Source organism: Ceratotherium simum, chromosome 16, assembly GCF_057802395.1.
Source record: "Ceratotherium simum simum isolate JZ-2026a chromosome 16, ASM5780239v1, whole genome shotgun sequence".
NCBI lineage: Eukaryota > Metazoa > Chordata > Mammalia > Perissodactyla > Rhinocerotidae > Ceratotherium > Ceratotherium simum.
The window spans coordinates 45,425,268-45,569,446 of NC_141915.1; the positions used below are offsets into that span (position 1 = coordinate 45,425,268).

The 144,179-nt window shown below is 35.7% G+C and overlaps 2 protein-coding genes, 1 non-coding gene and 2 pseudogenes across 3 annotated transcripts in view; 4 read left to right on the forward strand and 1 right to left on the reverse strand.

Moving 5' to 3' along the window:
• The first annotated feature begins 3,492 nt into the window (after positions 1-3,492).
• LOC147915048 (uncharacterized) lies at positions 3,493-82,947 on the forward strand. Its single transcript, XM_087441350.1, has 34 exons — positions 3,493-3,612; positions 7,465-7,569; positions 8,503-8,556; positions 9,160-9,264; positions 9,811-9,864; positions 11,087-11,191; positions 11,812-11,865; positions 12,493-12,597; positions 15,167-15,220; positions 15,877-15,981; positions 17,953-18,006; positions 22,183-22,284; positions 22,800-22,853; positions 23,784-23,888; positions 24,445-24,498; positions 26,894-26,992; positions 28,457-28,510; positions 29,055-29,160; positions 29,677-29,727; positions 35,310-35,414; positions 40,238-40,291; positions 41,141-41,245; positions 42,364-42,417; positions 43,027-43,131; positions 47,768-47,821; positions 59,724-59,828; positions 61,091-61,144; positions 61,524-61,628; positions 73,292-73,345; positions 74,047-74,151; positions 76,117-76,170; positions 78,258-78,362; positions 79,198-79,255; positions 79,777-82,947. The coding sequence occupies exons 18-34, from the start codon at positions 29,067-29,069 to the stop codon at positions 79,787-79,789; spliced, it is 1,275 nt and encodes a 424-aa protein (XP_087297476.1). The 5' UTR covers positions 3,493-3,612; positions 7,465-7,569; positions 8,503-8,556; positions 9,160-9,264; positions 9,811-9,864; positions 11,087-11,191; positions 11,812-11,865; positions 12,493-12,597; positions 15,167-15,220; positions 15,877-15,981; positions 17,953-18,006; positions 22,183-22,284; positions 22,800-22,853; positions 23,784-23,888; positions 24,445-24,498; positions 26,894-26,992; positions 28,457-28,510; positions 29,055-29,066; the 3' UTR covers positions 79,790-82,947.
• LOC147915049 (iron-sulfur cluster assembly 1 homolog, mitochondrial pseudogene) lies at positions 66,941-67,318 on the reverse strand (annotated as a pseudogene).
• Positions 74,279-75,448, forward strand: LOC147915050 (NEDD4 family-interacting protein 1 pseudogene; annotated as a pseudogene).
• An 18,033-nt stretch (positions 82,948-100,980) lies between the features above and the next one.
• The window catches only part of EFCAB3 (EF-hand calcium binding domain 3), a 152,599-nt gene continuing 109,400 nt past the window's right edge, over positions 100,981-144,179 (forward strand). Inside the window, exons 1-12 of the mRNA XM_087441349.1 lie at positions 100,981-101,034; positions 101,654-101,758; positions 109,193-109,243; positions 109,903-110,007; positions 110,532-110,585; positions 111,344-111,448; positions 112,380-112,433; positions 112,894-112,998; positions 122,072-122,125; positions 122,635-122,739; positions 124,687-124,740; positions 125,444-125,548. Of these exons, the coding sequence (XP_087297475.1) occupies positions 101,677-101,758; positions 109,193-109,243; positions 109,903-110,007; positions 110,532-110,585; positions 111,344-111,448; positions 112,380-112,433; positions 112,894-112,998; positions 122,072-122,125; positions 122,635-122,739; positions 124,687-124,740; positions 125,444-125,548 (874 nt within the window). The 5' untranslated portion in view covers positions 100,981-101,034; positions 101,654-101,676. The remainder of the gene's footprint in view (positions 101,035-101,653; positions 101,759-109,192; positions 109,244-109,902; positions 110,008-110,531; positions 110,586-111,343; positions 111,449-112,379; positions 112,434-112,893; positions 112,999-122,071; positions 122,126-122,634; positions 122,740-124,686; positions 124,741-125,443; positions 125,549-144,179) is intronic.
• Positions 123,008-123,112, forward strand: LOC147915051 (U6 spliceosomal RNA). Its single transcript, XR_015554831.1, has one exon. It is a non-coding gene; the product is annotated as a U6 spliceosomal RNA (small nuclear RNA).

A 144,179-nucleotide genomic window follows, 5' to 3' on the forward strand; every position in this document is an offset into this window, starting at 1 on the left:
AATTCTGCATCTGGAGTTGGGGAAATAACCACAGGGTTGACTCAATGATCCTGCAGACCCATTGTGTGATGGAACCAAGCCAAAACTCTATGATAATGATCACTTTACTCCCATAAGCCCCTACTCTGATGGTGGACCACAGTCACATTTTGGGTCTCCAGAAATTAGTATCAGTTCAAAGCTAGTGTATGGTACGTCCCAAAAAGTCTGCTTATATCCCCTTCTCCAATGCACAATTATGCTGATATAAGGCTACAGATGCCATCTTGAGGGAGATCTGTTCTCCTCTTCAATCAAGGAGCTCTAACCCTTGTTAATTGGTTCAAGGTCTGGGAATTGATTGAGGGGCTATGACTCTATTTTGTTGTTATTCAAGGTAGACTTTTGTTCACCAGATCTAGAACTTTTTTGCTTATTCAGACTAAGCAATTCCTTAGTAGGCTATCCATCTGTTTCAGCTCTGGAGATACCACAATCGTTTATTTAATGCCAAATATCTATGAGTTAAACCATTCTGATTGCTGCTTTGACACTACCACCTTTTATAGTAACCATGTCCATCTTGTCTCTGGCAATTTAGTGCCACAACTTGGCCCCTGCCACCCCAGGATTCCATTATCAACACTGAATTCAGAGAACTCAGTTCAATGGCAGCATTTCCACCATCATTTCTGGCCTACAGAGAATAGCCACCACAGAACTTGTCAAGGATGCTGGGATCTCCTAATGAATGTATTTCTCACAGCTTTGATAAGAGTATCCTCTAGATCAGGGATCAGAAAACTACAGACTATGGGCCAACTCCAGCCTTCCACCTGTTTTATAAATAAAGATAAAGCTGTGTTGGAACACAGATACTCTTGTTTATGTACTGTCTGTGGCTGCTCTTGCACTGCCATGGCAGAGTTGAATAGTGACTTCAGACTGTGTGATCTCCAAAGCCACATCTACAGCCTTGCTCTAAACCTTCCCAGGGAACACAGTTAGAGGGTGAGTGAGTAGGTCTTACATGATAAATCCACTCCATCATTTCTGTTACTGTCTATTTCTGTTTTTATGTCTGTTAATAATTGCTTTATATATTTAGGTGCACCTACATTGGGTGCGTAGATATTTACAAGTGTTATATCCTCTTGTTGGATTGTTCCCTTGATCATTATGTAATGCCCTTCTTTGTCTCGTTTTACAGTTTTTGTTTTAAAGTCTATTTTGTCTGACATGAGTACTGCTACCCCAGCTTTCTTTTCATTGCCATTTGCGTGGAGTATCTTTTTCCATCCCTTCACTTTCAGTTTGTGAGTGTCTTTAGGTCTGAAGTGTGTCTCTTGTATGCAGCATATATATGGGTCTTGTTTTTTTATCCAGTCAGCCACCCTATGCCTTTTAATTGGAGCATTTAGTCCATTGACGTTTAAAGTAGCTATTGATAAGTATGTACTTACTGCCATTTTTAACTTTTTTTTTTTTTTCTCAGTGTTTTAGTAGTCCTTCTCTGTTCCTTACTTCTTCTATACAGAATTGATGGTCACTTTAGTTTGACCTCTGTCTGAAAGCTGTACTCTTTAACTACCCTCCTCCCTCCTTTTATGTTTTTGATATCATATCCAACCTCTTTTTGTGCATTTGTATCCATTACGTTCTAATCGTGGAAATAGATAATTTTTCCTATTTGTGGTCTTCTCTTTTCCCCTTAAATCAGTCCCTTTAACATTTCTTGTAACACTGGTTTCTTGGTGACAAACTCCTTTAATTTTTGCTTATCTGGGAAAATTTTGATCTCTCCTTCCATTTTGAACGATAACCTTGCTGGGTAGAGTATTCTTGGCTGTAAGTTTTTTCCTTTTAGCACTTTAAATATATCATGCCATTCTCTTCTAGCCTGTAAGGTTTCTGCTGAGAAGTCAGCTGATAGCCTTATGGGGTTTCCTTTGTATGTAACTTGACATTCTCTTGCGGCTTTTAGGATTCTCTCTTTATCTTTAATTCTGGACATTTTGATTATGATGTGTCTTGGTGTGGGCCTCTTTGGGTTTATCTTGTTTGGGGCTCTCTGTGCCTCCTGTACCTGGATGTCTGTTTCCTTCCTTAGGTTAGGGAAGTTTTCATCTATTATTTCTTGAAATAGATTCTCTGTCCCCTTGTCTCGCTCTTCTCCTTCCGGGACACCTATAACACAGATGTTAGTGCACTTGATGTTGTCCCAGAGGTCCCTTAGACTGTCCTCACTCTTTTTAATTCTTTTCTCTTTTACCTGTTCACCTTGGGTAATTTCTTCTAGTCTTTCTTCCAGCTCACAGATCCGTTCTTCTGTATCCTCTACTCTGCTTTTGAGTCCCTCTAATGAGTTTTTCATTTCCAGTATTGTATTCTTCATTTCTGATTGGTTCTTTTTTATATCTTCCATTTCTTTGTTGACATTCTCACTGAGTCCATCTATTCTTCTCCCCAGATCAGTGAGCATCCTTAACACTCTTAGTTTGAACTCTCTGTCAGGTAGGTTGCTCATTTCTGTTTCACTAAGTTCCTTTTCTGGGGTTTTGTCCTGTTCCCTTACTTGGAATGTATTCTTTTGCCTCTTCATTTTGCCTCTTTCCCTGTGCTTGTGTCTACGTATTAGGTAGGTCAGCTACGTCTCCTGCTCTTGGATAGGTGACCTTATGTAAGTGATGGCTTAGGAGGCTTCCAGTGTGCTTCCCTCAGTTCTCAATGTTCCAGGGGTGACCCCTATGTGGGCTACGTGTATCCTTCTGCTGTGGCCTGTTTGCTCTCCCTATAGGCGCCCAGGGAGGCTGAGTTATGCTCCTGGCCAGCTGTTGTAATGCTCAGCTGCTTGTAGTTGTTGTGGGCCCTTCAGTCTCTTTATCAGCTGTGGGGAGCCCCAGCACAGTTGACTGCAAGTTCTAATACCACATTTGTGTTGCAGTATTTCTTTTAAGTGAGCAGGCCCCCAGCGTGGCAGGTTGTTAGGCTCAGGGCCTTACAATTGCTGTAAGCCTCTAGCCTATTAGGTCTCTTGTCAGCTCTCTGAGGATTGCAGCTGGGTGGGGCTGCCCTCAGGCACAGGAGCACCCAATTGTTTCAGGTTTTGGAAGGTGGAGCAAACCTCCTATGTGGGTCTTTGAGAAGTACAAGTCTTCTGTGGCTGAGAAGCCCTGCCGCCCACAGGTCCACACACACAGTCAACACAGTCCTGCCCCGTGTGAGCGCCCCGACCTCCCCAAGTGGACCCAGTCTCTCCACGGCGGGAGCCCCACACACTCTGCCACCGCCCCACACTCTCCACCCGCTCCTTGTGCACACCCTGCCCCGCTCAAGTCAGCTCAGTTGCCAGGCTGCAGAGAATCCAGTCACCAATCTATGCAGGCCCACACGTTGCCTGAGGGCTTGTTGTTGGGTGGGGCTAGTCTCTAGGGTGGGCTGCCTACCCTGGCTGAGCTGGATTAAATCGGTGCTCTAGCGGGTGGAGCAGACCCTGGGCTAGCAGGCCTCAGGGAGAACTCCAATGGCGTCTGTGTCAGCACGCTCACACCAGGCCACAACAATGGCCGCCGCCAATGTCCCAGTCCCTGGAGAGGTCTCACCCCTCACCGAGATGCACTCAGGGCCTATTAGGTGAGTCTCTTGTCACCGAAGCACTGTGCACCTTTCTTTCTGGTGATTTTAGGATGCTTTCTGGAACGGGTGAGTTTGTGCGCGGGCCCTTTAAGAGCCAGTTTTAGTTTCTTTGTGAACCGGGTTTTCTGGGGGTGCTACCCAATGCTTTAGTAGCAGGCAAAGTCAGATATTATGCTGCTGGTCTCAATTGTGCTGGGTCCACAAAATGCCCACAGCGGGGGCGCTCCCCGGCTCAGGGCCCCGCGCCTCCAGGGAGGCTGCGTACCTGTGAGCTGCTCCAGGCGGCCGTGAAGCTGGCGGCTTGTGAAGGTGGCGTTTTTCCTCTCCAGAAGGGAGTCTCTGCCTCTTCTACCCCAGTTAGGACTGTCCGTTGTTGCAGGAGTTCCTCTTATCCAGTTTTCAGTACTGTCTCAGGGGTAATTTTTCCACGAGTAGTTGTAAATTGGCTGTGTCCACGGGAGGAGGTGAGTTCAGAGTCTGCCTACGCCGCCATCTTCCAGACAATCCACTCCATCATTTCTGATCTCCCTATTCTTTTAGATACTTTCCTCTATGGCTGTGCCAACCAATACACTAGCCACTAGCCACATGTAGTTCTTAAACACTTGAATTGTGACTAGTCCAAATTGAGATGTGCTGTAAGTGTAAAATACACACTGTATTTCAAAGACTTAGCACAAAAAAATGTAAAATAGCTAATTAATAATTTTTATGTTGGTTGCATGTTGAAATGATAATTTTTTAGAAATATTGGATTAAATAAAATATATTATTAACATTTATTTTGCCTATCTTTTGTGGAGAAAAGGGAACCCTCATAAACTGCTGGTGGAAATGCAAACTGGTGCAGCCACTATGGAAAATAGTATGGAGGTTTCTTAAAAAATTAAAAATAGAAATACCATACCATCCAGCTGTCCCACTGCTGGGTATTTATCCAAAGAACTTGAAATCAACAATCCAAAGAGATTTATGCACCCCTATGTTCATTGCAGCCTTACTCACAATAGCCAAGATGTGGAAGCAACCCAAGTGCCCATCAACTGATGAATGGATAAAGAAGATGTGGTATATATATACAATGGAATACTACTCAGCCACAAAAAAAGACAAAATCATCCCATTTGCAACAACATGGATGGACTTTGAGGCTATTATGTTAAGCGAAATAAGCCAGACAGAGAAAGACAAACACCATATGATTTCACTCGTATGTGAAAGATGAACAAACACATGGACAAAGAGTACAGATTAGTGGTTACCAGAGGGATAGGGGGTTGGGGGTTGGGCAAAAGGGGTAAAGGGGCACATATATATATGGTGATGGATAAAAATTAGACTATTAGCAGTAAGCACAATGCAGTCTATACAGAAACTGATAAATAATAATGTACACTTGAAATTTCACAATGTTATAAACCACTATGACATCAATAAAATAATTTTAAAAATTTATTCCACCTATCTTTTTATTTTTTTAATGTGACTATTAGAAAATTTAAGACTACATATGTGGGTCGTATTTGTGGATTACATCATGTTTCTTTGGACAGTGTTGCTCTATGGTATACCAAGGAAGTTTGGACATTTCAACTTCATTTAACATAGGCCCTCTTTGGGCCCCGGTTTCATTCAAATAACTGGGCATTCTGTTAGAGCCATTCCTAGCCACTTGAGCTAACACAATGAATTCAGACTCTGCTTATAGTACACCCATATCATCAAATTCAGCTCAGTCCAATGTTATCTTTTTTCCACCCGTGTCCAACACTCTTGGGATCGATTCTGACTATATAAGTTGGTAAAAATCATACAATTCTTTTGGAGTGTATTGCAATTCCTTACAAGTCAGACTTGGTTTCTTATTACCAGAGGCCTGCTGGACCTTGAGACTGATTATGGGTCTAGAAGCAATGAGAGATTATGAGGATAGATCCTAAAGAAGATCAGCAGTCCCCTGCAAGGCCCCCCTCAGGAGAGACCATTATATGTTCTTTAGGCAAGAGGAAACCAACCTCTTTAGACGGGGGAAGAAGGGCTACTTCTACTCATACAGGAAGCTTGGCAAGATTTAGAGGTCCAATGTCCCCAGCTTCAGAATCTGCCCATATTTCGGCATCCCCAGTTTCAGGGTTCCAGAGACCCTTCAAGCTTGGAAATTCTACTTGAATTGTAATTCAAGATTAAACTTTGGGTTTGGTTTTTAAAAGTTTCATTCTTATGCCTTCAGGAAATAAAGGTGTGTTATAGGCCAATCATACATAATTTCTGGTCCCTTACCCAGACTTTGGCCAGAGAATTGTGAGAGCTGGTGAAGAAGTCTGTAAAGGTTGTTGCCTCTGTGTATGGTGGCAGGCCTAAAGTTGCTGGAGATCAGCAGCGCCAGAAGTTGGGAGGAAAAACTGGACATGAAGTAGACAAGAGTGAGGACAAACTGGAATCCACAAAGACAAACTGGGATCCCATCTTTCCCCAGTTCCAACTCCAACGACAGGGATGAACTGCAGAAGAAACTGACACCCTATGCCATGGAACTGCACACATGGCTGACCCAGGACTCAGAGAAGCCAAAGGAGGAGATCTGGCAGGAGTTGGAGGAGCTGCAGGCCTAGCTGCCTCAGGCCAACAAAGGAGAACCAGTAGTTAGACAATGACAACACGAGCAAGCTGTGACGGCACCTCGCATTCTGCACCACCTTTCAGAGTGTAATGGCTGCTGCTTAACTCCTGCTTTCCAAATAATATGCAAGTTTTTCTGTGGCTAACTCTACCTCAAAACCGTACAGGACTAGCAACGACAAATTCTGGCAAGGATGTGGAGCAACGGGAACTCGCATACATGACCAGTGGGAATGCAAAATGGTACAGCCACTTTGGAAGACAGTTTCGTGGTTTTTTACAAAACTAAACATACTCTTAACGTATGATCCAGCAACCGTGCTCCTTGGTATTTATCCAAAGGAGATGAACACTTAGGTCCACGTAAAAACCTGCACATAGATGTTTATGTCAGCTGTATTCATAATGCCAAAACTTGGAAGCAACCAAAATGTCCTTCAGTGGGTGAATGGATAAATAAACTGTGGTAATCCAGATAATGGAATATTATTCAGCACTAAAAAGAAAGGAGTTATCAAGCCATGAAAGGACATGGAGAAACCTTAAATGCATATTACTAAGCAAAAGAAGTCAATCTGAAAAGGCTACGTACTGTATGATTCCAATTATATGACATTCTGGAAAAAGCAAAACTATGGAAATAATAAAAAGATCAATAGTTGCCAGGGGAGGGAGAGAGATGAATAGGCAGTGCACAGAGGATTTTTAGGTTTTTATAGAGTATAGAGATATAGAGTATTATACTATAATACTCTATATAATGATGGATATAATATGTCATTATACTTTTGTCCAAACCCATAGAATGTACAATATCAAGAGTGAACTCTAAGGTAAACTATGGACTTTAGGACCTAATGATGTGTCAGTATAGGTTCATCCTTGGTAAAAAATGTACCATTCTGGTGAATGATGTTGATAATGGAGGAAGCTATGCACGTATGGGGGTGGGGGATATATAGGAAATCTCTGTACATTCTGCTCAGTTGTGTTGTAAACCTAAAACCACTCTAAAAAAATAAAGTCTTTGAAAATAAAAAGATGATAAATTATAAATAAATAAATAAAGCCATACAAGAAAGGAAATTCTTAGAGATATAGTTTCAACTTAGCTAAGTTGATGCAGTACAAAACCACCACAGCCATTAAAGATACTACTAATAATATTACTCATGCAAAATTTTGGCATAATACAGTTTTTTCATGTTCCTACACTGTCTCTTTCCTAAGGGGGGAAGATTCATGTAAATAACCTGGACAGCACTCTGGAAAGATTGGGAATTGAGCTCACAGAAGAGGAACTTGCACATCTGTCAGAAAACCTACAAGTTGATGGTGAGCGCTAAAGATATCTTCAGGGCATTTTTCTATCTTTGCTTTATATCTGATACGTTTAAAAAATAGATTTAATTGACAGATACATGTTAGAAAGATTGGAGGAGAGCCCAATATTAAAGTCAGAATAAATCTTGGATCTTCACTACAGTTATCTAAAATCAGCATTATCTTTCCCTATGTGTACCAACAATTGCAGAGGGTGCTGTCAAGACTCTAATAGATCTAGATTAATAATAAAGCAAAATAATAGGGATATGAAAATCTATAAATGAAGTCAACTGGCCCATTCTTCTGTCTGTCCCTTTGTCTGCTGAAATATTCATTCTAAAATGAATTCAAAGATTCTTATCATAGTGCACAAGACCTGCAACCTCCATCTGCCTTCTGATATCATATCTTCTCTCATTTTTTCCTCTTCAAGCCATGTTGAACTACTTGTTTCACATAAATAGCATGATGTCCCTAGCCTTTTGTTTTTTCTCAACCTCTACTCCATGTGAAGTCTCTTCCATCCCTCTGTATTTCTGATCAGTCTCTACTAATACATTAATATAGTTCATGCATTACCTCCCACAGGAATCACTCTTAGAACATACCAGGTTAGGTTAGTGGTCCCTTCCTCAGCTGTTTGTTGTTGGTACATGAAGTAAAGTTACCAGATAACCTGACAAACTCCAATAGTATCTTCAACTATGGCTTATAATGGCTTCCAAAACACTAGGAAAAGTACACTTTTCCTGACCCAGATTCTAAAATATAAGAAAACTTTGGATTAGTGTAGATCACCTTACTTCCCTTAGATCCAGGCATTTAATAAGTGGTCTCAGGTAAAATTAAGATGTAGGAAATTTTTAATGGAATTGTTTCCACAAAATATATGTCTTGTTTTCTGAGCTTGTGACATTATCTTCATTGAGCCTTTTCTTGTAGCTAATGGGAAGGTTGGTCTGAAACAGGTGATGGATGGAGTAAAAGCTACTACAGGTAAGTGAGAATTTATAAATCTAAGATGTTTGGTATTTACAGTAATTATATTTTATCATTATCCCTTAATTACCATGTTAGTTATGGCACTATGGCACTTATCTCCTTATTTATTAAATGTTTAAAACAATTACTAGCAATTCACTTATTTTCTGGTATATTTTTTCATTTATATATTTTGCTCTTTTCTTTTTTAGTACAGCCAAACTCTATATTAGTAAAATAATAGGTAAAGTAAAACTTTGGTAAAGACTCCTTATAACTTATAAAGATGAGACTGACAGGTCTTATCTTAGTTGATACAATTACTTGAATAAGTCATTACAATATTCTAATTGAATAAAGAGATATATAATGTAGATTTCACTGGGTTCAGAGTTGCCATGCCATTGTCGTTATGATTGTACCATCTTTTATTAGCATTTAAAGATCAAATTATTTTTCAGTGAATGTCATAGTCAGTGTACTTGGAGTGGTCTCATTGGCCTTTGCTCTTCATCCTGTACCTGCTTGTGCTACATAGCCATAGATTAATTTTCCCTGTTTGGAATCATTAAGTGAACCTTTAAATTCGTATGTGTAATGATGTATGTCTTTTTTAAGGAGGGGAGGTTGATGTCAGAGATGTGAAAACTATTCTGAAAAACATGGGAATAGAGCTCACAGATAAGGAATGCTTGAAACTAGTGAAAAATCTACCTTTAAATGGTAAGCATTTCAAATACTGATGTGACCTTAAAGGATTCTTTTAAGCTTTTTTTGAAAACTCAAACTATACCCATTTGCTAAGATGCAAAAAATTAAAAACCCATCTCAAAATAATTTAAATGTTCATTTATTCCTGAAGGAAATTCCCATCTTTGCAGTTTAACTTTTAGTTTTGGCATAAATATCCCCATCATATTGAATCATGCCATCAAGGGGAAGAAATTTTTAAGGTTACCCTTACCTTTTAGATACCTGTAGGTGAATGTGGGAAATAAAAAAGGAAAAGAGGGGGTATTAAACTATAAGGGGATAAAAGGTGAGAAGTGGAATCACAAACACAAAAAAGAGTTGTGCATATTGTAGAGTGCCTTGTGTGCTAAATTTTTGATAGATTCACCATATTATAAACTTTCACTAATTTTCTCAAATTTTATTTTAATGTGGGAAATTTCTATGGCAAATTTTGAAAATCTCAGCTTTACTGAAATAATTTTAGTGAATAGCCACATCATTTCTCTGTGACCTGAATTGTGCCCCTTTTTATAGATGACAACAGGATCTTTAAGAACAGGTTGCTAGATGGTGTGAAGTCTCTTAAAGGTGAGTGATAAACATAATGAGAGTGCAAATGAATAGGCGATCCTCATATTATACTGTTTCCAAGATGTTGAATTTGTGAATGCTGCCTTCTGTCATATATACTGATTGCAAATTGATACGTTTTTAGAGCTCAATGTTTACTTTAGCAGATGAATCTCATGTTCTATTTTGAAATTAAAGTCCCACACACTCTTGTGGTTTCTCCAAACTTTTCAGGAAAAGAAAGATCAAATTTCAAGTTTGCATAGCAAAAAAAATACAAAAATGATTAGCAGTGAATCAGGTAATTTAGTGAGTAGCAGAAAAAAACTAAACTGGGAGTTCATTCATCAAAAGTCAGCCCACATATCATTTAGAAGTAAAGAATGTTTACCTCCAAATCCAGAATTCCCTGAGCATTTATGGAATGCCATTTAAAATTTTGTGTTCTGTAGGCTGGTCCCCAAGACAAGTCTCAAAGGAAGTAGCCTTAATTCTAACTTCATAGTTGACTTTTTTTTGTGTGTGTGTGTGTGTGAGGAAGATCAGCCCTGAGCTAACATCCATCCCCAATCCTCCTCTTTTTTTGCTGAGGAAGATTGGCCGTGGGCTGACATCCATGCCCATCTTCCTCTACTTTATGTGGGAGGCTGCCACAGCATGGCTTGACAAGCGGTGCATCGGTACGCACCCAGGATCCGAACCTGTGAACCCCGGGCCGCCGCAGCAGAGCGCACGTACTTAACCGCTACACCACCGGGCCGGCCCCGTAGTTGACTTGGGTGTAGTTGACTTTGTAGGCTTAAAATATTTGGTCTCTGTGCTAAAATTGTTGAACATTAATTAATTAATTTTTTCACTTTAGAGCAAATATTCTTAACCTTAGGTTAGTAGACTTTGAGGGAATCTTTTAATAGACTTTAGTGAGTACATAATCTGCCTGAAATAGTGTGCAAATTTTGTGAGTAATTATATACTGCTCAAGAAATTCACAATGGGGTATGTGTATCAAAAAAAGTTTAAGAACTTCTCTTTTGGAGTCGTTTAATATTCTTTTTTTTTATTGCGGTAACATTGCTTTATAACATTGTATAAATTTCAGGTATACATCATTATACTTCTATTTCTGCATAGATTACATCAGGTTCACCGCCCAAATACTAATTACAATCCATCACCACACGCATGTGCCTAATTATCCCTTTCACCATTTAATATTCTTTGTGAACTGTTACTTTACTAGGTGGAAAGGTCGATATCAACAACCTGGACACCATTCTGAACAACCTGGGAATCAAACTTGCAGATACAGAACTTAAAGACTTGATTCAAAATATACATGTGGGTGGTAAGTATGTTATCAGATACAATAGTTATCCTAGAGAGAGTTTAGTTAAAAGAACCTTCGAGTATATGTAAGGGAAGAAATGCCCTTTTCCATAAGGAGAAGGGGAGAACAGCAGTGTGGTGATACACCATGTCAATGAGCAAAACATAAAGAATGTCATTTGAGTTTATGAGCATCCAGTTAACAAAATGGAAATTAAAACATTGGTCTTTGATATGTGTGATGTATGTGACTTTCATGCTCTCTACAAGTATCATGGGTAGTAGTAGAGTCTTTCAAATTTTGAATACCAGAATGCTTGAGATGTACCCACTTCTGAATCAGTTCCCTTTACTAACACAAATAAGTTTGAGACATTATAGGCCAGAAGGTGCATCAGTGCAATTGCATGGTTTTTCATAGTTAGAATTTTCTTCTTTTTCATACTTGTTAAAAGCATAAAAATTGGGTAAGCTGATAATCTAGAAAGTGTGTTCAATAAATATTTGTTAAATAAGTATAAAAAGCAATTAGGATGGTGCCTGACACGTAGTAAGTGCAACTATTATAATTATTCCTATGTTTTTCCACAAACTTTTGTGAGTATTATATCTCAATGTGATTTTGATCTTCTCCTATAGTTGATAAGAAAATTCCTCTAGAATCACTGATGGAAAAAGTCATAGATTTTACAGGTGAGTGAAAAGTTACTGTAAAATTAGGATTACAATTATCTACATTAAATTTTTTTCCAAGATATTTCCCACTATTCTATCATTGACTTGTACATTCTGGTATTTCGCTATACTTATTACTGAAATATTTGCCTTTAATGCTCTGTATATTGATATAAAATTATCTAGGTTTTTAGAATGAGTTTACCGTACTATTTCTTGCTTTCAAATCTCTGTTGTTTATGCCAATAATGTAATTCACTTCACCAGTGTTTAATAACCATTGATCAAGATGATCAAGATAATGTCTTCATTGTATTCATCATATAATTCTTATTTTTAAAAGTAAATACTTTTTGAAGAAAAATTCATATAAGCATCTGTTTTTTTTTTAATTAACCGATTATGTTTTATTCTGGAAGTAGTCTTTCCCTGATTTTAGGAGAAACTCTCTTGTTTGTATTAAGGAAATAAATTTGACTTAACATATATATTGATTCTATAGTTGAAATGTTTTATCTTTACTTTAGTCTTCAACCTGAAAATTAGGATGGTGTTAATCATCATAGAGTAACTTTTACTTAGAAATAATTACTGCTGTCTGAAATGATGATATATACATATATACCCAATCTCCTATTTTCAAAGGTGAGAAGATTGAGTCTAGTGATCTAAAAAATGTTCTGAAGAATCTTGGAATTGAGCTCATGGATAAGGAATTAGAGAAGCTGCTGAAAGTACTGCCAACTGATGGTGAGCCATACAAGTGTCTATGGGAGCTTCCAGGGAGCTTGGGTTTTTGTTGATCTGTATGAAAATTTTAATTTCTTCTAAAACATGATAGAGGAACATTTTTAAAAAGCTAAAATTTAAGTTATGTATAAAAACTATGTGTCATTTATTTTAGAAGCCAAGGAACTCTTCAGGTGTAAGTTGCCATCAAGGCTAACAAATGTCTGCTGTTACCCATCAGGCCACTAATGCGCTCATAACATAGAAGGAAAAAAGAGAGACAAGAGAGCAATGGAATAAATTAAAGTTAATAGAATTAAAAAGAAAGGAAAGATACATTTATGTTTTGGTATACTAGGCCCACTGAGGGGACAAGTTTATCATATTGAGAAAGTCTTTCTTCCTTAATTTCATTGTTATATAAAGCTAAAAATTTGGGTAAAACATTTTTTAACAACATTACTGAGACACAATTCACGATTAGCCTAATAAAGTGTACAATTCAGTGGATTCTAATATATTCACAAAGTTGTGCATCCATCACCACAATCATTTTTAGAACATTTTTATTATCTCAAAAAGATACCCTGCATCCATTAGCAGTCACCCCACAGTTTCTTCATCCCCCTCAGCCCTGAGAAACTGCTAATCCATTTTCTGTCTCCATTGATTTGCCTCTTCTGAACATTTAATATAAATGGAATCATATAATGTGTGGTCCTTTGTGACTAGTTTCACTTAGCACAATGTTTTCAAGGTGCATCCCTGTTGTATTATGTATTAGTATTTTGTTTCTTTTTAATACTGAATAATTTCTATTGTATGGATATACCACATTTTATTTATCCATTCCTTGGTTGATGGACATTTGGGTTGTTTCCACATTTTAGCTATTATGAATAATGCTCCTATGAACATTCATGTACAAGTTTTTATGTGGATGTATGTTTTCATTTGTCTTAGGTATATACCTAGGAGTAGAATTGATGGGTCATATGATAACTCTGTTTAAGCTTTTGAGGAAGTTAGGCTGTTTTCCAAAGTGGCTGCACTGTACAACAGTTCCAATTTCTCCACATCCTTGTCAACACTTATTATCTGTCCTTTGATTATATGGTAGTGGGTTGAAGTGGTGTCTTATTCTGGTTTTGATTTGCATTTCCCTGGTGACTAATGATGTTGAGCATCTTTTCATGTGCATATTGGCTATTTGTATATCTCCTTTGGGGAAAAGTCTATTCATATCCTTTGTCCATTTTTAAATTGTGTTGTCTTTTTATTATTGAGTTGTAGGAGTTCTTTATATATTATAGATACAAGTTCCTTATCAAATATATGATTTGCAAAAGTTTTCTCCCATTCTGTGGATTGTCTTTTCACTTTCTTGATGATGTCTTTTGATGCACAAAAGTTTTTAATTTTGGTGATGTCCAGTTTATCTATTTTTTTCTTTTGTTGCTTGTGTTTTGAGTGTCATATCTAAAAAACCATTGTCTAATCTAAGGTCAAGAAAATTTATACCTATAATTTCTTCTAAAAGTTTTATAGTTTTAGTTCTTATATTTAGATCTTTGATCCATTTTGAGTTAATTTTTGTATATGGTGTGAGGTAGGGATCCAAAAGAATATTCTTTTGCATATGGATATCTGGTTGTCCCAGCACTATTTGTTGAAAAGATTATATTTTTTCCCTCATTGAATGGTGTTGGCACCCTTGTCAAAAATCAATTGGCCAGGGCCGGCTCCGTGGCTTAGCGGTTAAGTGCGTGCGCTCTGATGCTGGCGGCCCGGGTTCGGATCCCGGGCACGCCCCAAGGCACCACTTCTCCGTCCAACGTGAGGCCGAGACCCACGTACAGCAACTAGAAGGATGTGAACCTATGACATACAACTATCTACTGGGGCTTTGGGGGGAAAAAAAAAAATGAATAAATGAATAAATAAAATCTTTAAAAAAAAAAAAAAAAAATCAATTGGCCATAAATCAGAAGGTTTATTTTTGGACTCTCAATTCTATTCCATTGATTTATATATCTAGTCTTATGCCAGGACCTTCCTGTCTCAATTACTGTAACTTTGTAGTTTTTAAATTAAAATGTGTGGGTCCCCCAACTTTTGGCTTTTGGGGGTCCCTGCTTTACCATATGAATTTTAGGATCAGCTTATCTTTCTGCAAACAAACCAGCTGGAATTTTGATAAGATTGCATTGAATCTCTAGATCAATTTGGAGAACATTGCCATCTTCACAATATTAAGTCTTCCAATCCATGAACATGGAATGTCTTTTCATTTATTTAGGTCTTCTTTAATTTCTTTCTACAGTGTTTTATAGTTTTCAGAGTATAATTTTTGCACCTCTTTTGTTAAATTTCTTCTTAACCATTTTATTCTTTTTGATGCTCTTGTAAATGGAATTGCTTTCTTAGTTTCATTTTTGGTTTGCTCATTGCTACTGTATAAAAATGCAATTGATTTTTGTATATGGATAAAAGATTTTAAATTTTCTGTTTTTGAAAGTATTTAATTCATGCTATTTTTGTGAATTTCATATAAATTTTACCATTACATAAATTATGACTTTTCTTACAGCTGATGGAAAGTTATGTCATAATAGATTACTGAAGAGTATGAAGTCTCTCAAAGGTAAGTAAGAAACAAAATTATAAGGCATATTATCTAGATATTATCTAAGTTGTCCAGACATATCACTCAAGTATGAATCTTGGCCCTATATAATTTGTCATTTATGATTCTTTCAGCATAACTACATTTTATCTGCTATTAACATATACTTTCTCTTGGAAACAAGTCCAATATATTCTTAGATTTTTTTCAACTTTTTCTCAAAAGGAAAAATCAACCCTAACAACAACGAAAAAAGATCTGGCCATTATTAAAGAGCAATGCTCAGCTGCAGTGATAACTAATATGTCAAGTCAATAAACAAAAATAACCCTATTTTTGTGCAAAGGAATTAAGCTGGTGCTCTGCTGTTCTAGTTGTTCAAGACCCTTAACACAGTTTTATTATGTAGGCATGTCAACAGGAATAGATTAAAGGAAATACAATTCTAATTCTGACTCTTCTATTGACGTTCTATTTGGATCTTCAAGTGGACAAATCTATTTGGAGTTTCAGCATTGTTGATATGTAATGATAACAGAGGCATGGAATATATTTTATCTTTTGTCTCTTATTTTGTTTTAATAATAGGTGGTCATTAATATTAATAAAGTTGTTTTACTTATTTACTATTATATGACTTTTTTAATATTTTGCTTTACTATCTCTCCTCTAAGAGGGGAAGATTAAAAAGAATAACCTCCATACTAGTTTGGAAAATATGGGAATCAAGCTCACAGGAGAGGAACTTGCTGAACTGGCAGAAAAACTCCAAGTTGATGGTGAGCACTAGAGATATCCTTAGGACATCTTTTTATCTTTATCTTCTATGTGATAGTCTTAAAAAATAGTCATAATTGGTGCCAAATAAATATTTAAAAGCTTAGAGGAGAACCCAATATTAAGGTAAGAGTAATTAATCTAAAATAAACATCATCTTCCCTATGGATACCAGGAATTTCAGGGGGCCAGCAGGATCATTAGTAGATCTAGATTAGCAAGAAAGCAAATTAGGAGAAAGCATAGAGAAGTCAACAGAATCCATGTGTTTACCTGCCATTTGTTCCTCTGTTCATTGCAATCTGCTCTCTGGCCCTGTGCCTCTTGGTAAACCCACTTTCACCAAGTTAGTTAAACAGTGATCTAATTGTAAAATCCTATGGGCGTGATTTAGGTATTATCTTCTTTAATATCTGTGGCACCTTCCTTCTTTGGTGGGTTCGTTCTTCTCAAAGCCATCGCCTCTTCTCTCTCACTTCTATATGGTCCATTCTCCTGATTTTCCTCATTCCTATTTGACTCTCCCTACTCTGTTTGCTTCAACAGCTTCTGTTCTTTCAACAGCCTCTTAAGAACTTGGATTCTCAAGATTCCTTCATCAGCTCAATATTCATTACACTTTTATACATTCTGTGAAAGATTTCATCCGCTTTCCTGATATCAGCACAGAAAAAAATTTTTATTACACCTATGTAATGAATGCTTCCAAATCTTTATTTTTAGGCCCAGCCTCTCACATTAGACATCTGTATTTAGACTTTCCCTTGGAAATTTTTTTAATTTTAATATCCCAAAGCAAATTTTCTTTCTCAATAAATTAACTTCTACTTATGCATTCCTTATTACAGTATCATAACTCAGTCATCTATCGTTATAACCTGGCTTGTACTTCTCCTTAAGTCTTATTTGGAATACCCTATTATAAGATCTGGTAATTTTTTAATCCTAAGGATTTCTCAGATTCATCCCTGACCCTCAACATGTGATTTTACTGCCCAAGTTCAGACTCTTTTCATCTCTAGTTTGGAGATTACAACAGCATCCTAATTAATCTCTCAAGCTGCATTCTTATCTCCTTCAAATTTGTTCTTCATTTAGCTGGTAAAATGGTCCATCAAACCAAATTCTGACCATATTACTCACCTCTTAGAACTCTTTATTTCTTCAACCCAAAAGATGAATACTAATATCCTTATTACAGTTTATAAGACTCTTGACCTCAAACTACCTCTCTGGCCTGATCTGTCTTCTCCTCACCTTGCATTTTATCTTCCATCCATGTTAAATTGGTCATACATAGCATGCTGTCCTAGACTTTCATTTTTCTTAACTAGTAGTTCTCAAACTTGAGTGTGCATCAGAATCACCCAGAGGCCTTGTTAAACCACAAATTCCTAGGCCATATCCCCAGAGTTTCTAATTCAGAAGGTCTAAGATGGGGGCCTAGAATTTGCATTTCTAACAAGTTCCCAGGTGATGCTGATGCAGCTGGCCCAGGAGCCATACTTTGAGAATCACTGTCTTAATGCATCTCCTTCTTGTTAAAAACTCTTTCTCCTCCTTTTTCTTCTGATTAGCTCCTAATTCTTTTACTTATCTTAGATATTAACCCCTACCTGATGCCTTCATTGAATGCTCCAGGCTAGATTAGGGCCTCAGTCTGAGCTCTTTGGCAGTACCAGAATATCTGACCAACATCTAACCAAGGGAATCTTCAACTATAGTTATAAGACAGAAAGGCTTCCAAAAGCCTGGGTTGAGTACATTTTCTTTGGCCCAGAGTCTATGGTCTCCAACAGACCTTCTTATTGCCATGGTATAAATCCTTGAAATCCAAAAATTTAAAGGAATGTCAATTAAAATTATGATATGAGTCAAAGTTAGCTGGACTTTATTATACTACATGAGTAGTTTATATTTTTTTCTGAGCTCATATCATTGATTATGTGTCTCTTTTGGACTTTTCCTTGTAGCAAATGGGAATGTTGATCTGCATAAGGTGATGGAAGGAGTGAAAGCTGTTACAGGTGAATACAAAGCCATTATAAACCTAAGATTCCTATTGACACAGTAATTATATTTTACATTAACCCTAATTGCCATGTTGATTCTGTTACTGTACTCCTTATTATAAATATTTATCTAGAGTTGGATTTTGTGGTACCCATGTTTTGGTAATAAAATTTTAGTGTTATGTCTTGGTAGAAAGACCCTTATTCTCTAGAGTAGTTCTCATAAATGTTTTCTCTTGGTTAGTACAATAAAGAGAAAATTAAGCTTTGTTAAAAATTCACACAATTGGTCCCCCAATTCTCCTCAACTTCTGATCTCATGAAAGTGGGCTACTTCTACTTCCTAAAGGATAAGAGCTTTGTTCCTTTCCCAAAAACTATGCAGAAGCTTCAGTTGAGGCAAATGCCTTGAAAGAGTACTTTCTTTCCTCCATTTCCCTTCCTGCCTACTAGACCTATAACAAATTCAAGTCTCAGCATGATCCAACTGAGGAAGTGCTGGCCCTGCTAAGAGAAGAAAAAGATAATTCGTGGGAGGAACAATACCTGCTAATATGTTCTGGCAAGAACTAGGAGAGCATGTCTGGGAAAAGATCTTCAGGGTGGTAAACAAGAGTAGAGTGAGAAAAATAAGGCTGGATAGGAAGAGTTTGTTGATATGGGTGCATACTCCTGTAACTCTGGTTTTTATTGCCGTGCCAAAAATGGACAATATACTGCTGGGATGGCTCCTAGGAGCTTGGAAAACAATGTGGACATGCCAAAACTGCCTTGGCAGTATGCTGAGGAGAGACCAAAAAATTCAGAGAAGTTGGGTGAGCTGGAATGGATCTATTATGTAAGACCTGAAGACCCAGCAGATAACTATCTTCCTCAAAACAATCCGTGGAAAACTATCTTTACTAAGGCAACAAGTGCATCCAACCAAATGTTCCCACCTCAAGTCTCAGTGGCCCATGACTGTCATGTAGAAGACTTGCCAAGACTGCAAATTCAGCTTTCTCTGAAGTTCTACTGGTCTTACAATCAGGTCCTGATCCTGGTCTTCAGCATTGTCTCCACAGCATATAGGATATGAGGGCCTCTTTAATTGCTGCCATGGAAGCCTTCTGACCTTACTCCATGCCTCAAGTTGCTAAGCAACAACCATTCAATTCCACAGTCATAATTAAGATTTCCTCATATCTCTCAAACTTCAGAGAATATCACCTGAGCCAGTGCATCCCCTTCCACTTTTTATCCCTTTCCAATTAATTCACCACAGGTGAATACCTCAGTTTTAATAATACAGTGTGTCAAGGGTTATCACCACTCCACTTACCATCAATGGAATCTTTGTTGCTATCTGTCCAGCAAGGCATACACCACGTTACAATCTACTTCCTACGACCACTTCTAATGCCAATAATCCTAGATCTGGTTTTCAGAAGCAGACCCCGAGACTAGGATTCATGTGCAAGTGAATTATTACAGAAGTGTTACCAAAGGAAACTTGTAACAGGGTGGGAGAAGCATAACAGAAAGAGGAAGAAGCCAAGTAAAAACCCAATCTCAAAGTCCTGATATCTTCAGACTAATCCCACTGAAGATCTCTAAATTATACCTCAGAGTTATCCCAACCCAAAGCAAGGGCTTTCATACTTTCCTGCCTTCAGTCATTGACTGACCCAGTCATGCTTTCTTTGCTTTCTGTACATGAGGGCAAAGCAGTCTTCAGTAGCATGAGGGCATCTTCCAAATAAAAGCTACAGGTGCTAGCTGTTGGGAGCAAAACCACACCGTGGCTGGGGATGCTCAAAAATGGTAAATAAGGATCCTAAGGGATCTACACAGAGCACAGGGACTTCAAAGATTAAGAAATATCTAAGTTTTCCCTTGATTCAAGTGAGAAAACTGTGGGTTAGGTTAGTAGATACGAGACCCCCCCCAAAAAAAAAAATGCAGTGGTTATATACTAGACGAAGGAAGAAAGGAGAAATCAGGGAGAAGAAAGGGAAAAGAATGAGATGAGTATGTTTCATATTGATAAAGTTCCAGCTTGTGCATAGATTTGCTATAACTTTTCCAATTTTAACTAAAAATTTTTTTCTAACTTTAGAGTAAATTGGGCAAATTTTTAGGGCAAATCATTAAAAGTTTAAAAGTTTTCCCCTTTCCGCTATCATAGTGGATTATCACATCATTTTATCTGTAACCTGCATTGAGACATTTAAAGCTGCCAGAAGGTTCAATCAAAAGTTTGGTGTGTTGTTGGTTATTTATATTGGCATGCATGATCTCCAGGATATATTGTTAAGTGACAAAAGCAAGATGTAGAATCATCAGTATAGAATGCTACATTTTATGTAAAGAAGAGGAACTAAGAGTCTACATATGTATGTATGAGATAGGCAGACATTTGCTTATTTTTGCAAAATCAACCTGAAGGCTACATTGAAAACTAATTTTTTTTTAGTTTACTTTTAGAAGGACTCAGGTAATAGAGTGAAGATGATAGAAGCAAAACTTCTCTGAGTATACTTCTTTAGACTTAATTTTTGAACCATGAAAATGTTTAAATATTTTTAAAAATTAAATATATAAGAAAAATAAACTCTAAAATTGAAAATAAACTGAAATGAATCTAATTGTATATCAAATTGGTAATAGAGCCATATAGAGAAAATAATTATTTCAAGTGACTTTTGAAATGCAGTACTATGATTAAACAAACTCAGTGAGATATATACTAACTACAAAAAGAACTTCAAAAGAATCTTAAACTTCATTCAATAGTTTTATCATTAGTAATAATATGGGAATTTAATATTGTGACTATTACAGATGATAGAAGAATAAAACAAATAAATATGTTAATATTGTTAGGAACTAGTTACAGTATTTCAGTTTCAAAGAAAAGAGATGCAAATATAAAATCAAAGTTAGGGAAAATCCTATAATTGTGAATTTGGATTGAAACTATCACTCACTCACACTTGTTTGTTTGTAGTTTGCCTGTTTGTTTTAAATATGATTTTCCTGTACTTTCCTAGAAAGGGTTTGAAAGGGCCCAGAAACAATGACATCTTAGTTTCAATGAGCACAACTAGTCCTCAGATTGCGGTTTCTAAATAACTTTCCAACTAAAAGGATCCCCAAAGCTCGTTGGGAAAAGGCTGCTTCCAGGTCTGAGATAGCGAAAGTACAAAGTGAGCCTGGGCTGTCTTGTTTCAGAAAGCAAGGTAGCATTTAAAGATTAAAGTGTGCACGTCAAAAGGAAACAGGAGTCGGCTTGAATAGACTCCCACTGGTCACATTTGAGACAATTTGAGCATCAAAAAGAAGAAAAGAGGGAAGAACGTAGTGGTGAGTAGTGTCAAGTATCTCAATGTGAGTGAAAAGTAATAAGGCAGTTGAATATGAGGTCCTCATTTAGCTTCTACACCATTGTCTGATTATTTCATTATGAATTCTGCCACCTTTCATATATATAGATTCCATGTGATGGTTTTAAACAGATTCATCATTATTTAACAATTTAATTGACCATGTTGTTGTTTAGAAATGTGTCCCACACTCTCCTAAGAGAGTTTATAAACTTAGAAAAGAGGAAATAATTACATGCAAAAAAGGAAAAGATGAGCTATTTATATATGGAATTTAGTTAACTGTTATATGATAACTCTCTGAGATTAAATGACAAAAAATTAAAAATATGGTACCCAGTACAAAAAAATTCTCAATAAATATTAGCTGTCATCTTGTAGTGAGAGCTTTTTTTTAATCCTGTGTACTGTTCAAAAATACTTTGTTTATTGTTTCCAGTCTTGCATTCAGATTAGTTACTCTGATCTTCACCCCTAAATTAGGCTAAAGAAAACGGTCCTAATTTTAATTTCATTATCAATTTCCTTTATATATTTGATTCAATGTCTTTGCTCTTGGTGTTGAAAAGTATAACCATGACTCATAGGAATTAATTGTTTTCAGTGTGGAGCAGATATTTTAAGGCTAGGTTTCATGAACCTTAAGAGATCCATGGTTGGGCTTCAGCACATCCTCTAAATCTTAATGCATAGTTTATAAATATGTGTGGTGCACTTTGTGAGAGTGTAAGATGCATAGATTTTCTCAGACTCTCAAAGGGTAAAATAAAATAACTTTTTTGGAGTCACTAAATTTTCCTGACAGGCCTGTCTCTTTCTGATTAAGGGAAGATTGACATCAGAAACCTGGAAACTGTTCTAGGCAACATGGGAATTAAGCTCACTGACAAGGAACTTGAAGATCTGACACAAAACCTGCCAGTGAGTGGTAAGCATATTAGATATCATTGGCTTTTGAGCTTTGAAATTTATGTATCTTTAGCAGTAGAAGGGAAGGAATAAGGGAACTTTTTATGGGGAAGATGGCAAGGTTGGAGATGAGACAGTAACAGTAAAAAGAAGCTCGGAATGTAGTCTGCTGGGCACTGGTGGCATGTCAGTAGAACAGTCCTCCAAATTCTGAGAATAAGAAATCTGGTCCCTACAAAATAGTCACTTTTGAATCCTGTCCTTTCATTATCAAATATAAGATTTGATATTTATGGGGTAAAAGTAAGATCTACATTTTGAAATAAGTATATTTTTAATATTTATAATTTTCTTCTACTCCACGCTCTTAACATATTCTGAGTAAATATTTATTGAATGACTAAAGTGCTTAACAAAATGTCCAGTACGCTTAATAAGTGCTGTTGCTAGATGTTATTATCAGAAGGGGAGGAGAGTGTTCTTATACTATTTTATATGATTTTATGAGCTTCAAGTTATGTTTTTGTGTTACAGTTGATAATAAAGTGGCTCTGAAAACTTTGATGGATGAAGTGAAAGCTTTTACAGGTAAGACTTTGTTATAAATGATTAAATTTTTAATAATATTTTTACCATATTCTATCAGTGGCTTAAAAATTCACATATTTTCAATATTTGTTTTGATAAAATATTTGCATCTACTGACCAACAGATTAATCTAACATTATCTGGGTTTTATAAGTAAAACAGAATGACTTTTTCTTGATAATAAGTCTTATATTCTTTAAGACTTTTTTTCAGTAAAAGTATTTCACCAGTATGTAAAGACCCAAAAACTAGATGGACACGGTAAAAACAGGGTGAAGCATTAAAAATAGTAAGTCCATTGCAAACAGCTAATCACAGTTTTAACAAAATACAGTAAAATATGTCATACTTTGTTAATTGTATATTTTATTATACTAACCATCTCTTGTCCTAATCTCTGGATAATTATATGACCAGATTTGCTTCTGTACTGTGTGGTGTGATTCCCACTACTAGGAATACATCTTATTTACTAATATTAAGGACCAAATTCTATTTCTTTTTTTTTTTTGGTGAGGAAGATCAGCCCTGAGCTAACATCCATCCCCAATCCTCCTCTTTTTTTTTACTGAGGAAGATTGGCCCTGGGCTAACATCCGTGCCCATCTTCCTCTACTTTATATGGGACGCCGCCATAGCATGGCTTGACAAGCATTGCATTTGTCCGCGCCCGGGATCCGACCCTGTGAACCCCGGGCTGCCGAAGCAGAATGCACACACATAAACTACTATGCCACCGGGCCAGCCCCAACAAATTCTACTTTTTATTTACCATTTGATTCTTTTTATTAGGAAATATTTCATTCTGTCTTTCCTTTTCTTTCTGGTATTAGAGAATAGACTAGAGCAGCACAAGTATATTTTTGGGTAATTGGAAATAATTAGATTATCCCTTAATATTTTACCTATGAATATTCTATCTTTTCAAAGGAGAAAAGATTGATTCCGGTGACCTACAAAATATTCTTAAAGACATGGGGATTGAGCTTACAGATATGGAGCATAAGCAACTGCTAAAAACGTTGCCCATTGATGGTAAGCCATATAAATGCCACCCTGCCTTCCAGGGAACTTGATTTTACAGCTCAGTGTAAGCAGTTCTGAATCTTTTTATAGTACAGTTTTGTCTAAAAAATGGCACAAATTAATAGAAAGGCACTTCTGACTTGAAAATAAATTCTGTCATTACCTCTTCTAACACAGTTTGAGAGTCATCACTACATTGCAATATAGTGGTCCAAGTGACTAATACTACTCTCTCACATTGGTATTAGGGTTTACAATATGAATAATGAAAAAGAGAGGAATAGGGCATCAGTATAATAAAAAGAAAGAAGTATTTTTGTGTATTCTTTAGAGTTGCACCATGGGAGAGTTAAACTAATAAACGTCTCTAATACCAAAGAAAGGATAAGTTTGTCACTGTGGAAAATATTTATATTCTTAAATGTCAATATTGTGTGACTATAAAATAGATTAATTTTTAAAGTAAATCATTAAAATGTATCTTTTTGCAGTCATATGATTGGTAATGTTTTGGTGAATCTTCATATCAATTTTCTAGAGATGTGAATTGTACCTTTTCTTACAGCTCATGGAAAGGTGTTTCAAAACCGGTTGCTGAAGGATATGAGGTGTAATAAAAGTGAGTAAGAAGCACAGTGAGAGGGCACATGAAATATGCTCAAGCATTAGATTTATATCAATAGAATATAATACCTTATTTTGCTTCTTTTATCACATGTGTTTTTCCTGGTAATAACCTTTAATTATCTTAGAAGGAAGTTCTCTACTGGATTGCATTTTTCAAACTTTCTCTGAAAAAACATTTATATGAACAGAAAAAAAAGAAAGATTGAAGGAAGGAAGGAAAGAGAGAGGAGGAGTGGGGAGAAAGGTAGGAGGGAGAGAGAGAAAGAGTTTGGCATTTATTCCAAAATGTGACCAGGAGAAGAGAAAGCAATCTAAGAATAAGAGTTTAGGAAACAAATTCTACAGTCTCTAGTTCTTTGTAGAGATTACTGATTAGTGCTCTCCACTTACAGTTGCTTAGCCCTTGTCCTACCTAACATTTTCCTCGGCAGGTATGTTTAAGGTTTCAGGAAACAAGTTCTTTTTTTTTTTTTTTTTTTTTTTTTTTTATTGCAGTAACATTGGTTTATAACATTGCAAAAATTTCAGGTGTACATCATTGTACTTCTATTTCTGCATGGCCTACATCATGTTCACCACCAAAATACTAATTACAACCCATCACCACACACATGTACCGAATTATCCCTTTCACCCTCCTCCCTCCCCCCTTCCCCTCTGGTAACCACCAATCCAATCTCTGTCCCTATGTGTTTGTTTATTGTTGTTATTATTTACTACTTAATGAAGGAAATCATACGGTATTTGGCCTTCTCCCTCTTATTTCACTTTGCATTATACACTCAATGTCCATCCATGTTGTCACAAATGGCTGGATTTCGTCGTTTCTTATGGCTGAGTAGTATTCCATTGTGTATATATACCACAGCTTCTTTATCCATTCGTCCCTTGATGGGCACTTAGGTTGCTTCCAAGTCTTGGCTATCGTGAATAAGGCTGCAATGAACACAGGGGTGCATGTACCTTTGCAAATTGGTGTTTTCAAGTTCTTTGGATAAATACCCAACAGTGGAATAGCTGGATCATATGGTAGTTCTATCCTTGATTTTTTGAGGAATCTCCATACTGTTTTCCATAGTGGCTGCACCAGTTTGCACTCCCACCAGCAGTGTATGAGAGTTCCCTTCTCTCCACATTCAGGAAACAAGTTCTAATTCTAACTCTGCTTTAATCTCTTTAAATTTTAACTCTGCTTGTAAAGAGTTAGACAAATCTTTTGTAGTTTTGTTCTTTGCTTGAAAATATTAGCAATTATACTGTGTTATGAAGTCATTCTCTTTTATCAGTGTATATTCACTGTAACTGTGATATCACATTGCTGGGATGCTGAAAGCTATGCCACCGTTATTTCAAATACCAGCAGGGTCATCCATGGTGGACAGGTTTCAACAGAGCTTCCAGGCTAAGAAAGACTAGGAAGAACGACCTAGCCACCTACTTCCAAAAAAATTGGCCATGAAAACCCTATGAATAGCAGCAGAGCATTGTCTGATATAGTGCCGGAAGATGAGAGGTTGGCACAAAAGACCAGGCAGGGTTCTTCTCTGCTATACACAGGGTCGCTAGGAGTCAGAATTGACTCAACAGCACTAACGACAAAATTCATGTAACAGTAACATCTGTTACTATCTTGAAGAGATACCTGCACCCTCATGTTCATTGCAGCATTATTTACAACAGCCAAGACATGGAAAACAACCTAAGTGTCTGTCAACGAATGAATGGATAAAGAAAATGTGGTGTGTATATATACATATATACACACAGTGGAATATTATTCAACCATAAAAAGAAGGAAGTCCTGCCATTTCCAACAACATGGATGAACCTTGAGGGCATTATGCTAAATGAAATAAGTCAGATAGAAAAAGACAAATACTCTATGGTCTCACTTGTATGTGGAATCTGAAAAAACCAAGTTTATGGAAACAGAGAGCTGATTGGTAGTTGCCAGGAGTGGGGGTGAGGGGGGAATGGGTGAAGCTGGTCAAAGGATACAAACTTCCAGTTGTAAGATGCATAAGTTCTGGCAATGTAATGTACAGCATGGTGACAATAGTTAACAATACTATGTTGTATATTTGAAAGTTGCTAAAAGAGTAAATCTTAAAAGTTCTCACGACAAAAAAAAATTATAACTATGTGAGATGCTGGATGTGTTAACTAACTTTATTGTGGTAATCATTTCACAGTATATTTGTATATCAAATCATTACATTGTACATGTTAAACTTACACACTATTATGTCAATTATATCTCAATAAAGCTGGGAAAAAAAGAACAAGAATAGTAACACCTGTTAGTTAAAGATAATAATATATATTTATGAACTTTTTAATATTTTAGGATCATTTCATTTTTCTCCCTTTCCTTTCATGTTTTCAAGGAGGGAAGGTTAATGTAAATAACCTGGATACTGTTTTAGAAGCTATAGAGGTCAAGCTTACAGAAAAGGAACTTGATCTGATAAAGGATCTTCTAAGTGGTGAGTATTATGGAAAACACTGTGATTTTAAACAGAAGTTGAGCTTGCAGGATTAATTATGACTGTTTCAAAGGTTTAAATCATTTGTTGCCCAAAGGCCATTTGATAGCTCTCAGAAACAACAAAAAATGGCTCTTCGTTTTTGTTCCTTTAAAAACTATGATCCATTTCTTTATACATCTTGGGGTGGAGATGGGTGCTAGTGAGAAGGGGAGGGATTATTGTTGTCTGGTTTAACAAAAACAGGATCTGCAATGTGTTTTTTCTCACTGATCTGTGTATCACTGATGGCAGTTTAGGGCATAACCCAATCCATTCAGCCATTCCTCATTTCCTCTATTAATGGGTATTGAGATGCTTTCTTTTTTGGTAGTTGTAACAAAAGAGTTCAAGAATAATATGTACAGTATTATTTTTAAAAAAAAAAATATACATAGTATACTTTTATAAACAATAAGAAAAGCCTGGAAGGGTATACAGAAAACCGTTAGTAATGGTGAGGTACGATAATGGTAGTGAGGAGAAGTAAAAGGAGGGACCGTTTACTTTTTCTTTATATGCTTGTGTATTTTTTAAATTTGTTATACAAACTATGTTTTAAATTCTAATTTTTTAAACCAGATTTATTTTGTTTTTAATTTAAGATGGATACAAATGATGTGGTAAAATGATAGGACTTTGAGTTCCTATCCACCATTTAGGTTCAGGGGATCGCTAAACTGACTCCTTATGTAATTAGTCCCTATCAGATGTTCCTTACTGCTTAACACTAGTCTCTGTCTGCCCATTGCATCAACACATGGCAACACAAGATTACAGTCCTTACAAATATTGAGAAAGGTGCATAATTTCAAGAAATAAATGAAAGTAAAATTGAAGGACTGCTCAAATCACACAAAGTCACTAACAAATGTGGATCTGACACAGTTAGACCATTTAATAATTGAAGAAGAAAAATTCTACAGGAATAGTAACATGATAGACCATTCAAAATAGAATGATTTGGATTTCAAAGGAATTAAAGAAACCCTTGGATAAACAGTGAATAATTTTTGCAAAAGTTATTTTTTATATATCTTGTTTCAAAGTTCACAAGGATGCTGTTGTCTACAATAATCTGATTTTCTCAGAAAATCACCTCCCAACACACTTTTAAAAGTCAGCATTGATTCATTGCTTGTTCGAAGAATTATGAAATAGTTATAATTATAGCCTGGATTTTCTTAAATATTAAATAAAATAAACTTGTTTTCATAATTTGCATTTTTATTCTTCAACAAAACCTTTTTAGATAGTTTTTATTCATTATTTACTATTAAATCTTGGTCATCATTTTAAGTGGATTTATTTTCCTTAGTCATCTTCTAGTAACAATAAATCTTAAATAAAAAGGACCTCCTGTCCTATGTATCTTTTTTCTGATTCCATGTTATTGTTTCCCTCTGATTAAACTTGGTCTTACAGCCTATGAGAAAGTTGATCTGAAAAAACTGATGGATAAAGTAGAAGCTGTTACAGGTGAGGAAGAAGTTGCCAAAAACATATGATTCTGATTTTTTGCACATATTTTATATTTTTTTCCTGTTACTTTTTATTCCTTTTTAAATTATGCTATTTTTTAATAAAATGGATGTGGTTTAATTTCCTAGACTTTGACTTTGGTTTTGATTTATCAATGTTTTAACACCAAAACATAGTGCCACATTTTGTTAACAAGCTCTATAATCTCATTTTTTCCAGATTAATCAAGGATATTTACTAAAAATGTATGTTAGTGCAGAAAAAGAGACTAAAGTTTTATTAACTGCTGGTAATCTCCCACAATAAAAAATTATGAAAATCCATTACCATATACTGTGTTATTTGGCCTCTATTATTACTAAAGTTAAAGAAATAAACACTTTAATTTTCTGCCATAACTATAGTCAAACAAGACTCATTTGACTTTATTATGCATTAAGTAGTTGGGGCTAATAATTAAACAGTAATAGAAAATTTCATTATTTAGAATAATTAGATAGTTCTTTAAAAATCTCACATTACCATTTGTATTTTTTTGAAGGAGAGGAAGTTGATGTTGATGACATTGGAAATGGTTCTAGGAGACATGGGGATAGAACTCACAGATAAAGAACTCTCAGAACTACTGAATAATCTGCCAGTTGATAGTGAGTATGTCAAATAAAAATATAGTCATCCAGGGAAGCTTATTATTAAATTGTGAAAACTTCTAAAATTATTTCTATCTTATTGCTTGTCAAAAATAATCTCATGATTCATGTTACATAATCATAATCAATCTTGTTATATCTTAAAAGAATATCTATGCCATTTAATTTTTAGAGAATCAACAGTTGTGTCATCATGACTCCTATCATCAGCATTTCAATTATATCTTTTATTACTTTTGATTCTACTGAGAGATCTAAAATTTAAGCCAGAATAAATGATAAAAAGAAAGAGAAGGGAATGATCTAAAAGAGGAAAATGAAAATATCACAAAAGAAAAGATATGTTTTCAGCATAGTAGAGTGCCAATATCCCCACTCTACATAATTTTATTATTTGTCAGCAAATCAGAAAATTTCTAAGGCAATTCGCAAAGTATGACTTATTGAAATTACCAGTTTCATACAAAATTCCGCATTGCTTTTCTGTGATCTGAACTGTGCTTTTTCTTACAGATGGAAAGGTCTATCAAAAAAGGCTGCTGGATGGCATAAAGTTTCTTAAAGGTGAATGAGAAACTTAATAAAATGCAAATCAACCTGAGATCATCATGTTTGGCATTTATACTATTTCCTTGTGATTAAATTGTAAACCCTGCCATCTGACACATATTATTACATACTTTTGTTTCTTTCATAAATCAACCTGTTCTTTTTTTATAACATTGTATAAATTTCAGGTGTACATCATTATACTTCTATTTCTGCATAGATTACATCATGTTCACCACCCAAATACTAATTACAACCCATCACCAAACACATGTGCCTAATTATCCCTTTCACCCTCCTCCCTCCCCCATTCCCCTCTGGTAAGCACCAATCCAATCTCTGTCTCTGTGTGTTTGTTTGTTGTTATTATCTACTACTTAATGAATGAGACCATACGGTATTTGACCTTCTCCCTCTGACTTATTTCACTTTGCATAATACCCTCAATGTCCATCCATGTTGTCACAAATGGCTGGATTTCATCGTTTCTTATGGCTGAGTAGAATTCCATTCTGTATATATACCACATCTTCTTTATCCATTCATCTCTTGATGGGCACTTAGGTTGCTTCCAAGTCTTGGCTATTGTGAATAACGCTGCAATGAACACAGGGGTGCATGTATCTTTACGCCTTGGTGTTTTCAAGTTCTTTGGATAAATACCCAGCAGTGGAATACCTGGATCATATGGTAGTTCTAGCCTAAATTTTTTGAGGAATGTCCATACTGTTTTCCATAGTGGCTGCACCAGTTTGCACTCCCACCAGCAGGGTATGAGAGTTCCCTTCTCTCCACATCCTCTCCAACACATGTTGTTTCCTGTCTTGTTAATTATAGCCATTCTGACAGGTGTGAGGTGATATCTCATTGTAATTTTGATTTGCATTTCCCTGATAGTTAATGATGGTGAACATCTTCTCATGTGCCTGTTGGCCATCTGTATATGTTCTTTGGAGAAATGTCTGTTCAGGTCTTTTGCCCATTTTTTAATTGGGTTGTTAGTTTTTTGTTGTTGAGATGCATCAGTTCTTTATATATTTTGGAGATTAACCCCTTATCAGATGTATGGTTTGCAAATATCCTCTCCCAATTGTTACGTTGTCTTTTCGTTTTGTTGATAGTTTCCTTTGTTGTGCAGAAGCTTTTTAGTTTGATGTAGTCCCATTTGTTTATTTTTTCTATTGTTTCTCTTGCCCAGTCAGACATGGTGCTTGAAAATAAGTTATTAAGACTGATGTCAAAGAGCATACTGCCTATGTTTTCTTCTAGAAGTTTCACAGTTTCAGGTCTTACATTCAAGTCTTTAATCCATTTTGAGTTAATTTTTGTGTATGGTGTAAGGTAAGAGTCTACTTTCATTTTTTTGCATGTGGCTGTCCAGTTTTCCCAACACCGTTTGTTGAAGAGACTTTCTTTTCTCCATTGTATGTTCTTGACACCTTTGTCGAAGATTAGCTGTCCACAGATGTGTAGGTTTATTTCTGGGCTTTCGATTCTATTCCATTGATCTGTGTGTCTGTTCTTGTGCCAGTACCATGCTGTTTTGGTTACTATAGCTTTGTAGTATATTTTGAAATCGGGGAGTGTGATACCTCCAGCTTTGTTCTTTTTTCTCAGGATTACTTTAGCTATTCGGGGTCTTTTGCTGTTCCATATAAATTTTAGGATTCTTTGTTCTATTTCCATGAAAAATGTTGTTGGAACTTTAATAGGGATTGCAGTGAATCTATAGATTGCTTTAGGAAGTATGGACATCTTAACTATGTTAATTCTTCCAATTTAAGAGCATGGAATATCTTTGCATTTCTTTGTGTCTTCTTCAATTTCTTTCAGCAATATTTTATAGTTTTCAGTGTACAGATTTTCCCCCTCTTTGGTTAAGTTTATTCCTAGGTATTTTATTCTTTTTGTTGCAATTGTAAATGGGATGGTATTCTTAATTTGTCTTTCTGCGACTTCGTTGTTAGTGTATAGAAATGCAACTGATTTTTGTATGTTGATTTTGTATCCTGCAACTTTACCGTATTCGTTTATTACTTCTAAAAGTTTTTTGGTGGATTCTTTAGGGTTTTCTATATATAAATCACGTCATCTGCAAATAGTGACAGTTTCACTTCTTCCTTTCCAATTTGGATGCCTTTTATTTCTTTCTCTTGCCTGATTGCTCTGGCTAGGACTTCAGTACTATGTTAAATAGGAGTGGTGGCAGTGGGCATCCTTGTCTGGTTCCTGTTCTTAGAGGGATAGCTTTCAGTTTTTCACCATTGAGGACGATATTTGCTGTGGGTTTGTCATATATGGCCTTTATTATGTTGAGATACTTTCCTTCTATACCCATTTTATTCAGAGTTTTTATCATAAATGGATGCTGTGTCTTGTCAGATGCTTTCTGTGCATCTATTGAGATGATCATGTGATTTTTATTCTTCATTTTATTAATGTGGTGTATTATGTTGATTGATTTGCGAATGTTGAACCATCCCTGCATACCTGGAATAATCCCACTTAATCATGGTGTATAATCTTTTTAATGTATTGTTGTATGCGATTTGTGAGGATTTTTGCATCGATGTTCATCAGTGATATTGGCCTGTAATTTTCTTTTTTTGTGTTGTCCTTGTCTGGTTTTGGTATCAGGGTAATGTTGGCTTCGTAGAATGAGTTAGGGAGCTTCCCCCCCTCTCAATTTTTTGGAAGAGTTTGAGAAGGATGGGTATTAAGTCTTTGAATGTTTGGTAGAATTCACCAGGGAAGCTATCTGGTCCTGGACTTTTATTTTGGGGGGAGGTTTTTGATTACTATTCGATCTCCTTACTGGTGATTTGTCTATTCAAATTCTCTATTTCTTCTTGATCCAGTTTTGGAAGGTGGTATGATTCTAAGAATTTATCCATTTCTTCCAGTTTGTTGAATTTGTTGGCCTATAGCTTTTCATAGTATTCTCTTATAATCTTTTGTATTTCTGAGGTATCTGTTGTAATTTCTCCTCTTTCATTTCTGATTTTACTTATTTGAGCCTTCTCTCTTTTTTTCTTGGTGAGTCTAGCTAAAGGTTTGTCAATTTTGTTGATCTTTTCAAAGAACCACCTCTTGGTTTTTTTAATTTTTTCTATTGTGTTTTTTTAGTCTCTATTTCATTTATTTCTGCTCTGATTTTTATTATTTCCCTTCTTCTACTGATTTTGCACTTTGTTTGTTCTTCTTTTTCCAGTTCCATTGTTAGATTGTTTATTTGAGATTTTTCTTGTTTGTTGAGATAGGCCTGTATTGCTATAAACTTCCCTCTTAGAACTGCTTTTGCATGCCATAAATTCTGGCATGTCGTATTTTCATTTTCATTTGTCCTCAGGTATTTTTTGATTTCTTCTTTGATTTCTTCGTTGACCCAGTCGTTGTTCAGTAGCATTTTGTTTAATCTCCACGTATTTGTGGCTTTTCTGATTTTCTTCCTATAGTTGATTTCCAGTTTCATACCGTTGTGGTCAGAAAAGATGCTTGGTATTATTTCAATCTTCTTAAATTTATAGAGACTTGTCTTGTGGCCTAATGTGTGATCAATCCTGGAGAATGTTCCATGTGCATTTGAAAAGAACATGTATTCTTCAGTTTTTGGATGGAATACTCTGTATATATGTACTAGGTCCATCTGTTCTAGTGTGTCATTTAAGGCCAATGTTTCCTTATTGATCTTCTGTTTGGATGATCTATCCGTTGGTGTAAGTGGAGTGTTAAAGTCCCCTACTATTATTGTGTTACTGTCTATTTCTGTTTTTATGTCTGTTAATAATTGCTTTATATATTTAGGTGCCCCTACATTGGGTGCGTAGATATTGACAAGTGTTATATCCTCTTGTTGGATTGGCCCCTTGATCATTATGTAATGCCCTTCTTTGTCTCTTTTTACAGTTTTTGTTTTAACGTCTATTTTGTCTGATATGAGTACTGCTACCCCAGCTTTCTTTTCATTGCCATTTGCATGGAGTATCTTTTTCCATCCTTTCACTTTCAGTTTGTGAGTGTCTTTAGATCTGAAGTGTGTCTCTTGTATGCAGCATATATATGGGTCTTCTTTTTTTATCCAATCAGCCACCTTATGCCTTTTAATTGGAGCATTTAGTCCATTGAAGTTTAAAGTAGCTATTGATAAGTATGTACTTACTGCCATTTTTTACCTTTTTTTTCCTCAATCTTTTAGTAGTTCTTCTCTGTTCCTTTCTTCTTCTTTTGTTCTCTTCCCTTGTGGTTTGATGGCTTTCTTTAGTATTATCTTTGGGTTCCTTTGTCTTAGTTTTTTGTGTATTTCTTATAGGTTTCTGGTTTGTGATTACTATGGGGTTCATACACAGTAACCTACGTATATAGCAATCTAAATTAAATTGATAGTCTCTTTAGTTTGACCTCTATCTGATAGCTCTACTCTTTAACTCCCCTCCTCCCACATTTTATGTTTTTGATACCATATCTAACCTCTTTTTTGTGCATTTGTATCCATTACCCTCTTATCATGGAAATAGATAATTTTTCCTATTTGTGGTCTTCTCTTTTCCCCTTAAACCAGTCCCTTTATCATTTCTTGTAGTATTGGTTTCCTGGTGACAAACCCCTTTAATTTTTGCTTGTCTGGGAAGCTTTTTATCTCTCCTTCCATTTTGAATGATAACCTTGCCAGGAAGAGTATTCTTGGCTGTAAGTTTTTCCCTTTTAGCACTTTAAATATATGGTGCCACTCTCTTCTAGCCTGTAAGGTTTCTGCTGAGAAGTCAGCTGATAGCCTTATGGGGTATCCTTTGTATGTAACTTGTCTTTCTCTTGCGGCTTTTAGGATTCTCTCAACCTGTTCTTTAGGAGATCATTTCTTATGGTGTAACTTGGAAAGAATTCCCATTCTCTCTTGGAATTTTCCAAAATTTGACAGAGGAAGAACTTATCAGAGCCCAGGTTGCATAGCTAAAGTAAATGGAAAATTAGCACATCTTCAGTTAATGTATTCAGCAGCAAAGACTACTAATCTGACATTCAGACAAAAACAAATTGCTAAAAAGGCTCCAAGGAAGTGAGAGGACATAAGACTGAAGAAATGGATGGGAAGCAGGCCAGGAGAGGGGTCATGTCTAAGCAAGGTTCCCACTCTTCCATCATTGCATATCACCTTGATGATATCTGCCAAATCCACACACTATTTGTACTGCTATTAATATTTTTATTTAAATTGCTTTACTTTTTAACTTAAATTTAAAATTATTTAAATGGTAATGGAAAATCAGCATCACTTTACAAAACTAGAGGGTAACTGTAAAAATAAAAACATGAAAACAAGACAATATTAGTTAGAAATATTGGATTTACTGTTGCTTTGCTAGAATTCTCTGAAAAGTTATTCAGTCACCTTTAAATTTTTATACTGGGTATGCTTATCATGAAGATTAAGATGAAAACAACAAGATCTAATTCTAACTCCATTAGTGATTCCTTTTGTAAAGATCTCATTAGTCTTTGGTCTTTTGGATGAAAATGATAACCTTAATCCTCAGGAATTGATGGTTTACCCCACATTTTAGGGACAGTAACTTTTGCTTATATATCTTTCTTTTCATAAGGAGGGAAGATTGATTCCAGTAAAGTGGATACAGTTTTGGGAAACATGGACATGAACCTCACTGAAAAGGAGCTTAAAGATCTGATACAAAACCTGCCAGTTGATGGTGAGCATTTTAGATTATCACTGAACCGTACAGAAAAACTAATCTTATAAGCCTGTCTCTAACAGTCATTTAAAATGCTTGTCTAGCATCAAGAAGGCATTCTGAAAAGCTTAGAGGGAAAACTCAGGTTGAAAGGAAGAACACATCCTGTCTCTTGCTGGTTTCATGTGCAAATTAGAGAAGGATTTCAAGATCTCTCTCTCTCTCTCTCTCTCTCTCTCTCTCTGCTTTTTTACTCAGTCTTTCCTTATTCTCCTTATAGAGTAGGGAGAATTGATAGGTATCACTCAAATTCCAGTTTGCTTCTTTGGCCACATTTGCTAATAGGTGACATCAGTATTTATAAAAAGGGCACTTTTTATAGTAGAGTATAGGTAGGGCTATCTTTTACGTTTTTTCTCTTTTCGTGTGGCTGGAGTAGACCTGCTCTACATCTCAGTCAGTGTTTGTCTGCCTATCTGCCTCTCACTTTCACATGGGTCCTATGGGGAAAAGTCTATTACAGACAACTTAGACCAGCTCTTCTCTAAATCTGTAACTAGCATGAGGTCACAGAAGACACAGAACATCATTTCCACCAAATGCTGTTATTGAAGCAATCACAAGATCCTGCCTAGATTCAATCTAAGCTCTTGGTGGGAGATGTATCAGTCACATTGTAAGAAGAGCATGTGGGACAGGAAATATATATCTCAGTCATTCTTGGAAAATAGGTTCTGCCACAACTTCTTTTACTCAGCATATGTGTTTTAGATTCATCTATATTGTTGCTTGTATCAGTAATTCATTTGCTTTCATTGCTGAGTAATATCCTATTGTATAAATACACTACAACATGTTTATCACTTCTACTATCGTTGGACCTGGCTTTTTCTAGTTTTTGACTATCATGAATAAAGCTGCTATGAACATTTTTTTGCAAGACATTTGTTTTCTTTTCTCTTGGGTAGATACCTAGGAGTAGAAATGCTGCAACATCAACATAGGGTAAATGTGTCTTAAGATTTATAAGAAACTACCAGATATTTTTCCAAAATGAATGTACCATTTTATACTCCTGCCAACAATGTCTGATAGTTCTATTAGCTCCACTCCTCACCAACATTAGGTATTATCAATATTTTTAATTTTAATCTTTCTAGTCGGTGTGTAATGGTATTTCAATATGGTCTTAATTTATATTTCCCTTATGACTAATGATGTTGAGTACTTTTTCAAGTGCTTAGTGGCCCTTTGTATACTTGTTTTATAAAGTATCTGTTCAAATTGTTTGCCTACCTTTTATTGGGTTGCTTAACCACTTGGGGAGTAGTTGTTTTCTCTCCACCCCTGCCCACACCCAGGAGTGCTTAGTTTCTTTTTGTCTTTCTGCTTTAATAATGAAGGAGTTTAAGGCCACACATTTTCTTCTGAATGCAGCTTCACTGAGTCCTTTGGTTTCGATATGAAGAGTTATCCTAACCATTACTTTCTACTAGATAACTTATAGTTGATGCAATGATTATCTAGTATCTAGAAGTATATTTCTTAATTTCTTAATAAGTTTTTAAAAAATTTTTATTATATATAAATTTTGGAGTTAGATCAGATAATATGACCACTGAGATGTTAAAGAGAATCTCTATTTTGTTAAAGTTTTCATTATGGCCATGTACTTTATCAATTTTTATAAATCTGTAGGGATATGAAAAATAATTCATAGTCTCTGGAGGGTACACATAGACTTCTATAAATATTATGAACTCAAGTTTATTGATAGTATTATTCAAGTCCTTTATGTCTTTACTTATGTTTTGTCTACTATATCTTCTCATTTTAAGAGGGATAAGGTCTCCTACTTTAATTGTATTTTTATAAAATTCTTCTTACATTATTAATAGTCTTTGCTTTATATGTTTAGCTATTTGGTATTTACAGATTTATGACTGTTATAATATTCTTCATAAATTATACCTTTTGATGTCCCTCTTTATCTACATCTATTTGATGATTTAACTCTAAATTTCACTTTGATATTAATGATTGCCAGTACTGGTTTCTTTTTGCTTGTATTTCTCTTGTATATCTTTGCCCATTCCTTTGTTTTCAATTTTCTTTATCATTTGGTTGAAATATATTTTCTGAAGACATCATATAACTAGGTTATTTTAAAACCCACCTGGCAATTTTTCCCTTTTTTTAAAAAAAATTTTTTTTTAATTTTTATTTATTTATTTTCCCCCCAAAGCCCCAGTAGATAGTTGTATGTCATAGTTGCACAGCCTTCTAGTTGCTGTATGTGGGACACAGCCTCAGCATGGCCAGAAAAGCGGTGCGTCAGTGCGCACCCGGGATCGAACCTGGGCCGCCAGCAGCGGAGCGCGCGCACTTAACCGCTAAGCCACAGGGCTGGCCCAATTTTTCCCTTTTAATGAGAAATTTCAGTTTGTTCAGAGTTGTTGTAATAGTGGATATATTTAATTTTATTCCTCTTATTTTATGTTTATTATTCTTTATTTCATCTTATTTTATGTTTACTATTTATTTTCTACTGCCGTTTTCTCCTTTTGCTTATTCTTATTATTACTACTTTATTTAAGCTGTCATTCATTATATTTGTTCACTTCTTAATTAATTTTGAAATTCCAGAGAAGGGTCACATTCCATCAGTTCTTACATTCCTTTTCCTTTCATTCACTGTCTTCCTTACATATGACTTAACTATTACTGGCAAAAAAATACTGCTTTATTCCCCATCAAGATACCCTTTCCCATCAGATATTTTATTTGACCTTTATCCCTCTACACACACACAGGCAATCCCAATAGGCTGAAACTTTACAAAGGGCTGAAACAGTGCAGAATACTGTACTCTTATTCCTCTCACCACTTCCCCGACTCTTCACCATGAGATCTTTGGAATGTCTTTACTTCCCCAACTATACATTCCCAACTCTTACAAACAATCAACTCCCAGGATTTACTGGGATAATTTAGTACTTGACTAAAATTTCTCTTAAATAATCTACCTTCTATTTCAAGATTCTTTATTTAGTACTTAAGATTACACATTCCACGACAGATTATTTCTGAACTTATAGAAAGGAAGGAAGATTCTGTTCTGGCATCTCTGTACTTTCACCACCTCAAGAGAGTGAATGTTTCTGCCCACTTGTTTTACTCCTTCTTGGCCTTTTAGGGGTCAGAGGAATTGGAATGCCCTCATGCTAGGCTTTAGTGACCTTCATCAAGGTCTTCAGGATTCTGAGTGCCAAGATCTCCCCAAGACTACTGCTATCCAGTTCTGTTCCAATGCTGTGACACCTCTCTGGTGCTTCCCTAGTTGATGGGGGAGAGAATGCCCATTCTTTTCTCCAGGACACAACCAGAGCCCAAGATAGCCCTAGTAGCCTATAGACACCAACAGCATTTGACTCTCAAAGAGCAAACAGCTTGGAGGTGGTAGTAAAAGGGATTTGAGCCATGTTCCAGTTTCCATGTTCACAGAAGCCCTTCCAAAGTTTTGATTAAAGTAAATATAAGAGTAAGAATAACATTATAAATAAAGGAAAATAATTAACTTTGGCTTAAAAAATTTCCCTTGTCACACAGAATGTTTTAATTCTTGCTAACAGATTCCTCATCAGTTGAGATGAATTTGGAATATGTTAATGGAAGAGAAGTCCCTGGAACCCCAGTTTTCAGTGGAAATCCCCAATTAAATGGCCTATGGCAGAGAGCCCTTTCATCTTGGGTCAGAATTTTCCCGGTTATAAACCAGATGGGCAAAGAAAAAGATGAAAGAATTTGTATGAATCCTCACCGTAGCAACCCATAGACAAAGCCAGTCCAAAAAGTTGTAATCCCTTTCAAGGATCCCATCTTTTTTCATGATAGGCTATTATTACCTATAATAGTCTAGTTGAATCAAGACACATTTTCCATTCTGTCTTGGTCTCTAGCTAGTGTTGATGTAGAAATTATTAGTGACTGGGAATACTTTAATAGACAAAGAATAAGGTCCAAAAATTCTTCTCATCACAGAGTTAACAACATTGTTGATAAGTGATATACTTTTCTGGCCATTCTACTGATACTTTGTGCATACTCAAAAAGAAAAGTTTTTTGAATTCATGAAATAACTACATTATATTCCATGATTCCTAGGTTATAGCTAGATTTTCTCATCAACATGGAGTATTATTTTGCTAGGTGAAAAAAAACAAGCACCTTTCTTTTCAGAAACTAAATAACAGGGATTAGCCTCTTTTCTTCCCTAAAGCATAATACGTCAGAGATGCTGGGCTATTAATTATATTCAGGAAATAGTTGTGTTTATTATCATTTGAGATTTCATCTTTATTCTTATACTTTCTCATGAAGGATGTAGCAAAAGGTTGTATTAGTGTATATGTGTGTGTGTATGTGTGTGAAACCAGCTTCTATTTTTTTCAACCGAGGTATAATTGACATGTAACATTATGTTAGTTTCATGTGTACAACATAATGATTCAATATTTGTATGTATTGCAAAATGATCACCACAATAAGTCTAGTTAACATCCATCACCATATATAGTTACAAATTTTTTCTTCTTGTGTTAAGAACTTTTAAGATCTACTCTCTTAGCAACTTTCAAATTGCAATAGAGTATTATTAACTATAGTCACCATTCTGTACATTACATCCACATGATTTATTTATTTTATAACTGGAAATCTGTACCTGCAAAAGGTTAAATTTTCTAGAGCAAATAAATGCTGCTAAATTCTTCTGCTCTGTGCAACATCATTTTCTTAGTCTTATTGTCATGTTTCTGTGCAATTTATTCCTTGTCTTACAGTTAATGGTAAGGTTGATCTGGAAAAGTTGATGAATGAAGTAAAACCTTTTTCAGGTGAGTAAGACATTACTAAAACATTTTTAATTTAATTCTAACCCTATATTATATTTTGCATAGTGTTTTCCCAATATTACATCATAGATTTATTAATGCTGATATTTTACATTTTTATAATTAAATATTTACATGTAACTTTTCTTCTGCCTTTAACTTTGAATTATATAGAATTCAGCCATAAAAATAAGTGGCGATGTTTGAGTAATAAATTATATGTTCTGTAGTTTCTGGCAGTATTATGCTGACCTTTACCAGTGTTTAAATCAGAGGTCACAAATTGGCCACCATGAGTTGAATCCAATCTGCAGTCAAGTTTTGTAAGATTTGGCCACACTGGCCCTACATTCCCTCACAACAATAGCTGGTGTGTTTTCTCTTTGGACAAAGCATGTGATGGTCACTTCACCGCAGCCAGTTTCACTCATTTCTTCTACCTCCAGGCTCCTGCGAGCTTTTGAGTTAATAACTGCTGGTCTAAATAGCCAAAATCTAGGTAGGCATAGAATATAGGAAGATGAATATTTTTAGAAAATTAAGTTGATAGAGTTGCTTTAAATAATAATCACATGATTCAGCTTTAAAAAGAAAAAAGACTCAATACCCTAAATTACTGGCCAATTATGTAATCTGATTTTTTTCCATGGTGTCTTGCCACTAGGCTTGGGAAACCACTCTCTCTTTATGGACAATCAAGGAATAAGTTCTGTCTCACTGTCCTTAAACACTATTGGAATATGTGAGAATGTGAAAGTAAAGATGGCATTATATGAGCCAGCTTTTTTGTTATTTCAGATCGTTATAAGTCCTAAAATTGCCATGTGTCAGCAATCCTTTTTTTTTTCAAAGGAGGTAAAGTTGATACCAGTAAACTTGAAACTGTTTTGGGAAACTTGGGGATTGAGCTCACGCCTAATGAACGCTCGAACTTGCTGCAGACACTGCCAGTTAATGGTAAGTCTTGTGGGTACTATCTGGGTTTTTTAGGAAGTCTGGTTTTGTGGAACTATGTGAAAAATAAACCAAAAATGCTTGAAAACTATTGAAAAGCTAATGCTAATACAAAGAAAAGTTTCATCACTTAGATTTTAATTTAAAAATCATCAATCTAACCCTTTCAGCTGTAAGTTGCTATCAAAGGCAAAGTTTGTCACTCAACCCTTAGGTTGCTGAATAGCTGGATTTGTAAAACTACGTTTAAATAAGAAAGAAAGAAGAGAGGTGGGGGAGAGAAGCAGGGGTAAAGAGAAGATAAAAAACAAACTTAATAATATAGCTGTGTGTGTTTCTGCAGCACAGAATATATAGTTTACTAAAAAGTGGATGATTTTATATATCGAGAAAAGGCTACAGTTTTTAACGTCCTTATTAGATGAAATTTTTAAAAATTTAGGAAAATAAAAAATGCTTTTAATTCCATATCCAAAGATAACCACTATTAATGTATTAGTGCATTTCCTTCTAGTGCTTTTAAGATAGATGATGATTGATAGATAGATAGATATTTATGTATATTTTATGTATATATTAATTTATTTCTAACTTACCTCCTCACAATGTTAATATGTATATTCGTCATAGAAAGCTTGATAATGCAGATAAGTGAAAATAAAACTATCTGTATTCCCACCTCAAAGTGATAACTAATGTCAAAAATTTGAGAGATATTTTTCCAGTTCTCATCTGTGAATATATGTCCTTTTTTATTTGGCAACCTTGTGGATAAATCTTTGCAAACATCCTAAAATTTCTTGAGATTAAATTCCATTATGTAAAATTGCAAAATGCAAGATATTTTATTTGTTTTGTCACATTTCATTCCAGGAAATGGAAATATGAACTCCCAAAAACAGCATTTGAGAATGTTATTTTTCCTACATTATCAATATGGGGAAAAAAATAGCATCTTATTATTATGATTTGCATTTCACTCCTTTACTGCTGAGAGTGAACATTTTGGTACATGTATTATCTATTTGCATTTGGAATGTTCCTTAGGTGAAGATTTCTAAATTCTTTCTTTCTGTACTATATTTCTGACTGCACTTCCAAAATATCCCATTTTTTTATAGCTGATGGAAAAGTGTATCAGAAAAGATTGATGAAAGGCATAAAGTCTCACAAACGTGAGTAAGAAGCACAGTGAAAAGACTTGCTCTGAAACCCTTATTTGTATTGTTAAAATATGAATCCTCTTTTCCTATATAATTGAGTCTTTATTTATGCTTCCTTCAGTAGATCTGCATCTTACCAAGTATTTACCAAGTAGTTTCCTTTATTAAGATTTGGCAGAAAATGTTCAACTTTCTTGGATTTTCCTAACTCAGCCCCAAAGAAACAAAATAAATTTAAAAATACAAAGCAAAAGGTGAAGAATGAAGGCTCTCAGATAACGATTTCAGTCAAAAGTAGAGACAAATAATTTGGAAGTACAGGCAACAAAAATAACTCCTTTTTGCAGAATATTCTGCAGTCATCTCTAGCTGTGGCCTTTCAATATTCCCAACATAAAATTGGAGGGAATGAGTTCTAACTTTATTCTCCTATTAACTGGACAAGACTGGAGTTCTGGTGTTTGTCTTGAAAATCTTAACAATAATACTAAGAAATGAATGAAGTGTTTTTTATTGTAATAAAGCACATACTCTAAAGAAGGATAACATAACAGAGTGAATGTGTAGTCCAGTTTTAGAATCATTCAATTTTACTGTATTCCTTTCTTGTCCCTTACTTAGTAGGCAATGTTGATGTCAATAAGCTGGACACTCTTTTAGAAAACATGGGAGTCAACATCACAGAACAAGAATTCATGGATCTGATAGAAAGACTGCCAGATGATGGTGAGCACAGTAATCACCCCTATACTTTTTAAGGGGTACTTAATCTTTTTTTCCGTCTTTATTGAGATATAATTGACATATAACATTGTGTAAGTTTAAAGTATACAGCTTGTTGATTTGATACTTACATATTGCAAAATTATTACCACCATAGCGTTAACTAACTCCTCCGTCACGTCACATAATTATCATTTTTTTATGTTGAGAACATTTAAGATCTAATCCCATAGCAACTTTTAAGTATTTAATACAGTATTATTGACTATGATCACCATGCTGTACATTAGATCCTCAGAATTTATTTGCCTTATAACTGGAAGTTTGTACCCTTTGACCAATATCTCCCCATTTCCCCCACCCTCCAGCCCCTGGTAACCACCATTCTACTCTCTGTTTCTATGAGTTCAGCTTTTTTAGATTTCACACGTAAGTGAGATGATACAGTATTAGTCTTTCTTTGTCTGACTTATTTCACTTAGTACGATGCCCTCAAAGTCCATCCTTGTTGTCTCAAAAAGCAAGATTTCCTTCTTTCTCAAGGCTGAAAAATTTTCTGTTGTATATACAGTCTTGTGTCACTGAGTGATGGGGATATATTCTGAGAAATACTTTAGGCAATTTCGTCGTCGTGGGAACATCATAGAGTTTACTTACAAAAACCTAGATGTGATAGCCTACTACACACTAGTCTATATGGTACTAATCTTATGGGACCACTGTCATATATGCAGTCTGTCATTGACCGAAATGTCATTATGCAGTACATGATTGTAATATACCACATCTTCATTATCTATTCATCTGTTGACAAACACTTAGATTTTTTCCATATCTTGGCGATTGTGAATAATGCTGCAATAAATATGGGACTACAGATATCTCTTTGACATCCTGTTTATATTTCCTTTGTATACCCACAAGTGGGACTGCTGGATCATATGGTACTTCTATTTTTAATTTCTTGAGGAACTTCCATACTGTTTTCCATAGTGGCTGTACTTATTTACATTCCCGCCAAAAGTGAACAAGGGTTCCATTTTCTCCACATCCTCACCACCAGCATTCGCTATCTCTTGTCTTTTTGATGATAGCCATTCTAAGGTGATATTTCTTTGTGGTTTTGATTTGCATTTCCCTGATGATTAGCAAAGTCAAGCACCTTTTCATGTACCTGTTGGCGACTTGTATGTCTGCTTTGGAAAGATGGCTATTCAGTTTCTCTGCCCATTTTTTAATTGGATGGGTTTGGTTTTTTTGCCATTGAGTATATGAGTTCCTTATATCTTTTGAATATTAACCCCTTATCGGATATATGGTTTGAAAATATTTTCTCCCATTCTCTAGGTTGCTTTTTCATTTTGTTGATTGTTCCTTTTGCTATGCAGAGCTTTTTAGTTTGATATGGTCCCACTGGTTTATTTTTGCTTTTGTGGCTTGTGCTTTTGGTGTCATATCCAAAAAATTATTTCCAAGACTCATGTGAAGGAGCTTTTCCCTGTATTTTCTTCTAGGAGTTTTACAGTTTCAGGTCTTACATTTAAGTCTTTAATCCATTTTCATTAATTTTTCTGAGTCATATAAGGTAGTGGTCCTATTTCATTCTTTTGCATGTGGTTATCCAGTTTTCCCGGCACCATTTATTGAAGAGACTATCCTTTCCTTGTTGACTATTCTTGGCTGCCTTGTTGACAGTTGACTGTATATGTTAGGGTTTATTTCTGGGCTCTTGATTCTGTTCCATTGGTCTATGTGTCTATTTTTATGCCAGTACTGTACTGTTTTGATTAGCTTTGTAGCATAGTTTGAAGTCAAGAAGTGTGATGCCTCTGGCTTTATTCTTCTTTCTCGAGATTGTTTTGGCTGTTTGAGGTCTTTTGTGGTTCCATACAAATTTTAGGATTGTTTTTTCTATGTCTGTGAAAAATGCCATTGGAATTTTGATAGAGATTGCATTGAATTTATAAATGGATTTGAGTACTATGGACATTTTAACAATATTAATGTTTCTGACCCATGAAGATGGGATATCTTTCCATTTTTGTGTCTTCTTCAATTTCTTTCATCTAAGTGTTGTGGTTTTCATTGTATAGATATTTCACCTCCCTAGTTAAATTTATTCCTAAGTATTTTATTATTTTTTTATGCTATTGTGAATGGGACTGTTTTCTTTATTTCTTTTTCAGATATTTCATTGTTAGTGTATAGGAACACAACCGATTCCTTATGTTGATTTTGTATCCTGCAACTTTACTGAATTCATTGATTAGTTTTAACAGTTTTTAGGTGAACTCTTTAGGATTTCCTGTATATAAGATCATATCATCGGCAAACGAAGACAATTTTACTTCTTCCTTTCCTATTTGGATACCTTTTCTTTTTTTGTCTGATTGCTCTGGTTTGGATTTCCAGTACTACATTGAATATGAGTGGTGAGAGTAGACACCCTTGTCTTGGTCCTAAGGCTCATTTTTTATGGCCTTCTCTTTCTCCTTTCAAACCGGTGGGTCAAGTGAGTCTTTTTTTAATGAAATAGAATGTAATAGTAAAGCTATGTATTGTTTCATGAGTCCTTATGATCAGTTGTGTGTGTGTGTGTATGTGTGTGTGTTCGAAGTTCTTAGTGTGGCTTAACTATCGAAAATTTTGAAAATCACTGGCTTAAATGATAGTACTATAACAGTTCTATTTTCAGTCTATTGTTCTTTCCACCACCACACTGTTCCCAATGATTTTGCTTAACCATATATCTTTAAGATTTCAAATCTTTTTATTTATATTTATCTCATTAACTTCAGTTTAGGACAGTAAAGTCTTTTTATCTAGCATGATGGGGCAAGTCATTGGTCAGATAATCTAAAACTCCAGTTAAAGTAAGGAATCATAAAAATGATATGTACATACCTTAAACATTTTATTTGAATGAAAAAAATTGGGCCAATGACATTTTAATTTAATGTAGCCGTGCTCTTTGGAGATTTTCTTGGACAAACGTACCCATTTATCATCTAACTCCGTTTTTCGGTCTCTCTTAAATGGAGCAGATGCTTTTTTAAAAGTTAAGCAGAAATTCCGGTCAGAATCCATCTAGATTTTAATTGTTTCTCCAGTCATTTTATAGTTATCTTATCCACACCAAATTCAACAGAACTTTTTTAGAAATTTGCATTTACATAAACTTTCCAAATCATTCAAATTTGTTTTTATGGTAATAACTCCCTTTTCCATTTATAGTTCATCAGTTTGTATAATGATTATGTTATCATCAATTTAATAATAAGTACAACTATTTATAAACAAGCCTGGAAACAAACTCAACAACTCAACCCATAAAAACACAAATGCACTGGCTTACTAAAAGTGTAGCTTACCAGATGTGAAAGTTTGGCATGCCATTAGCATCAGTCTGAATGTTTTGCAGTAGGAATGAAAAATGAAGTTCAGACCATCAGGTTGGTTAAATGGAGGTCAATTAAGCGATCTCCTCTCTCAACCAATCTATGGAGACATAGATTTTCCACTGGCATTCCAAACTCTACATATAAAAAGTAAACTATTTTCCCTGTTAAATTCATTCCTAATTCTTGATTTTTTTAAATTTCTATGCCACTATCATCTACCCACAATTATCCATGAAATAATCCACAAATCATCTTTGACTTGTCATGCTCCTTCATTTTTTCCTCTTAAAAATATCCCAGATCTATCTCTATCTTTGCTACTTTACTCTTAAATTCAAATCCTCATCATCCCTGGCTTAGACTACTACAGAAGCCTCCTGACTGGTCTAATGGCCGTATTGCCGCCCCCCCCACACACACACACACACTTGCCAGGATGACTTAACTAAGGTGAAAATCTGAACTTGTTATTCTTCAAATTAAAACCTTTCAATGACCCCTCATGGCTTATATGCATTGAGTCTTACAATATGCCAGATGCAGTGCTCAGCATTTTTATGAATTTTCTCATTCAGTTAATTTATTCATTCATGTAACAGATATCTATTGAACACCTGATACCTAACAGTCTCTGTTTCAGCCTTAGGGATACAGCCATATACAAAACAAATTAATGTAAACTTTGTGGAGCTAGGATTTTTATCTTTTTCTGCTGCTATATTCCCCGATCCAGGTAGTCTGATGTCAAAGTCTAAACTGTTAACTCCAACCAGCCTCTTTTGACTCATCTTTCCGCTCCTTACATGGCATTTTTCCCTCAAGCAAAATTTAAAAGCTTTAGTTCACCACACACTGTGCTCTTCATTGCTCCTTTTCCTGGAATTCTTTGTCTTTCTCCAATGATAGAAAATAACATAATACCATAAACGGTGGCCTTAAATGTATACCAGTCATGTGTTACCAGCCTTTTCTAGAGAAACATGGAGTTAGAAACAGAATGAGTCCAAAAGACTTGAGAGAACATTTTACCTAAGATAGACTTTATGGTTCAAGCAATCATAGTCCCTGTTGCAGATAATGGAGTTACCCATTATAGTCCAAGAATTATAAATTTTAAAAGGACAAGATATGGTGAATAGCCTTCATCTAGGCTCTACTTCATAATGTAAGTACTTTATGTTTCATGCTTTTGTTCTGAGTTTGGATTTATTGGTGTCCAATTTTGCCTTGTCTTATAGATGAAGGGAAGATCAAACTAAATACGTTGATGGAAGAATTGAGTACTGTTTTAGGTAAGTGAAAATGACTTAATTCTTTATATTGTTTTAGTGATATTTCCTACCATCCCTTGTTAACTTCACCATTTTAACCTTGCCTTAATTGAACATTTTCATCTACCTACTTTGATTACCTATGCTTTTGTAATAAAGGTACTAGATTTTTGTGTAAGACAAGAAATTTAGGTAATAACTTAGATGCTATATACAGAAATAATTATTTGAATAGGTCATCAAAAACATCATAATTTTCTGGGCAATTATATTAGCCTCATATTATTATATGTAGTATTTTTCTCCGACAGTATGAGGACATGCTTTTTATTATAAATAAGGAACAATGTCATATTTCTAAGTCTAGTATTCATTCTGTATAATACAGCAGGTGTCCTTAGGTCTTTGTTGTTCATCTAGCAATAGAAGATGCTGCTGTACAAACACATGTTTTGTTTTTCATAATTTAGATTCATTTGATAATGTTCTGTAGCCATGACAACAACCTTTTCTTAATAGAGTGGGAATGTTTTTAGTCCTAATTTCACCCTTGATCCTCCCTCAACCAAAACCATAGGAGAGACCTCAGGAATTGTCCAGGCATTCTCCACTATTGTTGATTCTCCTTGAGATGAGCTGACATCTGAGTGTTGGGATGATTTCATCCTGTTTTTGTCTTTGAATCATTTGTTTAATTATCTGTGGATGCACTTGCTGCATAGAAACATTTAAGACTCTGAAAAGCAGACCTCAAACAGCTGTGAGACAAACTAAACTAGCTGAAAGTATTATAAGAAGAAACTGGAAGACACTCTGGAATCGTGGTCCAGTATTTCTCAGGCCTGAAAGAAAACTAGTCCTAATAATGCCTTAAGTCTACCTTAAATAACCAAGTTGTCTTTTCTTTAACTTAGATATAAATTTGACCTGTAGTGTGAATCGAAGTACAATATGAAGTATTAGCAATGGTACAAATCCCCCTCTAGCTGGCCAAAAGAAAATTCAAGGCACTTCTGTCATTTATCTCGGGGATTATTTTTGAGGTCACATTGGTTTACAACATTATATAAATTTCAGGTGTACATTTGGACTTCTTATAGGCTGCATTGTGTTCATCTCCAAAAGTCTAGCTGCCATCCGTCACCATACACATGTGCCACTTTACCCCTTTCACCCTCTTACCACCCCCTTCCCCTCTGGTAACCACCAATCTGTTCTCTGTATCTATGTGTTTGTTTGTTTATTTTCCACATATGAGTGAAGTCATATGGTAATTGTCTTTCTCCATCTGACTTATTTTGCTTAGCATAATTCTTTCAAGGTCTATCCGTGTTGTCACAAATGGCATGATTTTGTCTTTTTTATGGCTGAGTAGTATTCCATTGTGTGTGTATGTATGTATATATATAAACAATTTTAACTGATTTATTGTACTGTTTAGGGCATGGACTGTATTATATACTAGGTCAGCCAAGGTGAGACACAATTTTTTTTTATTCCTGTGGATGGAATACATTATACTTAGGAATCTCTTCCACCAGATATTATTTATTTCCCCAGAAAAGTTTCTCCCCCCTTGGACTCTTTATAAGGAGACAAGACCCATTGAGACTGTTGGAAAACTATGCACTTAGAATTGTCTATTATCCCCACAGAACATAACCAGTAATTCTTTAAACAGGTTTGCTAGTAAAAAAGCTGAGTTATAGAGTTAGGATTGTTCTAACTCTAGTAAAGTGATTGTCCCTAGTAAAACTTAAACTTCAATAAGTTATTAGTAGTAGTAAGGAAGATCATGACAGGCTAAATCAGAAGTGTATGATATTAAATAAGTAAAAAGGAAAAATATGACAAAAAATAAGAAAAATATGTGAAAAATATCCAAAGCACTGACAATCAGTGTTTTCTTATTCTGATTGTCTTGTATGGAAGCTCTGGACTTCATGCAGTTTTCCACTTGTTCTGAGGATCTTGGATCTTGGGTCAGCAGGGGACTTACATGAACCACTTGCTTGTTGGAGCTCTCTGGAGAACCTCAATTTAAGGTCTCTAATGGTGTAACTTTCCAATTCTGATAATGTCTCTTTCATTTTTCCAGAGGTTTTGGTATTCAAAAGACAGTGAAGTTTTTAAATAACAGGCAAAACTTTTTGTATAATCATGAATAATTGAAAAAATAAAATGTATTTCCCTATAATTGAATAGATAAGTTGGAATGCCCTAAGTAGGTAGCAGGATATCTAAAAGGTTGTTAGCCAGTGTGAGTGCTGTGGATTTTTGACAAGAGAATGTTTCAATCCATCCAGAAAATAAAAATAATATTATTAGTACATGTTCCTAACTCAGAGAGAAGCAGCTGTATAAAATCCATTTGGATGTGCTCAAAGAGTCCCTTAAGTGTGTGGTTCTAATCCAGATCTCATGATTACAGATTTTCCATAACTAGTTTTAGCTTCAGAGGAGGCATGAATTGGCCCATGTCCTCTGATATGATACAAAATGTCCTAATCAGTGTTTAATAATGTAGCAAGTTTGTTCCTATAGTGGTGGGTTGTTTATGTATGATTTTGGCAAATACTCATTTGAAATTTTTTCTGGTGCAACTAGGTAGCAATCCTGGCTTTGCTGGATTTTATCCTCATGGATATTATGACTTATCATTCCAATTGTTTCTTTATAGCATTGAGGTCAAATTTTGTGCTTCTATAATGGAATCTTTGAATCTGATCCTACACTTGTTTTTCTGATCTATAAGAGTTCCTTCAAAAAGGACTTTAGTTAAAAAAATGAAAAGACAAACCACAGACAGGCAGAAAATATTTGCAAAACGCATATCTGATAAAGGACTTGTATCCAAAATATTCAAAGAATTCTTAAAACTCAGCAATAAGAAAACAAATAACCTAATTAAAAAGCGAACAAAAGATCTGAACAAGCACCTCACCAAAGAAGATATACTGATGGCAAATAAGCATATGAAAAGATGCTCAACATCATGTATCATTAGGGGATTGCAAATTAAAACAACAGTGAGATAACACTACACTACATTCATTGCTGATAGGAATGCAAAATGGTTCAGCAACTTTGGAAGACAATTTGGCAGTTTCTTACAAAGCTAAACTTAATTTTACCATAAGATCCAGCGATCGCACATTAGGTATTTACCCAAATGAGTTGAAAACTTATGTCCACACAAAAACATGCACACGAATGTTTGTAGCAGCTTTATTCATAATTGCCAAAACTTGGAAGCAAACAAGATGTCCTTCAATAGATGAATGGATAAGCAAACTGTGGTACATCCATATAATGGAATGTTATTCAATGATAGAAAGAAATGAGCTATCAATCCATGAAAAGACATGGAGGAACCTTAAATGCATATTGCTAAGTGGAAGAAGCCAGTCTGAAAAGGCTACATACTATATGATTCCAATACATGACATTTTGGAAAAGGCAAAACTATAGAGATAGTAAAAAAAATCAGTGGTTGCCAGTATTTGGGTGGGAGGGATGTAGGGAAGAGAGATGAATAGGAGGACCACAAGGGAACTTTAGGGCAGTGAAACTATTCCGTATGTTACTGTAACAGTGAATACCTGACATGTTGCATTTGTCAAAACCTATAGAACTGTACATTACAAAGAGTTAACAGCAAGGATATATAGCTGGATCAGTAAGAGAAAAAGATATAGGCAGATTCTGGAGGAATCCACGTGTAGGCTTCCTATGCTCTCCCTCTTATGAGAGGCGACGAAGAATATACTTCCCTCCAGCAGCGAAAATGTAGTTACACATGTGTGCCCAGGGAAACCCATTAGAGACTCAGTACCCAGGGCTTTTTACTGGGGGCTACTCACATAGAAACCCTCTGCCTAACAACTACCAAAATACCAACCTCCCAGAAGAAAAGCAACTACTCACCATAAGTCACATTGTTTATGTGAGTCTAGGCACAGTGAACTAGCCTTATCAGTTAGTATTAGAGGGAACATTCTGAAAGTCAAGTTCCCAGATGCCAGCCAAGTACCAACCTGGCAAGCAGGTTCTTTTAAAAATAGCAGCCTCAGGCCTGCTATGTTAACTCTTTTCTGCAGAATAGTCTATTTAGTAAGATGATCTCTAGTCTTTATATTACCTATTTTACTGTAGGCTTCTACTTTTATGATAGCAATTTCTTTGAGCAGCATCAAGGCATCAAGTAATAATTACTACAAAAGCATATCATCTATCATTTAGTTTTACCGATTTGAAATCTCTAGAAATAGCCAACATTCAATCACTTGAACCAATCTAGTATCTGTTTAGGAATTCGATCTTTCAAGAGAAACTAGACTAATTAGTGCATATTTAGCCTACTGTGGTCCCTTTCACTTTTAAGACAAGACCATTAACAAATAATATTAAGTCAAAATTTGGTACTGAACTGTCCAAAAGATCTGTTCAGGACATGGACACTTCTTGAACTACAGAAGTATTGTTACAGAAATTACAGTTACAGAAATAGAACTCTCCTTTATAGGGTAAAGATAATAAAGTCACTGGATTGAGAGTGTTATACCAAGGAATAGTAATATGGGGAGAGAGTAACAATATTTCATAATTAGGTAACCAACCAGTACAAAAATATTGGATATTTTCAGTTAGCAATGGAGATCATAACTGCATGTGGTATCATCAGATTTAAAGATGATCCTAATATGAAATCTGAAGATGCTTTACTAATTAGAAACTGCAGTTGCTCTGAAGCAAGAAGGATATAGCCAAAGCTACTGAATTAAAGGGATAAGCTATAATAAGCAATGAGTCTTTTATGTATGCTATTGATGTGCTGTGTTAACACTCCTTAAGTGTGGCCTAACCTTTTTATTGTTGTTGGTGCCCTCAAGTCAATTTTGACTCCTGGCGACCCTGTGTACAGCAGAGCAGAACTCTGCCCAGTCTTTTTGCGCCATCTTCTCACCTTCTGGCGCTATATCAAATGATGCTCCACTGCTATTCATAGGGTTTTCATGGCCAATTTTTTCAGAAGTGGGTGGCCAGGTCCTTCTTCCTGGTCTGTCTTAGTCTGGAAGCTCCACTGAAACCTGTCCACCATGGGTGACCCTGCTGGTATTTGAAATACAGGTGGCACAGCTTTCAGCATCACAGCAACATGCAGCCATCAAGTATGACAGCTGACAGATGGATGATGTGGTTCCCTGACCAGGAAACAAACCTGGGCCATGTCAGTGAGAGCACTGCATCTTAACCACTAGACCGCCAGGGGTGACTTCCTAACCTTTCATGTACCGACAAAAAGAAAGATTTATGATAATCAAGAAAGAATCAATCTAGACTCTTATGGACTCTGATTCGATTATTTTGCCTATATCAATGAAATCTTTGCCCTAAGGGGTTCTGAGACCATGGCTAATTCTTTGATTATTTCTTGAATCATAAATAGTATTGTTTTATTAAAGTCTTGGTCAGAAGTAGATCCTTACCTATTAAGTTTGTAGAGCTTGTATCACAGAGAAGAAAAGAGTATTTTCCTGATGATAGTCCCAGAGAAACAGATACAGATTTGAACTTAGAAAAGGACTGAGTATTGTTAGAAATTCCCACTACTTTGGTGATTTAGTAAATAAAGTTTATTTCCCCTCAAGTATTTTACAACTTACTATGCACCTTTGAGTTTGTCTTTTACTATCTTCTTTCACATTCTGGCACAATCAGACATTACTATTTTAAGACAAATCTACTCTCTGTCTCTATTTCTCAAAAGTACGTGAGCAACTCACTCATTCACTCTTTCTTTCTCTCGCTGTATTTATTACCAGTTAATTTGCCTTCTTTCTTGTTTTTCAGACTTTAAACATTTACTCTAAGGGGTTTGATGTTTTATGGTGTGGGATTAATGACAGATATAGTGGCACCTGTAGCAATAAAACAGTGTTGTTATCTATCTTTATTCAGTCTCCATTGGGTACACAGAGAAAGTACAGCAAATTGTCAGATGCCCAGGTCTGTGTTGGAGCAATATCACTAGATAGATTTTGGATTGTTGTCCTCTGTTTCTTAGCCAATATGGTTAAACATTAGTTCTTTTAATAGCCGCCCTGCTTGGTACAGGTGTCCGCATACATAGATTCCCAATTGTTTGTAAACAGAGGACCTTTTGGTCTTGTTTCTGTTTGGAAGACTAGTTGTTTTCTCTGAAATGTCATATGTTTGTTTTTCATTTCTAGCTTATTTTGTGTCAAAGCTCTCTGAAAATGTTCAGCCACATATTAGATATTTTCTAAATTGGCAATTTTCCATTTCAATTTATTTTTTCTGTATCCCCTGATTCAGATCTAAGTCCTTTTGTACAAAGAAAGGACAAGACTTCCTTTACTTCAACTATTGGGCCTATCCCAGAATATTATTTGGAATTTTCCTGAAATCTATTGTTTATCTTTATTTTGTTTACAATTTTAAATCTTTATCCAATCCACACCTGAGGGAAAGCCTTCTGAAATGGCCCTAAGTAATACCCTCTCAAGGTCAATTTTCGAGTCAGGCACAACTGGCTTATTTACATATTTCTTTACTTGTCTTTCTTTAGTCTGCTGCTTTTAAATATTTTCTCCATCTTAGGAGCTACTAATTAAGTAAACTAGTTGATATATAGATCTGGTAGTCCAGGAAGATAAGTGTTTAACAAAAACCCAAATTCTACAATAAACTTCTGTCTAACATTCTGAAGTTTAAAAAAATCCTTAATTATAACTAACTGAGCTCTAGACCAGGGTTTAAATTTAATTTTTGTAAAACTGATTTCTAGTCTAACAATTTTAAGGAGATATTATACAATTCATTGATCCTTTTCTGAGAAAATCCATGAGGAAGTGTTCCTTGTCTAGGAAGTCAGGGAAGATGCAAAAAGAGTAGAAAGAATATTAGCAAGTAGTATAGATAAAGCTGAGAGGGCGAGAGAGAGTAATGAAAGGAGAGTAGGTTACAGAAGCTTAGAGAAACTATCTTGGAGATAGCTTTTTTTTTTTTTTTTTTGAGGCTGGTATATATACCAACTAAAGAATAGTACTATTTTGTTATTTTTTTCTCCTAATTTTTAGAGATCCCCTTACATGTATTAATTTTTTATTTTTTATATGTCAAAAGTGTCCCAAAATAGCCATTGTTTTTAGAAATTCTGGCATTTACTAAGGTGAGTACAAGAGTTGACGTAGACAAACATGAAAGAGCCCAGGATGAACAAGAAAGAGTTACTAAAATCAGTCGAAAGCATGTTTATAAATGGAGTCTTGGATTCTCCAGCCAAGCGGAGGTTATGAAGGGCTGTACTATCAACATGAAAATCACTGACCCTACAATTTAGAATTTAAAAAAAAACTCTCACAAATGAGAAGATAGTGATGCTTTCATAAAGATTTTTTAAGCTTGACTATTGGCCTTGCAAGAATTGGTTGCCAGTCTAACAAACCTACAACCATTATTCCTTAAGGGCCTGTGATTTCATCCATCCCCTATGAGATCCTCACTTATATATTCAATAAAAATAATACAATCCAGGACAACAACAACAAAAAATACATGAGACACGACTTTATTCAAATAGACAAATGAAAGTAAAAGCAGAGCAAGTAGGAGAAAATAGGCAAGTTAATGGCAAAAATACTTACTAAACAACATACTACAAATCAAAAAGTCTAATTACCTTATACAAAGACCCAGCACTAATAATGAAGACAAATCTTAGGATAACCAAATAAATTCACCAAAAGAACTCAGTAAAACCAGTCAGAGCTCAAATTGTTGTTGAGACTGACTCGCTTGGCAGCAAATGTGAAGACAAGTAGAAATTGGACACAAGGGTCTTGGTGAGTACACCTATTGGTCCAACAGTCCCCTTAATGCTGCCAAATGAGGGTCTTCAAAATGAGCGGACTCTCCAGAATTCTTAAAAGCCGACACCACCACTCATTATCCAAAATAAAAAGTACAAAGTTGGTCAGGCAGTCTCTACTGTGCAGAGCAGAATGCTGATCATATAGGATTCGGGGGAAGTGTGGCGTTCAGAGATTGGCAAACTCAGAAGCATGAGTAGGTGGAGATTGTAGAAACACACTTTCTGAAGTAAGACTGGTTGGTTGGTATTCATGAGAGTATTAACTGGAGTGTGACTGTTCCTATGTGGCTGACTTTCTGAAGTAAAGTGCTGTCACTGATTGGTTGGCTTTCAGAAGTGTGTTCACTGAGGCAAGTTGTCATTGATTGATTAAACAAGTTTAAAACCAGTAGTGGTGGTTACTTTACCATGGCTATGGAAGAATCAATCTTTTATTAGGAGTTGAGGTACTTTTTTTTATTCTCAATAGTTATATGAATTCTCATGATGAACAATGGAGGAGAAATGAACCCACCTTTTGCTCTTCCTATGTGCATAGCTGGATCTCAGGGCACAAGAGAGGGGTCATCACTACTAAAGCTACATCAAGTTCCCCCGCCATGCCCCCTCCATTTAAAGTGATAATTTAAAGTGAAAATTTAAAGTGATGCTGGATGACTGATGCCCTCAGGCAACTGACATAAGCAAATTCAGATAATCTCTAAAGGAACACTTCACATGTGTTGAAGTGTTCTTCATGTGATGAAGGATACTCATCTTCATCTCAAAACAGAGAATTTCACATAAAGAACAGTTCATAGTCTAAAATTAATAAACAAGGAAACAAGGCACCAGGAGTAAAAGCCATCATGAACAACATATAGCAGAATCAGATCAGCAGAGATTTTAGATTTTGGAATTGTCAGAAAAAAAAATTATTAAATAAGCATGCTTCATATAGTTTAAGAATTAAAAGAGTACACCGAAAACTATAAAACATTTCTGAAAGAAATTGAAGAAGACACAAAGAAATGGAAAGATATTCCGTGCTCTTGGATTGGAAGAATTAACATAATTAAGATGTCCATACTTCCTAAAGCCATCTGTAGATTCAATGCAATCCCTACCAAAGTTCCAACAACATTTTTCACAGAAATAGAACAAAGAATCCTAAAATTTATATGGAACAACAAAAGACCCCGAATAGCTAAAGGAATCCTGAGAAAAAAGAACAAAGCTGGAGGTATCACACTCCCTGATTTCAAAATATACTACAAAGCTATAGTAACCAAAACATCATGGTACTGGCACAAGAACAGACACACAGATCAATGGAATAGAATCGAAAGCCCAGAAATAAACCCACACATCTATGGACAGCTAATGTTTGACAAAGGAGCCAAGAACATACAATGGGGAAAAGAAAGTCTCTTCAACAAATGGTGTTGGGAAAACTGGATAGCCACATGCAAAAAAATGAAAGTAGACCCTCACCTTACACCATACACAAAAATTAACTCCAAATGGATTAAAGACTTGAATGTAAGACCTGAAACTGTGAAACTTCTAGACGAAAACATAGGCAGTACGCTCTTCGACATCGGTCTTAGCAACATCTTTTCAAACACCATGTCTGACCAGGCAGGAGAAACAATAGAAAAAATAAACAAATGGGACTACATCAAACTAAAAAGCTTCTGCACAGCAAAGGAAACCATCAACAAAACGAAAAGACAACGTAACAATTGGGAGAAGATATTTGCAAACCATGCATCTGATAAGGGCTTAATCTCCAAAATATATAAAGAACTCATGCATCTCAACAACAAAAAAACTACCAACCCAATTAAAAAATGGGCCAAAGACCTGAACAGACATTTCTCCAAAGAGGATATACAGAAGGCCAAAAGACACATGAAAAGATGTTCAAAATCACTAACTATCAGGGAAATGCAAATCAAAACTACAATGAGATATCACCTCACGCCCGTCAGAATGGCTATAATTAACAAGACAGGAAACAACATGTGTTGGAGAGGATGTGGAGAGAAGGGAACTCTCATACACTGCTGGTGGGAGTGCAAACTGGTGCAGCCACTATGGAAAACAGTATGGAGATTCCTCAAAAAATCAAGGATAGAACTACCATGTGATCCAGCTATTCCACTGTTGGGTATTTATCCAAAGAACTTGAAAACACCAATTTGTAAAGGTACATGCACCCCTGTGTTCATTGCAGCGTTATTCACAATAGCCAAGACTTGGAAGCAACCTAAGTGCCCATCAAGGGACGAATGGATAAAGAAGATGTGGTATATATACACAATGGAATACTACTCAGCCATAAGAAACGATGAAATCCAGCCATTTGTGACAACATGGATGGACATTGAGGGTATAATGCAAAGTGAACTATGTCAGAGGGAGAAGGTCAAATACCGTATGATTTCCTTCATTAAGTAGTAGATAATAACAACAATAAACAAACACATAGAGACAGAGATTGGATTGGTGGTTACCAGAGGGGAATGGGGGAGGGAGGAGGGTGAAAGGGATAATTCAGTATATGTGTGTGGTGATGGGTTGTAATCAGTATTTTGGTGGTGAACATGATGTAATCTATGCAGAAATAGAAGTATAATGATGTACACCTGAAATTTTTACAATGTTATAAACCAATGTTACTGCAATAAACAAAAGATTAAAAAAAAAAAAAAAGAACATGTACACAGATTTACATATCCCACCCAGGGCTCTCTTATGCTTTCCTTGACAAGGTGGGATCTCACTATTACAAATATATGTTATCTCCTCTTTGTAGCAACTGCCACAATAGCAGTTTTACGTTTGCTCCTGTGATTGTTGATTACTATTTGTCTCTATAAACTGTAAGCCTGTATGGCTCAGAGTTTGTATCCTAATACCTAGCATAGCAGATGCTCAATAAATATCTTTGAATAAATGTTAAAAAAAATAAAGAATTAAAAGAGAGACTTGAATATACATGAATAAAGAGCAAGCAGATTTGATAAAGAACCTTGAGAAATGAAAATAGTAGAAATTTAAAATATTTGAAGGATTTAACAGTAATTTATAAACAGCTGAAGAAAGAACTAAGGAACTTAAGATATTACAAGATATGTAGCACAGAAAGACAAAGAAATGGAAAATATGAAAGAGAAGTTAAGAGACATAGAGGATAGAACAGAAAATATAACATATATCTAATTGGAATGCCAGGAAGAAAAAAGAGAGAGAATGAGACAGAGACAATATTTGAAGAGAACTTTCCAGAACCAATAAATGGTGCCAGTTTAAGAAGCCAAGTGGGTTCCAAGGAGAATAAATAAAAGAAATCCATACTAGACATATACACTTGAAATATACAACATATCTAATTTATTGACTAAAAGTTTAGGATTTTAGGCTTTGCTGACAGTAAACTTTGAGAGATTCATTTTCTGCTGATTTAAACCAAAAGGCTTAATTAAACTAAAATTGTTTTCCCTTTCTAAGGTTGCAAAGTATAAAAGTATTTGTAATAATCAAAAGATTATTTACCATAAAAATAGTAGAAAACAAAAATTATTATGGAAGCCTGAGCCCCCATTTTTTAAACATACTTTCTAACAAGCATCAACCCTGTGTATTTTTATGTAACATTGTATTAACTAATAATTAATTAATTCATATAAGGCATATAATCTATGTACCTTTCTAGATGAAATTTATGTGCATAACATCGTAGTGCTCCTAACATTATTTGAAATATAATTTCAAAACTATCAGGAGAAATACTTAAATTTCTACTTTATGAAGCAAGGAACCAAATTATTGTTTGTTTTAATTTTTACTTGTTTACATAATCGATCAAGGTGATTATAAATTTTAATGTTTTTGTTGTAAAATACTTGATTTTTAAGTACTCATGAAATTATCTTAATGGTGCATAAGTGAAAATATTACTAGTTAGCAGCATTTGATTGTAATAACTCACCAATTTTGTGTTCTCAAATTCTTTTTTGTCACCATTTCTGTCTTTTCTAGGAGAGCAGGTAGATGTCAGTGACCTAGACAATGCTCTGAAAGACTTGAAAGTAGAGGTCACAGATGAGGAATATTTGAATTTAGTAAAAAATCTACCAGTTGATGGTAAGGATTTAAAACATATATGTGCTTTAGAGTGCTAGTCTATGAGATTTTCTTCTAAAATGATGCCAAATTGTTACCAGGTTGGTTTTTTTTTTTAATAATTTTTGAAAGCTTTTAGAATTACTCAATTTTTGCCAAAGAAAATCTGGGTCATTTAATTTTTATTATGGTAGGCAATAGCTATTTCACTCATTCCTGCAAATAAGATATGTATGTTGTTGTCCTTGATTCCATTAATATGCCTGAGAGTAAGTGGAAGGGATGTGAAAATGGAAGAGTAAAAGGTGGAAGGAAAGAAATCAGAGATACAAGTAAATCAAATGGGGTATATGTCTTATAAGTTTTAAGCCAATAATCATTGCCTTTTATGCAAGAATGAACAGATTTGCCTCATTAAAGTCTTTCTCCAAAAAACCTTGTTACTATTTGAAAGCAAATTAGGTAAATCTCAGAAAAAAAATCTTTTTTTTTTTTTTTTTTGGTGAGGAAGATTGGCCCTGGGCTAACATCCATGCCCATCTTCCTCTACTTTGTATGGGATGCTGCCATAGCAGGGCTTGATAAGTGGTGTGTAGGTCCACGCCCAGGATCTGAACCTGCAGATCCCAGGCCGCCAAAGCAGAGCACACAAACTTAACCACTATGCCACCGGGCCGGCCCTAAATTATTCTTTAATATATATCAAGTTATCCATTATATTGGAATCTATTTTTTAGCTCTATTTTGTTTAGCCTTCTTATTTATCTATTACTTGTCAATGAAATTTTGTTTTGATTATAGTAGTTTTATAGTAAGTGTTAATATCCGGTAACGCAAATCTCCATTCTAATTTTCTTTTTCATAATTTTCTTGGCTACAGTTGGGCATTTATTCTTCCATTTGTTCTTTAAAATCATTTTATAAGTTGTTATAGTAAAACAACATTGGAATTCTGAAAAATTTATACTAAATTATATATATATTTACCTTATATTATATATTTATATATATATATATTTAGAATAATTGACATCTTTATTTTAGTAAATCTTGACAAGCGGTGCATCGGTGCATGCCTGGGATCTGAACCTGCCAAACCCTGGTACTCCAAAGCAGAGCGCACGCACTTAACTGCTGCGCCACCAGGCCAGCCCCAGAAAAAATCATTTAAAAGTCTATCTTTCTTTTTTATGGGATTATGGGAAGAGTTGTAGAATTTGTATTGTTTAGGTAAATGTCCCTTATTATTTTTCTCTGCCCTGAATTATCCTTTTCTCTTACAGCTGAAGGAAAAGTGTTTCAAAAAAGGTTGCTGGATGGTGTGAAGACTCTTAAAAGTGAGTGCAAAGTGTGATGAAAAAGTAGATACATCTGAGATATTCTCTTATTTTTCATATATACTAACTTATTTTTATTACATTGAAAATCTCATGTGTATTTTCCCAATATTTATGGATATGTTAGATATGTTATGCCATAAATCCCTGGAAAACTACCCAGCCATTTTAGAACTTGCACCATGTTGATATGAACAAAAGGTATAGTCAGAGGATGAGATTCTACATCTAGTTTTAATGTTGACCCTTCTTGTACCCTTGACTAGGTCTTACTGGACCTTAATGTCTTCATGATTAAAGTGATAACCATAATATACATGAATTAATAAGGATTTTTCTCACATCTTGATGTCTTTTTATGATACTTTGCTCTCCTAAGGAGGAAAGATTGATATGAATAACCTGGACACGTTTCTGGGAAATATGGGAATTGAGCTCTCACATAAAGAACTTGAAGATTTTTCACAAAACCTACCAGTTGATGGTAAGCATTGTAAATAAAAATGTGTTCCCGGGGAATGGCCGGTGGCGTAGTGGTTAAGTTCACGCACTCTGCTCCAGCGGTGCAGGGTTCACAGGTTCAGATCCCAGGCATGGACCAATGCACCACACATCAAGCCATGCTGTGGTGGCATCCCATATACAAAAAAAATAGAGGAAGATGGGCACAGATGTTAGCTCAGAGCTAATCTTCCTCAGCAAAAAGAGGAGGACTGGCAGTGGATGTTAGCTTAGAGCCAGTCTTCCTCTCACACACACACACAAAATGTATTCCCTTTAGGATAACTTGGGTTTGAGAGCATCCATAGACCAATGATAGTGTTTATTTGGTATCAACAGGGCATTTTTAAAAGCATGTAGGTCTCAAATGAAAGCACATCCTGTCCCTTTATTAATCCAAGACCAGCAAATGTCTTCCACTATGAATAATAAAAATTAGTGAGAGTACTAACAGACCATTCTTAGGTCAAAAAATGAAGAAGAGAAGGAAAATAGAATAAGAAAGATTTAAAAGAAACATTAAACTGTAAGTGATAGAAAAGGAAAACAGCCTATGATGAAGAATGATTAAAATTGATTAATGGTTATTTCTAGCATGTATGCCTCAGCTGTTCTGATATAGACAGAAAGATTAAAAGGGGATAGAGAGAAACACATTAAGAATTTTAAAAGAGATATAACTCTGAATAGTGAGCATAGTAATACTATTATAATAAGATATTATATATCACATGAGATTAAGATGTTAAATATATTAATAAAATGAACATTTTTCCAGGGTAAAAAAATAAATTACCAATATTGATCAAGGAAGAAGTGAAAAATATAGATAGACCAGTAACGATAGTTGAAAAAAACTATCAAATGATTATACCTAGCAACTCTCCACCACCACCCATCACTCCAACAAAAGGTGACAGGCCCAGAGAGTTTTAAGAGTAAGTTCTTTCAAATCTTCAAGAAACGGTTAATTAAAACTATCTAAACTGGTCCAGAGGACTCCAGTTTAAGATGATGAAAAAAACAAAATCTGTCTAGTTTTTTTTCCTCTAATACCTAACAAACTGAACAACAAAAACAAAGTAAAAAATCAGCAAAGGAAATTTAACACCAATCAAATAATAAAAGGAGACCAACCTAAAGACATAAATGTTTAAAGGGGACAACTAAAGAAATAAAAGATTCTAGAGTAGAAACAGTAGTACAGCAGAGCTAGGCTCCTCTTAGCCTTTCTGCTTCCTCAGAAACTAAATTGGTGAAATCCAGAGATTTCTCACTAAAATGCCCAGATCTGGGATGAAGTAAATTGAATAAATAACATTTTTTCTCTCTCTTCATTTACTAGGAAGGAGTAGAAACAACGACTGGGGAGAAATTGATAAAACAGGGGAAATGAACAATAGGAATCACTCATTAATGGAAGTAAAAGCTTCAGAGCTATAGGCTGATTTGGAAGTTTGATGTGAAGCCCAAGAATACCATCCCATGGACAGATCTGGGATTTGGTTAAATGTCTTAACTAGGATTCATTCCACTTAATTAGAAGTGTAAGAGCAATGAACCCTGTTGGGACATTTAACCAAACCTCAGATATGAGAGCAGGGCTCAAGTGTAACAAAAACTACATAATACCTCACCACACTCTTAGATTACAATAAAAGTGGATAGAACAATTTTCTCAATTGCATCTCACTAAAGAAAGCAAACTAGTCCCAGATGCTATAGGAAAGGCAATTAAAAGTTACATTAAGTTCTGAGAACAAAGTGAATATCTGGACAGAGCTGCTGAAGCATATGTAAGATGAAAAGAAAGGACATGGCAATAATTCTATCATTAACACAGCGAAGAAAAATAGAAAAAGGAAAAAGGGAAGGAAAGATAGAATGAAAGGAAGATAGCATGCAAAAGACAAATAATCCATCTAGTAGAAAATATAACCTAAGGAACAACCAAAAAGAGGTTCTTGACAATTCATTTTACAGAACAAGTTTAATGGATTCAATATAACTAGAGCTCAAAAATGAGATGGTAATATAACATGATAATATTAAAAGAGAAACTGCATAATTAAACAAAATGAGTACCAAAAATCATTATAGAATTATTAAACAAATTATAAACATCAAAGTAAAAAATAGAGATAGGTGAAAATCATATTACTGACAGAGTGAGAGAACTTAATCACAGTAAATGAAGAGGAAAAGATTAAAGCTATCAAAAATCTAGTAGATATGGATGATTCACAAAGTGATTCAATGTGAGACTATAAAATATCTTTAGAGTAGAGAATATAGCAAGTAAAAAATGTTAAATCAATTATAGTTTAAGGACAAAAAGAAAATTTCTCTAAAATGAAGGAATGAATGCAGATCAAAAACTCCACACCAGGTTCCAGAAAATGTTGATCCAGAGTGCTCTATAGTGAAATGTTTCCTAGTTTACTTATTGAACTTCAAGGAAAAAATAAGAATTCTTCAGACATACAGATGATAGAAAGCACATAATGGATGGGAAGGGGAAATAATAGGTTTCCAAAGCAACATTCAACTCCAGAAAAGAGTGGAGGAGGGCCAGCCCTGGTGGCCTAGTGGTTAAGTTCAGCGCTCTCTGCTTTGGCAGCCCAGGTTCAGTTCCCCGGGCACAGACCTACACCGCTAGTCAGTGGCCGTGCTGTGGCGGCAGCCCACATACAAAATAGGGGGAGACTGGCAACAGATGTTAGCTCAGGGTGAATCTTCCACAGCAAAAAAAAAAAGAGTGGAGGAATGTCTGCAAAGTTGAAAAAGAAAGTGTGACAAAGAACGTTATATATAGCTAAGATGTCATTCAAATATAAAGGAAAAATTCAGGCTTTCATAAACATGGAAAAACTAAATGAATTCAGCACATCTTGAAGAAAAAAACTATGATGAAATACAGTTAATTAAGAGATGACTGAAAATTGAGCAAAAAGAAACAATGTAAAAAGGCTGGTGGTGACCTGTGCTGTTAATCTATTTAAGTGTAGAACAAGTACTAGACAGTTGTGGAGATTATGGATATAAAATAATATGTTTGTATGTGTTAGTATAACTATGATAACATAAATAATAAAAATATGAAAGCGAAGGAAAAGGAATGAAAGGAAGTGTGAAAATACTTTTCATGGCAGGGAATCAGTTGATAGTTTTTAAAATAAAAAGATAAAGTTAAAAAATATGGCTTCACCTCAATGCTTTTCATATTCTCTTAAAATTAAAAGGATCTCTTCAGAAATATCTCTTGTAGTGAAGTATATTTATTGAATTCCAGATTTTTATTTTAAAAACCATATATGTATAATGTTTAAAAAAAAATAATTCTCTGTATCTGCCCATCTTATCTGTGCAGCTTCATAGATGAGTGTCTGTGGAATGACTGGTGATTGTTTCTGTGGGAGACAGGATTTGGAGTAATGTTTTTCCTTTTCTTAATATGTAGAAAAATACACAATACATAGAGAAAAGTGTATAAAACATAAATTTACAGCGTAACTAATTATTATAAAGCAAACAACTGCATACCCACCACCAGCATGCCAGACGCCTCTGTGTGTTATTTTTCCCGGCACTGCCCACTAAATTTAATCACCACGATGTTCCTTATGATAATCACTCCCTTGATTTTCTTCATACTTTACCACATAAATGTGCATCTCAAATTTTATAGTTTGCCCATTTTTTTAACTTTATATGAGTGGAATCACACAGCACACAACTTTTTGTGACTGGCTTCTTTATAATGGGTATAGGAGTAACTTATTGTGGTTACTAATGAAGTTGAGACCTTTTCATATATTTATTAGTTAATTGGATAGCCTCTTTTGCACACTGCCTTTTCAACTATTTTGCCTGTCTTTCTACTATGTTGTCTTTTTCTTATTGATCTGTGGAAGTTCTTTACATATTCTTGATATAAGCCCTCTGAAGATTATTTGTATTGCCAATATCTTCTCTCTTTGGCTTGCCTTTTTGTTCTTTTAATGATGTCTTCTAGTGAACAGAAGTTCTTAATTTTAATGTAGTCAAATATATCGATCTTTTCCTTTATGGTTAGTGTCTTTTGTACTCTTTTAAAGAAATCTTTCCCTATCCGAGGTCACTAAAGTATTCTCCAATATTACTTTCTAAAAGTTTGCTTGTTTTCCCTCTCAAATTTAGTTTATAATCCACTTGGAAATGATTTTTGTGTATAAGATGATGTAGGAGTCAAGTTTCTTTTTTTTTCCATATGGATATCTAATTTTCCCAGCACCATTTTTGAAAACACCATTAAAACTGTCCTTTCCCCACTCTTCTATAGTGCCAACTCTCTACAGTCAAGTAGCATAGATCTCAGAGCACAGAGCATACATATCACCTACAACAAGGTGGGTGTGTGGGGTAGAGTCTCTGCTCTGGCCCTACCTAGCTTATACTGTGAGGATGGACAAAAGACCTTCAGCTTCCCTGGGGTTTTTCTTCCTCAGGTATAGAATTGAGCAGGGTGGGCAAGATGGTTTTTAAGTGACCTGTCAACTAAAAGAATCTAAGTCAACTTGAGATCCCATCTTTGAGCAGACATTTAGGGTGGCAAAAGAAATGGATTAAAAAACAGGTGAGTGAAGTATTTCTTACCTTTTGATACCACCACTCAGAACTATTCTGCACTACAGTTCAAGGAAATCTTTGCCTGATACTTTCATATAATGGCTGGTACTGTTAAAGGGTAAGCAAATGAGGCATCAGACAATGAATAATTTTATAAAACTCTAAAAAGATCAGACCAAGTTTAGACTAAAAAAAAACAAAAACAAAAAACAGTGCACAACCAGCAGTCAGGACTTCCTGCCTCTGAATTTTAAAAGTCATCAATCTGGTCAGAAAAATGCTGAAGGAGATGCACTTTTAAGCCATTCAACAGAAATCTAATCTAATTATTGCACACCTATTAAGAATACATTTCCTGAAATCCCTGCAGAAAGGGAAATTGAGTGAAATTAGTTCTAACAAAAAGGATGCAAGAGAATTAAGTGCAGTATAGGATTTTTTTCTTTACAGAACAGAAAAATGACCCAAAGAGAGCAATGGCTTCTTATTTTCTGTCCCCTAAAAAGAATACAAAATCACTTTTGTAAAATAACATACTGGCTTCATTTTCAAAATGCATCACTTTATTTTCCTCGTAAGGCAGCCATACATTATAACCTTAAGCACATAACAGTCACGTGATTTTTTCAGTAAGCCTGAAATCTTCCGCAAGCCTCCTGGAGCTACAGCCAGACTAGTCCTCAGGTTTCAAATATTAAAGCTTTCTCCACAGCCATAAGTTCCTTTCATGTTTGGGTTATTGAACACAAACTTCGAGGATAATTTGTCTGCAACATAGTCCATTTCTGTTCCTAAAAGTATTAGCTATGCTGTCTTTTTGATGAACACTCTGACTCCATCTCGAACAACTTCATCAGAATCTCTTTTTGTCTTCGCATTTTCTAGAATATAAGAAAGGCCAATACAACCCCTGGTTTGGGCACAAACTTTCACACCTACTTGTTCAAGCTTATCTTTAAGAAGTTGTTTACCACTGCAAGTGCCAGAGTGAGGGCAGCCCAGGTGGGCTTGCAGCTTCCTCTTGCTCACAGCCTGGACGGTGGCCGGGATTAACAAAACCAACATCTTTGCCTTCCTGGAGCCCCAGTGCCTCAGGCCAGCTATTTTATAATTTTCTATGTAAAGTGTTGCACTTACTTCAATGGATTTATTCCTAGGTGTTTTTTTATGCTATTGTAAATGGTGTCTTTTTAAAATTTCTTTTTTTCTGTTTGTTGCCAATACATAAAACATATTATTGATTTTTATGTAGTGAACTTGTACCCAGCAACCTTTCTATACTCTTTAATAAATTATAATGACTTCTCTGAATATTCTCATGGATTTTCTACATTTACAAATAATCATATCTCCAAATAATGACAGTTTTGTTTCTTTCTTTTCAATAATTATAACTTTTATTTCTTTGTCTTGCCTTACTGCACCAGTTAAGATTTCCGGTATAATATTGTATAAATATAATGATAGTGGGCATCCTTGTTTCTAATCTCAAAGGGAAATATTTCCATATTTCACCATTAAATATTACTTCGCTGAATTTTTTTGTGTGTGTAATCTTTATCAGATTAAAGGAATTCCCTTCTATTCCTATTTTGCTAAGAGTTTTTGTTGTGGATGTTGATATTTATCCAGTTCTTTTTCTGCACCTGATCACTGTGTATAATTTTTCTCCTTTAATCTAATAATCTAGGTTACTACATTGATTGATTTTCACATATTAAAACAACTTTGCATTACTGGAATATATTGATCATGATGTATTATCACTTTTATATATTGTTGGATTCAGATTTCTAATATTTTGTGGAGGATTTTTGCATCCACCTTTGTAAGAGATTGGCCTGTGATTCTCCTTTTTTGTGCTGTCTTCATCAGGTTTTGCTAATAAGATTAGGATAGCATCATAATATAAGTTGAAGAGTAATTCCTGTATCAATTATCTGGAAGAGTTTGTATAATCAAATGTTTGGTAGAATTAACCAATGAAGACATCGGGGCCTTATTATTTTTTTGTTGTTTGTGTTCTTGGAATTTTTTTAACTTAAGAATTATGAGTCTGTTTCTTCTTATGTCAGTTTAGTAAGCTGTGTTTTTCTAGGAATTTGTCAGTTTTATATGAATTTTCAAGTTTATTTAAACAAAATTATTTTTAACATATTTATTGTTTTTTTAGTGCTTGCAAGATTTGTATGGAATACCTTTTTCATTTCTAATATTGATTATTTATGCCTTTCCTCTTTTTTCTTAGTAAGTCTTGACAAGGGCCTAACAATTTTTAATAGTCATTCCAAACAACCAACTTTTTCCTTTGTTGAATGTCTGCATTTTACATTTATTTTCTATTTCATTAATTTCTGCTCCTATCTTTATAATTTTCTTTGAGTTTATTCTGCTCTTCTTTTTCTAATTTAAGGTGCATGCTTCACTTATTAATTTTCTTTTTATTCTTTTCTAGTATATTTTTTGTGTCAATACATTATAAGTGGTGCTTTAGCTTTATCCCATGAATTTTGATACATGGTATATTTTTAGTCATTCAGTTTAAAAGATTTTCTAATTCTATTGTGATTTATTCTCAACTCTTGGGTTATGTAGATAAGTTATTTTTTCTTCTAAAAACATATGGAGGTACTCCTATATACTTTATTTCTAGCTTAATTGCATTGTATTTGAAGAACTACCCTATGATCTTAATCCTTTTAAATTAAAGGATTTATATTTAAATCCTTTTAATTTAAAGGATTTATTTTTAAATCCTTTTAATTTAAAGGATTTATTTTTAAATCCTTTTAATTTAAAGGATTTATTTTTAAATCCTTTTAATTTAAAGGATTTATTTTTGAATCCTTTAAAATAGGATTTTTAAATCCTATTTAAAGTGTCTTTTAAATTTTATTTTATTATATTTTTTAAATTTTATTTTATTATATTCTTCAGCAGTTTTATTGACATGTAATTCACATACCATACAATTCATCCATCTAAAGTATGCAATTCAATGATTTTTAGTATATTCACAGATTTATGCAACCATCACCATAATCAGTTTTAGAATTTTATCATCACCCCAAAAAGAAACCCCCTCCCATTAACGGTCACTCTCTATCTTCCTCTCCCCCTCAGCCCTTGGCAACCATTAATCTACTTTCCATCTCTATAGATTTGCCTGTTCTGGAGATTTCTTATAAATGGAATCATATAATATATGCTTCTTAGTGACTGGTTTCTTTCACTTAGTGTAGTGTTTCAAGGCTCATTCACATCATATCATATATCAGTACTTTAATTCATTTTTATTGCCGAGCAATCTTCCATTGTATGAATACACCTAATTTTGTTTCTCCATTCATCAGTTGATGGACATCTGAGTTGTTTCCACATTGTGGCTATGCTGCTATGAATAGTCATGTGCAAGTTTTTGTGTGGATGCATATTTTCATTGCTCTTGGGTATGTCCCTGTGAGTGGAATTGGTGGGTCATATGGTAACTATATTTACCATTTTGAGAAACTGACACTGTTTTACAAAGCAGCTGAAGCATTTTACATTCCCATCAGCAACATATGAGGGTTTCATTTTCTCCACATTTTTGCCAGTAGTTATTATCTTTTTTTTTCTTATAGCCATCCTAGAGATGTGAAGAGGTATCTCATTGTAGTTTTAATTTGCATTTCCCTAATGGCTAATGATGTTGCACATCTTTTCATGTGCTTATTGACCAGATGTATATTTTTTTTAAAGAAATGTCTATTCAGATTCTTTGCCCATTTTTCAATTAGGTTGTCTTTTCATTATTGAGTTGTGAGAGTTCTTTATATTCTAGGTACAAGTCCCTTATCAGATGTGTGACTTTCAAATATTTTCTCCCATTCTGTGGTTTTTCTCACTTTTTTGATGATGTCCTTTGAAGCACAAACGTTTTTAATTTTTATGAAATCCGATTTATCCTTTTTTTCTTTTGTCACCTGTGTTTTTGGTGTCATATCTAAGAATACTTTGCCTAACCCAAGGTCAAAATGATTTATTCTTATATTTTATTCTAAGGTTTTTATAGTTTTAGCTTTTAATTTTAGGTCTATGATACATTTTGAATTAATTTCTGTATATAGTATGAGGAAGGAATCCATTTGTTGAAAAGACTCTTCTTCTCCATTGAATTGTCATGATACCCTTGTCAAAAATCAATTGACAGTAAATGTAAGGATTTATTTCTGGACTCTCAGTTCCTTTCCATTGATCTATATGTCTAGCCTTATGCTGGTACCCCACTGTGTTGATTATTGTAGCTTTGTAATAAGTTTTGAAATTGGGAAGTGTTAAGTCCTCCAATTTTGTTCTTTTCCAAGATTGTTTTGGCTATTTAGGATATCTTACATTTCCGTATGAATTTTAGGATCAGCTCTTCAAAGTTGGCAAAAATGCCAGCAGGGATTTTGATAGGAGTTGTCTTTTTTTTTCTTTTATGTAAAACATTTTTAATAGAGTTTGTTGAAAGCAGGCACATTCTTTTCATCTATTTTGTGATAAATTTCTTCAACAAAAAGACATTTACTGGATTGATTTTTTTTAATTGCAGTACCATTGGTTTGTAATATTATATAAATTTCAGGTGTACATCATTATATTTCAGTTTCTGTGTAGATTACATGATGTCCACCACCCAAAGACTAATTACAATAAATAACCACACACGTGTGCCTAATCATCCTTTTTGCCCTCCTCCCTCCCTGCTTCCCTAGGGTAACCACCAATCCAATCTCTGTCTCTATGTAATTGTTGTTGTTTTTATCTTCTATTTATGAGTGAGATCATACGGTATTAGACTTTCTCTCTCTGACTTATCTCACTTACCATAATACCCTCAAGGTTCATCCATGTTGTCACAAATGGCCAGATTTCATCTTTTTTTATGGCTGAGTAGTATTCCATTGTATATATATACCACATCTTTAGCCATTCGTCCCTTGATGGGCACCTAGGTTACTTCCAAGCCTTGGCTGTTGTGAATAATGCTGCAATGAACATAAAGGTACACGTGTCTTTACATATTCATGTTTTCATGTTCTTTGGATAAAAACCCAGCGGTGGAATAGCTGGATTATATGGTAGTTCTATTCTTAATTTTGGGAGGAATCTCCATACTGTTTTACACAGTGGCTGCACCAGTTTGCACTCCCACCAGCAGTGTATGAGAGTTCCTTTTTCTTCACATGGTAGGAGTTGTCTTGAATTTCCAGATCAGTTCCTGGTGGGGGGTTGGGTGGGGGCAGTTGAGGGTGGTAGGGGAGAGTATTAACATCTTAACAATATTAAGTATTCTGATCCATGATCATGGGATGTCTTTCTATTTATTTAGGTCTTATTCGATTTCTTTCAGCAATGTTTTGTACTGTTTGAGTTATGAGTTTTGTACTTCTTTTGTTAAATTTATTGCTAGGTGATTTATTCTTTTTGATGCTATTGTAAGTAGAATTGTTTTCTTAATATTATTTTTGGATGGCTTATTGCCATTACTTTTAAATTTATTGACATTTGGCTTTATAACCCAGTATATAGTCATTTTTTGTAAATATTCCCTTTGTGAAGAAATATGCATTCTGAAATTATTGGGTACGGTGTTGCTTATATGTCCGTTAAATCAAGTTTGTTAAATTTGTTGTTCAAATTTCCCATAGTCTTAATGATTTTTCTCTGCTTATTCTATTAACTACTGACAAAGATGTATTAAAATCTCCCACTACAATTTTGAATTTTTCTCTTTCTCATTGTAATTTTGTAATTTTCTTTATGTATTTTGAGGCCATGTTATTAAGTGCATACAAGTTTAGAATTGTGACCTCTTCATGGTGAATTAAACTTCATTATCTTTAGAAATTTTTTTTTTCTTAAAGCCTATTTTGTTTGATATTAATATAACTACACTATTTACTTTTGCTTAGTATTTGTATGATCTATATCTATCTACCCTTTTACTTTCAACGTCTCTGAATCCTTATGTTTCAGATATTTTAAATTCTTAAGTTTTAGAGGCTTAGATCACTTCCTTGGTAAATTTTACCTAACTTTTGAATAAGAAATAATGCCCCCAACTGTTCAAAGAACATAAATACAAAAAACACTTCCCAGTTTGATTTATGAAACTATCATAATCTTGATACCAAAACTTGATGAAGACAACACAAAAAAAGAAGATCATAGGCTAATCTCTGTCATAAACAAATATGCAAAAATCCTAAACAAAATATTAGCAATCTGAATCTATCACTTACATTTGTGCATTATTAGTAGTAATTATGAAATTACTGACATATTTATGTTTAAATCTACATTTACTCAATGCCTGTATTTGTACCACCTGTTCAATATTCTCTTTCCTTCCACTCTTGCCTTCTTTTTGGATTGATTTTTTTTATTATTATTTTTATTGTTAGTTTGGAAGTTTTAAAGATTACCCTAGAAATTACAATATGCATCCTTAATTTATTGTAATCCAATTTTATATTGGGTTTTTATCTTCATTTAAGACAGTGCAAGGTTCTTAGACTATTTTAATTTCATTTATCCCCTTCCCAACTTATTGTTTTTGTTTTATATAATAGGTTCCTCTAGAACTACTCTATTTTATCATTTAATTTCTTCTTATCCTTTCCTGCAGCCCTAGATTGAAAAGGGCCACTGAATGCTAAGCAGGATAAAAATTTTTTCAACCTGTACCTAAACATTCTTGTAAAATTTCATAACATCAGGAACAAAGAGAATTTTATAAACAGTTAAAGGGAGAGAAAACAGACTACACACAAAAGAATAAAAGAGTCTGAATAGAGGAGGAAATAGTGGGATGCATGAAACAAAGTGGAGGAAAGAACTTAAACGAATTTATTCATGTATCTAAGTAAGTATGTATTATACAAAAATGGAATATAATAGTCTAGAACTAAAATTCAAGATGATATCAACATTCTAGTTGGGGGCAGGTGTCATAGGTGAAGAAAACAGAATAGTCTTATTGTTGGTCTGTGACTGCTCTGTGTCTTACAGTTGATGGGAAGATTGATCTGAAAAATGTGACACTGAGAATGAAAGATTTTACAGGTGAGTTTCTATAACACTGAAACCCAAATGCTCCATAATAAATTATATTTTAGATGCTATTGTCCTAGTAGTCTATTCATATTAATTTTGACATTTTCCTCAGTTATAAAATATCTCTGCCTGATAAAATCCATTTGATCTTGGATTATCTGTTTTAAAAATAAACCACAGGACTTGTTTTGATAGCAAGTCTTATGTAATGTAGAGACTTTTTTCATATATATATATATATATATATATATATATGTCTTTGCCTACATGTCAATAGCTAAATTTTAGGTAAGCATGTTAATAAATAAGGTAAAGTTTTGGAAAGCTCAAGATAATGTGCTTTTTGTGAACAGTCATTTACCAAGTCAGTATAATATCTCCAGCCATAATTATTTCTTTTGGCAACTCATTATCCAATTTGGTAACTAGATTTCATTCTGCACGTTATCCCCAACATTAAGAGAGCCTTCATTATATCAGTATTATAGAAACAATTTTGCTTTGGCTTCAATTGACACACTGTATTTCCACATCCCATTTTGTCTTTGCTCTTTAACCCCAAATTGAGAATGATGGCATATAAGCTATTATAAGTATATTTTTAAAAAATACGTATCATATAGCTAATAACATGTTCTTATGAACCTTTTAAAAATATTGAGTTATTAATTTCTAAAATTTTTACCTACAAACACTCTGTCTTTTCAAAGGAGAAAAGATTGATGCCAGGGATCTAAAAAATGTTCTTGGAGACATGGGGATAGAAGTCAATGATAAGGAATGTGGGGAACTGCTGAAATTACTACCAATAGATGGTGAGTTGCATTTGTGTTACTGTCACCTCTGGAGAGTTGAGTCTTATGGTTCTACTTATGATTTTTATGTTTTAAAGAAACACACGTTCAGGTGTTCCTGCACCCATCCTCCAGCTCTTGCTCTGATATGAACAGTCTCTCTATTACTCTGTGCCAACTCAAGTGCAGAATTCAACTACCAAAAGAATTGTCTTCCACAGAATCACTGTTGAGGAGGCAAGATGTTACTGATGATTTTGAAAGGGAGAAGAGAGAGATTTACATCCTGCCTTTTTCAGTAAACATTGCAAAAGTCCTCATAAGAAATTCCTGTTCTCTCCCAGTCACTTTTCCATATATTGCCGCTGGGGATTCCCTTTTCCTTACGCTTGTCCTTTGCAGAGTTAAACCCTGAAAACTCTTCCCTCTGTTCTTCTCAATTTCTGGAAGGATGCCAAATTTCTCTCCTCTGTCTATTATGAATGTTGTTTCTTTCTTCCTTTAATCACAAAGGCTCAACATCTTCCCAAAGTGACTTTAAAAAAGCATTGTCTTAGCAAAGGCCTATCTATCTATATAAGTAATTCTTATACCAACTCCTGAGAAATTAAAATTTTTCATATTATTATACCAGTTTGGAAGTCAGCCTTCAAGCATTAGCTTTGCAGCAGCTGGTACCAGCAGTTGCGTAATGAGGGGGAGCCCAGGGAGCCTGAACAGGCTGCAGATGATGCTCCTCCACCTTACAGCAGCATCTCTGCAGAGAGTACAGAATATTTTGACTGCAAAGATAAGTCTGGGTTTCCAAACCCTCTGTCTTATAATGTGGCTACAACACTGCCCAGTTTTGATGAAGTCGAGAGAACCAAGGCTGAAGCTGCTATCCCTTTGGTTCCTGGAAGAGATGCAGATTTTGTGGGTCGGGATGATTTTGATGATGCCTACCAACTGAAGATAGGAAACGATGGGATTTTCATGTTAACTTTTTTCATGGCATTCCTCTTGAACTGGATTGGGTTTTTGCCTGACCACCTCAGCTGCAGGAAGGTATGGAACCATTTCAGATTTGGTCTCTCTCTAATTAAGTGGATCCTGATTGTCAGGTTTTCCACCTATTTCCCTGGATATTTTGATGGTCAGTACTGGCTCTGGTGGGTGTTCCTGGTTTTAGGCTTTCTCCTGTTTCTCAGAGAATTTGTCAATTTTGCAAAAGTTTGGAAGATGCCAGAAACTTTCTCAAATCTCTGCAGGACCAGAGTTCTCTTTATTTATTAAAGATGTTTTCTGGCAAAGGCCTTCTTGTGTTTATAAATTTTCTCTCAAGAAACAAGAGAACACCTGAAGGAAGTGAATCAAGATGCAGAACACAGAGGAATAGTCACCTGTTTTTGAAAAATAAAGTGCCATTGAAAAAGAAAAAAAAATAAGGACTAAGAAAATTCCTACTGTTACTCATTAGGCCACTGACATGTCAAATTAGGAGTAAGAAGTAAAGGAAACAGAATGGAAATGTGATAGAAATAAGGAATGAGGAGTTAAAAATAGAACAGGAAAAGATGGGTATGTGAGTTTCAGCTCTGTAGCATACAAACCAACAGTTGCCTTGGGTGTGAAAGAGTAAGTAGATCTATTAATAATAACAGCTAGCATTTATTGAGCCCTAAAGATGTGCCAAATTTTGTCCTTACCATACAGAATGATGACACTTTATCCCCATTTTACAGTGGAAGAAACTGAGGCACAGAAAGGGTAAAAAATTTGCCTAAGGCCACAAAGCTAGTCAGTAGCAGAGCAAGAATTTTAACCCACTTAACCTTCTCCACCAGACTACCATTCTAGACCATACTGAGGACTTTTTTCACTGCTTAATTTCATCATGATTTGAAGTTGAAAGTGGACAGATTTCTAAAGTCAGTCACACAGAGGAAAGTCCTTATATTCTGTTTGCGAGTCATTCTCTGTCCTGAATTGTGCCTTTTCTTACAGGTGATAAGAAAGTTTTTCAGAATAGATTGATAACAGCTTTGAAGTCTTTCAAAGGTGGGTAATAAATGTAACAAGAAAGTATATAAGATTTAGATTCTCAATCTTTGTATTTCTTTTCTAGTTATTAAATCATGATTCCTCTGCTACCTCTTCTATATATTGATCTTATAGTCTTTTTTTTTTTTTTTTTGGTGCTATGTAGGCTTGATACCAGTGTCAGATTCAAAGGGACCAGTCCTAAATATCTCCACAATTGTCTTTCTGTGTACTCTTGAATAGGTCTAATTAGAGTTTTAGTCTTCACAGTGCTGAAAATAACCATCATAATGCTCAGCTGTGAATTGTTACTTTCTTTTATTTTTTTCAATATAAAAAGTGTCACATGCCAATTAAATTAAATATCTAAATTAAAGAAAAAAATCCCTCATAATCCTACTATCCAATCATTACCACTCTTAATATTTTGAATCCCTATATAGTTAAAATAACAAAAATCTCGTATAGTCAAAATTGCTCTGAAATCCCATTGGAAGACTCCATAAAAGACACCAACATACTAGTCATGATAAGTCCAACATAGTCACTTTTTCTTCCAATGATGGAATAGATTGTTATTCCTATAGTTAAGCAATTAAGTGAAGTAGTTGGCTTGCCTAAGAGCCCATATACAAAATATATCTAGTACTAGAATTACATTGAGTTAAGATGCTCACAATATGATAGGCATAGGGGAAATGAGTCCATCTGATAAAATAATCAATTGATGTTATCCATCTGAGGTTCACTCTACTTATGTGCTTGCTGCCTGTGGAATGTCAGGGAGAATCACATGCATTATTTACATTGTTCATTTTATGTCTCTTTTTACTGGGTATATGATATTAATTCATATAAGTTAAATGATATAACTCCACCCTATAAAAAAGCATTTTTTCCTGTGGTAGCCATCTTTTATAACAGCTATGGCTATGTAATTTTTTTTTCCTTTTTTTTTTAGGTATTTTTTTAGGTCACACACACACTTTTTGTGTGTGTGTGAAATTTTTGTTGTACATTATTGTTTGTCAGTCACCATAGAAATGCATCCCTCCACCCCTTGTGCCCACCCCCACCCCCCTTGCCCCTAGTAGCCACCAAACAGTTCTATCTGTCTGTGTGTTGGTTTATCTTCCACATATGAGTGAAATGATGCAGTGTTTGTCTTTCTCTTTCTGGCTTATTTCGCTTAACATAATACCCTCTAGGTCCATCCATGTTGTTGCAAATGGGACGATTTTGTCTTCTTTTTTTTTTTTTTTTTTATTTTATTTATTTTTTTTTCCCCCCCAAAGCCCCAGTAGATAGTTGTATGTCATAGCTGCACATCCTTCTAGTTGCTGTACGTGGGATGCAGCCTCAGCATGGCCGGAGAAGCGGTGCGTCAGTGCGCGCCCAGGATCCGAACCTGGGCCGCCAGCAGCGGAGCGCATGCACTTAACCGCTAGGCCACGGGGCTGGCCCCTTGTCTTCTTTTTATGGCTGAGTAGTATTCCATGGTATATATATGCCACATCATCTTTATCCAATCATCAGTCAAGGGACACTTGAGTTGCTTCCATGTCTTGGCTATAGTGAATAATGCTGCGATGAACATAGCGGTGCATAAGCCTCTCTGGATTGTTGATTTCAGGTTCGTTGGGTAGATACCCAGTAGTGGGATAGTTGGATCATAAGGTATTTCTATTTTTAATTTTTTGAGGAATCTCCATACTGTTTTCCATAGAGGCTGTGTATGGCTATGTAATTTTCCATGGAATGAAAATGCATTGGTTTACTTAACAATACCATCATTAGATATTTAAATTCTGGGTACTTTTTTCTTTTTTATACTTATTATAAGTAAGACTGTAGTGAACACTTCCCTCTCCCCTTTGGCATAAGCTTTTTTTATATTCCCAAAGGTGGAATTAGTGGGGTAAGAGTTATGAACATTTTAAAAGATTATGATGGGTATCACCAAACCACTTTCCAATAAGGTAGTTCCAGTTAACACTCTCACCAGCAGCCAGGCCTATTGAGAGTTGGTTTAATTCATCAGCACAAGAAATATTTTTCATATTGTCTTTATTGGGTTTTTCTCCCATTTCTCTCTTTTTCATAAGGAGGAAAGGTTTATGTCAATAACCTGAACACAGTTCTGGGGAACATGGGGATCAAGCTCAAAAATAAGGAATTTAAAAGTATGGTACAAAATCAGCCTATTGATGGTAAGCATTGTAAATAACAATTTTGCCTTTTAGGGGAGAGCTTAGAATCTTGGGATCATGTATAAGAATTTCTAAAACTAGATTGATTTGAGTAGTTTAAGACATTTTTAAGAACCAGGGAGAAGAACTTCGTCTTAAAGTAAGAAGAAATCCTGCCTTTTGTCATTTTTATTTATCTGAAATTATCATCCTGCTCAACTATAAGTAATGCTGAGAGGATATTCATACTGTTACCGGGCCAGAAAATGGTTGGGAGAAACACACTCAGAAGCAGGGGGAAAAATGAATGAATGAATAACAAAGAGAGCCAGAAATGATTGAAAGAAAAGTATCCCTAATAGGGAGTAGTAGAACATCATTAATATTTCCTCAAGTATCTAGCAACCACGTCACCACCATTTTGAGATAGACGCATAAGTTGCAGACGTTAAAGGAAAGCTTACTGGGAATAGATGGAAGATCCAAAGCCCCCAGCTCAGTATCTGTGCAAGATGTAAAGCCTCACCAAAAAACAAACAAATTTAAAAAAAGCAAACAAAAAAAACCCAACTGACCTTTATGAACAGTATCTTTTACCATGCTTATTAGAAAATATCTGAAGACCTAAGAACTGGAGATAGTACATTTGTCACGGTCAGACCCTGTGGTCAAGGGATATGGGCCAAACACTGTTGTCATTCTTACTAATTAGGAATCAAGCACTCAAACCAGGAAATATAAATTTAAGGTGAACACAAATAATTTAGTGGAATATATGGACTTTCATTGGGCCCTAGTTCACAATTTTTTCTAAGTTCTGTGTTACTCTCTGAATTTTTTATGCTTTGTATTACAGCTAATGGAAATGTTTCTCTGAAAAAAGTGATGAATGATGTGAAAGCAGTTAAAGGCAAGTTAAAATTTATCGTAAAGATTAAAATCCTAATTCTTTAATTATATTTTCCCATCTTGTCTTTTCAGTGAACACATAAATCCATCAGCATAGTACTAAAATCCATGACTCCATGAATCAGCAAAATAACTCGAATATTTCCAATATCATTGCATCAACACAAGGTTGCTCCCCTGTCCCATCACCGTGTCTCCCCACTATTTGAGATCCTGAATTTCATAGTTTATTCTTCTTTTAAAAAAATCATAGTTTTATTACCTATGTTATAACATATTCTTTCATTTTGCTTCATTTGACTATAAAAATGCTATCATAAATAATGTGCGGTGTTCCCTAACCCTAATTCTAACACTAATAATGTGCAGTGTTCTATAACTTGCCTTTTAAAAATAATTATGTAATTTAAGATTTTATAGTTTATTGTAGTTTATTTCTTTTCACTGCTATAAATATTCTGTTTGCAAATATACCATAATTTATTCATCCAGTTTCCTGTATATGTATATTTGTGTTGTTAGGCAGGAAAAGGAAATAAAAGGAATCCAAATTGGAAAGGAAGAAGTAAAATTGTCTCTGTTTGCTGATGACATGATCTTATATATAGAAAACCATTAAGACTCCACCCAAAACTGTTAGAACTAATAAACTCAGCAAAGTTGCAGGATGCAAAATCAACATATAAAAGTTAGTCGTGTTTGGAGAGTGACATCACCAAGATGGTGAATTAGGAGACTCCAGCCTCCATCCCCTGACAAAGACAAACAATTAGACAGCTAGCCACCAAGAAAAACAGTTATAGGAGAGCTCAGGAGTCCACTTAAGAAACTAAAGCAACCCAGTGGAATTAAAAACCTGAGAATAACTGTGCTAAAAAGGAAGAAAGAACACCTTCATTTTGCCTGCATCATCCCATGCCCCAGGTGGCGCTGCTCAGCACAAAGAGAGAACTCCCCAGCTAGACAGAGTTCCCCTAGCAGGAAATGGAGAGTGGGGTGAGTGACCAGCTTCCCCAACCTTTCATGCATGAAGGGCCCACTTTGATTTCACCCCACCCAGGGACCAACAAAGCTGAGACATATAGAGACAATTAGGAATAAGGAAGAAGCACAGGACCTGCCGATATCAGCCATGCAATGGGAGCAACTTCAGTTCAGTGACCTGCTCTGCAGAGGACCCCATCAGCTTTCAACACTGAAGAAAACATCGGGCAGCACAGCCATCACAGATGCCCTGCATATTTCACGAGTCTCGCCCCACAGGCATTCTCATTTACAGACCCTAGCTGCCTGAATCCCAATCTGCTTCCTCCCCCTGTCAGTGCCTGGGATCCACACCAGCATCCAGCCCAGGTCTCTGTGGCTGAGAGAGTGCAAGATGCCAGCCTAGACCCCCAGGCTGAGCCCCCCCCTTGCACACTTGTGGCCAGCCCCTCCAGCTGTGCACTTGTAAACTGCTGCCCAACATTCATCACTGGCCTCTACTGCCATGTGTGGTCCCATGGTGGGATCCTCCAGCTTACAGAAGTGCACACTGATAGCCAACGTCCCTAAAGCTGCTTGTGCACCCGACTCCAGACCCATCTCTTGTCACTGGCCTGCACCACTGGGCTCTCCAGTGGCTAGCCCCTCCAGCAATGCACCTGTATACCCCCACCAGACTCCTGTCACCAACATCCACTGCTGTGCACATGCCAGTAGGAAGGGCCTACAGCCACAAGACTGCACACCAACAGCCAGAGCTCCCGCAATTGCCAGTGGCCCTTGCTGCTGGCCCTGCTGCCCACCACTACATGTGTCTACAACCAGCCCTTGCAACTACACAGGCAAGTGAAAGATCTATACACTGAAAACTATGAGACATTGATGAAAGAAATTGAAGAGGACACAAATAAACGGAAAGATATCCCATGTTCATGGATCAGAAGATTTAATGTTAAAATGTTTATACTCCCCAAAGTGATCTACAGATTCAATTCAATCCCTATCAAAATTACAATAACATTTTTCACAGAAATAGAAAAAACAATCCTAAAATTTGTATGGAACCACAAAAAATCCCAAATAGACAAAGCAATCTTGAGAGAGAAGAACAAAGCTGGAGGAATCACACTTCCTGATTTCAAACTATATTACAAAAATAAAAACCTCTAGTAGATACACACTATGGTATTGGTGTAAAAACACATACATAGACCAACAGAACAGAATCAAGAGCCCAGAAACAAAACTATGCATATATGGTCAACTAATTTTTGACAAGGGCTCCAAGAATACACAATGGGGAGAAGATAGTCTCTTCAATAAGTGGTATTGGGAAAACTAGATATTCACACACAAAAGAATGAAATTGGACCCTTATCTTATACCATACACAAAAAATCAACTCAAAATGGATTAAAGACTTAAATGTAAGACCTGAAGCCATGAAGACCTGTTTCTCCTAGAAGAAAACCTAGGAATAGCTCTTTCATATTAGTCTTGGCAATGACTTTATGGATAGGACACCAAAAGCACAGGCAACAAAAGCAAAAATAAATAAGTGGGACTACATTCAAACTAAGATGCTTCTGTATAGCTAAAGAAACAATCAGCAAAATAAAAAGGCAATCTATGGAATGGAAGAAATCCCCTTTACAAACCATGTATCTGATAAGGGGTTAAAAACAAAACATATAAGGAACTCATACAACTCAATAGCAAACAAATAACCCAGTTAAAAAAATGGGCAAAGGACCTGAATAGACATTTTTCCAAAGAAGACATACAAATGATCAACAGGTATATGAAAAGGTACTCAACATCACTAATCATCAGGGAACTGCAAATCAAAACCACAGTGAGAAATCATCTCACACCTGTTAGGATGGCTATTATCAAAAAGACAAGAAATAACACGAGTTGGCAAAGGTGTGGAGAAAAGGCTACCCTTGTACACTCTTGGTGGGAATGTAAATTGGTACAGCCATTATGAAAAATAGTATGGAGGTTCCTCAAGAAATTAAAAATAGAACTACCATATGACCCAGCAAAGGAAATGAAATCAGTATCTTGAAGAGATATCTGCACCCACATATTCATTATTTGCAGTAACCAAGACATGGAAACAATCTAAGTGTCCATTGATAGATGAATGGATAAAAAAAAGTGGTTGAATACACACACACATAGAAACATACACACATACACAAGGGAATATTATTCAGCCATAAGAAAGAAGGAACTCCTACCATTTGCATTTGCAACAACATGGATGAAGCTGGAGGACATTATGCTAAGTGAAATACGTCAGACAGAGACAGACAATACTGTATGATCTCACTTATATGTGGAATCGAAAAAAGCTGAATTTATAGAAACAGAGTAGAATGATGGTTACCAGGGGCCAGGGGTTTGGGGAAATGGGGAGATGTTGGTCAAAGGGTACAAAATTCCAGCTATATGGCCAATAAGTCCTGGGGATCTAATGTACAGCATGGTAATTATAGTTAATAATTGTATACGTACCTGAAAGTTGCTGAGAAAGTAGATCTTAAGAGTTTCACCACAAAAAAAGAAATGGTAACTGTGTGAGGTGATGGATGATTGGGGTAATCATTTCACAATGTATATGTATATTAAATCATCACATTGTACACCTTTAAAAAGTAAAATATAAATAAGCTATAAAATCCTCTCTTGACTATATTTTTGCTATAAGGTGTCTGGGTGTGGATTTTTTCATTTATCATGATTGGTATATATTGTACTTTATTGTGGTATTCATGACTTCATTGATTATGAAATTCTCATTCATTATCTTTTCAAATTTGGTCTCCTCCATTTTCTCTACTACGTATGTTTAGGATTCTGTTTAAACATTTGTTAAACCTTCTCATTCTATTCTCCATATCTTTTAACTTCTCTTTCGTAATTTTTATTTCCTTTTCTCATCATTTTTTGATTCTGCAGAATTCTTTATCTTTCAGTTCTTTGATTTTCTCTTCAGGTATATATAATCTGCTGTTCAAGTCATTCATTGATTCTTAACTGTTATATATATATACACTTTTTATACATTTTGTGAGAAAAGCAGGTAGAAATCACAAGAAATAACTACCACCCCACCATAACGGCAGAAATTTAAAACACTGACAATACCAATAACAGTGAGAATGTGGAGCAATAGAACCGTCATACACTACTGATAGGAGTGTAAATTGGTATAACCTTTATGGAAAAAAGTTTGATATTATCTCCTAAAGTTGAACAAATGCACGTCATAGAACCATGCTATGTATATACAATTCCGATGCTAGTTATATATACATAGCAGCAGTATTCATAATAGCTAAAAAATGAAGACAACCCAAATGTCTATCAAATGATGAATGGATAAATAAAACAGGCTATATCCGTATGTATTAATTTGCTAGGGCTGCCATAACACAATACCACAGATTGAGTGACTTAAACAACAGAAATTTGTTTTCTCACAATTCTGGAGGCTAGAAGTACAAGATCAGGGTGTTGACAGATTTGATTTCTTCTGAGGCCTCTCTCCTTGGCTTGCAGATGGCTGCCTTCTCACTGTGTCTTCACATGGTCATCCCTCTGTGTTGTCTGTGTCCTAATCTCCTTATAAGGACACCAGTCATATTGGATTAGGGCCCACCCATATGACCTCACTTTACCTTAATTTCCTCCTTAAAGACCCTATCTCCAAATACAGTCACATTATAAGGCACTAGGAGTTAGGACATCAACATATAAATATTGAATAGATACAATTCAGCCCATAACACCATAAAATGGAATATTATTCAGCTACAAAAAGAAATGAAGTACTGATACATGTCACAATGTGAATTAACTTGAAAAATATTATGCTCAGTAGTATAAGCCAGACACAAAAGGTCACATATGGTATGATTCCCTTTATAAGAAGAGGTAATCATAGAGACTAGAAATAGGTAAATCCAGAGGTCAGAAAGCAGACTTATGGTTGTCAGGGGCTGGGAGGAGGGGACAATGGGGAATGACTGCTTAATAAGCATGGGGTTTCCTTTTGGGGTGATAAAAATATTTGGAACTAGATAAAGATGATTCACAACAATGTGAATGTACTAAGTGCCACTGAATTGCACACTTTAAAATAGTTAATTTTATCTTATGTAAATTTCACCTCAATTAAAAAAAATCAACCAGACACAAAAGTGGCATACAAAGGCAGGGAGATGCAGTGGGAACAATCCACTCTGGTAGGGAAAAGTATTTATGAATGACATTATTTGAAATGCCAGCATGTGGTGATAGTAAAAGGTAGACTTACTTTTAATTGGTGTTATTATTATTTTTAAGTTCTCTACAAGTAATATACCCCCCATGACCTGCACCCAGAGTGGACCACTCCCATAGCCACCATCCTCTCAGTACATCACTGAAAATAAGATGTATATGATTTCATTTATAAAGTTTGAAAAAAAGCAAAACTATAGTGATTAAGCATACCAACTTGGGTGATAAATGTATAAAGAAAAGCAAGAAATCATTTTCCAAAAAGTCAGGATAGTTATTACCTCTAGACAAAGATTGTGGATAGGGATTGGAAAGAGTATGAGAGACCTCCAGAGTGCTATCAATGTTCTATTTCTTCACCTAGATGGTGGTTTCAAGGGTGTTGTTACAAGTGCTTGTGTCTCATTGTCCAAAGTCAGTCTTTGGATTATCTGAATCAAAAAAATGTTTTTTTCGTTTCTTAGTAGCAAGTCCTATATCCTCTAAAATGTTTGCCAATAATAATATACTTCAAATCTTCACCACTGAAAAAGTCAAAATCTGTACCAGGGATAAACAAACTACTGCCCTTGAACCAAATCTAGCCCTCTGCCTATTTTTATAAATAAATTTTTATTGGAACACAGTCATATTCTTTATGTATTATTAATGGTTGCTTTTGTGCTACAACAACAGAGTTGGGTAGCTACAATAGAGACCATATACCCTGCAGAGCCTAAAATATTTATCTGGCTCTTTACACAAAAAAAATTGCCAATCCTTGACCTAGATCACCACAATAATAGTTGAAGCAAAAATTAGGATAATGGTCAAATAATCTAATAACTTTGGGAAAAACAGAGAGCAATATTAGGTTAACCTTTATATTCTAATTTATAAGACAATTATCTAAATCCCCAATTTACTGAGAACTGTGCTTTCTTATCCCCAAGGTTATGAAAGTACATCTTTCCCTAGGGTCACGAGGATAAGTTCTAATTCTCTGCTTGCACTTTACTCCACTGGGCAGGTCTTATTGTGCCTTTGTCTTTTGGAGATGGTGATGTATAAATGTTGACAATTTTTTTTTCATATATTTGAGTAGTTAGATAGTTTTTAATATTGTCAACTACACTTGACATTTCTGTTTTTTGAAGGAGAAAAAGTTAATGTCAAAGATGTGAAAAATATTCTGGAAGGCATTGGGATAGAATTCACACCTAAAGAATACTTGGAACTGGTGAAAAATCTGCAAGTTGATGATAAGTATTTCAAATACTATTAGAGTTTTTGAGGAAGGTTAGTCCTGTGTTTTTAAGACAACTTAAAAAAAAAAAAAAGCTGTACCTATTAGATATCCTAATTTAAAAACAACAACAAAAAGAATGATTATCATGGGCCGGCCCCGTGGCTTAGCGGTTAAGTTTGCGTGCTCCGCTGCTGGCGGCCCGGGTTCGGATCCCAGGTGTGCACCGACGCACTGCTTCTCCGGCCATGCTGAGGCCGCGTCCCACATACAGCAACTAGAAGGATGTGCAGCTATGACATACAACTATCTACTGGGGCTTTGGGGGAAAAAAATAAAAAAAAATAAAAAATAAAAAAACTTAAAAAAAAAAAAAGAATGATTATCTAAGAAATTTTAGCATAACCTTGTTCTTCCTTTGGAAAGTGTAATTTAGTTCTTTCTTTGGGAATCAGCAACTCTACTTTCTTGAATCCTGCCATTGGATATAAAAATTTATATTATTATGTTTGGTTCCACCCTCAGAACTAAAAGTTAAGCTGAGAGATATAAGAAAAAAAGTGAGGGTGGAAGGAATAGGAGGGTAGGAGAAAGAGGGAAAAGTCAAAGAAAGGTGAAAGAAAGACATGTTCATATTCCATTATGGTGTTTGCCACTAATTATTGGCTTTGCATTCATTCAGACACAGCACTCAGAGTTTTCTCCATTCCATGGTTTCAAACTCATTGGAGGGCAAAAATCAAGGTTATTTCTAAGGCAAATCATTTAAAGTATCTTTGTGAAATGATACCTTTGTACTGTTTCCCTAAATCTCTGTATCCCTTTATCTGTGATGTCAATTGTGCCTTTTCTTACAGATGATGGAAATGTATATGAAAATAGATTGCTAGATGTTGTGAAATCTTTCAATGGTAAGAAGCATGACAAGAAGAAAGATAAATAAGATTCTCCTGTCTCACATTTGTATTATTGTCTAGTTATTGTCTTGTGGATCTTACCACCTCTCATATGAATTGATTCTATATTAATTTTGCTCTTTCAAATAGATATGCTGCCTTTTTCAAATAGTCTTTCATTTTGCTGCTTAGTAAGTTTAGCTTTTGTCAAATTTTAGTTGGAAAGCATATTTAAATCTGGGTCTACCTAGAAAATGTGAAGTAAAGAATTGATAGTTGTTCAGGGCATTTCAGTAACTGAAGGAGCTAAACTGAGCATTTATGCCCTACCTACCAGAAAGAAGTTTTCAGTTGTTGTCTCCACCATTGTAATTCATTGGAGAATGAATTTGTACTTTGTAAGACTGTCCTCAAGACCAAGGAAGAAGTTACAACCCTAATTCCATTTTGTCCACCTTGCTCTTGAACATGTTGGGTCATTGATATTTTTGCTGATAGCCATGGTGCATAGTGGTTAATTGAAATTTTCTCATTTAGGGAAGTCATTAAATTTACCTTGTATTCCTGATTCTTTCCCTTAGGTGGGAAGGTTGATGTCAGTAACCTGGAAAACATTTTGGAAAACATGAACATCAAGTTCCCAGATAAGAATCTTAAAGATTTATCAGAAAACCTACCAGTTGATGGTGAGCATCATAGATATTATTAGACCTTTTAGGGAAATTTAGACTTACAAGCTTATGTATGAATATTCCTGGAACTAGATCTGTTTTGGTGCTGATACGACTTTTTAAATCTTAGAGAAGAACCCAGTCTAACAGAAAAAAATCTTTTGATTCAGTGTATTTTCAGTAATCTCAGAGTGCATGGTACATGTGCTAGAGTGAGTTATAGCTGATAATTCTTTACTTGAAAGAAGTTGGAGGGCTTATTACCTATAAAGAAGAGTTTGCTAATTTTAGATGAATTTCATGATCTAAATATTTTTTAAAAATCATGTCACCCAGCTATACATTCCCTTAGAGAAAGCAATCGAGAGGACATGACCACTGGTTGACCCGGGAGCTGGACCTGGGCAATTGGAGGCTCCTCATCCTCTCCCCTGCCCTTGGAATATACACTCTGCCCACCATTCCCACAGTGAGAGCCATGTTCAAGGACGAAGACTTGAGGGAGTAATGTGTTGTTGAGACCATCTTCACAGTATACTTGACTGAATCCAGTGAAGGCCTCTATATAAACTTTAAGATTCTGGTGGGGGGTTGTGGAAATCGACTCATCTTGCAACCGCCCGGGACAAGCCTTGTATGTAAGTTCCCTTGCTTATTAAAACTGCCACCTACCAGTCTGGAGTGGTCTGCCTTTTTCTTCGGTCTATCCCTGCCCTCCGTGTACAGGGGCAGGTATATAGTACCTGTACGGTTTCAGATTTTACCTGAGAAGCACCCAAGGTTACGAACCAACGAATCCTCTATACCTTTGTGATATAGCAACTTCCTGATCCCTTCCCCCTGTGTTTTGGCACTGGCTCACATTATACTTTCCTGGTCTCTTCTCTTCTCTACACTAGGAACCTTAAACAGCAGTGTTTTACCTTCTCTTTAAAATAGCCTTCCAATTTTCTTTCTTTTATTACCAAGAAGTGTACCCCTCGTATTCATCAAAAATAATAATCCTTGCATTTCTTCATTTCCTTCCAGTATGGTACTCTTTTAACTTTACTTCTTTCACTGTCCAACTACTCTCTTTGTCAAACTTGCTCTATAAAACTTCCAACATTTGATCAATCCTGTCATTCAAATCTCCACTTCTATTGCTAAGCCTTGCTAAAGAAAATGATATAAACTTGCAGATTAGTGCCTCTCCAAATTCATTTCCTCCTAGGTAATACAAGGACCTAAGAACATTTTAACTCCATTTTTCCCCTTCCCTACATTAATGTTGTTTCATGTCTTTTAATACTATCTTGTTTTCTTTTAACTCAGCAAAACATTATTAGTAGTTATGTTTTATAAAGCCAATGTTCATTCAGATTTACCCACATGTTTACCTTTTCTTCCCTCTTCATTCTTTCTTTCACCTCAGACCTTTCATTTGGGCTAACTTTTCCTCTGCCTGGAGTAATTTCCTTTATTGAGAATCTGCTAGTGACAAACACTGGTTTGGGGGAGTTTTTTTAGCCTAAAAATATCTTTATTTTACCCTTATTCTTGAAAGATATTTTCCCTGGGTTTAGAATTCTAGGTAGACAGTTATTTTCTTTCAGCATATTAAAGATATTATTCCACTATCTTCTGCTTTCTACTGTAGCTGACAAGAAGTGATGAGAAGTCAACTGTGAATCTATTGGTCCTTGGAGGATACTCTTTTTTTTTTTTTTGCTTTTAAAACATTTGTCTTTAGTTCTAGAGTTTTACCATGATGTGAAAGATAGGAATGGATTTCTTTTCATTGATTTTCCTTGGGATTCATTGGGCTTCTTGTGTCTGAAAATTGGAATCTTTCATCAGATACGGAAAATTCTCAGCCATCATTTCTTCCAATATTGTCTCTATCTCATAGTTTTTTCTTCTGGAACTCCAGTTAAATGTATATTACTTCTTCTTCTATCTTCCATGACACATAACCTCTCTTCAGTATTTTCCATATTTTTTTTTCCTGTGCTCCATTGTGGATAATTTTGCCTGACTCAACTTCCAATACACTACCTCTTTAGCTATGTCTAGGCTGCTATTGTATCTATTTATTGAGCTCTTGATTTTGTTCTTTGTATTCTTTTTGTAATATTTTGTCTTGTATTTTTTTTTTTTGTTTTTTTTTCTTTTGTATTCTTAATTTCTAAAAATTCTACTTAGTTCTCTTTCAAATCTAGTAGGTCAGGTTTTTTAGTTTTCTGTTCCCTACAAATATTTTCAAGTTTACATAGTTATCTTACAATCTTGGTCTCATAATTCCAATAAATGAATTGTTTGTGGTTCTTCTCTCTCTCTCTCTCTCTGTCGTTTATTCTCATTCTTAATTATGGTGTCCTTGTTTCCTTCTGTTTGGTTATTTACTGTATGCTGTTCAATGTCATTGAAAAATTACTTGTGAGAATTCTTTGAGACCTGAAATTCCTCCAGAAAGGGTTTGTTTTACTTCCTGTTCCCTCGAGTTTACTATCTGTCAGAGACATTTTAATTATAATCAAAGTCATAATTTGAGGTTTCCTAAACCACCCAGGAAATGAAAATCTGGGCTGAAAATCTTCACAAGGCCATCAAATTCTCTGCTTTTCCTGTTTAGTTTTATTTCTTAACTACACACACACACACACACACACACACACACACACAGATCACTTCCAAGGAAATCTTTCCAGCATGGGCATTTCTTCTTATATTGTTCCTTTTATAAATTCCTTCTCTCTGTATTCTCTGTACTCTCTGTCTGGAGCTTCTGTTGATCAGATTTGAACCTGTTGGTTTTCAAGTTGCCTAGCTCTTTGTCTTTTTGCTCTTATCTCTGAAAGTTTTCCTCAATTTTATCTCCCACCTCTCCTATTCAATTAATTTTTGCTATTGTATTTTTATTTCCAAGAACTCATTTTGTTATCTGATTGTTTGCTTTTTAGAATATCTTATTCTTATGTTTTGGGTGTAATATTTTCTCTAATTTCTGTGAGAGTGTTATTTAGTTTATTTGATGTTTCCTTTTCCTCCCTACATTATCTTTATTTGTTCCAGGCTCTTTGTGTTTATATATTTGTTTCTTTAGATCTCTCTTTTATTTTGGAAGCCTTCCTCAAATATCTAGTTATCTTTGCCTGGATGCCATTCATCACTGGTGGCATTAAATGCCTATTGAAAGCTTTGTATACATGGATGGTGCTTGTCAACTGTTAGATTTCTTGGTAAGATGAAGGTAGGAACCCAACCTTTTCGTTGGAGAATTTCCAAATGTCAGTATCCAAAGGTCTTTTTTTCTGGGGGCCATTTGGATACTCCAGAGAAGAATCTGCCAATCACCTGCCTGATGACTACATATCTCATTATTGATACTCTCCAAGTAAAATGGAGAAGGAGGCTGGGGATACCGCTTCAGCTTATAAACATGCACTTGATGCCCCACTTTCATCCTCTTACCTAACATTTACTGTGGCTAGCTTCCCAGAGTCCAGAGATTTTCATGTCTCCAGAGAACAAATTTCTAGTTTTTTAGGGGTATTGGGGAGGGGAGTGATGGTGGAGTAGAATTTAGAGGAAATGGGAATGAAAGAAGGGGTAGAAACTGGCAGGGGAGGGGAAGGTTGTTAACAGACTTCCAGGCAGTTCCCTTATGTTCATCCCTTCATCTCATCCCTGGGACTCTCTGTATCATGAAACTTTTTAGGATTCTTCTATGTAAATTATGCCACTTTTCATTAGTATCCCCTCATAGGCTTGCATAGCCAGCCCTGGTGGTCTAGTGGTTAAGATTTTGCACTCTCACCACCACAGCCCAGGTTTGTTTCCCAGTCAGGGAACCACACCTCAGTTGTCATACCCTGATGGCTGCATGTTGCTGTGCTGCTGAAAGATATACCATGGATATTCAAATACCAGCAGGGTCACCTATGGTGGACAGGTTTCAGTGGTGCTTCTAGAATAGAAAGAAGGACCTGCCCACCCACTTCCAAAATAATTGGCCATGAAAACCCTATGAATAGCATTGTGTGGTATAGTGACAGAAGATGAGAGGATGGGGCATAAAGACTGGGCAGAGTTCTGCTCTACTGTACATGGATAGCCAGGAGTCAGAATCGACTCGACAGAACTATCAACAACATAGGCTTTCATGTTATAATTTCTTCAGCTCTGCTAAATTAGTTACCAGACCCTTACCTGTGTTTTAATTTCCAAGTATTTTTGAAGTCTCTTTTTCACTATCTCCTCTCCCATATTGTTGTCTTCGTGAGTGTGAAAAATTATTATTCCTTTACTTTCATTTTAGTGAGATTTCCAAGAAAAAGAGGAAATAAATACTTGTGGATAGTAAAAAAAACATTTTGAAAAACTACCCCAGCCAACAAAATGATCAACCTATTATTTTTCTGAGAAAAAAATTAAATAACTGAAACCCAGACTGAGATCCCCAATTAAAAATTGAGAGGTGAGGAGAGTGATGTCAGCATCATGGCAGAGTGAGTTGTTCCCTTTGTCTCTCCCCTCTCCAGTTACAACTAAATAGACATCCATTAATCAACAGAGGATTCCCTATGCAGCACAACAGGACACCTGAGAGATCCGTGCACCTGTGTATCTGACAGTGGGTGGACTGGACCCCAAGGAAGCAGTGGAACTAGGGGAGCGACCCTCTCTCCCTCCCCAGCAGCAGTGATCCAGGACACAGATCCTCACGCAGAGGCTAGCATGATTGAGAGTGGAGGCGGCAGTAGCCCAGCCCATGAGAGTGCCCACCAAGCCTTGGTGGCCCCACCCATGTGAATGCTCCCCACTGAGTGGTGGCAGCCTGGCCTGCACAAACACAAAGCAGCCCAACTGGCACAACTACTAGCAGATGGGGCAGGAACAGAAAAAAAATCACCTGCCCCCCTCCCCAGCAGTGGCAGGTGGACTCTATGACCAGAAGCATCAAGAATCACAGCAGAACTGATGACCCAGCCCTCAGTGGTGGCAACCCCAACACCAGCTCCACCAGCAGCGGGGGCTGCATGCAAGTCCCTGGGTCCCCAGGCCCTCACAAGTGACAATGACTCCTGTGACACCAGCACCCCTGGCAGCAGTGAGACCAGCAAACCAAGACAACCCAGCAACAGCAGCACAGGTGGTGCACAGGACAGCAGCATCGAAGCATGGAGAGCCAGTGGAGGAATATGAGACCCAGGTGACCAGAACCAAAGTAACTAAAGCTTTACCCAAATAAGAAAAGGTGATTATTACCACAAATGTGCCAGCAGAGGATCAATTCATCAAACACCATAAAGAACTACAGTAACACAGAAGAACAGAAAGAAAATGACCACTCTCCAAAAACCAAACCTGAAATCACAGAAGATTACAATCTAACAGAGAATTCAAAATAGCTATCTTAAAGAAACTCAGTGAGTTACAATAAAACTCAGAAAGACAGTTCAGTGAGCTCAGGAATAAAATTAATGAACAGAAGGAATACTTCACCAAAGAGATTGAAGCTCTAAAAAAAAAAAACCAAACATAAATTCTAGATATGAAGAACACAATTAACGAGATTTAAAAAATAATGTAGAAAGCATCAAAAATAGAGCAGACCATATGGAGGAGAGAATCAGTGAGCTCAAAAATAGAAACCTAGAAATGATCCAAGTGGAGAAGGAGAGAGAACTAAGATTTTTTAAAAATGAATAAATTCTTCAAGAAATATCCAACTTGGTTATAAAAGTAACATAAGGATTATAGGTATCTCCGAGGGATAAGAGAGGCAGAAAGGATCAGAGAGCTTATTCAAAGAAATAATAGCTGAGAACTTCCCAAACCTGGGGAAGGAACTGAACATGCAAGTACATGAAGCTGATAGAACTCCTAATTACATCAATGCAAAAAGACCTTCTCCAAGGCATATAATATTAAAACTGTCAAAAGTCAATGACAAAGAAAAAATATTAAGGGTAGCAAGAGAGAAGAGAATAACCTACAAAGGAACCCCCATCAGGCTTTCAGCAGAAACTTTACAGTCTAGGAGAGAGTGGAATGATATATTCAAAATATTGAAAGACAAAAGCAATTAGCCAAGAATACTCTATCCAGCGTAATTATCCTTCAGATATGATGGAGAAATAAAAGCTTTCCTAGACAAACAACAACTGAGGGAGTTCATTGCCACTAGACCTGCCTTACAAGAAATGAGGAAGGGAGCCCTCCTACCTGCAACAAAAAGGCAAAGGTTTACAAAGCTTTGAGCAAGGTGATAAATGGGCAGAGAAAATTGAAGCTCTCCATAAGAATAGGTTAGCAAACATTTAATTATAAAATAAAGGATAAAGGGAAAGAAAGCATCAGCAATAACTATAACCACTTCAATTTGGTCACAAACTCACAACAAAAAAAAAGAATAATTTGTGACAACAAAAACATGGAAGGAGAAGAGGAAAGGGATAAAACATGCATAGGCTAATGGAAATAAGAGGCTATCAGAAATTGGACTATCTCATCTATGAGATCTTTTACACAAACCTCATGGTAGCCACAAAACAAAAAAGCAGAGCAGAGTCACAAATCATAAATAAAGAGAAAACTGAGAAAACTATCAAACTGAAATGGCTGTCAGAAACACAAGGGAAAAGAAACAATGGAAATATATAAGAACCGGAAAACAAGAAATAAAATGGCGGTATTAAGCCCTTATATATCAGTAATCACTCTAAATGTAAAAGGATCGAATTCACCAATCAAAAGACACAGAGTGGCTGGATGGATTAAAAGACAACACCCAACAATAAGCTGCTTCCAGCTCCACATCTCAGCTCCAAAGACAAACATAGGCTCAGAATGAAGGGATGGAAGATGATGTTCCAGGCAAATGTCAAGCAAAAGAAAGCAGGTGTAGCCATACTTATATCAGACAAAGCAGAGTTCAAGATAAGAAAGATAATGAGAGACAAAGATGGCCATTATATAATGATAAAAGGGACATTCCAGCAAGAAGACATAACACTTATGAATATATATGCACTTAACACAGAAGCACCAAAGTTTGTAAAGCAACTATTAACAGACCTAAAGGGAGAAATTGACAGAAACACAATAATAGTAGGGGACCTTAACAGCCCACTTACATCAATGGATAGATCATCCAGACAGAAAGTCAACAAGGAAACAGTGGCCTTAAATGAAACCCTAGACCAGATAAACTTAATAGATATATATAGACTAGTCCACCCCAAAACAGCAGAATACACATTCTTCTCAAGTGCACATGGAACATTCTCAAAGATAGACCATATGTTGGGAAACAAAGCAAGCATCAATAAATTTAAGACTGAAATCATATCAAGCATCTTTTCCAACCACAATGTTATGAAACTAGAAATCAACTACAAGAAAAAAGCTGGGAAAGTCACAGATATGTGGAGACTAAGCCACATGCTATTGAACAACTATTAGATCAAAGGAGAAATCACAACATACCTAGAGACACATGAAAATGAAAACACAACATACCAAAACTTATGGGATGCAGCAAAAGCAGTACTAAGAGGAAAATTTAGAGCATTACAGGCCTACCTTAGGAAATAAAATCTCAAATAAACAAGCTTACCCTATACCTAAAAGAACTAGAAAAAGAAGAATAAACAAAGCTGAAAGTTAGTAGAAGGAAGGAAATAATAAAAATCAGAGCAGAAATAAATGAAATAGAGACTTTAAAAAACTATAGAAAAGATCAGTGAAACTAAGAGCTAATTCTTCAAGAAGGTAAACAAAATTGACAAACCCTTAGCCAGACTCACTAAGAAAAAAAGAGAGAAGACTCAAATAAATAAAATTGAAAATAAAAGAGGAGAAATTACAACAGACACCACAGAAATACAAAGGATTAAAGAGAATACTATGAAAAGCTATGTATGCGAACAAACTGGGCAACCTAGAAGAAATGGATAAATTCTTAGAATCATACAACCTCCCAAAACTGAATCAATAAGAAAAAGAGAATCTGAATCACAAGCAAAGAGATTGAAACAGTAATCAAAAACCTATCCCAAAACAAAAGTCCAGGACCAGATGGCTTCCCCACTGAATTCTACCAAACATTCAGAGAAAACTTAATACCTATCCTTCTCAAACTCTTCCAAAAAATTGAAGAGGAGGGGAAGCTTCCTAACTCATTCTATGAGGCCAAAATTACCCTGATACCAGAACCAGACAAGAACAACACAAAAAAAGGAAAATTATAGGCCAATATCACTGATGAACATAGATGCAAAAATCCTCAACAAAATATTAGCAAATCAAATACTACAATACATTAAAAGGATCATACACCACAATCAAGTGAGATTTTTCCATGGATGCAGGCAGAGATGGTTCAACATCTGCAAATCAATGTGACACACCACATTAACAAAATGAAGAATAAATATCACATGATCATCTCAATAGATGCAGAGAAAGCATTTGACAATATAAAACATCCATTTATGATAAAATCTCTGAATGAAATCAGTATAGAAGGAAAGTACCACAATATAATAAAGGCCATATATGACAAACCCACAGCCAACATCATGCTCAACAGAGAAAAACTGAAAGCCATTCCTCTGAGAACAGGAACAAGACAAGGATGCCCACTCTCGCCATTCCTATTCAACACAGTACTGGAGGTTTTGGCCAGAGCAATTAGGCAGGAAAAAGAAATAAGATGTATCCAAATTGGAAAGGGAGAAGTGAAACTCTCACTATTTGCAGATGACATGATTCTATATATAGAAAACTCTAAAGAATCCACAAAAAACTATTAGAAATAATAAATGAACACAGTAAAGTTGGAGGATACAAAATCAACATACAAAAATCAGTTGCATTTCTATACACTAACAACAAAGTAGCATAAAGAAATCAAGAATACAACCCCATTTACAATTGCAACAAAAAGAACAAAATACCTAGGATAAAATTTAACCAAGGAGGTGAAAGACATATACACTGAAAACTATAAGACATTATAAAAAGAAATTGAAGAAGACATAAAGAAATGGAAAGATATTCCATGTTCACAGATTAGAAGAATTAACATAGTTAAAATGTCCATATTACCTAAAGCAATCTTCAGATTCAATGCAATCCCAATCGGAATCCCAATGACATTTTCATGGAAATAGAACAAAGAATCCTAAAATTTATATGGAACAAGAAAAGACCCTGAATAGCCAAAACAATCTTAAGAAAAAAGAACAAAGCTGGAGATATCACACTCTCTGATTTCAAAATATATTACAAAGCTATAGTAATCAAAACAGCGTGGTACTGGCAGAAAAACACACACAGATAATGGAACAGAAGTGAGAGCCCAGAAATAAAATCACACATCTATGAACAGATAATTTTTGACAAAGGAGCCAAGAATGTACAATGGAGAAAGGAAAGTCTCTTCAATAAATGATATTGGAAAAACTGTACAGCCACATGCAAAAGAATGAAAGTAGACCATTATCTTATACCATACACAAAAATTAACTCAACATGGATTAAAGACTTGAATGAAAGACTTGAAACCATAAAACTCCTGGAAGAAAACATAGGCAATATGCTCTTTGACATCGGTCTGAGCAGTATCTTTTTGATTATCATGTCTCCTTAGGCAAGGGAAACTGAAGAAAAAATAAACAAATGGGACTACATTAAGTTTTTGCATGGCAAAGGAAACCAGCAACAAAAACAAAAAGACAGTCAACCAACTGGGAGAATATATTTACAAATCACATATCTGATAAGGGGTTAATATCCAAAATATATAAAGAACTCATACAACTCAACAACAAAAAAATGAACAACCTGATCAGAAAATGGGCAGAGAATATGAACAGACTTTTTTCCAAAGAAGATATACAGATGGCCAACAGGCACATGAAAAGATGTTCAGCATCACTAATTATTAGGGAAATGCAAATCAAAACTACAATGAGATATCACCTCACAATCGTCAGAATTGCTATAATTAACAAGACAAGAAATAACAAGTGTTGGAGAGGATGTGGAGAAAAGGGAACCCTCATACACTGCTGGTGGGAATGCAAACTGGTGCAGCCACTATGGAAAACAGTAAGGAGACTTCTCAAAAAATTAAAAATAGAAATACCATGTGATCCAGCTATCCCACTACTGGGTATTAATTCAAAGAACATGAAATCAACAATTCAAAGAGATTTATGCATCCTTATGTTCATCACTGCATTATTCACAACAGCCAAGATGTGGAAGCAACCCAAGTGCCTGTCAACAGAAGAATGGATAAAGAAGGTGTGGTATATATACACAATGGAATACTACTCAGCCATAAAAAAGACAAAATCGTGCCATTTGTGACAACATGGGTGGACCTTGAGGGTATTATGTCAAGCAAGATAAGTCAGACAGAGAAAGACAAACACCATATGAGTTCACTCATATGTGGAAAATAACCACATAGATATGGAGAACAGACCAGAGGAGGAGGGAGTGGGGAGAGGGCAAAAGGGATAAAGGGGAACACATATATGATGACAGATAAAAACTAGACTATTGGTGGTAAACACGATGCAGTCTATACAGAAACTGAAATATAATAGTGTACACCTGCAATTTATACAATGTTATAAGCCAATATGACCTCAATTTAAAAAAAATCCCACAAAAAAAATTGAGGTGAGAAGCTATTGGATTTAATCCTCAGGCTAGAGATGCCCTCATTCTGTACATATGGAGCAAAGATAAGCATTTATAAACCCATTTCAAATAAATAGTACTCTGCTTCCCTCAATGATTCCCATTATTTTCATATACATGATTAGCTATTATGCCTTTGGTGTTGACCCTGTGAAACCAGCACAAATTTCCCTTGCTATCTTACAATAAAAAATAAAAGAGATGTCTGAAAGTGTAGTCTGATAGAGAAGCTGAAAGAAAGATCAAGTTTCTTCTCACCTAGATTTAGTGAAATCAGTAATAAGTAAAGCCTCTGCGAGGACAGGAACCATGTCTATGCTGCTCACTGATGTATCGCCTAGTGCCTAGAAGAATGCAAACAGATATTTGACACTATAAATGTTTGTTGAATGAATGAGAAATTGAATTATTTAGATAATATGTTTATTTAGCCTCTATTCAAGACTCTCAACAAAGACTTTCCAGTTGTGTTAATCAATAGGTGTTAACTGATAGTTATCAACAACGTGAAAGTTTTATGTAAAATTACATTGTGCTATATGTAGTAAGAGTCCCCAAAGTGCAAATCTGCTAATTAAATGTATGGAGAGTGTATACTGGAAACTACCCCAAAGGGAAAATGGGATTCTATAATAATAAATAGCATATTCTTTTTTTATAAGAAAATACCAATAATTTGCATAGTTTCTAGTTTTTTTCTTGCCCTAAAATATACTGCATCTGCAATTCTGGAAAAATATACTGATATAAAAGCTAATTATAATACATTATAATACATTCCATTCCACCGTTAAATTTAAAGTGGTTGATATTGCTATGTGCAAAGTCTTAAGATGCTTGCTGGGTTAGTATTTCTGGTTGAGATATAGAATAAATAGACAAATTCTTTTCATTTAAGGCACTCACAATCTTTGAGTATGTAATGAACATATCTACTAGAAAAAAAATACAATAGATTAAGCTAACTTGGGGGTGTTAGTACGGGAGAGTGTTCAATGGGGAAATAGCTAGACTAAAAGTTCCAAACTGAAACCTTTTAATCTCGTTCCTGGGATCTAGTATGGTAGATAGCGTGAAGTAAAGAGGACAAGCCTGAGAAGGGAGATGGTCTGTGGTGTGCAGAGGTTGAGATATTAAGAGAGGTGAGAATACATAATGAAATTAATAGTTAACATTCTTAGAGAGTAGTTTTCCCTGTTTCATGCTCATCTGTGTATGTCATTAGGATATAATTCAACAACAAATCATAAAGAAAAAATTAATTAGTTTGCTCTATTTAACAATCTTTTTGAATCAGTATACAATTGTGTCTGAATTATGGGTTATTTTTTAGCTTCTGGGATGACTGACCTGCATAAACTGCTCAAAGAAATAAAGAAATTCACAGGTGAGCAAGATGTTTTGTGAAGATATGTAAAACTAAAATGCAAATATTTCACCTTCACATGCATATTTAAAGCTGTGTTTTCTTATTCTATCGACTTTTAACTTCTACTTTTTTAATGATTAAAGTTTGATTCTAATGACATGAAGATTACCTTGGATTATTTATGTTTTGGCAAAAATGTTGTGGTGCTACATCTCTATAACAAGTTCTATATTCTCTGAAACTTCCTTTTTAATTTTGTGATTCATTTCAGTGGGCAATACACCTGTTCATTCATTCAAAATATTTACCTAGCACCTACTGTAACCCAGTAAATGTTAAAGGAAAACTCTGATAGGAATACAAATAATGTGGTGAGTGAGGATAATCTCATAATTCAAGCAAAGCGAAGAGTAACAGATTTTACCTGATGATAATACGGTTTAGATTAGGTGGCTGCCTATACGTAACTTAGATCACTTTGCCTCCTATATATCCCTTTACTGTGAGCCCGGTTAACTTTTCTTAGGTTATTAAGAGCATTAGATGGGGCTGGCCTGGTGGCGCAAACGGTTAAGTGTGCGCGCTCTGCTGTGGCGCCTGGGGTTTGCCGGTTCGGATCCCGGGCACACACCGATGCACTGCTTGTCAAGCCATGCTGTGGCGGCGTCCCATATAAAGTGGAGGAAGATGGGCACGGATGGTAGCCCAGGGCCAGTCTTCCTCAGCAAAAAGAGGAGGATTGGCAGATGTTAGCACAGGGCTGATCTTCCTCACACACACACAAAAAAGAGCATTAGAAATAAGTATTTTATTTAGAATTAAAGAAATCACTTCTGAAAACTGTAGATAACCCTATACAAGTTGAGACACTTTATCATTTGGAGTCAGCAGGCAATTCTCATCCGTTACCATTCCCATCTTTTGAAGGAGGAAAAGTTGAAGCCAAGGACATACGCAAAGCACTGAGAAACATGGGGATAGAGCTCACAAATAGGGAACTCTGGGAGTTGTTGAAAATGTTGCCAATTACTGGTGAGTATTTTATATGCTACTATATACGTATCTCTATGCTAGTGTAAACTTCAATGTGAGTACATCATAAAAATGGACCCATTTGGTTTCTTATAAAAATCTAAAAGACAAAAAGATCAACCTGTAGTTGTAAAAAAATTATGCCTTTGACTTTGACATTTACATTTATAGTTTTGAGAAGCTATGATACCTTCAAACCTGAGTCCTACCATTAAGAGTATCATTACTTGGAGATAAACGAAGCTTAAGCAGGGCAAAGAGAAAAAGAAGGCTAAATTAGCAAGTAGTTGAGGAAGGAAAGGGAGAACTCAGAGTGAGGAAAGAGGTATATCTGTTTCAGTGTAGAAGAAGGGAAAGACTGTCCACATTAAGAATTTTCTCATTGTCTTATTTTTGCTCTTATTTATGAAGAGGTATGTGAGAGTGGGGAATGTAGGAGTACAACTTAGGAAGGCAAATTTTTAAAGTATGTAATTGTGAAATTATGCTCTTCCTACTCTTTTTTTGACTGTCCATATAACTTTTTCTTTGACCTTAAATATATCTTATTTTACAGCTGATGGAAAGGTAGAGAAAAACATATTGCTTGATCATATAAAAGCTTTTCCTGGTAAGTGAGAATCCCAATAAGAAGGCAAGTAAAATTAAGATCTGCAGATTTTACCATAACTTTTTTAAGACTTTATCATGATACAATAATTAGGTTATTGATCTTATTATTCCATTAGCCTGTAGGTCTACTTTAGATGTGACTACATCTAATGTGATAATTTATAGTTCTGACGCTGAAGAAGTTTCAAAATCTATTTGCTATCCAGAGCTCCTATTGTCTAACATAATTCATCAGGTTCAGCTAAAATAATTTTATATATATTTTACATATATATGTAATTTATAATATATAATAGTAGCATATGGAGTTTATATATAAATAAAATTATATTTACATAATATATAATTAAGTTTCTTCTAAATATGCCTTTCCTGCAGACTAGAGAAAGGACCCCTGAAACAAGATTGGCAGAATATGTTATATTCTTGGCTTCCATAATAAGTCTCTGTTATGGAATGTGTTGAACATTTCCACATGTAGCCCTAAATAGTTTTCTTTTTTTTTTAATTATTATGCAGTGGCTTTGTTCCATCCAATGGTAACTGGCGCATTAATATAATCAGTATTTTTCTTAGATATTAGTTCCTATTTTTTTATCACTTCCTTCTTCTCTAAGGTGGTAAGTGTCATGTCTCTAAAATGGAAACTATCCTGGAAAACATGGGTTATGAGCTGGAGGATGAGGAAGTTGAGGACCTGCAGAACCGCCTGCCAACTGAGGGTGAGCATGTCATTGTGCCTTTAGGGAAACTGAGCTCCTTTAATAAAACTTCCAAATGTTTTCATATAGAAAAATCTATTATCTCAGTTATTAATACTTAAATCAGAAATCAATAATCTGTTAAACAGTGACTCCCATCTGCAGGGCTAAACTCTGATGCCAGGGAGGAAATTGACAGACCTAAGAAGCAGGTAGAGAAATGAAACAAAGAAACATTTCAAAGGAAAATAAAGTCAAAGAAGAAATTTAAAAATTAGTCAAGAAAAAAAAAGGTAAAAATCTCTTAAATCATCATAAAGTGTAACTAGACTACAGGAAGGAACATATAATAGCAGAAAAGACAATATGCAGGTTCTGGGTATTCTGGGTCTCCTAAACATTCTAACCATTCTGGCTTTAACTAATAAATCCCTTATATAAAATGGGTGTTAGGTAGCAATTTCGGAAGTATTTCTGCTTGCCTATAGGGTTTACTCCATTCTACCTTAATAGTAAGGCTCAATAGCCATAATAAAAGATTTATTTATACTTTTGAGAGATAATGGAGTCTCATTTTAAGATTAGGTTCTAAAGTCAATTTACAAGTGAAATACATCGAGAAACTCCACTGTATATAATAAATATATAGATGAAGGAAGGAAGGGAGGGAGGGAGGGAGAGAGGAAAGAGAGAGAGAGAGAAAGGAAGGAAGGAAGGGAGGGAGGGAGGGAGGGAGGGAAGAAGGAAGGAAGGAAGAAAAAGAAAGAAAGAAGAGTGTCAGGGCAAGGCTGAGAGAAATTGAAGACAGGCTATAATTCGTAGGAGTAAAGAAGAGTAGGCATTTCTCCCTTTACTGTGGTCCTCTAATTGAGCCACAAACCAACACAGGAGTAAGATTCACTGGGAATCTAGGACAGCATGGCTGGTATATTCTACCCTTATAGAGCAGAAATGAACACCAATGACAAGAGCCAAAACTATATCCTTGGACCAGAATTTCTTAGATATACAGAGGTAACAGAGGAAGAGTGAATTGAAGGAAGAAGAATCTAGCCTTTTGACCATCCACCAGCATATCTTCCTTAAATTGATATATTTTAAAGCATTAAAATAATTTTTAAAAAGTTAATTTAAGGATAAAAGATAAAATAGATTTTCTTTAAGATAATAGAGATTGTTTAATAAAAGGCCAAGAAAAATCCTTTCCCTGGTTGAAACTATTTAAAGGTGCTTGGTGATATCATGAGCAATTGAGACAAAGTTGAACTGCTTCCTGAGGGACTGGGGCGTAGACTGAGTCTGACTCAAAGAGAAAGCCTTTGGAGTCATACTTTATGTCAAAATCTTCTCCATTTCATGGAGAAGGGGGAGATAAATTGCAAGCGCTTACAAGTCACTGCAAGCAAATCTAGAGCAAACAGTCCCCCATTCATGGCTCCTATTCTCTCTAGATTGGTGATTGGTGGGTATTGTTAATGTAACCCACAGGTATCAGCATATATGTTCCATGATACCTTAAGCTATAGCTAGCCCTGACATTAAGAAAAACAGTATTTTTCTAGTTTGGCCTAAAAAGACCAACCCAAAGAGAAAATAAAAAGTTTCTCTTGGTTAACAGTATTAGGATTCTTTAGTTGCAGGCAGTAGAAACTAAATCTGGCCAACTTATACACAAAGAAAAAATTTTGCAAGGCCATAGAGTGGTTCACAGAATCAAAGAAATAGCTGAAAAACCAGGATTGGACAGGGAAAAACCAAGGCAGCATCTAAGGGCCCAGGTAGCAGGAACTAGTTAACAGTTTCATTAGGGCAATGAAACTGAAATGAATCACCCTTATATCATGCTTTTCAAGATTCAGGGTCTAAGAGAGTCAGTCAAGCCTAGTTTGAATCACATGCCCAAATGGCCAGGGTAGGGCAGGCACCTTGATTGCCAGTATCCACAAGATTGCTCACAGAGGAAGAGAGGTTATACCCTGCCCACCCCTCCACCACGAAAGATAACACTTAAATGAAGCAAGAATAGATACTAGTTAGCCAATTATAGAAATAAAAACAACTTTTTAATTTCTGTGATCCCCAACTCTCAGCTGGGGAATAATAATATGGAGTTAACATTTTAAAATATGTTGTTGTGATTATATAAAAAGTCAGGTTAGTTTTCAAAACCCTGTGAAAAAGAAATAGATAATATATCCTTCTCTCCATTAGCAACAGAGCAACATTCCTGGGTATTACAATGTATTCTGTAGGTCTGAGATCATGAATGATATATTGATTTAAAAGCAAATTCTCAGGGCCGGCCCCGTGGTGTAGTGGTTAAGTACTCGCGCTCTGCTACTTGCGGCCCGGGTTCGGATCCTGGGCGCGCACCTATGCGCCGCTTGTCAGCATCCCGCATACTATGGAGAAAGATGGGCAGGGATGTTAGCCCCAGGCCAGTCTTCCTCAGCAAATAAAAGAGGAGAATTGGCATGGATGTTAGCTCAGGGCTGATCTTCCCCCCACACACACACAAAAAAGCAAATTCTCTAAGAGTCTCACTGCACTATAAATGTGTATCACATCTATCCCTCTTCTTTCTGATCTGAAGCATACAAATTTAGAATTTTATGGATAGTTTGGCTGTATTTAATGTGTTATCACTGGAAATATTTATTAATATAAATCAGGTCAGTCAGTCTTAAACACATATTTTGCAAGACTAATAGCACAAAATAATATTAAGAAAATTTAATTAAAAGGAACTAATAATTGTGTATTAATTAAATAGCTAATTTAGGAAACTAGCAATCCTCTTTCTCCTATTCTCGTGCTGCCACATCCCGGGTCATATAAATTAATCATCTCTATTGAGGTAACAGTAGATAATAATTATCAAGGATTTTTTAAATTGAGATATAACTGACATAAAACATTATGTAAGTTGAAGGTGTAGAACGTTGATTTGATACATTTATATGTTGCAGTATGATTAGCACTGTGGGGTTTGCTAACACCTCTATCATGTCACATTATTATCATTTCTTTTTTGGGGTAAGAACAGTTAAGATCTAGTCTCTTAGCAACTTTGAAGTTTATAATACTGTATTGTTGACTATAATCAGTATGCTGTACATTAGATCTTCAGAACTTATTCACCTTCTAGTTGCAAGTTTGTACCCTTGAACAACATCTCCCCAATTCCCTCACTCTCCAGCCCCTGGTAACAACCATTCTATTCTGCTTCTATGAGTTCAGCTTTTTTAGATTCCACATATAAGATATCCTCCAGTATTTGCCTTTGTCTGTCTTATCTCATTTAGCATAATACCCTCAAGGTCTATCCATGTTGTCACAAATGGCAAGGTTTTCTTCCTTCTCATGGCTGAATAATATTCCATTGCATATATATACCACATATTCTTTATCCATTCATAAGTTGACAGACACTTAAGATTGTTTTCATATTTTGGTTATTGTGAATAACGCTGCAATAAACATAGGAGTGCAGATATCTATTCAATATTCTGTTTTCATTTCCTTTGGATATATACTCACAAGTGGGGGATTCATGTCACCTACTATTATTGTGTTATTGTCTATTTCTCCCTTCAGATCTGTTAGTATTTGCCTAATATATTTAGGTGCTGCAATGTTGAGAGTGTATATATTTACAAATTTAATATCTTCTTAATGAATTTATCCCTTTATTATTATATAATGACTTTTTTTATCTCTTGTTACCATTTTTGGCTTAAAGTTTCTTTTGTCTGATATAAGCATAGCTACCCCCGCTTTCTTTTGGTTTCCGCTAGCACAGAATATCTTTTTCCATCCCTTCACTTGGAGTCTGTTTGTGTCCTTAAAGCTGAAGTGAGTCTCTTGTAGGCAGCGTATAGTTGGATCTTGTTTTTTGTCTATCCAGCCACTCTGTGCCTTTTGGTTGGTGAATTTAATCCATTTGCATTTAGAGTAATTATTGATATGTAAGGACTTATTAATGCCATCTTATTAATTGCTGGCTGTTTTTTCATTCCATTGTTTCTTTTTCCCTCTGTTTCTGCCTACCCTTGTGAGTTGGTGATTTTCTGTGATTGGTATGCTCTGATTCTCCTCTATCTTTTGCCAATCTACCCTAGGTTTTTGTTTTGTGGTTATCATGAGACTAACATAAAACATCTTATAAATTAAGACAGTCCATTTTAAGTTGATAGCAACTTAATTTCAATTGCATACAAAAGCTCTATCCTTTTACTCCCCTCCTTTTATGTTTTTGATGTCACAATTTACCTCCTTGTATACTGCATGTTCATTAACAAATTATAGTAGCTATAGTTACTTTATTACTCTTTTCCTTTAAACTTTATACAATAGTTCAGTGGTTAACACACCATCATATTACCAAAATTAGAGTTCTCTAAATCTAACTGTATATTTACCTTTACCATTATGTTGTATATTTTTGTATGTTTTCATGTCATTTATTAGTGTCTTTTCATTTCTGCTTGAAGAACTCTTTTCAGCATTTCTTGCAAGGCAGGTCTAGTGGTGAAGAACTCTCTCAGCTTTTGTTTGTCTGGGAAAGTATTTATTTCTCCTTCATATTTAAAGGATAATTTGCCAGATAAGGTATTTTTTCCTAGCAATTTTTTTCTTTCAACACTGAATCTGTCATTCCACTCTCTCTTGGCCTGCAGGGTTTCTGCTGAGATGGCCACTGATAGCCTAATGTGGGTTCCTTTGTAGGTTTCAATACTTTTTTCTCTTGCTGCTTTTAGGATTCTCTCTTAATCTTTGGTTTTTGACAGTTTCATTATAATGTGTCTTGGAGAAAGTCGTTTTGCATTGAAATAATGGGGTGATATATTAGTTTCATGAACTTGGATATCCCAAGTCTCCCCCCAGGTTTGGAAAGTTCTCAGCTATTATTTCTTTAAGTAGAGTTTCTGCCCCCTTCTCCCTCTCTTCTCCTTCTGGAATTTCAATTATTCTAATATTTGTACTTTTGATGGTATTCCCATAGGTCACATAGGCTTTCTTTGCTCTTTTCCATTCTTTTTTCTTCGTTCTCCTCTGACTGTGTCGTTTCAAAGTTCCTATCCTCTGGCTCACTGATTCTATCTTCTGTTTGGTCTGTTCTGCTGTAGATGATCTCTCTTGCATTTTTTATTTCATTCGTTGAATTCCTTGGCTCTAGAATTTCTGTTTGGTTCTTTTTTATGATTTCTATCTCTTTGTTAAATTTCTCATTTTGTTCATGTATTGTTTTCCTGATTTTGTTGCATTGTCTTTCTGTGTTTTCTTGTAGCTCATTGAGTTTTCTCAAAACAGCTTTTGATTTCTTCATCAGCTAATTCACAAAATACTGTGGCTTTGAGTTTTGTTACTGGAGGATTATTGTTATCGCTTGGTGATGACATGTTTCCTTGATTCTTATTGTTCCTTGAAGTTTTGCATGGCTGATTTTGAATTTGAAGTCGCAGTCAAGTCCTTGAATCTTTACTAGTTGTCTTCAGGTGGGAGATATTTTTTGTGGTCCTCCTTATATCTGGGACTTCTCCAACATTGTATGGATGCACCTGCTCCACACTTCTTGCTCCCTTTTGTGGCAGAACTCTTAAGCTTGCATATCTTCCCTGGTTCTTACAACACACCAGGCTGGCTGCTGGAAGCCTCTCTTTTGTTTTCCAGAGGTGGCACTACAGGTCAAGATTGTGGTTTCTCCTTTGCCCATAGACCCTGGCATGTTTTCTGGGGGCGCTCCCTGTTTACTGGAGGTCACTCTCACCACTGCACTCAGGAGCATGCAAAAGGAGCTTGCCATAGAGTGGGGGGAGGTGTGGGTTTAGCACTCAGGACATTGGGAGTGCCTACAGGCCAGTTGTGGGGTTCCACAAGTGATGTTCTCCCAGCAGCTCATGGACAGGCTTCCTGCAGGAGTGCTGAAGGCAGTCAGCAGAAACTGCATCCCTTTAATGCTCTTTGATATTTTATCTGCCTATTTCCTGATCTCTTCCCTCCCCCTAGGAGGTCCCACCTCAACACTCTGGGTGCTACAGGAGAGAGTTCTTCAGCAGCATTCTGCACAGCTAGGATAGCTGGGCAATCACTCACGGCTCTCCCTTTTTCCTGCAAGAGAGATTACTGCCAGCTAGTTCAGCCTTGCACTATGTTGCCTTGGGGGAGGGGTGGCTCTGGAAAAGTTCCTCTTACCCTCTCCAATGCTTCCAAACTCATATTTTTTTGCTCCAATGGAGTGCTGGAATCTCTCCTCAGGAAAGCTGGACCTCCACAAAGGCCCTCTCATCCATGGGTGTCTGCTCAAGTAAGCACTCTCCTGATTTTCCCTGACCGCAGCCAAGAGGGGCTGTGGCCAGTTCACAAGCTCCTGCTGGTTCTGAAGTCAATACCAAGGTCTGTCTGCCTATTACCCAATGCAAATATGGGCGAGATTCCTACAGGGTTCCTTGGTATATGATGCTGGATCCCACAGCTCCCACAGAGGTACTTTTGTTCATGGATGAATGCCAAATTTAGTTGTTAAAAAGGGGGGACAAAAGGAGGGATGTCATATGCTGCCATGATGCTGACATCACTCCTCAATAACTATAAAGTATTAAATGCCTGCTATATACCAAAAACAATATTTGGCACTTGAAATATGTTATCAATAGTCCTCAAAACAACTCAGCAAATTAGGTTGTTTTCCTAGTTTCTCTAATGTGGAGATTGAGGGTCAGTCACAGAGGTTAGTAGATTTGCCCACGGCCACATGACTGCCAAGTGGCAGAGTGAAGATTTGAACCCTGTAGAAGCCTATATAGAGGGTTTATATAATTTCTAAGGTTTGCCCTTTCTATTAAATAATACTGCCTTGTATAAGAGAAGTAATCAGTGCCACATAGACTATGATATGAATGGTAGCGTCAGGGGGCTGTGTGATATGGCCCTAGAAATGAGACTTTTCAAGCAGTAAGTACACAAATAAAATGAGGAAGTCAGCAAAGATGGGAAATCTTGGTGGTCATGGAGTTGGAAGCATAAAGAAAGTGCTGAGTAAGGGTGGCATGTGGAAGTAGCCAGCTACAATATTTTAGGTAGGTGAATACATTGATATTACAGTATAGATTTCTTTTAAACCCTGTAATAGTAAGGTGATAAAGCATCTGAGTACTCCTGGATTCTAAAGTACAACAGGCCAAGTGGAAAGCAGGTCAAGCTATGCTTTTAAAACTTCCTGGTACCATTGTGTATAGAATTTGATATTTTATACTATAATTTCTTCTTTTGTGCTATATATTTGTTACATTTAGAACTTCATTCTTCAATTCTGTGCCAATCTGGGATACATTTATAGAACAAATCAGGGTAAACTTCTGAATTTCAGTGTTTTGTTCTACAATATAATGTCTTTATAACGTTTTCTGGGTCTGAGTAATTGTGGCTGGGTCTCATTTGTACCTTATCTTACAGATGAAAAAGTTAAACTGAATATGCTCATGGGAAATGTGGAGTCATTCAGAGGTGAGTGAAAGGTTTTAGGGAAAAAATCATTGTAAATAGCAATATTCTGATGCTTTTCTGTTATGCTTTTAAATATTTTATTCTCATCATACTGACATTGTTAGTCCTTTTAGTACATTAATGGTATCTTTTATGCAGTGATCCTGATTCATATTTGGTTATATAGTTTTTGAGCAAAATAACTAAATAATTATGTCTGGTAAAATATCCTATATTCTCTGGATTTTTTTTTCAATAATGCACATCACTTTTCCATTGTTTAAACAGCCAAAAATCTATGTGACCATGATGATTGGTGAGATAAAACATTGGCATAAATCTTTTTATGAATAACATCACACAGGCAAATAAAAAAATATTTACAGAATTTTTTATTTACAGAATTATTTATATAGTCATTTATGTAAGTCATTCTAGGCCTTTATACAATCCCTATTTCAGAGTGTTTATTTGTCTCGTTTTTATTACAGCATTCAAAAAGTATTTTTTTCTCTCTAGAGTTATGAGACTGAGTTCTATTTCTGACATCCTCTAGAGTCTTGTCTCAGCATTTTAACCAACCTTGCTCTTAATCCTGCAGTTAAACTTAGATGACATTCGTATTTTAGAATCATTCATCACACTTAAATTTGTCATCAGTCATTTCCATCTTTTCAAAGGAATCAAGATTAATATCAATGAAATAGATGATGTTTTGAAAAACAAAGGGATAGAACTCACACCTAAGGAACGCTGGAAGCTGCTGAAAACTCTGCCAATTACTTGTGAGCATTTCTGATACCGCTTTGGCCTTGAGTGTATATATTGTTGGGGTAGGCGGGGAATCATTAAAGGTTTATTCAATATATATTCATATTCAACATATTTATTGAGCACTTCCTAGGTCATAGGATTAAAGACAAAGTCCTTGCCCTCATGGAGGCTGTTGTAGGGGGTGGAGCTTACTCTATTGAAATTGAGCTTGAGAACTTCATAAACAAATAAAGATTTTTAAATTGATAAATTTTAATTTAGGATATTAACCTTGAAATGTCTGACAGTCCTAAAGCATAAAGAGAAAGAAGGGGGAAAAGGGAAAGGATGTCAGGTAATAAGGGTCAAGTCAGAAAAAGAGAAAGTTTCAGCATAGTAGAATGGATAAATTTAGAACTTTCTCTACTCCTTCACTTTATTCTTAAATCCATAAGGCAAATCATGTAACATTATTGTCTTTATGAAATAATCTGTACTCTTGTTAAGATTTGCTGTATCACTTTCCCTAAGACGTCAATTATGACTTCTCTTATAGCTGATGGAAAGGTGTATTACAGTCGGTTGCTAGAAGGCTTAAAGACTTTCCAAGGTGAGTGATAAGCATAATAATAAGCAAGTAAAAATGAGATCTTAAAGATCTTTCTATTTCCTTTTGGAAGTCCCTTTAGTTACCTAATGATAACAATAGCTAATTTCTCTTGAGTGTAGTGCCAGGTACTGTTCTAAATGCTTTATATCTACTAACTTATTTAATTCTCGCAGAAATCCTCTGAGGTAGGTACTTATGTTATCACTATTTTACAGATGAGAGATGTTAACTCACTTGCCTAAGGTCATACAGTTTGAACTTGGGAAAAGTCAGGATTTGAACCCACATTCTTAACTACTTTGTTATATTTAAAAATAAGGTTATTAACCTTTTTTATTCCTCTTTATGACTTATATAGTTCAAGTTCAGATAACCATTAAGTCTGTAGAGATAGTTTACTATTATAATGGCAGGTTTCAAACTCAGTAGCCAGAATTATAGCTATTGTTTCTGACATATTCCTCCACTATGAATAATAAATGAATAATGAATAATAAACCTCTTTCATTTTCTTTGCTTTAGATGTCTACAACAAATTTTAACAGAGCGATTTGTAACATGTGTAAGGGAGATGTTCTTTTCCTCACATTCCCCACTCCTATCCCCTGCCACCTTGGTTTTATGTTTTCCTTGAACATCTTCATTGCAACTTTGCTTTTCCCCCTCCCATTAGGGTTTGGTGCGTAGACTTAACTAGAATTTTTTTCATTTTAGGCATAATTTCAAATTTTTCTTATTTCCTCTCTTCCTTTATTAAGGAGGGAAAGTTTTAGAAAATAAAGTAGAAACTGTTCTGGAAATCTTGAACTATAAACTTGAGAATAAAGAAATGAAAGATCTATGGAACCATTTGAAAATTGACAGTGAGTATTTAACTTACCACTTAACACTTCCTTTCAGTAGAATCTCATGGAATTCTTATTCCATTTCATTTAGAAAGTTATAAGTACTGGTAGAGTTATAATCCTCAAGGATGGGAAATAGGACTTCTCATTATTATTCTCAATATTGTCAGAGGACCAATAAGGGCACTGGTAGATTTAGATTTAGCTAGGAAAAACAAGCACTTCAGAAGAAAATAACACGTTATTGAAATAGATGTTGGAAAAGGTCAGAGATTGACAAAACCAAGTGAGAAGGTAAAAAGGGCTTGGAATTATTTGACAAGTAATGTACAAATAGAGGTGATCATATTTTCATTTGACAAATATGAGATGAATGTCAGTTTGGGTTGAAATAGAGGGTCAGTGATATCTGACTTGAGACCAATAATATGGCACTAGAGAGATGTCTTTTTAGGTGAAAAGAACCATTTAGGAAAAGAATTAAAGATCAAATTTAGCAGGTTAAAATACCATCTTTAGAATTCTATAAGGTAGTTGAATACAAGAAAAACATTCAAAGATCAACAAATTTCCTCTATGTAAGCGATGACAACTTGGGAAATTTCATGGAAAAAAGTGACGCCAGAGGCCAGCCTGGTGGCATAGTGGTTAAGTTCGTGCGTTCGCTTTGGCAGCCCAGGGTTCGCCAGATCGGATCCTGGGCGCGGACCTACTCACCGCTTATCAAGCCATGCTGAGGCAGCATGGCTCTTCCCATATAGAAGAGCTACAACTCTACAACTATGACACACAAGTATGTACTGGGGCTTTGGGGAGGAAAAGAAAAAGTAAAAAAAGAGGAAGATTGGCAACAGATATTAGCGCAGGGCCAATCTTCAAAAAAAAAAGAAGTGATCCCATTCCCAATGGCAATATTTTGTCTATATCTGATTTATGCTTTGTATTTCAGATGATAGAAAGATTTCACTGAACTCCCTTATGAATATAGCAAATTTATTTTCTGGTGAGTGACAACTTATGATGAAAAGATACAAAATCAATTTGCTGTGTGTACATATCATATTTTAATTATATATCCCAGTATTCCAAAATTACACACAAGCCTTATTTTACTAATATATTGATGACATATTTGTTTCGAAGAATATAGATGGATTTTTTATTACCTACAGTTTTAGAAGTATCATTTTTTTAAGAAGTCTATTATATTATAGGCTATTTGGCTTGTGTCCATTGTTTTTAGAGCATTAATAAAAGCATTCTTTTGACAAGGCTTAAAGGAAACATGTTCTATTTTAACTCCTTCTTGTGATTCTCTGCAGTTAGATAAGCCTCATTGTGTCCTTGTTCTTCTGGAGTTACATTTCTAGCAAGTTGAGATACTGCAGTTTTATTATAATTTTTTAATTTAGAATTGTTATATATGAAAATGTTCACTTATCCTATTTCTCATCTTTTTAAAGGTAGTAAGATTAACGCCAGTGACACACAACTTTATCTGGGAAATATAGGTATTGAATTAACAAATAAAAAAAGCCAGGAACTACTGGACATACTGCCATTAGATGGTAAGCATTTTGGGCATTGCAATGAATTTCAGAGAATCTTGGGCTTATGAGTTATGTGTATAAAATTCTAGAAGTATAACTGTTTAAAGTCTTATTAAAAATTGAGAGGGGTGACATGAGCAACATGGTGCATAAGGGTTCATCCTTTTTATTCCCATTTTTAATCAATGAATTAGACATCCACACATGAACAAATGCACCTTTGCAAGTGTTTTGGGACCTAGCATCTTATTCCAAGGACCTGGGAGGAATCTCGCCCACCAGTGCTGCTGGTAAGAGACAAACCACCTCCATACGGCTGCAGAACCAGCAGAGCCAGCAAAACTGCCTAGACCTTCTCACCCAATGTCGGACAAAAAATGTTCACAACATCAAGATGTGGAAGCAACCCAAGTGCCCATCAATGGATGAATGGATAAAGAAGATGTGATATATGTATACAATGGAATACTACTCAGCCTTGAAAAAAAGACAAAATCATACCATTTGCAACAACATGGATGGACCTTGAAGGTATTATGCTAAGCAAAATAAGCCAGACAGAGAAAGAAACACCATATGATTTCACTCGTATGTGGAAGAGAAACAAACACATGAATAAAGAGAACAGATTAGTCGTTACCAGAGAGGAGGGGGGGGGGGGGAAGGGGGGGGGGGGAGGGCAAAAGGGGTAAAAAGGCATGTATGTATGGTGATGGATAAAAAGACTCGACTATTGGTAGTGAAACACATAGTCTGTACAGAAACTGATATATAATAATGTACACTTGAAATTACACAATGTTATAAGCCAATATGACCTCAATAAAATAATTAAATAAAGAAAAAATTGGGTGAGTGCTGACCCCAGCAAGCACTCACGCACCAGAGAAAACTTGCAGAAGTCTAGCCTTCCCAAAGGGAGACTCTAGTGCATCATTAGATAAAAGTATGAGTTTGGTCACAGTGGAGAGAAACTTTCCCTGTGCCACCCCTCCCCTAAGGAGGCACTGTGCAGGGCTGATTTTTCCTGAAGCAGTGACCTCTCCCACAGGGGAAAAGGAGAGTGGTGAGTGAATGTCCGGCTACTCCAGAGGGGCAGGACCGGCTGGAGAAACCCATTTCGCTCCACTAGCACCAGAGGACTAAGGTGGGAGCTCTATGACTGGGGGGAGGGAGGATATTGAGAAAGAGGCAGATAAGAATTTCAAATGGCATTAAAGGGATTGCGCTCAGCAGGAAGTCCACTCATGAGCCTCTGGGAGTACCACACCAGGGATCTCCCTACGGGTTTCTCAGGCATCCCCAACACCCAAGTGCTAAACCCACACCTCCCTCCATGCTGCTGCCAGCTCCGTGTGCATGAAGGTCCAAGTACATCCTCCAGAGCAAGCTCTGGGGAGCTCACTCAGAAAACAACCCGCAGTCAGTGGGCAAGGGAGAAACCACAAACTTGAGCTATAACACCACCTACTGGAAAACAAAAGAGGTTTCCAATAACCAACCTGGTGAATTATAAGAACCAGAGAAGATAGTAAAGCTTAAAATTTGGCCACAAGAGGGAGCAAGAAGAGTGAAGCAGGCATACCTTCACAAAGACAGAGGTAAAACTCAGATAACAGCACCACAGAACATAACACCCCATCTGAAGGCAAACAGGCAAAGAGTTTTAAGGAGGCATCTGCTACTTCAAATGCTAAAGCAGAAACACATAACTACAAGGAATATGAAAAATCAAGGAAATATGGCATCACACACACACATACACACACACAAACAAAGATAATTCTCCAACAACGAGGCTCAAGAGCATGGATATTGTGATCTAACTGATAAAGAATTCAAAATAGCTGTTTCGAAGAAACTCAATGAGCTACAAGAAAACTCAGAAAGAAAATTCAATGAAATTAGGAATAAAATAGGCAAACAAAATGAGTTCTTGATCAGGTTGAAATTATAAAAAAGAACCAAACGAATTCTAGAGCTGAAGAATTCAGTGAATGAGAGGAAGAATGCAATAGAGAGCATTGGTATCAGGGCAGACCAGATGGAAGAAAGAATAAATGACTTGGAGGATAAGAATTTTGCAATAACACAGAAGGGAGGAAGGAACAAAGATTTTAAAAGGGCAAAGAAAGCCTAGGTGAGCTATGGGATTCCATCAAAAGATGAATGTTAGATTCCAGAGGAAGAAAAAAGGGAGAAGGGACAGAGAGTTTATTTAAAGAAATAAGAGCTGAGAACTTCCCAAACCTGGGGGAAAACTTGGACGTATAAGTCCACGAAGATAATGGATCACCCTATTATCTCAATGCAAAGAGACTTTCTCCAAGACACATTATATTGAAACTGTCAAAAATAGATAATATTAACTAGATTTATTGTGGTGATCATTTTGCAATATATACAAATATCAAGTCGTTATGTTGTACACCTGAAACTAAGATAATGTTATGTCAATTTTATCTTAATAAAAAAAATCAATGATAAAGAATCTTAAAGGCAGCAGGAAAGAAATGAATGTAACCTAAAATGGAACCCTCATCAGACTATCAATGGATTTCTCAGCAGAAACTCTACAGGCCAGGAGAGAATAGAATGACATATCCAAAGTGTTAAAAGATGAAACTTGCCAGCCAAGAAAACTTTATCTGGAAAAGTTATCCTTCACATATGAAGGGGGAATAAAGGCTTTCCCAGACAAACAAAAGCTGAAGGAATTCACCACCACTGCACCTGCCTTGCAAGAAATGCTGAAAGGAGTTCAAGCTGAAATGAAAAGATGCTAATCAGCAGTATGAAAACATACAAATGTGAACAACACACTGGTAAAAATGAAAAATATACAGACTTATAAATCTCTAATTCTATAATAGGGTAGTGTGTTAAGCACTCGAAAATAGTATAAAGGTTAAAGGAAAATAGTAAAAATAGCTATAGCTACTATAAATTGTTAACAAATACACATATTAAAAAGAGATAAATTGTGACATCAATAATGTAAAAGGGAGAAGTAAAAGGGTGGAGCCTTTCTAGGCAATCAAAGATAAGTTGCTATAAGCCTAAAATGGACTGTTTTATCTATAAGATGTCTTATGCAAGCCTCATGGTAACTACAAAGCAAAAACCTAGGGTAGATTCACAAAAGGTAAAGAGAGGAGAATCAGAGCATACCACCACAGAAAATCATCAATTCACAAAGGTATGCAGAAACAGAGGGAAAAAGAAACAATGGAATGACAAAACAGCCAGCAATTAATAAGATGGCCTTAGTAAGTCCTTACATATCAATAATTACTCTAGATGTAAATGGAATACATTCACCAACCGAAAGGCACAGGGTGGCTGGATAGATAAAAAACAAGCTCCAACTGTACAATGCCTACAAGAGACTCACTTCAGCTTTAAGGACACAAATAGACTCCAAGTGAAGGGATGGAAGAAGATATTCCATGCTAATGGAAACCAAAAGAAAGCGGGGGTGGCTATGCTTATATCAGACAAAATAGATTTTAAGCCAACAATAGTAACAAGAGACAAAGAAAGTCATTATATAATTGTAAAGGGGTAAATTCATTAAGAAGATATAACAATCGTAAATATGTACAAACCCACCATTGGAGCACCCAAATATATTAAGCAAATACTAACAGATCTGAAGGAAGAAATAGACAACAATGCAATAATAGTAGGAGACTTGAATGCCCCACTTTCAACAATGGATAAATCATCTAGACAGAAAATCAACAGGCAAACGATGGACTTGAACCATACATGAGACCAAATGAACCTAACAGACGTCTGTAAAACATTCTATCCAACAGCAGCAGAATACAGTCATGCATCACTTAATAATAGGGACACGTTGTGAGAAATGCATCATTAGGCAATTTTGTTACTGTGCGAACATCATGCAGTGTACTGAAGGGGAACAAAATTTGCCACCCCAAAATGTGTCTCTTTTTAACATGAGGATTATTTTAGGCTGATTTTTTTTTTTTTTTTTTTTTGGTGAGGAAGATTAGCCCTGAGCTAACATCTGCACCCATCTTCTTCTATTTTGTATATGGGATGCTGCCACAGCATGGCTTGATGAGCAGTGTGTAGGTCTGTGCCCGGGATCCGAACTGTGAACCCTGGGCCACCGAAGCAGAGCGCCTGAATTTAACCACTACACCACTGGGCTGGCCCCTAAGCTGATTATTTTTAAGAAACAGAAGACTCAGAAAGTTTGTCTTATTACCTCCCCCTTAACTGCCTAAAAGAATTTAGATTAAAAAACCTGTCTCAGGAAGTGAGCTAGCACCTTAGCTTAACATGAACCACGTGTTAGACAGGGAAGAACCTAGAAAAACCTGTTTGTTGGGCTCCCTCTGTGTCCTTCTGTTTCTGTGTAGCCAAACAAATGTTTATTTTCCAAACATTTGCTCCTTTTCACCTACCTAAGAATTGCCTTCCTTCTCTTTGAAGTCCTTGACTCTCCCTACCCCCAACATCTTCTTTTGTCTTTAGCTAAGGATGGTATATAAGGTGAGGTCTTTGGCCATTTTGGTGAGTTACTCTGTTGTCCTGGGTTTCTCTCATAAATACATGTTATTAAACTTTCATTTGTTTTTCTCCTGTTAATCTGTCTCATGTCAATTTAATTCTTAGACCAGCCAGAAGAACCTAGAAGGGTAGAGGAAAATTTCTTCCTCCCTTACAGTACTTACACAAACATAGATGGTATAGCCTACTACATATCTGCACTATATAGTATTAATCTTATGGGACCACCATTGTATATGCAGTCCATCATTGACTGAAACGTCATTATGCAGTGCACATCTGTACACATTTTTTTCAAGTGCACACAGAACATTCTCAAGGACAGATCATATGATTGAACACAAAATAAGTCTTAAAGTTTAAGAAGATTGAAATCATACCAAGTATGTTATCCAAATACAATGGTAAGAAACTAGAAATCAACAACACAAGGAAAGCTGGAAAATCTACAAATATATAGAAAGTAAACAACACACTCTTGACCAACCAATGGGTCAAAGAAGAAACCAAAAGAGAAATCAAAGAAAATCTTGAAACAACTGAATATGGAAATACAACATACCAAAACCAATGGGATGCTATAAAAGCAGTTCTGTTAGGGAAGTTTAGAATGATAAATTCATATATTGAGAAATTAGAAAGATTGTAAATAACCTAACTTTATACCTCAAGGAACTAGGAAAAAAAGAACAAATTAACCCCAAAGTTAGCAGAAGGAAGAAATAGGAAAGATCAGAGTGGAAATAAATGAAATAGAACCAGAAAAATAATAGAAAAGATCAAAAAAACTAAGAGCTGGTTTTTCAAAAAGATAAACAAACTTGACAAACCTTTAAGGAGACTGAATAAGAAAAATAGACGGGGGGCCAGCCCTGTGGCGTAGCAGTTAAGTGCATGCACTCCACTGCTGGCGGCCCTGGTTCGGATCCCAGGCGTGCACCAATGCACCACTTGTCAGGCCATGCTGTGGTGGTGTCCCATATAAAGTGGAAGAAGATAGGCACAGATGTTAGCCCTGGGCCAGTCTTCCTCAGCAAAAAAGAGGAGGATTGGCATGGATGTTAGCTCAGGGCTGATCTTCCTCACAAAAAAAGAAAAAAAATAGACAACTCAAACCAATAAAATCAGAAATGGAAGAGGAGAAATTACAACTGACATTACAGAAATGCATAGGCTCATAAGAGACTACTAGGAACAATTATAAACCAACAAATTAGATAACCTAAAAGAAATAGATAATTTCCTAGAATCATACAGCCTACTAAGACTGAGTCAAGAAAAAATAGAAACCTGAACAGACTAATAATGAGTAAGGAGATTGAATCAGTAATGAAAATCCTCCCATCCTAGAAAACCCCAGGACCAGATGGCTTCCCTGGCAAATTCTACCAAATGTTTAAAGAAGAATTAATGCCAATCCTTCTCAAACTCTGCCAAAAAATTGAAGAGGAGAGAACACCTCCAAATTTATTCTACAAGGCCAACATCACCCTGGTACAAAAGCCAGATAAAGACATTACAAGTAAAGAAAACTATAGACTGTTATTCCTGATGAATATAGATGCAAAAGTTCTCAACACTATATTAACAAACCAAATTCAAGAACTCATTAAAAGGATGATACACCATGACCAAGTGGGATTTATCCCTGGGATGCAAGGATTGTTCAACATACACAAATCAATGTATGTAATACACCACATTAATAGAATGAAAGATAAAATTCATATTATCATCTGAATAGACGTAGAAAAGCATTTGACAAAATGTGACATATTTGCATCATGAAAACCCTCAATAGATTGGGTATAAAAGGAACATACCTCAACATAATAAAGGCTGTATACATCAAACCCACAGCTATTATACTCAATGGAGAAAAATTGAAAGCTTTTCCTTTAAGATCAGGAACAAGATAAGCATGCCCACTCTCACCACTCTTGCTCAAAATAGTCCTGGAAGTACTAGCTAGAGCAATCAGGCAAGACAAAGAAATAAAAGGCATCCAAATCTGAAAGGAAGAAGTAAAACTGTCATTATTTGCAGATGATATGATCTTATATATTGAAAATCTGAAAGACTCAACTTAAAAAACTGTTGGATCTAATCAACGAATTCAGTAAGTTCCAGGTTATAAAGTCAATACACAGAAATTAGTTGCATTTCTATACACTAACAATGAAACATCTGAAAAAGAAATAAAGAAAACTATTCCATTCACAATAGCATCAAAAACAATAAAATACCTAGGAATAAATGTAACCAAGGAAGTGAAAGATCTATACAATGAATACTACAAGACTATTGAAAGAAATTGAAACAGACACAAACAAATTGAAGGATATCCCATTTTCATGGATTGGAAGAGTTAATATTGTTAAAATTCCCGTGCTACCCAAAGCCATCTATGGATTCAATGCAATTCCCATCAAAATTCCAGTGGTATCTTTCACAGAAATATGAAAAAAAATCCTAAGTATTGTATGGAACCACCAAAGACCCTGAATAGCCAAAGCAGTCATGAGAAAGAAGAACAAAACCTGAGGCATCACATTTCCTGATTACAAACTATACCACCAAGCTTTGGTAACCAAAAAAATATGGTACTGGCATAAAAATAGACACACACACCAATGGAACAGAACAGAGAGCCCAGAGCTAAACTCCTGCATATACAGTCAACTAATATTTGATAAAGGGATCCAAGAAAATCCAATAGGGAAAAAATAGTCTCTTCAACAAATGATGTTGGGAAAACTGGATAACCACATGCAGAAGAATGAAATTGGACCACTATTTAAACAATTCCCAAAAATTAATTCAAAATGGATCAAAGACTTAAATATAAGACCTGATACTATAAACCTCCTAGAAGAAAACATAGGAAAGAATTCCTTGACATTGGTCCTGGCAATGATTTTTTGGATATGACACCAAAAGCACAAACAACAAAAGAAAAATTCAACAAGTGAGACTACATCAAACTTAAAAGCTCCTGCACTAGAAAAGAAACAACTAACAAAATGTAAAGGCAACCTACGGAATGGGAGAAAATATTTGCAAACCATATATAGGATAAGAGGTTAATATCCAAAATATATAAAGAACTCATACAACTCAATAACGAAAAACAAACAATTCAATTAAAAAATGGGCAGAGGATCTGAATAGACATTTTTCCAAACAAGACATACAGATAGCCAAGACGTACATGATAGGTGCTCAACATCACTAATCATCAGGGAAAATCAAAATCACAATGAGATATCACCTCACACCTATCAGAATGGCTATCATCAAGAAGACAAGAGATAAGTGTTGGTGAGGATGTGGAGGAAAGGAAACACTTGTACACTGTTGGTAGAACTGTAAACTGATTCAGCCACTGCATAGAACAGTATAGAGGTTCTTCAAGAAATTAAAAATAGAACTACCATACAATCCAGCAATCCTACTTCTGGGTATATATCCAAAGGAAAACAGGTTATCAAAGAAATGTATGCACTCCCATGTTCATTGCAGCATTATTCACAGTAGCTGAGGTATGGAAACAACCTAAGTGTCAGTCAGTGGATGAATGGATAAAGAAAATGTGGTATATTATATACAATGGAATACTACCCAGCCATGAGAAGAGGAAGTCCTGCCATTTTCAACAATGAAGACATTATGCTAAGTGATATAAGTCAGACAGAGAAAAGCAAAAACAGGATGATATCTCTTATATGTGGAACCTAAAAAAACAGAACTTGAAAAAACAGAGTGGAATTGTGGTTACCAGGGTCTAGGGGGTGGGGGAATGAGAGAGATGTTGTTTAAGGATACATAGTTGCAACCAATAGATAAATAAGTCCTGGAGATCTAATGCACAGTACAGTAATTATAGACAACAAAATTGTATTATAAACAGTAAACTTGCTAAGAGACTAGATCTTAATTGTTCACACCACAAGAAGAAATGGTAATTATTTGATGCAATAGAGGTGTTAGCTAATGATACAATGGCGATCATATTGCAATATAAATGTATTGAATCAGTATGTTGTATACCGTAAATTTACACAATGCTATATGTCAATTATATCTCAATTTTTAAAAATTAAGGGAAAAATAAATGTAGAAAAAGCCAATTCTGACATAAAATATCCTGTCCTTACCATTGAAATCTTAATTTGGGAGTAATGCTCTCTTTGAGGTACTGCTGTTATGGATAAATAGGTTTAAATGTTGGAACCAGCATCTAAAACATGTCTAAAGCTAAAGATAAGAAAAAGTGATAATCAGAAGAGTTGTAGAAAGGAAGGAAAGTACACTTTAGAAAAAAATAAAGGAAAACAATTTATGTTTCAACATGTTAGAGTTCCACTCATAGTACCTCAGATGCCAGAGAAGGAATAGTTAACCTTGAGAATCTTATTCATTTCTTTGCTTCCTTCTTCTTTGGATTATAACTAATAAAAATTTATAAGAATTTACAAATAACTAAATATTACTGTCTTTCTGAATTTCCACTTCTTGATGAACTAAATTGACTCTTATCTTACAGATAATAAGATGGTGTATAAAAATAGGTTGATGTATGGATTGAAGACATACAGAGGTGAGTAAGAAGCATGCCAAGAAAGAGAAAACAGATTTTCAAGCTTTTGCATTTACTTATCTAAAATCTCTCTTAGTTCTCAATGATTAGATTGCTGATGTGTTACTCTGTTTTTTTTATGAGCTGGCATTCTTAGTTGTACACAATCACAATTGGGGAAATAACCTACACTCTTTTGTCACTGTAGCAAATTTCAAGTCTCACTTAATGGTAAGAAATTTGTGTATTTGTTGTCTCTTTGCTATAATTTGTCAGTCTTGCCTGCTCTTCTCTTTCTTCTGAGTAAACTCATCTTAGAAATTGTAATTTCTAAGATGTTTCCTGGAACATTGACAGGGAGAATTTTTCTATTCCTAATCCTCAACTAATTCTTTTGATCACTTCAAGAGCTTTATCGTGCCATTGCTTTTTATTTCCTATTTGTGTTGGTTGACTGATATGACCAAGCATTTTTTCCCTCTTTGGAGTAAATACACACTTCTTTTATTCTTAACCCTTTCTTTCTTAAGGAGGAAAGGTTAATGTCAATAAAATAGATGATGCTCTTGAAAACATGGGAATCCCACTTGAAGAGGAAGAAATTGAGGAACTGTGCAGTCGCCTGCCAGTTGATGGTGAGTATTCCAAGTACACAGTGCCCTATAAGAAAATTTTTGTTTCCCTGTGAGAACATCTCAAGTATACTTGTTAATTTCATGGAAAAAGCCAGAAGCCTATAGAAACCCAATCCTAAATAACGGAGATATATTGTCTCTTAATATTAATCCTAGATAAGATATCGATAATTGCTTATATTGCTGCTTGCAGAGTTCCTATGCCAGAGAGTACCAAAATGAGATGATGGTTAGTGAGATCCAGTAAATGAATTAAAAAACAAAACAAGTGCTTGCTTCGGCAGCACATATACTAAAATTGGAACAATGCAGAGAAGATTATCATGGCCCCTGCGCAAGGATGACGCAAATTCGTGAAGCGTTCCATATTTTTGTGAACATGATGTAATCTATGCAGAAAGAGAAGTATAATGATGTACACCTGAAATTTATGCAATGTTATAAACCAATGTTACTGCAAAAAACAAAAAACAAAACAAAACAAAAAAGTAGATTTCAGGGGTGGGGAGAGAAAATTATGAAAAAATTGAGAGAGTAACAAGCAGAAGGGGAAAAAAGAAAGTGCTGGAAACTAAGTGTTATTTGTACTATTGTAAAATATATATAACATATACCTAACAATTACACTTAATAAATTCATAGGTATCAAACTTTAGATTGCATAGAAATTACCCATTCCCTCAAGATTATGATCAAGTAGGTCTGGGGTAGAGCCCATGAATCTTCATTTTAAATAAGCAACCCCGACTACAGTTCATTTTGTTAAAAGAGCTAACCTTTACAATATAGAGAAAAATATATATTAATATATTTATCTGGGATTAGTAGCTTTTTGCATTGTTTTTAGTAACAGTATCTGATCAAAGCACTCTATTTAACTCTTAGTATCTTGAGCATCTTAACATCTTTACCATCCTGAGATGATTCTGTAGGTTGATTAATAGTTTTATAAGCATCCCAGAAGCTCTGGTTTACCTAAGCTTATCTAATATGGTCTGGTCATGCTTGAAATCAAGACTTTCTGCTTGCCAAAAAACTGGTCTACTTCTTGTCCAACTCTAACCCTTTTTTCACAACTCTGTGCATAACACATGAGCCAAGCAAGACTACGTAAAGCTCCTGTTGGAACTGGAATATGGCCCCACCCTAAATTATCTACAGGGCAGTCTAGCTGAATGTCTCAAAATAAATATTACTACCTATGCTCTGTGAAGGTTACCAAGAGCTGAGTTTTAAAAATACAACTGAAGAAATAAAAATACAACAATAAACCAAAGGGATCCAAAAAACAGAGAGATAGTAAAATTACTTTAAATAAATTTCTATGTTTCAGTGCAATGCTCTATAAAACATGGTAACTATAGTTGATAACTCTGTGTTGTATGATTGAAATTTACTAAGAGAGTAGAACTTAAATGTTCTCACCAAAAGAAAAGATAAATAGGTGAGATAATAGATGTGTTAATTAACTAGATGGGGGAATCCTTTCACGATGATACGTATATTAAATCACCACAATGTACACTAAATATCTTACAATTTTATTTGTCAATAAAGGTGAAATAAAAAACAAAAAAATGAAAATTATTTCTCTTCTTTTTCTTCTCTTCCCTTCTAATGAATGAGGAACACAAAAAGGAAAAGTTGAAGGAATAGAATAAACGTATTTATCATATTTAGATTCTTTTTCTTTTTTCAACCTATGCTTATATAGTGTGAAAATTAAAATATCTAATGAGGAAAAAAAAAAAACTCTAGACAACTGCTAAATCCTTATACTTTACTTCACAGTTTAAGAATTTTATGTAATTGGGACCTGTATTAGCCTGCTCAGGACCTTATCTCCAAATACAGTCACATTGAGAGTTAGGGCTTCAACATATGAATTTGAGGGAACACAATTCAGTCCATAGCAGGACTATATCTAAATTTTGTCTCATCTTGTAGATGAGAGAGGAGTTAAACTGGCTAAACTTCTGGATGAAGTGCATGAACTTCTAGGTGAGTGAGAAGAAATGATGAGAAGGCATAATAAAAGTAATCTATTAATACTTAACAAAAGAAGTTATTTTTAAAGTATTTTCTGATATTTTCTCATCCTATCCATGACATATTAATCCTGCCATTCTATCTCTTTTAATTGGTAATATATACATAACTACAGAGACAGCTTTATAAACTAAATGTTATCCATTATTATAATCAGTTGTTACCTACATCTTATTAAAAGGCCACAGTGTAATGCCTAAATAACAAGCCCTCCGTTCTTTGGAGTTTTTCAATAACAGAATTTCTTTTTCTACTGTTCTAATAGTAAAATGGCAGGGCAAATTACACATACAGGTAACATGACCACTGTGAACAAGCTCATAAGTCAGGCAAAAATAAAACAATAGAGCAAATATTACATGCTGGCAGAATTATTTACACCTGCAAATTTCGTGGACTATTATAAAAATACCAGCTTTCTGTGTGCTGTGTTTGTTCCTTGTTCCCAACATTGAAGAACTCCCTTTTACCAGAAAGAAATTCTATTTCTGAATCCTTCTTCTAATTCTATGTAATTAGACAACACTCAGTGTTTCCATTGCTGTTTATCCTATATTTGAGGATAATGCTACACAAACATGGTTGATGTTGTTATTATTATTATTATTATTTTAAGTTTGAAATGTGACCTTTTACCATTATTTTCTTTCTTAAGGGGATGAAATTAACTGTGATGACCTGGAAAATATTCTGGAAAACATAGGGTTAAGACTCCAACTGAAGGAAAGCTCTGTGTTGATGAAAAGTTTGCCACTTGATGGTGAGCATTTAATTTACCAATGAGATATTCATCCATCCAATAAAAGTTAATTGATTGTCATTAGGTACCAGACATTATACTAGGCTCTGAGTCATAAAGATGAATAAGACAAAGTCCAGGTCCTGAAAGCACTCAATGTAGAGATGGACAGCACATACCAAAAAAAACAAAACAAATGCTATACACTATGATACGTGCTATAATATTAATAAATATCTACTTTTCTGAAAGTAAAAAGAGAAATTGACTATGCCTGGAGACTCTAAGGCTTCACAGAATGGATATTATTTCAAATGGGCCTGAAAGTTTTGACAGTAGGAGGTGGCAAGAACTAAAAATAAAAGCATTGCAAAAAGGTACAGAGGCATACTTGTCCATGGCAAGTTTGGGGAACCATTTATAATCTCATGATGATATTGTATAGAGTACACAGTGATATTCACATTATGTGGAAAAATACTGTATTAATTTGACTCAATCTAATCAATAATTCACATATAATCCATCTGTGAAATTAGGATAATAATGCTTATCTACAATGATGATGTTGAGGATAAACAAAATGGTGGATGTGAAATATGAAAAATTCTTTTTAAATATTTAAAATATAAAATAAAGATATTAGTTATTAGATTTTTAATTGTAAAAATCTAATTATGTTTATTAAATAATTTCTACATTTAAGGCGTTTTTCTAGATTCCGAAGATTTGAAAATATATGCCAGAGTCTTGCTGCTCAAAATAAAACAGTCTTTGGACTTAAAAAGTTCATAATCTAGTCAAGTAGGTAAGACAGAGCGACATATCTTGAGCTTCTGGATAAATATTGCAAACTAAATATTTGCATTTATCTTTGCCACTTTCTAAAATACTAAAAGGGTATAAAAGAAATTAAAAAGGCATAATCCACAAAGACTGAGAGAATGATAGAGAACATTATAGCAGATGAGGGGTGTCAATTAAATTTTGAAAAACAGAAAGTGAATGAAAGACCATAAAAGGTGAAAACTGAGTCAGAAAGGGGAAGTAAACAAGAAGCAATCCACTCCATGTCACAAAACTGTAAAAGGCTCAGGAAGTGGAGGCACCAGTTACCTCTAAAGTCAGCAGTGTGGGATATGGTTGAAAATAGAAGAATTGGTGGAAAGTCTTTTAAAAGAGCAATTTGATCTACAGATCTCCTTCCTCACTCCACAACCAAACAAGTATCCCTTATCCAGGCAGCATAGAGACTTATTCTCTGCAGATGTTAGACTTGAGAGACTCTGGAATATCAGACTCAGCCAAGATTGGGAGTGAATTCTCTACTGAACCAGGGAGATTAGCTGAAAGTCAACATATTGCGTAGTGAGATCCCCCAAGTCATCTCCTCCCACTGGCCTGCCTAAATGCTGGCAGTGAATTCTAATATCCTTCATTCAGATACTGACATCTGCAGCCTGCAAAAAAAAGGTAGAGAGATACTGATATTTGTGCTACTGCAACAAAAACACCTCACTCTTAAACAACAAAGAATCATATGACTTATAAGAAAGATCTCTTATATGAAAGACAGAAATAAGAACTAGTGGAAAAGAAGGAACTTGGAGGAAATAGTCAAAGGAGAAAGCAGGAAAATAATTCAAAACTATTTTAACTAATATCCTCAGAAAGATGAGAAAGGCCATAGTTATGAAACGAGAAAAGGAAGCTATGCAGCAAGATATAAGGCACTACGAAAAAGGAACACTTAGAAAACAGAAAAAGTTCTTTGGAAAAAAACAGCAGAAATTTAGAAATTCAATGGAAGGGCTGGAAGATTAATTTGAATATTAGAACAAAAATACAAAAGAGGTGGAAAATAGGAGAGAAAAGATAAGAAAATCAATCCTAAAACTCCAACAAATGAATAATATAATTCCAAAAAAAGAAAATAGGGGAGGAAACTATAAAATAAATCATATAAGAAATGTCTCCATGTCTGAAAGAATATGACTCTAGATTGAAATGGCTCACCAAGTACCTACCACAAGGAATGGAAAAAGACCCACACCAGAATATGTAGTGAAATACTGCAACACTAGAAATAGATTTCAAAAGTTTCCAAAGAGAAAGAAGCAGGTCACATAGAAAGTTTTGGGAATATGAATGGTATTGGACTTAACAACAACTCTGGAAGCTAAAGACAATTGTGTAATACTTTCAAAATTATTAGAAAATTTGTTTCCAACCTGGAAAATCCAGCTAAACTATCAAGCAAGTGTGAGGATAAAATGCATATTCTCACATATATCAAAATAAAACATTTTTTGCACAAAGGTTCAGAAAAAAATTTCCCATGTAAATACCATTTCTTAAGAAACTACTGGTTGAAGTGACGTCACCAAGATGGCAGAGTAGGAGACCCTAGCCTCCTTCCCCCAACAAAGATCAACAATTAGACAGCTAACCACCAATGAAAATAGCTCTGGGAGAGCTCAGGAGTCCACTTAAGAAGCTGAAGCAACACAGTGGAGCAAAAACCCTGAGAATAACCACATAAAATGGGTAAGAAGAACAGTTTCATTTTGCCTGCATCATCCCATCCCCCAGGCTAGCAGTGCTCAGTGCCAAGAGCGAACTCCTCAGCCCAAAAGAGTTCGCCTCACAAGAAAAGGAGAGTGGACTGAGTGACCAGCTTCCCCATCCTTTGGGGGCACTACACAAAGGACCTGATAAGGTTTCACCCCACCCAGAGACCAGCAAAGCTGAAACATCTAGAGATGGCTAGGAACAGAGATGAAGAGAAAGGGCTACCAGTATCAGCCACGTAGTGGGAGCAACCATGCATCCCAGTGGCCTAATCTACAGATGACCCCAGCAGCTTTCACTGCTGAGGACCTCAACAGCCCTTGTGAACACTGCAGATCCTCCTCAGCTTTCATCACTGAGGACCTCATTGCAGACCCCAGCAGACTGATCCACAGAGGACCCCAACAACTTTCACTGCTGAAGAAACCAACAGACAACACAGCCACTGCAGACTCCCTGCAGATTTTGCCACTGAGGTTTACACCCTACAGGTTTTTGTGTCACTATGAGTGTGTCTTGTCTCTATGAGTGTGTCTGCAGCCAGCCCCTGCTATTATGGATGCACCTGCAGACAGCCCCCACAGCCAAGCATGTGCAAACCATTGGCTCCAGCCACCACTGCTGCATGCCCTGGTCCCTAGCCACTGGAGTTGGAGGTGCTGCTGAAGATTCCAAAAGCCCTTGAAGCCACTGCAGACCTTCCACAGCTCTCACCAAGGAACACACAGTTATCAATGTCATGGACCCCAGGAGCCTGAGCAGACAAGACACCACAAATCCCCAGACCTGTAGCCACCACACACCCCCACACTTGGTGCCACACACTCTACACCCAGGGACACAAGATGCTCCAGTGTGCCCCTATACACAATTGAAGGTCTTTCCTTACCAAAGACAGTCCATAAAGTCTGGAAGAGGTGACTTCTTTAAATGTGCAGACACATTCACAAGCCTACAGGGATCACAAAGAATCAGGCAAATGTGATACCACCAAAGAAACACCGTAAAATTCCAGTAACTGACCCCACAGATATGGAAATACACAAATTTCTTGACAAGGAATTCAAAACAATTGTTCTCAAGATGCTCAGAGAGCAAGAAGAGAACCCAGATAAACAATTTAATGAAATAAAGAAAACAATATAAGAACAGAATGAGAAGTTCAACAAAGAAATGGAAAACATAAAAAAGAACCAAATAAATTCTGGAGGTGAAAAATGCAATGACTGAACTGAAGAATTCAATAAAAAGCTTAGAAACCAGGCTGGATGGACCAAACAGAAGAAAGAATCAGTGAACCTGAAGAAAGATCATTTGAAATTATCCAGTTAGAGGAAGAAAAAGAACAGAGAATGAAAAGGAATGAAGAAAGCCTATGGGACTTATGGGACACCATTAAGAGAAACAATCTATATATATATATATACGTATAAAATATATATATATATATTTGTGTGTGTGTGTGTGTGAGGAAGATCAGCCCTGAGCTAACATCCATGCCAATCTTCCTCTTTTTTTTTATTTCGCTGGGGAAGACCAGCCCTGGGCTAACATCTGTGCCCATCTTCCTCCACTTTATGTGGGATGCCACCACAGCAGGGCCTGACAAGTGGTGCATTGGTTCACGCCCGGGATCCAAACCCGGGCCACCAGCAGCGGAGCATGCGCACTTAACCGCTACGGCATGGGGCCGGCCCAAAACAATCTATATATTATTGGGTATCAGAAGGAGAAGAAGGAAAATTTAAAAAAAAAAAAAAAAAAGGAGAAGAAGGGAAGAAAGGGGCAGAAAGCTTATTTAAAGAAACAATGGCTGAAAACTTCCCAAATCTGGGGAGAGATCTGGACATCCAAGTTCATGAAGGTCCCCATACAAATTCAACCAAAAGAGATTTTGCCAAGACGTATTATAATAAAACTGTCAAAAATCAAAAACAAAGGGATAATCTTGAAAGCAGCAAAAGAAAATAGTCTTGTCACTTATAAAGGAACCCCCATAAGGATATCAGTGGATTTCTGAGCAGAAACCTTGCAGATGAGACATGCTATATTCAAAGTGCTGAAAGATAAAAACTCCAAACAAGAATACTTTACCCTTCTTACCCTAGAAAAATTGTCCTTCAGAAATGAAGAAGAGATAAAGATATTCCCAGACAAACAAGAGCTGAGGAAGTTTATCACCAATTTACCTGCCTTAAAAGAAATGCTGTAAGGAGTTCTTCAAGCTGAAATGAAAGGATGCTAATTGGTAACATGAAAACATATGAAATTGTACAACACACTGGTAAAAGTAAGTATATAGTCAGAATCAGAATCCTCTAATATGTAATATGATAGTGTGTTAACAACTTAACTCTAGTATAAATATTAAAGGATAAAAGCCTTATAAATAGCTATAGCTACAATAATTTGTTGATGGATACACAATACAAAAAGATGTAAATTGTGACATCAAAATCATAACATGTGAAGAGTGACGTCAGCATCATGGCAGAATGAGCTTTTCCATAAATTCTCCCCAAAAGATACAACAAAAAGGACATTCACGTACCGACAAAGGACACTCACACAGCACAAAAGGACATCAGAGAGACCCACGCAGCCACACATGTGAGAGTGGACATGCTGGAGCCCCAAGAGGAAGAGGGGAGAGGTAAGGAGAAATCCTCCCCCTCCCCATCAGATCAGCAACTCAGGTCTGTGTGGCTCCAAGAGAGGGGAGAGGGGCGGCCCTCCACGGGAAAACCGTAGTGCTCCAAGTTCTCTCAGCCTGTGGGAAACTCCCACACAGAGGAGTCAGAACTGCTGCAGGGGTGCTGTCAAAATCTGAGCACCCCAGGAGAGCAGATAGCAAGGGAAGAGCTAGAAGCCCCCCAGGAGCCCTCCGGCGTCAGGCAGGCAAAAGAGAGAGCCCCTCACCCCCCACACGCCCGGCACTGCAGCTCAGCCAATCAGTTAGAGCAGCTGCAGCGCAGCCACAGAGCAATCACAGAGCAGCCAAGGAGCAGCCACAGAGCAGCTGCAGATCACAGGGGGCTCAGATTACACAGCCCTTGCCCTCCACCCAGTGGTGGCAGGTGGAAACTGCAACCAGATATTTCCAGGATAAGGAAAAACAAAGCGAATACAGCAATCAAGATGCAAAAGTACATTAAATCGCCAAACCAGAAGGAAAATGAGAAGCACCCAGAAATCAACCCTGAAGGCACAGAAATTCATAACCTAAATGACAGAGAATTCAAAATAGCAATCATAAAAAAGGTCAATGAATCACAAGAAAACACAGATAAACAATTCAACAAGATGAGGAATTTCTTCACAAAAGAAATTGGAATCATAAAGAAAAACCAATCAGTACTGATAGAGATGAAGAGCACAATGGAGGAGATAAAGGAAAATGTGGAATCTTGAAAGAACAGAACTAACAATAGGGAGGAAAGAATTAGCATTATTGAGGATAGGAATACAGATATACTCCAGTTGCAGGAGGAGAGAGAACTAAGACTAAAAAGAAATGAAGAAAGTCTCCGAGAAATATCCAACTCAATTAGGAAAGGTAGCATAAGAATCATAGGCATTCCTGAGGGAGGAGAGAGTGAAAAAGGAACAGAGAGCCTATTCAAGGAAATAATAGTCGAGAACTTCCCAAATATGGGGAAGGAACAGGATGTACCAGTAAATGAGCTAATATGTCGTCTAAATACATCAACAGGAGAAGGTCATCTCCAAGGCATATAGTAATAAAGCTGGCAAAAGTCAATGACAAAGAAACAATATTAAGGGCAGCTAGACAAAAACAAAAAATAACGTACAAAGGAATTCCCATCAGGCTCTCAAGCACTTTTCTCAACAGAAACTTTACAGGCTAGGAGAGACTGGAAAATCCTGAAAGACAAAAACTTTCAGCCAAGAATACTCTATCCAGCAAAAATATCCTTCAGATATGATGGAGAAATAATAACTTCCTGGGACAAACAAAAGCTAAGGGAGTTCATGGCCACAAGACCCCCACTACAAGAAATGCTCAAAAAGGCCCTCATGCCTGAAAAAAAGAAGAGAAAGGGAATACAAAGCTTGGAGTAAGGAGAAAAATAGGTAGACAAAATGAGAAAAATAGTAGATCTTTATCAGAATCGGTTAGCAAACACTTAAATATCAAAATCAAAGATCAAAGGAAGGAAAACATCAAAAATAAATATAACCTCATCACTTTAAACACACACCCATAACACAAGATGGAATAAGTTGTGACAATAATAACTTAGAAGAGAAAGAGGAAAGAGATTGAATCGACTTAATCTAAGGAAATTAGAGGCCATCAGATAATGAAATATCTCATCATTTTTTATAAATCTCGTAGATTTAGTGGTAACCCCAAGGTAACCACTAAACAAATAATCAGACCAGAATCACATATGATAAATAAAGAGAAAACTAAAAGAGTCATAGGACAGAACTACCAAACTAAATTGGTAGTCTGAAACACATGGGATGAGAAACAAAGGATATACAAAAGAACCAGAACATAAGCAATAAAACAGCAACATTAAGCCCTCATATATCAATAATCACTCTAAATGTAAATGGATTGAACTCCCCAATCAAAAGACACAGAGTGGTGGGATGGATTAAAAAGCAAGACCCAACAATATGCTGCATCTAGGAAACACATCTCAGCTCTAAAAACAAACACAGGCTCAGAGTGAAAGGATAGAAGACAATGCTCCAAGCTAATGGCAAACAAAAGAAAGCAGGTGTTGCCATACTCATATCAGACAAAGTAGACTTCAAGAAAAAAACACGTAATGAGAGACAAAGAGGAGCAATATATAATGATAAAATGGACACTCCACCAAGAAGACATATCAATTATAAATATATATGCACCCAACATTGGAGCACCAAAGTACATAAAGCAACTATTAACAAACCTAAAAGGAGATATTAACAACAACACAATAATAGTAGGGGATCTTAATACCCCACTTACATCAATGGATAGATCATCAGGCAGAAAGTCAATGAGGAAATAATGGACACATGAAAAACTAGACAAGATGGACTTAATAGACATATACAGAGCACTCCACCCAAAAACAACTGCCTACACGTTCTTCTCAAGCATGCATGGAATATTCTCAAGGATAGACCCTATGTTGGGAAACAAGGCAAGCCTCAATAAATTTCAGAAGATTGAAATCATAACAAGCATGTTTTCAGACCATAATGCCATGAAACTAGAAATCAACTACAAGAAAATAACTGGGAAAGTGACAAAGATGTGGAGATTAAACAATATGCCACTGAACAACCAATGGATCAGTAATGAAATTATAGGAGAAATCAAAAAATATCAGGAGACAAATGAAAATGAAAATACACCGTACCAACTCATATGGGATGCAGCAAAAGCAGTCTTGAGAGGGAAATATAGCAATACAGGCCCACCTTAACAAACAAGAAAAAGCCCAAATAAGCAACCTTAAATTACACCTAACAGAACTAGAAAAAGAAGAACAAACAAAGCCCAAGGTCAGCAGAAGGAGAAAAATAATAAAAATTAGAGCAGAAATAAATGAAATTGAGACCAAAATACAGTAGGAAGGATTAATGAAACAAAGAGTTGGTTCTTTGAGAAGATAAAAAAAGTTGACAAACTCTTAGCCAGACTCAAAGAAAAAAAAGAGAAAAGGCTCAACTAAATAAAATTAGACATGAAAGAGGAGAAATTACAATGGATACCACAGAAATGCAAAGGATTATAAGAGAATACTATGAAAAACTATATGCCCACAAATTGGACAATCTAGAAGAAATGGATAAGTTCTTAGACTCATACAACCTCCCAAAAATGAACCAGGAAGAAATAGAGAATCTGAATAGACCAATCACAAGTAAAGAGATTGAAACAGTAATCAAAAACCTCCCAAATATAAAAGTCCAAGACCAGATGACTTCCCTGGTGAATTTTACCAAACATTCAAAGAAGATTTAATACCCATCCTTCTCAAACTATTCCAAAAAATAGAGGAAGATGGAACAATTCCTAACACATTCTGCAATGCCAACATCACCCTAATACCAAAGCCAGACAAGGACAATACAAAGAAGGAAAATTACAGGCTAATATCACTGATGGGGTCGGCCCTGTGGCGTGGTGGTTAAGTGCGCGCGCTGCAATGCTGGTGGCCCAGGTTCGGATCCCGGGTGCACATTGAGGCACCACTTCTCCGTCCATCCTGAGGCCGAGTCCCACATAGAGTAACTAGAAGGATGTGCAGCTATGACATACAACTATCTACTGGGGCTTTGGGGGGAAAAAATAAAATAAATAAAATCTTTAAAAAATAATAATAATAATAATAATAATATCACTGATGAACATAGATGCAAAAATCCTCAACAAAATATTGGCAAACCGAATACAGCAATACATTAAAAAGACTATACACCATGACCAAGTGTATATCAGGGACGTAGGGATGGTTCAACATCCACAAATCAATCAATGTGATACACCACATTAACAAGACGAGGAATAAAAACCACATGATTGTCTCAATAGAGGCAGAGAAGGCATTTGATAAGATCCAACATCCATTTATGATAAAAACTCTCAACGAAATGGGTATAGAAGGAAACTACCTCAACATAATAGAGGCCATATGTGACAAACCCACAGGCAACATCATACTCAACGGAGAAAGACTGAAAGCCATTCCTCTGAGAATAGGAACAAGACAAGGGTGACCACTCTTGCCACTCTTATTCAACATAGTACTGGAGGTTTTGGCCAGAGCAATTAGGCAAGAAAAAGGAATAAAAGAAATCCAAATAGGCAATGAAGAAGTGAAACGCTCACTATTTGCAGATGACATGATTTTATATGTAAAAAATCCTAAAGAATCCATTGGAAAACTATTAGAAATAATCAACAACTACAGCAAAGTCGCAGAGTACAAAATCAACCTACAAAAATCAGTTGCATTTCTGTAGGCTCATAATGAACTAAGAGAAAGAGAGCTCAAAAACATAATACTATTTACAATTGCAACAAAAAGAATAAAATATCTAGGAATAAGTCTTACCAAGGAGATGAAAGACTTATACAATTAAAACTATAAGACATTATTGAAATAAATCGATGATGACGTAAAGAAATGGAAAGATATCCCATGCACATGGATTGGAAGAATAAACATAGTTAAAATGTCCATATTACCTAAAGCAATCTACAGATTCAACGCAATCCCAATCAGAATCCCAATGACATTCTTCACGGAAATAGAAAAAAGAATACTAAAATTCCTATGGGGCAACAAAAGGCCCTGAATAGCTAAAGCAATCCTGACAAAAAAGAACAAAGCTGGAGGTATCACAATCCCTGACTTCAAAACATACTACAAAGCAATAGTAATCAAAACAGTGTGGTACTGGTACAAAACACACACACAGATCAATAGAACAGAATTGAAAGCCCAGAAATAAAACCACACATCTATGGACAGCTAACCTTTGACAAAGGAGCTAAGAACATACAATGGAGAAAGGAAAGTCTCTTCAATAAATTGTACTGGGAAAATTGGACAGCCACATGGCAAAAGAATGAAAGTAGACCATCTACTATCACCATTCACAAAAATTAACTCAAAATGGATCAAAGACCTGAAGGTGAGACCTGAAACTATAATACTCCTAAAAGAAAATATAGGCAATACACTATTTGACATTAGCTGTAAAGGAATCTTTTCGGATGCCATGTCTACTCGGAGTAGGGAAACTAAAGAAAAAATAAGCAAGTGGGACTTCATCAGATTAAACAACCTCTACAAGACAAATGAAATCGGGATCAAAATGAATAGACAACCTACCAGGTGAGAGAAAATATTTGCAAAACATATATCTGACAAGGGGTTAATCTCCATAATATATAAAGAATTCACACAACTGAACAAGAAAAAAACAAACAACCTGATTAAAAAATGGGCAGAGGAAATGAACAGACACTTCTCCAAAGAAGTATACAGATGGCCAATAGGTGTATTTGAAAAGATGTTCAACATCAATAATCATCAGGGAAATGCAAATCAAAACAACACTAAGATATCACCTCACACCTGTTAGAATGGCTATAATCACAAAGACATAAAACAACAAATGTTGGAGAGGATGTGGAGAAACAGGAACCCTCATACACTGCTGGTGGGGATGCAAACTGGTGCAGCCTCTATGGAAAACAGTATGGAGATTCCTCAAAAAATTAAAAATAGAGATCCCCTATGATCCAGCTATCCTACTACTAGGAATCTATCCAACGAACCTAAAATCAACAATCCAAAGAGGCTTATGCACCCCTATGTTCATTGCAGCATTATTCACTATAGTCAAGAAGTGGAAGCAACACAAATGTCCCTTTACTGATGATTGGATAAAGAAGATGTGATATATATATATATACACACACAATGGAATACTACTCAGCCATAAAAAAAGACAAATAAAATCGTCCCATTTGCAACAACGTGGATGGACCTGGATGGTATTATGTTAAGTGAAATAAGCCAAAGAGAGAAAGACCAACGCCACATGATCTCACTCATATGTGGAATATAAACCAACACACAGACAGAGAAAACTGTATAGTAGTTACCAGGAGCAAGTGGGTTGAGGGGTGGCCACAAGGGGTGAAGGGAGACATGTATATGGTGATTGGCAAACAACAATGGACAACCAAAATTTCACAGTGTTATAAACTATTAAGACATCAATAAAAAAATGTTTTCATAGCTAAAAAAAATAAATAAATAACATGTGAGGGGGGATTAAAAGAGTAGTTTTTGTATGCAATCAAAGCTAAGCTGTTATCAGCTTAAAATAAACTCTTATATCTAAACATGTCTCAGGTAAGCCTCAGGATAACCATAAAACAAAAACCTATAGGAGATACACACAGATAAAAAAAATGGGAGTCAAAGTCTACCACTACAGAAAATCATTAATTCACAAAGGAAGACAGTAAGAGAAGAAAAGAACAAAGGAACTACAAAACAGCCACAAAACAATTAACAAGATGGCAATAATAAGTCCTGACCTATCAAATAGTTACTTTAATGTATATGGGTTAAATTCTCCAATCAAAAGACAAGAGTGGCTGAATGGATAAAAAACAAGAACCAATTCTATGCTGTCTACAAGATGCTCAGTTTAGCTTCAAGGACACACATAGGCTCAAAGTGAAAATGTGGAAAAAGTATTCCATGCAAGTGGAAACCTAAAGAGAGCAGAAGTAGCTATATTTATATCAGAAAAAATAGACTTTAAATCAAAAACCGTAATAAGAGACAAAGGTCATTTGTCTCTTATACATTGTAAATGTATTGCACCCAACAGTGGAGCACCTAAAAATATTAAGCAAACTCTAACAGATCTGAAGGGAGAAACAGAAAACATACAATAACAGTAGGGGACTTCAATACCCCACTTTCAACAATGGATAGATCATCTGGAAAGAAAATTGGAAAACCTAAGGAAACAATGGACTTGAGCTATACATTATACCAATGGAACTAATAGACATATGCAGAACATTCTATACAACAACAGCAAAATACACGTTCTTCTCAAGCATACATGGCACAGTCTCCAGGATGGGTCATATGTTAGGTCACAAAATAAGTCTTAGCAAATTAAAAGGTTGAAATCGTACCAAGTATCTTTTCTGACCACAATGGTATGAAACCAGAAATCAATAACAGAGGAAACTTCAAAATTCACAAATATGTGGAAATTAAACAACACACTCCTGAACAACCAATGGGTCAAAAAAGAAATCAAAAGAGAAATAAAAAAATACCTTGAAACAAATGAAAATGGACACACAACATACCAAAACTTATGAGATGCAGCAAAAGCCAGTTCTAAGGGGAAGTTACAGAAATAAATGCCTACATTAAGAAAAAAGAAAATAACATTACACCTCAAGGAACTAGAGAAAGAAGAACTAAGCCTAAAGTTAGCAGAAGGAAGGTGATAACAAAGATCAGAGCAAAAATAAATGAAATAGGGAATATAAAAATAATAGAAAAGATCAATGAAACTAAGAGTTGGTTATGTGAAAAGAGGAAAAAATTGACAAATCTTTAAACTTACGAAGAAAAAAGAGAAAAACTCATAAATTATACATGAAAATATTTGTTGAGCATTTGTCTCAATATTTCAGCTGATATCACAGAAATACAAATGATCGTAAGAGACTACTATGAACAATTAGATGCCAACAAATTGGCCAAGAAATAGATACATTCCTATAAATGTACAAACTATCAAGACAGAATCATGAGGAAATAGAAAATCTGAACAGACCAATAATGAGTAACAAGACTGAATCAGTAATCAAAAACTTTCCAACAAATAAAATCCCAGGAACAGATGGCTTCACAGGTGAATTCTACCAAAAATTTAAAGAATTTAAAGAAAAGTTAATGCAAATCCTTCTCAAACACTCCCAAAAAACTTGAAGAGGAGGAAACACTTCCCAACTCATTTTGGAAGGCCAGCATTACCCTGATACCAAAGCCAGACAGGATACACAAGAAAAGAAAACTACAAGCCAAATTCTTGATCAATATAGAAGAAAAATTCTCAACAAAATACTAGCAAACCAAATTCAGCAACACATTAAAAAGTTCATACACCATGATCAAGTGAGATTCATCCCTGGGATGCAAGAATGGATCAACATACATAAGTCAATAAATATGATACACCACATTAATACAATGAAAGATAAAAATCATATATCATTTCAATAGATGCTGAAAAGGCATTTGACAAAAATTCAACATCCTTTCATGATAAAATCTCTCTTGGGGCTGGCCTGGTGGCACCAGCGGTTAAGTGCGCGTGCTCAGCTGCGGCGGCTTGGGGTTCACAGGTTCAGATCCTGGGCGTGCACCAATGCACTGCTTGTCACGCCATGCTGTGGCGGCATCCCATATAAAGTAGAGGAAGAAAAGCACAGATGTTAGCTCAGGGCCAATCCTCCTCAGCAAAAAAAGTGAGGAGGATCAGCATCAGATGTTAGCTCAGGGCTGATCTCCCTCACAAAAAAAAAAAAAAATCTCTCAACAAAGTGGATGTAGAAGGAACATACTTCAACATAATAAAGGCCATATATGACAAGGCCTCAGCTACCATTATACTCAACAGTGAAAGACTGAAAGTTTTCTCTCTAAGATCAGGAACAAGACAAAAGTGCCTACTTTCACCACTCCTATTCAACATAGTACTGGATGCCCTAGCCAGAGCAATTAGGCAAGAAAAAGAAATAAAATGCATTCAAATCAGAAAAGAAGTTAAATTGTCTCTTCGTGAAGATAACATGATCTTATATATAGAAAACCTTAAAGAATCCACCAAAAAACTGTTAGAACTAATAAATGAATTCAGTGAAGTTTCAGGATGCAAAATCAACATACAAAAATCAGTTGCATTTCTATACACTAACAATGAGACATCTGAAAAAGAAATAAAACAATCCCATTTACAATAGCATCAAAAACAAAATACCTAGAAATAAATTTAACCAAGAAAGTGAAAGATCTATACACCAAAAACTATAAGACTTTAATGAAAGAAATTGAAGAAGATACAAATAAACGGAAAGATACTCTGTGTTCATGGATCAGAAGAGTTAATATTGTTAAAATGTCCATACTACCCAAAGCCATCTACAGATTCAATGCAATCCTATCAAAATTCCAGTGGCATTTTACATGGAAATAGAAAAAACAATTCTAGAATCTGTATGGAACCACGAAGCAATCTTGAATAGCCAAAGCAATCTTGAGAGAGAACAAAGCCAGGGACATCACACTTCCTGATTTCAAACTATGTTACAAAGCTATAGTAATCAAAAAAGTATAGAACTGGCATAAAAACCCACACATAGACCAATGGAACAGAATTGAGAGCCTAGAAATAAACCCATGCATATACAGACAACTAATATTTGATAAGGGATACAAGAATATTCAATTGAGACAGGACAGTCATTTGAATAAATGGTTTTGGGAAAACTGGATATTCACATGCAAAAGAATGAAACTGGATCCTCATTTTACATGACTCACAAAAATTAACGCAAAATGGATTAAGGACTAAAATGTAAGACTTGAAACTCTAACACTACTAGAGGAAAACACTGACATTGGTCTTGGCAATGAGTTTTGGCTATGACACCAAAAGCACAAGCAACAAAAGCAAAAGTAAATAAGTGGGACTACATCAAAATAAAAGGCTTCTGCACAGCAAAAGAAACAATCAACAAAATGACAAGGGAACCCACAGAATGGGGGAAGATATTTGCAAACCATATATCTGATAAAGGGTTAATATCCAAATATATAAGGAACTCATACAACTCAACAGCAAAAATCAACACAATTATAAAGTGAGCAAAGTACTTGAATAGACCCAAAGAAGACATACAAATGGCCAACAGATATATAAAAAGTTGCTCGACATCACTAGTCACCAAGGGAATGCAAATCAAAACCACAATGAGATATCACCTCACACCTCTTAGAACGGCTATTACCAAAATGACAAAAGATAGATGCTGGTGAGGATGTGGAGGAAAGGGAACCCTTGCACACTGTTGGTAGGAATGTAAATTGGTACAGCCACTATGGAAAGTAGTATGGAAGTTCCTCAAAAAGTTAAAAATAGAACTACCATATGATTTAGCAATCACTTTATCCGAAGGAAATGAAATCAGTATCTCAAAGAGATATCTGCACCCCCATATTCACTGTAGCATTATTCACAATAGTCAAAACATGGAAATTACTCAAGTGTCCATCAGTGGATGAATGGATAAAAATGTGATATATATGTATACAATGGAATATTATTCAGCCATGAAAAAGAAGGAAATCCTGCCATTTGCAACAACATGGATGAACCTTGAGGGCATGATGCTAAGTGAAATAAGTCAGAGAACGACAAATATTGTATGATCTAACTTATATGTGAAATCTAAAAACATTGAACTCACAGAAACAGAGAGTATGTTGGTGGTTGCCAGGGGCTGGGGGTGAGGGAAATGAGGAGATGTTGGTCAAAGGGTAGAAACTTCCAGTTATAAGAGGAATAAGTTCTGGGGATGTAATGTACAACATGATGACTACAGTTAACAATACTGTATCATATACTTGAAATTTGCTACAAAAGAAGATCCTAAATTTTCTCACCATATCAACAACAAAAAGTGGTAATTACATGAGGTGAATGATGTGTTAACTAACCTTATTGTGACAGTCATTTCACAATATGTATATATCAAATCATCACATTGTACATCTTAAACTTACAGAATGCAGTATGTCAGTTATATCTCAGTAAAGCTGGGGGAGGTGCGCAGAACTACTGGAGGAGAATTGACTTCTGGCATGACAGCATGAGGAGATCCACTGACCCACTTGCCAGTGAAACTGGTGAAGATTATTTTTTAAACAACCATTTAAAGCCTCTAGAAATGGATCTAAGGACAAACAGCAAATGAAGAAACATCTATTCAAGAAAATCTTAAGAAATGCTGTAAGAGGGGCCGGCCCTGTGGCTTAGCAGTTAAGTGCGTGCGCTCCGCTGTTGGCGGCCCGGGTTCGGATCCCGGGCACGCACCAACACACTGCTTCTCCGGCCATGCTGAGGCCGCGTCCCACATACAGCAACTAGAAGGATGTGCAGCTATGACATACAACTATCTACTGGGGCTTTGGGGGAAATAAATAAATAAATAAAATTAAAAAAAAAATACTGTAAGAAAGGCAAGAGTCTGTGGTACTTGAGCCAAAATCAGTCTCCCTCTCTCTCCTCTCTCCCAGCTCAGTGAGGCAGAGACTTCACTCCCAGACTGGTGCTGCCAAAAACACAGGGCTCCCTTTCCGCCAGCTCCCAACCAAGGGGCTTTCTTTTTGGGAGGAGCACAACTTCAGTGTTTTTCACCTTCCCCTGGCTACCTATTATTGAAACTAAGTCCTGGAAAAGTGTAGTCAAGAGGTGAGGACCCCCTTCTTCCACATAGCCCCTACTCATAGAATGGAGGCTTTAACTTCAGCATGGCACACTGAGAATACGGGGACCCCAGTTGCCTGAGCTCATGAGGCAGTGAGAGGAGAGGCAAGCTGAGAGGACTTCAGACAGCTTATGCCCCCCTCCACCAAGCACTAAGCTCTTAGAGCAGAGGTGTCACTCTGAGAGAAGCTTGCCACCTCCAGCTCCAGGGCCCTAGCTCAGAGATTTTGCCTTGGGGGAGGGGCAGGCAGTAAAACAGATAGCTTCTAATCTCTTCCCAAAGGAAATGACTTCGTTTGCAACAGAGCTTGAGAAATTCAAGCCTGAGGACATACTCAAGAGCAGTGGAGGTTGTGGTGAAAGGCAACTGGGAGGAGATGCATGGACTTAATGAAGATACAGTCTAGACTCTAGGCTGGCTATTTTGTGGGGAGAACCAGGAATAACACAACTTGGAGGGGCCCTCCTGAAGTCAAAACAATTATCAAATACTGACCTCAGAGACTATTGCTTCAAAGGAGCCAGAATTTGATTGGAATAATTTATGCACCAGGGCATTGTTGAAAACAATAGAGCAATCAGGTAGCAATTAGTGGAGGTTAACAGCTGGATGTGGTCAGGGAAAGGGAAGAAGAGGGCCCTACCAAAACCATTGTCATCCCAGAGTGACTGGGGGCATACCCAAAGCTGTGCAGCCCTGAAGAGCGACATCAGAGGCTTAACATTGGTGGGGTGAGAGGAGAGTGGGGAGGAGAGACAGACTTCATGCAATAATCCAGCCAATCACTAAACAAATAAAAAAGCAAATAATAATAACAAACCCAGACGGGGATGACCAGTACCCAGAATTGCTTCAATATATTATATAAAATGTCCAATTTCCAACAAAAATCATGAGGCATGCAAAGAAACAGGAAAGTATGACCCATGCACCAGAGCAGGGGGAGATAGGCAATAGAAACTGCATGTGAGAGTGACAAGATTCAAACTTAACTGAGAGAAACTTCAAAGTAGCCATTATAAATATGTTTACAGAATTAAGGAAAACCATGTTGAAAGAAATGAAGGAAGGTATGATCACAATATTGCATCAGATAGAAAATATCAATAAAGAGATAGAAATTATTAAAAAGAATCAATTGGAAATTCTGGAGTTGAAAACTATAATCACTGAAGTTTAAAAAAATCACTAGAAGGTCCCAACAGTATATTTGACCTGGCAGGAGAAATAATTAGAGAAATCTAAAATAAACTGACAGAGATTATGCAAGATGAAAAACAGAAAAAAGAATGAAGAAAAAAAGAACAAAGCCTCAGAGACATGTGGGACACCATTAAGCATACCAACATACACATAATGGGAGTATTAAAAGGAGAGGAGAGAAAGGAGCAGAAAAAATATTCAAAGAAATAATGGTGGAAAATTTCCTAAATTTATTGAAAAACAATAACCTACCCATCCAGGATGCTCAATGAACTCCAAGTAGGATAAATACAAAGATAGCCAGAAATAGACACATCATAGTAAAAATGCTGAAAGACAAAAACAGAGAAAATCTTGAAAGCAGCAAGAGAAAAACAATGCATCGCTTACAAGGGAACCCCAATAAGATTAACAGCTGCCTTCTCAACAGAAAGAACGAAAGTCAGAAGGCAGTATGATAATATATTCAAAGTGCTCAAAGAAAAAACTGTCAACCAAGAATCCTATATTCAGCAAAACTGTATGTTAGAAATGAAGGCAAAATAAAGACATTCCCAGATAAGTAAAAATGGACAGAATTTGTTGCTAGCTGCCCTACCTTACAAAAAATACTAAAAGAAATTCTCAGGCTGAAAGCAAGTGTCCCCAGATGGTAATTTGAAGAAACTCCCATAGTATGTGATATTCCAAAACAAAAGTTTAAACCAAAAAAGAGGAAAACACCAAATCTAAGAAAACAAGAAATCCCATGTACGAGTGAAATTAAGAGAATTTCCAGAGAAATGCTAAAGAAAAACCTCA

Excerpts from the sequence above, each read along its gene's own strand:
- LOC147915048 (XM_087441350.1), top strand. The coding sequence starts at position 29,067 with ATGTTGATGACATTGGAAATGGTTCTAGGAGACATGGGGATAGAACTC. Across the intron at positions 35,415-40,237 it reads ACAAAACCTGCCAGTTGATG|TTAATGGTAAGGTTGATCTG; the intron begins GTGAGCATTTTA and ends CTTGTCTTACAG. Across the intron at positions 61,629-73,291 it reads ACAAAACCTACCAGTTGATG|TTGATGGGAAGATTGATCTG; the intron begins GTAAGCATTGTA and ends TGTGTCTTACAG.